At 46.4% G+C, this 134,691-nt stretch overlaps 2 protein-coding genes across 3 annotated transcripts; one reads left to right on the top strand and one right to left on the bottom strand.

Moving 5' to 3' along the window:
• The first annotated feature begins 1,456 nt into the window (after positions 1–1,456).
• On the top strand, positions 1,457–12,661 carry RLBP1 (retinaldehyde binding protein 1). The gene is made up of 8 exons (XM_006139291.4): positions 1,457–1,596; positions 3,734–3,771; positions 5,148–5,276; positions 7,482–7,686; positions 9,298–9,476; positions 10,248–10,406; positions 11,397–11,507; positions 12,201–12,661. The coding sequence occupies exons 2-8, from the start codon at positions 3,760–3,762 to the stop codon at positions 12,357–12,359; spliced, it is 954 nt and encodes a 317-aa protein (XP_006139353.2). The 5' UTR covers positions 1,457–1,596; positions 3,734–3,759; the 3' UTR covers positions 12,360–12,661.
• Positions 12,662–18,008: 5,347 nt separating this feature from the next.
• ABHD2 (abhydrolase domain containing 2, acylglycerol lipase) lies at positions 18,009–95,590 on the bottom strand. 2 transcript variants are annotated; one of them, XM_075897068.1, is made up of 12 exons: positions 94,940–95,590; positions 83,172–83,319; positions 79,535–79,630; positions 77,282–77,482; positions 53,488–53,663; positions 48,597–48,764; positions 38,314–38,497; positions 32,772–32,864; positions 29,934–30,044; positions 28,191–28,260; positions 26,524–26,608; positions 18,009–25,490 (listed from the first exon to the last, which is right to left on the bottom strand). In XM_075897068.1, the coding sequence occupies exons 4-12, from the start codon at positions 77,473–77,475 to the stop codon at positions 25,294–25,296; spliced, it is 1,278 nt and encodes a 425-aa protein (XP_075753183.1). In that variant the 5' UTR covers positions 77,476–77,482; positions 79,535–79,630; positions 83,172–83,319; positions 94,940–95,590; the 3' UTR covers positions 18,009–25,293. The 2 variants fall into 2 exon arrangements, with proteins under 2 accessions (XP_075753183.1, XP_075753182.1); XM_075897067.1 differs by lacking the exon at positions 83,172–83,319 and having other exon boundaries at positions 94,940–95,589.
• Between the last annotated feature and the right edge of the window lie 39,101 nt (positions 95,591–134,691).

Genomic DNA, 134,691 nt, shown 5'->3' with positions numbered 1-134,691 from the left:
TACTGCAGCCCAAACCCACTAGAATCCAGGAAGTCCGCTTAGAAAATGAACAAGTCCAAGATGGTAACAAAATTGAACAAAGAGGAATTGTAGATTAGGCTCAAAGCTCCTTGAACTTAGCTGAGTTACCCAAGCAAGGAATCTGAGCCCTTCCCTCTTCATATTTTCTACACATTTAAACGAGATTCCAAAGTCCTCTTTTAGTGGATTGATTTCAGGCTCCAAAGGTTACCACTAAGAGTCTTTACCTGAGATCCCCAGGGACAATCTGGTCCCTGGGCCACAGTGTATTTACCTTGGTGATCTGAACTCACTTTGTTCAACTGGAGTTAGATTGTCTCCTGTGGGGAATGAGATTGTCTTGCCTTTGGCAGTGAACATCATAAAAGGCTGCCTCTGTTCCAGGTCTATAATTGTATCCCAGAGGCACTGTGCACCAAGGCTAGGATGTTTGGTGGTTACTAACATGATACCTGCTCCATAGCAAGAGGAAAAGGCTGCATCCACAGTTCACTCTCTCTACATTTGCATCAGGGTACTTTACAAATCCTAACCATATTTTCACTTCAGAAAAGAAACAACCACCACAGAATAGCTGTGTGTTGTTCATCTGACTGGCAGACACACAGCAGCCCAGCCAAGACCTCAGGGTGCAATAGCAGGGCGCAGGGCAGACGGGTGGGCTGGGGGAGGGAGGGATGGGGTTGGGGAAGCAAGTGAAGCGCATTGGCAGAGCAGTGCATGTAGGAACCCAGTGCTGGACCAGCAAGTGGTGTGCAAATTGGGATGGAGGAACAGCAGAGCTGCAGGGGGGAGGGATAGCTGTCCAGCACCTCAGTGCACTCTGCCTAGTTTCCAGGGCCAGGCCCTCATGCTTTCATAACCAAATTCACTTACAAATTCTAATAGCCGAAGCATGTGTTAATCCCGGGAGCAGGGCTTGAAAGCAACCTGGCAACTGCTTCTCCCCTGAGCTCTTGGGTGGGAGTAGGGAAGAGCCAGAGCATGGAAGACACAAATATCACTAGGGCCCTGCCCTCTCTCCATCCCCCCTCCCCCCCCCCCGCCCTCCTTAGTCTCCATTCAGAGATTGCTGCCATGGAGCCTGGTCTCTCTGCATTTGAGGACACACCGAGTTTTTCCAAAAGCAGGGAGTGGCACTCTGCCCATTTCCTCTGCCACCACCCCCCTCCTTTCTATGCTGCTGAACACTAATGAGCAAGGCCCAGTTACACAATAAGAAGCTTTTATACTTCACTAATCGGCCCAAGAGCCCACTGGCTGGCTCCCCCTCTCCCCACCCCTGCCAGCCAAGAGGCCACTTGCTCCCTCCCTCCCACTCCTCATCTGCCTTTTGTATTTTTAATGGGGGCCCTTGCCTGTTTTGAGCTGACTTAATTAAAAAGCCGCTGTGAGTGATGCCTTGTGACGGCCTAATCCCAACCCGGTGACTCTACAAAGCTTTCGCCTGGTTTTCCCCCTGCTCCACTCCAGCCCTGCTTGCTCCCTCACAGTCTGTGTCAGGTCTGTGCTCCGGTGCCCCCCAGCTGCGGACGCTGACCCCTCCAGGACGATTTGGCTTCTTGCATCTCCCCGGTAAGTATTCGCGATTCTGAGGCTCATGCTCATAGTAATCGAGATGTTAAACCAGGCCCCCTGCCTGCTCCCAAGGTCAACAAAGGATCGTGCCCTATACAACCCGTTCTCTGGGGCTTAGTCCAGTCGTGGTTTGAAATGCCCTAAGCAAGACAGCTCCCCTTCCTTCCCTTCCCAGTCTGATAGACAACAAACCGGGGGGAAACCACTGTCATGGATGGAGTGGCTTTGACCTGAATAGTTCTAGAGAGACTGGCTTCACTGACAGGAAGGGCTGGGAGACCTACTGGACAGAGAGCCCTATGCAGATGTTGCTGCCAACCTGCCAGTCCCCCTCCTGCAGCAGAAGCTGCTCTAAGGGGCTTGGCGGTGAACTTTGTGTTTGCAGCTCATCCTCCCTGTTACGTATTGACAACTAGCTGCCTTTTGTGGCTGCCTATCTGGGCTGTGCCTCAGTCCCTGAGTTACCTGCAGCTGCTCCTGGGAGCTTTGGGAACAGGGCATTTGGGTTCTGAGGAGGGAAGGTCTGTTTGTCTGTTCAGAACACTCCCTGCTGGTTCTGTTCAGCTCCTAGGCTAGCCCCAGTAACTGGTCCCTCTGTGGAAATGGATCTGACTTTTCAAAGAGGAGAACAGCAAGTCAAGCAGAAACATCAACCCGCTTCCGGGAGAGAATAGGGTGCTGGGCACAACCATAATGAAAGGAGTCCTACTGTCTGTGGGTGGGAGTTGGTCAGGAGAATAATTTGCTCTTTCATTCATTCAAACTAGGATGCATGCATTCAGACATGCATTCAAAACATGCATTCAAACTTCACAGCTAGGATTTGGGCAATAAGATGAAACAGGGGCTTTTGCCTGTCAGAGAATGGAGGAACCTGAAGGAGTGGATCATGCATGGAAGACAGGCTGTGTTGTTTTGACATCTAGTGATTTGAGGTCCAAGCACAGAGATGACCTACTATTCAGGCAGGTATAGCAGGGGGTTCTCCAGTTCAGGATCCAAGTGCATTGGCAGCATGGTACCGGGTACCACAGGACTGAATTACCCACTTGTCCGTGGGGGAATGAAACAATTCCTAGACAGACTGGGAAGTTCTTCTCCCAGTTAGACTTGTGCAGCAGCCCCAATGAAGTCAGAAAGTTGCTCCATGAATTGGAATGCACTCTGGCTCCTTTGGGATTAAGAGCTTGATAGAAATAGAACATATTGTTGCTCTTCATAAAATTTCAGGCAGGTCGGGGGAGCTGCTCTCACATCAAGAGAATGAACTCAAGATATTGGCTCAGATTACAAAAGGGGTTTCTGTGCATTCCTCTTCATGTTCCTGCAAAACTCTTGTGGACGAGGTGTAACCCTTGTCATAGAGAATGGAGAGCCCTGGAGTTAGAAGGGGGAAGGCGCCTTCCTGGGAGTTGACCAACCCTACTAGGCACCCCTGGCCGCAAGAAACATGCGACTGGCAGCCTGGAAAGACTCTTCTAGCTTTCTAGAGGTACTGTAGAGCTGTGTGAGGTATCCACCAGAAACCTATCGGGTCGTGGGACTAGCTGACATTCTTCTTAACATATGCACAACATACCTCCGGTGGCACATGACCAGGATTCAATATTGAATTTGGTCTGCTGCCTCAAATCACTCCAGCTGCTTCATGACCACAGAGGTGTTTATCTTTCATGAATGAACAAGATGGACCCTGACTGACTGAGCTCATGTAGTCTGTGGTGATGCCCTCCAGGATCTCATTCTCGCTCAGAATACAGAGTTTGCCAAAACTCCAGCGAGGAGCTCAGCATCCCTGAAAAATGAAGCACAGGGAGCCTGAAGAGAGACACTCAAATTCAAGGGCTACTTTGGCAAACATTAACCTTTAATATTTATAGAATCTCTTGATTTCCATGGGCAGAAGGTGGCATTATTATCTCAACTAAGAATGGGGGAGGTTGGCATCCTATTTATATAGTATCTCCAGACAAATTCTTCACCTTCTCTCCTGACTCCTGTAGAAGTGGGCGCAAGGCAGGCTGAGTTCAGACCAGGGCACAGCTACCTGGCTGTTATTCAGGGCAGGTGTTGGGAAACACTTTGGAAATGCTTCTCCAGCTTTTAACGTGGGATTCTTCCTTGTCTCTTTCAGTGTCCCGTGGACAATAAGGAAGCAGCATGTCTGCAATAGTGAGTACTTCCTTTGCTCAGCTTTATGTGTCCCCTCTCTAGCTGCACGAACAGAGAACTCTGCCAAGAATGGGCCATTGCTCTCCATTCTCTAACAGAGCCGGGGAAAGCCAGCTGGGCTGTAAACATTCCTTATCCAGAGTGCCAGGGTCAGGTGAAGTGCACAGCAACCTGACTCCCCAATTCCCCCACCAGTTGGGTGGTGGGGGGGTGTCTCGGGCTGGCAGTCAGGTTGGATCACTGTTGATGTTAATGGGCATACCCACCAACTGATGCTGTTCTCAAAGGTGATGGTGGGGTGGAGTGATCTAGTGGCTTGCCACGCAAGTATTTATGTGGTGTTCACTGCACCAGTCATGGCTGAAGTGTTAGCTCACACATTATGGAAGCCATGGAAATAGCTCAGTGCCATGGACTGCAACATTCCTGCTGGCATCCCGCTGCCATGACTGAATCAGATCCACACCTTGTCACCTTCCAGGCCCATTTCTCTTCCTGCTATAGAGCCTACAGCTCTAGTCATCAGGGAAACTCATCTCCTCCCTGCCTTCCTCTCCCCAACACTTCTGGTGGCACCAGCGCCTTCTGTTTCTCAAGCTAACAGCGAGACCCCCAAATCATTCCCTGTAGAGCTTTAGGGGGCCACTCTTGGGTGGCAGAACTACTACCTCTCATGGCTGGCCAAGTCTGTTCTCTGAGCAACTCCCATTGGCCCCATGCACTCGTGTGGCCCACAGTGACACAGCAAGGACCATGTTTCCTCAGGGTTTTCCTCAAAGGCACCCACAAAGTCAAGCCAGGCCATTTGCCTGGGTAATCACATGTGTCAACGAGGGGTTTGTGTGTAAGGAGTAAAGGCATTTGCCAGTCTCACAGGCTTGAAGGCTTCTTTCACATATAAACTAGTTTTACTGTGTCAGTCCATGCTAAGTGCAGGAGTTTAAACAGTGGCAGAGGGAACCTTCTCCCTGTTCAACCTTGACACGGGTCCAATTGCAACCTCTTTCCCTATATAAACCGGAACCTGATCCTTCCCCTTCTCATGGTCTGAAGGAGCCCTTCCCCTCCTGTCCCCAACACAGACATCATTACCTCCTGTAGTCTGAGGGAATCCCCCCTCCTGACCCCAACACAGATCCTAATACCTCCACCAGGCTGAGGGAGGCCCCCCAACTCCCATGATGGCCCTGTTACCTTTGCTGGATAAGTGCAGGGAGCTGGCATCTCAGGATGTTGCTCTGGGCACAGTAGGCATCTCTGCTCTCAGGGCTTGCTGGATGCACAGACCCACCCCAGGCCTGGACCAGTCAGGGCCGGGGCACTTACTAGGGCGAGTCTTGCCAGGCGGTCTCATCTAGCTGCGGTTTTGCTCCCAGACTGGAACGTTCCGGATTGTCTCCGAGGAGGAGCAAGCCCTTCGCACCAAACTCGAGCGACTTACCACCAAGGACCACGGCCCCGTCTTTGGAAAGTGTGACAAAGTCCCCCTGCACACCATGCAAAAGGTGAGCGCCACGGCATGGCAAGGTGGCAGGGGAGCCCAGGCCTGTGGGGAAGTCACATTACCAGGAGGCTGGGAAGCAGGGAGCAGAAGGTATTAAGGAGGTGGGAACAGGACATCTGCTTCTTTGAACCATCTGAGGCTCTGCCTCTGCTCACCATCCCCTACTACCTATCGGCGCTCCCTGCCCCACATTACTCCTGTTACACAGACAAGACGTGGTCATTCCCCACCTCCACAGTGCTGCTGATCATGCAGGCTGCTAGATGCTTCTGAGTACACAGCTGGGGCAGAGCGCCCTTCAACAGCTGGCCTGGTTGTGTACAATATATTTGCACGGTGGTCTATTCTCCTGTGGCTTGTACCCTGCCTCCACGGCCACTTGGCAACCTGCTAATGAGGCTCCTCGGACCCTTTGCTAGCAGAGCGCAGGGAAAAGTGGCTGTCTGGGGTGGTGCTTTAACCCCATCCCTGCCAGGGCATGCATGCAATCCCTTTGCAGTGTTTCTGAGGGAGCAGGAAAAGGCTGCCCCCACAAATGAACCCATGGGGCGGTGAAAGAAGAAGGGGCAAGTCAAGTGTATGGGAGAAGCAGGAGGCACAGTCTCAGCCATGAGGCAGCTAGGGAAAGGCATGACAGAAGAGAGGGATAAGGCATTGCACTGGAGTGTGGGATGGGTGCCCTCCGGCAGAGTGAGGAAGGGGATTAATTTGCTCTGATCGCAGAGGAAATCCTCCCAATGGATCCTTTGTCTGAGGGTGCTACTCTGCCGGCTTCCTCTCATTTAAGGAGCGATGGGACACTGAATCCCCACAGAGTCACCAGCACAGCTGCCTCCCTCCGTAACCTGGGAATTGTGCAGCGATGTGGCCAGTAGGTCACAGGCGAACTCGGAGAACAGGCTAGGCCATGCCACGGAATCTGCCAAGCAAGGCAGAGACACGTCCCAAATCCTCCACCCCAGAGCAGGGCCTGGAGCATAACACCACTCTAGAGGGAGGGAGGGGAAACACAGGCCAAGGGGGAGCAGGCATCTTGGCGCCTCTCAAGGGGATCTGACAAAGCTCAAGGAAGGAGAATAGTGAAAGTGTGTGTGTGGGGGGGGGGGGGGGGGGGCAACAAGGCAGGCTGCAGGGTCTTTGGCAGAGCAAGGTGAAGCCCCAGAACTGGTATAGCAGCAATGTAGGGCTGCAAAGATGCTTTAAGTCAGGACTGAGGTGCCATGGAAACGCCTTAACTAGATTAGGTTAATCAGAAGGGCATTCAAAGAGCAGGGAAGAGGGCATCTGTGTTTGGCATAACGAGGGAGTAATTAGTGATACCTGACTCTGTTCTGCCTACCTGCGGCCAGATACCCATTTCATGAGCAGTAATAGCCCCTCACTAATGTCAAATCTAGAACTGCCCCTTGGAGTTCAGGTATCCTAAGCCACCTCTTCTTGCAGCTGCTGCTAATGCAGGGGAAGAGGTGGCCAGTCCCTCATGGGAGGCTTGGAGGCCAGGACACTGGGGGTACGTCTAAACTACATGCCTCTGTCGGCAGAGGCATGTAGATTTGTTTGTTCAGCAAAGCTAAATGAAGCCGCGATTTAAATGATCGCGGCTTCATTTACATTTACATGGCTGCCGCGCTGAGCCGACAAACAGCTGATCAGCTGTTTGTCGGCTCGCGCGCTAGTCTGGACGTTCCCCCTGTCGACATCAAAGCCCTGTGTCGGCAGCCCCGGTAAACCTCATTCCATGAGGAATAACGGGGCTGCCGACAAAGGGCTTTGATGTCGACAGGGGGAACGTCCAGACTAGCAGCGAGCCGACAAACAACTGATCAGCTGTTTGTCGGCTCAGCGCGGCAGCCATGTAAATGTAAATGAAGCCGCGATCATTTAAATCGCGGCTTCATTTGCCTTTGCTGATCTGTCTAATCTACATGCCTCTGCCGACAGAGGCTTGTAGTCTAGACACAGCCTAAGAGTCCTGGGCCCAGGGTGACTGGACAGGCTGCCAGGCCTCCTCTCTCCTACAGTCGAAGTGGGAGTGTCTGGGAACCAGTAAAGCAGGAGTAAATGGCACATGAAGTCACCAGCAGGGGCCTGCGCTTTGGGGATGCTTTCTTTTGGCCATGTAGTTGTGGGTCCAGGCACCTCACTTTGAATCTAAGTACTGCTACTGCTGCATCAGGCCCCTGTCTCCTGCCATCCCACCCCTTAGGCAAAGGACGAGCTGAACGAGACAGAGGAGAAGCGGGAGTCAGCCGTGAAGGAGCTCCGGGAGCTGGTGCATGAGAGAGCCAGCGGGGGCGAGGATTTGTGCAAGGCAGTGGCAGAGAAGGTGAAAGGAAAGGATGACAGCTTCTTCCTTCGCTTCATCCGTGCCCGCAAGTTCGATGTCAACAGAGCTTATGAGCTACTGAAAGGTGCAGCACTCCTTTCCTCTTCCTAAGTTCCCCTAGGCCCCAAGCTGGGGGCAAGGCCACCCCTGGCCTGTTATTATGGGGCACCATGCAGGATCCATCCCCTCTGTCTGACACCCTGCGGAGTGCTGATGTCCTGCACCTCTCTAGACGGTGGCGAGGATCCTGTAGCCATTTTCCCCAGTGACTCCAGCTGCTGCTAGGGTGCGGGTGTAAGGGGAAAGGGTAAGAGGTGGGATGAAGGACTGGAGGTTGTGGGACAAGCAAATGATGCCAGAGGGACAGGCCGGAGCAGTGAGGCACTCAGTTCCTCTGGAAGCTCTTGCCCTAGGATTCCAACAGACAGTGGCCACTGAAGTGTCTCTGTGTTCTGACCTGGCGGAGGCAGGTTGGGGTGATGCAAAGGGGGCCCCAGACTGTGGTGGCCAGGTCCACAAACCTCTGGACGCTGCTTGGCTCTGCCTCTGGGCTCCTTTGTTTCTGTGTCTGGGATAACGAGGCAGTAATTAGTGGTGCTGGATGGGAAGAGAAGCAGAAGCTGCTGGCAGAAGAGGCATTTTGTCCATTGGCATTTTCCCAGGGTGAGTTTCCTCATTTCATGCCTGACAGCTTTTAATGGCTACAGGATGCCAGGGACAGCGGGACTTGGGGGTAGGGCCTGGCTATAGGAGAGTGCAGCAAGTCACCCAGCAGAGAAGGAACAAAACAACCCTACATCATCAAAACCAATAAGCAGGCTCCCAAGATTGAGAGGGACCATTGGGGGGGGGGGGGGCAGCTGGGGCTCTTGAAATTAGAAAGTGCTGGGGAAGGACAACTGTGGCTGCCAAATGGGGAGAGTTATGATGCATCAGACAGGAGCAGGATTTTAGCTGCACTGGTTTCAAATTAGGCATCTTCAAACTCAGGGTACCAGGTAGGAAAGAAGGGAAATGTTCTGTTCTGGGTGGTACTTCTGAATCTCAGCTGAGTAGAACTCAGTGCACAGTCAACCTGTGGAACTCCTTGCCAGAGGATGTGGTGAAAGCTAGGACTTTAACAGGGTTCAAAAAAGAGCTAGATAGATTCATGGAGGTTAAGTCCATCAATGGCTATTAGTCAGGATGGGTAGGAATGGTGTCCTTATCCTCTGTTTGTCTGGAAATGGGGGACAGGGGAGGAATCACATGAAGATTACCTATTGTGTTGCCTCCCTCTGGGGCATCTGGTATTGGTCACTGTTGGCAGACAGGATACTGGGCTAGATGGACCATTGGTCTGACCCTGTATGGCCCTTCTTATATTTTTATGTGGCATTGGCCTGACTGCAGCTGGTAGATTCCTCTTGGGATAGCGCTTTGCCCTGTGGAGGACCATTCACTTGTACAGCGAATTGAGAGTTCCCTGCCCTCTTGTGACTGACATGGACCAGGCCTGATTGGAGTTTTGGGCAACTGCACCCTATCCTGCATCGGGCACACACAAAATCCAGCAGCATCTAGAACCAAACTCCCTGGCTCTCTATTCATCTCCTCTCCTTGGAGTCAGAGCCAGGTCCTGGTGCTGACATCAGGAAAGGGAATTTGTTCTTATCCCAGACCCCGGCATTCTCTCTCTCTCTCTCTCTGACTCCAGGCTATGTAAACTTCCGTCAGCAGTACCCAGAACTCTTTGATAACCTGACACCTGAAGCTGTGCGCAGCACCATTGAGGCTGGCTACCCCGGCATCCTGGCCAGCAGGGACAAATACGGCCGGGTGGTGATGCTCTTCAACATTGAGAACTGGGACTACGAGGAGATCACCTTTGATGAGGTCAGTTCAGCCGTGCTGCTCCGACATGTCAGAGCTCCACTTCCCATGCACTCCAAAGGGTGTCAGATCCCAGGCTCCTCTTTCCCGCAGGAAATGAGGATGGGGTCCCACCCCTCCCATTCTGGGCATCAAGGTCTACGCAAAGCTCTTTCCCCCAAGCTTGATGTTAGTAAGTAATATCCCAGGCAGCTCTGCTTGTATGGACAGAGCATGCTCCAGCCTAAGGGAACCCTGAATGCACTCTGCAGGCCAGGAGAAGCAGGTGTCACAATGCTAACAGCACTTAGCTTGGTTCATCTGCAGAGCTCAGAGTACTTTACAAAGCTAGGTCACTATTGCTGTCCCCATTACACAGACAGGGGAAAGGACTTGCCCAAGTACACTCAGCAGGTCAGGTGAGTCTGCACTAGTGCAACTTACATGTTCTCTTGACTGGTCTGGATTCATATGGTGCCCCATCTTAGACTTCCCTCTGAATTTGGCTCTGTATACGCGGGAATTGCTCATGTAGCATTGAAATGCATGGGCCACTGGTGTGGAACAGGGCAGCAGTTTAACAGCACACAGCAACGCTGCATAATGTGGATAAGACGAGAGGAAGAAAACATAATACAGGCAGGCATAACATAATTGGCAGAGCTGGAATTTGAACGGGACACGGGCTAATACTCTGACTCTGCGGAACCATGCCAGAGGATCCATAGAGGCTGGACTCAGCCAGGCCCTTGCACTTGCATGATAATGATTTCTGTCTCTCTTCCACCGGCTCAGATTCTTCGTGCATATTGTGTTATCTTAGAGAAGCTGCTGGAGAATGAAGAGACCCAGATCAATGGACTCTGCATCATTGAGAATTTCAAGGGCTTCACCATGCAGCAGGCGTCGGGCATCAAACCCTCTGAACTCAAGAAGATGGTGGATATGCTGCAGGTGAAGCCATCCGTCTGCTTCCCCCAAGTAGCAACAAGACAGGAATGCAGGGTTAAGTTACCCATAAGAAAGGGGACTCAAACAGTGGCAAACAAACCCCGAGGCATCTGCAGGGCCATGAGGAATCAGACTGGCCAGGGAAGGGATTAGTCCAGGATAGCAGCACGAAGGTATTTTAGTTAGGGAATATGCCTCCACATATTCCCACATATTACTCTCCGTATTGGAGTGCTCCTCAGTCAGTTCTGGCTCCCTCCAGGGATTATACTGGGCAGCCAAGACTCACTGGCTGATGCAAACATTGTTGCTGGAAGCAGCATCTTACAGAGAGGCTGAAACTAGAATGGTACGACAGGTTCAATAGAAGTTCATAATTCCTGCAAAGATGCAGTTCCACCTACCAGGTGTGGCATTCCCTGGGCTGCTCTTTGCCCCGTGTGGCAGTGCAAATTTAGTTGCCATCACTGTGCAAGACCATCTTTTCATGCCCTCAGCCCCAGCAAAAAGTTCCTTCTGAAAGTCACCATCCTCACTATTATCCCAATTCAGATACTATTGGGCTGGACAAAGATTCATTCTCAGAATGTGACTGATTCTGTGCTTTCGGAATCAGACCAAAGACAGAGGAATCCAGCGGCCCCTGCCAGGAAAACCAGATTATAGAGAGGTATTTCTTCTGTGGTTGGGGGACCGTGAGTTGCCACTGCTGCCCTAGCAATTCCTTAGGACACAACTGGCTCTGTGCATTGGCAGAAGAGGATGCACATTCTGCAGTAGATGGGTAATACAAAAAGGCCCTCAAGATGAATGCAAGAAGTGGGGTTTTAACAGGGAATAGGGGGATGGGAGAAGATGAGGAAGAAAGAAATTGCCCATCTGGGGTTACCGTTTCCACCTATGCCACAGTTGTCTTGCCCCTCCCATTTGCTGCTTTCTTGGTATGCCCACGCTGCCCATGTAACACTTTGTGTATGGGTTTGGGATCTGTAGGACTCCTTCCCAGCTCGATTCAAGGCCGTTCACTTCATCCACCAGCCTTGGTACTTCACCACTACCTACAACGTGGTCAAACCTTTCCTGAAGAGCAAACTCCTGGAGAGGGTGAGTGTAGGGGAAGGGCCCGAATGAACTGTGCTTGCAGAAGCAGAGAGTGGTGGGATCTGGGAACACACAGGCTCTGACCCAAATCAGGATGAAGCAAAGAAAACCCAGGATAGAGCGATGTCTTTTGCGTCTCTGGCCAGTGGTTTCTCTGCTCTTGGGCGGACTCTGCTGGTGCCAGACTAGGAAACAAGCAGTGACTCGCTAAATGGAGAAACATCAAACCTAGTTTATCAGCCTCTCAGGGAGCTGCAGTGTTGCCTGTAGCCAGAGTTCTACTGAGCTCTTCCCAGCAACGGCTGGGCACAGGAGCTGGCAGCTATGTACAGAGACTGGCCCCTATAGGAAAATGGGTCGAACATGGAGGGGTGTGTGAAGAGGTGGGGGTACCTGCTCACTGCATCAAGCTCACCATGCCCATGTGCATCATCACCATGCTAAGATCACCACTGCAGCTATTTTCTTTGGGCACCAGCTGGGAAAACAAACTTGCCCCGCAAGGAAGAGTGCTTGTGCAGCCCCTGGTTAGTCTGATGAGGGCCAACACCAGTCACTCACTGGTGCAGGCATCATCTGGTTTCCTCAGGGCTGTGGCATGCTTCTTAGGCAGATGTGCTCCCATTTGTGAGTCTGGAAGCTCCCGTGCATGTTGCTATGCTCAGCTCTGTGTCACTCCTTCTTGCCTCACTCCAGGTCTTTGTGCATGGGGAGGAGCTAGAGTCCTTCTATCAGGAGATCGATGCTGACATCTTGCCAGCAGATTTTGGTGGCAACCTGCCCAAATATGATGGCAAAGCCACCGCTGAGAAGCTTTTTGGACCCCGGATTGAGGCTGAAGACACAGCTCTATAAAGAAAATCCCCTCCCTGCTTCCCCATCTGATAAGACTAGAGACATCTGTCTAACCCAGCACACTTACGCCCTGCCTTACTGTAGCATTGATTGCACAATCGCTTGTGATGATAAACTCTGGGTGCGTATCTCCACACATGCGCCTCACCCCTTCAAAAATCCATCAAGGATCTTCTCTCTCCAGCTGTCCAGCAGGGGAGCAAACCATAAACAATCGGTTCTGTCATGGCACCTCCTGAAGCTGCTAAGAGAAGGACAGGGCAGCAACTGAATGGAGAAGAGACTGTCAGGCTGGTCTCAGCCCCACCCTTCACCTGAACACTGGACCATCGCTCGCCTCCAGCCTAGGTAGTGTAGTAGCTGCAAAGTGCCTTTCCCTGTGCTTGCTGGCTTGGCTTGTAAGAGTGCAAGGCAGTAGGAAAGCAGGGCTCCAAGGCCAGCATTTGCCCACCCACAGCAGGGTACTCGGAGGCCAGGCTAGAGACAGGTGGCTATAGCTGAAGGAGGAGAGCAGTGTGGTAGTAAAGTTGTAGAACAGTCTCCGGGTAGCTGGAAGAATTCCAAGCATCGCATGTGACTGTGTGGATGACACAGGCAGAGTCCACCACCACAGGAGGCCCCCAAGAAGCACTGTTTGAAATACGTACACAGCGAAATAAAGTGCACAACCGCAGGGATGCTTTGGGTCCCTTTGTAGTCCCTGCCCCTCCACCACCCATAAATGGGCCAATGGGTTGTCATCTCCAGTCAGGAGGAGGCTAGATGCAAAGGCATTTGTAAGGGTCGGTGGAAGGTTGTGCCCAGGAGGATGCAGCGAGCACTCCTTCCTCCAGACACACTAGAGGAGCTGGCACAGCAGAAGGGACACAGGCTGCGTCAAGAACTACCACCCCCAGCCCTTCTCACTGAAGAGGGCAAGGCGGGAATGTGTATGGAGCCTGAGCTCCCCAGTCTCCCAGTCAGGCTTCCTCCTGGCTGCTGCCCATGCCAAGCTAGGATTGGGGTATGTGCAAATACCCAAGCCCTAGCAGGACCTGGGGAAAGGAGCTTCTTCCCTCTGCCCTAGGGCATGTTGGGAGATGCAGGGGGTGGCTGCATGGTTAAGGTTAGTGAGGCTGCACTCAGTGGCCCTGAGGAGGTCCCCACTCCATAGAGCAGTAATGTCAGCAAAACGGGGGAAGGGGTTAAATATAGGCCTGTGGGGAGGGAGGGGGGAGAACAATGAGCTTCACACTCTGAGGATGCCTTTTGCCTCCCAGCATTGCAGCAGAGCAACAACCTGCAAATCAGGCAGGGGCTGGGTAAAGAGCAACCAAGGCTGGGGTGACCTCCTACCCCCAAGATGCTACCTTACTCCCTGATAGGAGGGAAGGAACTACTTGGAGAGGGGGCAGTTGCAAAGGGTGTGTGTGCCTTCAGCCCAGGGTCGTTCAAGCCAAGGGAAGGGAGGCTGGGCAGGTTTCTTTTATAAAGCAGAACAACTCAGACTGAGTCACATTAAAAGCTCATTGCAGGACAGCAGACTCGTGAGAGTCTTAATCATGGACCCTTTGGCTGTGTCTAGACTGGCAAGTTTTTCCGGAAAATCAGCCACTTTTCCGGAAAAACTTGCCAGCTGTCTACACTGGCCGCTTGAATTTCGGAAAAGCACTGACCATCTCATGTAAGATTGTCAGTGCTTTTCCGGAAATACCATGCTGCTCCCATTGGGGCAAAAGTCTTTTTCCTAAAGACTTTTGCGCAAAAGGGCCAGCGTAGACAGCACAGTACTGTTTTCCGCAAAAAAGCCCCAATTGCGAAAATGGCAATCGGGGCTTTTTTGCGGAAAACTGCGTCTAGATTGGCCACGGACGCTTTTCCGCAAAAAGTGCTTTTGCGGAAAAGCATCCTGCCAATCTGGACGTGCTTTTCCGAAAATGCTTTTAACGGAAAACTTTTCCGTTAAAAGCATTTTCGGAAAATCATGCCAGTGTAGAAGTAGCCTTTGACTTCATTGACCTGCAGGCAATAGGCACAAGTGGTGGGTGCCCAAAGAGAAGCATGGTTTGGGAAGAAGCCGGTTTTCCTCTGTCCCAAGTCTTCGTAGTCACCTTCTACCAGTGTTAAGCTACGGCTGTTGTCCCATTCCTCCCTCCATCCCCCCTCCCATTCTCAGCTCTCAGACTACACAGGGTACCCTTAATTTGCAAAGCAAAATAGCAGGGGTTCATCTGAACTGTCTGGAGATGGAGGATGCTGACAAGAGGCACATTCATCAGGGCACTGGCTCAGATTCAAACCAAACAGGATGTCTGCTCTGAAGCTGCAGGGAGGATGGGGCCTGTCTGAGCAGAGAGAGCTGGGTCTAGGTCAGCTTTCCCCAGCAACAGCACCCAGTAGTCCTACACAACAGCACATGCAAGTCCCAGGATCAGCCTCAGGCAGGATCCCTGAGGGAGTGATGGGACAGCGGTCAACAATCTTGGATCTGTTACTTTACTAATGCCCAGTTTACACTGCAGGATACAGCCCAAAGCTCTGCGAGGTCTGCCAGGAGCAGGCAGGTGAGAAGTCACTACTCCCCTTTCAATTTCCATCAACCAGTTCATTTGGGGGGTTGGTATCTGCAGCAATCCCAATGATGTGCTATGTGGTCATGCAGTCAGCAAGTTGGGGCAGAGCACAAGCTAGTCTCGGGCATTGAAACAGCAACCTGGGCCCCTTGTAGGGATGGGGAGGTGTGTCCCCACAGACAGATTCAAAGTTCAGAACATGCCCATTGGCAGAGGAGTCAATGGCCTGAAGACAGGTCCTTTGGCATTTAGCTAGGGTGCCAACCCCACTTCCAGACACTTCTGGAAAGTCAACAAAGCTGTTCACCTAACTTTCAGTTGAATGACTAGATTACCTTGTAAGCCTCAGATCAGCAAAGGGCAACTGTCTGACATGGGCTGGGATCAACCCAGTGCCCCAGCAGAGAAAGAACTGGCACTGCAAACTGACTGGTCAGAGCATCGCTCTGAGGGCTCTGCCCAAAGCAGGAAACTGAGCAAGAACAATCACTGGAGAGCTGAGAACGTCTCACTTGATAGCACAACTCCCCTTTTCTGGCTTAATACAATTCATTTTATAAGAGGGCATCTAAATCCTAGTTGCGGGGTAGGCAATGATGGTACTTGCCCACCCTACCCCTCACTTCCTGATCAAACAAGACACTGGGGAGACCTGCTGAACAGCCAGGACTGAAATGAAACAGGACCAACCACAGTGGTTTGAGCAAAGGAAATACACAAAGCAGCATTTTGTACCAACAAAGGGGGCTCTGGCTGGCTTTGGCAGTGCTTTGCTATGCATTAGCATCAGCCCACAGATGGTCAACTTTTCGAAGGTGTAATTTCCCAATGATACCATCTACATTTTTGTTAGCCTCTGAGGTGCTGCAGGACCATTTGTTATTTAAGGATTTCCCAAACATTCAGACTAGAGTAGTGATTAGGAGACTGGATTTATTTCCAGCTCCTAACCAGTTAAGATACCTCTGCCTTTTCTTTCTAGCTAGCAGGATGGGAGGTTGGAGGGTAGGGAATTTGCCACTTCCAGTCAGGCTGATTTAAGAGCCAGCAGCCCAGCCCTGAGAGGAGCTAGCATGGTTCCATGCTGAAGAAAAGGGATTGATATGCTAGTGTTCACATTTTTAATGGCATACAAAGCAGCAGCCATAGAGAGACTCATTCACCACTCCTGCCTGCTCATTCCAAACCTACACCAACACCATCCTCTCTCCACAAAGCTCCTAGCCGTCCTCGGGAAAGGGGCCTTTCAGTAGGCAGGACTATTGACCTACACGATTTCTTCTGCCTGGAATCCTTTGATGTGGCAGGTGGAGCCATCCTGCCCATTGGATGGTTGGGGCAACTGTTTTGGGAATCTGGTGCCAGCAGCAGGGCTTGGGACTGTCCCTACACTCAGCAGCAGCTGCAGGAAGTGGAGCAACTCACTCCCAGCCTGCTCTGTTCCTCCAAATCCCTGCGGCATTGCTCAGGGGAGGGGATTTGAGGGAAAGAGTGGACCCGCCCCCGCCCCGCCCCCTGCACTCAGTGGTGGTGGGACATGGGAAGAGGGAAGTGGAATGCTGTGGCTGGGAGCCAGTAGAACAGAGCTGGCTAGGGTTGTGTTGCTCCACTTTCTGCCGCCAGCGGTGAATATGTGTTGGGACTGACCCCTGCTGCTGGCACCCAGCTGGGCCACGTCGCTCAGGGGGACAGCCCAAGGAGACAGGGGAGGGAACAGACAGGGTGGGGTGTGATAGGTTGTCCCAGGTTCCACAGTCCCAGAGGGACGGCCCTGGTGGCAGGTTCAGTCAGAGCTCTGCCACCTTGCTGCAGGAGCCTTCGCTGTGCTGCAGCTTCTTCAGACCCTTTGCTCTGGCCCCAGTAGCTTTGCAGTTTCAGATGAACATGGTTTTGTTCTGGTCAACTCATCTCAAAAGGCACAGAGACAGGCAGCAAAAATGATTAAAGGCTTGACTTCAAGCATAAGGCAACAAACCAACAGGAGTGTGTAGGAACAAAATGCCCTTCCCCCCAGCTATATAATAAAACTAGCCAATGTTGAAATTCTTTCACCAGGTATCTGATTTGGCAGATCGCCAATCTGCTTGCTTCAGAATACAGTAGTAATTTCTGGCAAAAGTAAGAAGGGTTCTACCCCAGAGCATGGATCAGGCTGGAATTCAGATTTTTGTAAGGAAATTTAGAATTTCCAGCAACTCTGACACCTTCTGAGAGGTGTGGGGAGAGGGAGGAAAGCAATATTTTGGAACATACTTCAAGCAACTGTGAATCTGGTACTTCGAAGACTGTCTGAAGTGTTCCAGCTCATAGCAATTCAAATTCATTCTAAGACATGTGCGGGGAACCTAAGGCCTCTTGCCTGGATCTGGCCCCCAAGTCTTGGGGCTTCCCCACCCTCCCCAGCATTGAGGAGCCTGTGCTGGCACTTCAGTCCCCACCCCGCCACTGTCCCACCATGGGTCTGAAGCACACAAAATCTACTAGCCTGGGCTCCCCTAGGCTCTGGTGTGCAAGGGGAATGCGGGGAGTGACTTTCTCTTTCTTGGTCAGGGGGTCAAATCAGTGAGGGTTTGTTTTTGTTTGTCTCTCACTTGTGTGTGGCCCCACTGATTTTTCTGTGGGTCAGCAGCCCCCAACCCAAAAAAGGCTCCCCACCCCTGCTCTAAGAGGTCACAGGATTCTGCCTTACTCTAAGGCACTTGGCTCCCACTCTTCATATCTCATAGCCCTTATGAGATATAGGTTTTCATAGGTTTTTGATCTGAGGAAGTGGGTCTGGCCCACGAAAGCTCATCATCTAATAAACCATCTTGTTAGTCTTTAAAGTGCTACATTGTCCTGCATTTTGCTTCAACTACCCCAGACTAACACGGCTACATTTCTATCACTATTCTCATAGCCCTTATTGAGCTATGGCTACCATCTCTGAACAAGATGCAATATACGCCCCAGTCAGAAAAGCCCTTAGCTTTGCGCTGTTTCATGGTTGAATGTTATTGGTGCTTGGGGTCTCCCAGAGAAAAGGAAAATTAATTCAGGAAAAATGAAACCATTAATAAAGACCAGCTTTTACATACACAGCTACCACACACACACCTAAACTCAGTGAGTCCTTTATTTTTTTAAGTAAAGAAATTCAATTGAATTAAAGATAACAAAATTACATTGTTTTGCAATGACCTTCGTTAACATTACTCAGAATAAAGAACAAAACAAATTAACAAGAAAAATAAATCAAGGACACATTTTATAGCTTTTTAAAAGGTAAACGTCACCAGATATAGAAAAATTGCATTGCTAGTTGCAAATCTTCTTCCCAGGAGCTGGCAGCTCCTGAAAATCTGACTCCGAATCTGGCAGCTGGGGGCAGCTCTCAGCATACCAACACAACCTTTTCTGGGCAACATTTAAAGTTAAAAGGATCACGAATGTCGAAATAATGATTCCAGATATTCTATTTGGAAGCAAAATTTCTCATAATTTTTTAATTTCAGTTGAATAGCAAGAGTTCAAAGACACCAAAAAAAGTTACACTCAACCCACTCCACTAAGGCAGCTGCATTGGCAGAAATCAAAGAGGGCACAGTTACAGATCTGGCTTCCTGAGGTGTCAGGATACCCTCCCTTCCCCTTCCCTCTGCTTGGGGGCATCTGGGAAAGAGGGAAAGAGCTTTTCTTGAAAAATTGTGCTTACTTAATTAAGAGAAATGCAGGTTTGTTGCAAACTAACATCTGGGACTAGAGACAATTGCTGAACAGTTGTGAAAAATCAACTGTTTTGGAGAACATCACCTGAACTAAATAGTCATTTTTTAACTAAATCTGGCCTATCAGCCATACTTCTTAGGACTCCCAATTGGCAGCTACCACCAGAAGGTATAGTACTCTGGTAGAACATGCTTTTACTGATCACTCTGATATGATGTCCTACCTCCTCTGATCATAGCCATGTTCTCTGCATAACAAGACAGATGCATTGCAATATGCTTGCCAGTCACACAAAAATAACAGGCTGCATACGCCCCTACTTATGCAGCCAATTATGGGACTCAGACCTGAATGCTCCCCAAAAGGGTTAGAGCTAAACAGGCTGCTAGAAGTTGGTGAGAAAATAAGCCTACACACAGAGGAAGCAGGGCTGAACTCTTCTTGCAGCCATTGGATCTGTTTGGTAAAGGTTGTCTCCTCTTGCAGCCCCCATGCGGACAATGCTGCCCTTTAATACAGTGATTGTGCCCTTGGATTTAACCAGCAAACAAATGTTTTAAGGATACAAATATTTAAATGAAGTACAGTACCCAGATGATTAACGGATAATTTGATCTCTGTCACTGCACCTCAGCCAAATCATCAGAGTTAGGAGAAAACAAGTCCAGATGGAAACAGAGAGGACACAGCAGCAGGATCATGTCTTGCAAAAAAGGGGGCCTGGAGCACTGCAAGGCACTTCTCTGTAAGCTGCTTGGTGCACCCTAATTTCTGTTCTGAACAGCCTTTTGAAAACAGTGTACTCACACCAAGAGCAATTTGCTTTCTGCCTAGATTTGGACTCTTGCAGTAAACATTGCTGTTCTGAGTCACTATGGCTACTGCACGCTACCCAAACATACACAACTGCCAATGGAAGGGCACATGGTGTCTGACTCAAAACAAGCAATGGACACACACAGCCTTCTGAATGGCTTGCATCACAGCTGTCCATACACCGCCTACTAACACAAGCCTGGGTCCTTTTCTAGGTTCCTTGTAAAGAAGTTTTACAACCATCAATAAATCCCAGAGAGGCACAACATTTCCAGGAAGCTCCTTGCATTGCTGCCCAGAGAGCAGTGTCACTACTTTTGGCAATAAACCCCCCAAATGCACTCGATGTATTGGATAAAGAGACAGACCACACCTCTTGCTGTACACTATTTGGCCAACAAGCTAGTGAACTGAGGAAGTTAGCTCATTAGAACATGGGATCTTTTGGATTTTGGAAAGGAAACATGTTCATGTTTTGGTCAATAACTATGAGTCAGTCCTTACATTTCTATAGGCAGGAGAAGTCAGATGTATAATTATCTCCTGCTTATATAGTTATAATTTTAAGCCATAAGGACATACACTATAGCTCATTTTAAGCTGCCCAAACCCAAAGTCCTTTCCTAGCTCAGCACACACCCATCTTTCAGTGACATTTCACCCACAGCCAGGCTGCTTTTAGCTTTGATGCCAGAAGCCAAAAAGTCAGGTGTTTGCTTTCTGTAGATCACAGCAACAAGCAGAACCGCGGATATATATTACTGAAAGCTGCCACTGTCTTGATGTGGAGAAGGAAGCGAGAGAAATGAAGGGAAAGGCACTAGGTTTCTAAAGGGCTGTGGACTACATTCTTCAACAGAACTGGGATGGACGAAGAAAAAGTAGCTTGGCTGAAGTCAAGTGCCATGGATTTCAGTACTCTATGTTATAACTTAGTGATCACAATTTGAGACAAATACTTCTTGATAAACAAGAATCAATGCCAAGAAGTGCTGAGGAGAAGACTACAGAGAGTTTCAGGTGCCTTCACGGTGCATCTGCAACAGGAAACCCTGTCAAACTCTTCAAAAGGAGAACATTAGAGCATGGCTATTAAAGATTCTGGGAGATCTGAGGTAAAGAATACAAGTTCCTCATGCTCTAAGTCTCAGCACGGCCCACTGTCCCCTGCAAAGTTCAAATGTCTTCAGATACCTGGTAACGGTGGAAGGAAGGCTGGACCAGTCTAACTGTTCAGGGAGAACTGGATGCAACCTAAGTAGAAGAGTCCCTTTCTGATGTTTGTTTCTAAATGCCAATGATATCCAATGATGAGATACACAAATTTACGATGCTAAGTGCTAGTTAATAGAGCCCTAGTGACATTTATTTCATTTTACCTCTAATTCCTCAATCTGAAACTATCAATTCAGAAAATCCGCTTGTTAGCTTCCATCTCACTCAGCTGATCTAAAGAGAAGAGCTGCATTGTTCCATGTGCATGATCAGGCTATTTCAGGAAGTATTCAGAGGTTTACACTTTGAATACTTGCTATAACTAATGTGGGAGGTTTTTTTGAACATTTTAGGAGGCTCTTGTGGAAAAAATTCTCTCTGCTGGCCTGGAATGCACATACATGACTTTCACCTCTAAAGGAAAGAGCACAAAACTGAACTAGGTCATATGCTATTAGCATGATGGTCTCAATTTGGTCCCTGGTATGCATATACCCACATCACATTACAACTGCTAGCATAGTGCATGGGAGACTAAGTTAGGACTGATATTTAGTGGCAGACCCTTTTTTAAACGTGTGCACTGTCCACTCCAGCTGTAGGGTTTAATACAAGAAGTCCCCTCTCCAGAAACCTTAATATAGTAATATGTAGTGAAGCAGATTTTTAGCCAGAGGGGAGGCAGAAGAAATGAGCTACCAGATATGGTTTCCAGTAAGTCAAGGAAGCTCTTAAAAGTTTACACCACTTGGCCCCGGCCTATGCATTCAAAGACACGCTAAGTCACCCCGAGGAGGAGTTTTTATTAAACCTTTCTAGCTACAAAAATCTTGTTGGGTGAACTTAAGTCTCAAAACTCAAATGAGAACCTTAACATGCATAGCAAAAGCCTTAAATAACTCCTTCCCTTTTCTCCCAAAACTAGATAAGCCAACTTTCACAACTGCTAGCATTAATCCAAACACAAACACAACTGCTTCAAGTGCATTAGAGAACATAGACAGCTCACCTGAAGATGCAAGAACTATTGTAGCAAGAATACCAAGACTCAAGTCTACTTCCATTTCTCATCCCCCCCACCTCCCCGCTGAAGCAACCACTCCAGATGTCTGGGATGCTAAGTGCTCCTGAAGTCTCAGACTTAGGTGAGTGCATCTGTATTTGGATAGTGAGGGGTAAGTGCATGTTATGGAAATCTATACAAGCAGCAAGAGAGAGAAGAGTTTTTGCCTGTTGCTACCTCTGAGGAGGAACAGATGCTGGTAATTTCCTTAAGTCTTCAAGATCTTCTAGCACCTAGTCTAGCCATGAAACAGGCTTTACTTTCTACAGAGATATGCTCTCTCTCCTGGAATGACTGCAGGAAGGATCAGCTCACTAAGAAAGAGGCAGTGACAGAGTTCACCTGCAAACAGTGGTGAAAGAAAACTGGAATTTTCCTCATGAAAGGATTCTCCAATAGCAGAATCTCTGCTTGCCTGCCCAATTTGACTGGACAAGCAGGAACTCTCATTGGTTTAGGAATTCCCCCAGCAGCTCTTCTCATTGAAGGAGGAGTTACATTTAGTATTCAGTAAGAATGGAAGTCATTGACTGCCTGGTCACCTGCCATAGTTAGTTACACTAAACTGTATCTCTGTGTTTGAAGAGACAAAGACATCACCATTTTTCTCCATGCCCTAAGAAACAGGAGACCAAATGCCATCACAAACAGCATGGAGCAAAGCCTTTTCAAGTCAAAGCCTCCCTTGCTGCATCCATAGAGATAGAGCTCCTCTTGGGGCAGATTCTTAACACTAAATGTATACTACCGCAAACTCTGAGCTCAGCAGCTAAAGAGCTGAACACCCAAAGCAAGCTCCTCCAAAACAACAATCCCTTTTATTTCCGTTGGAAAATGGTTACAAGTTACCACCACGGAAGGAAGCCTTCTTCATTTACTTTTTGAGAACTGACGTTCTGCAAGCAAGGGCAATGCAATGAGTTTACAGGAAAGTTTTGAAGAGTTGCAAAACTGGGCTTAGTTTAGTATTGCTGTAAACCCAGCTATACTGTAGAGGGAAGTTCATAATTATTTTATTAGAGAAAACAACTCAAGTTCTCAAGCAACTATTTGGGAAACGGCAAAAACATTTTGTGCTTCAAATACATCAAGAAATATCCAAATGTCTGTGTTCTGCCTGCTTTTTGAAGCTTCAACAGTTTGATGAGTGCTAAGGAGGACTTCTGTTCTCTTAGAACCATCTGTAGTGACTACTCCTATTTGCAGCTATGCAGGGTTTGGAGGAATGAATGCACACAGTGATCTGTAGAGGGAATTCTTTACTGTGGGAAGGGCAGTCTGGTCTCTTGCATAGCTGGTGTTCTATGAACAACAACTACAGAGCTAGCTAAGTTCAAATCCATTATATATTAGATCCACATTTCCACACATTGATATCATGTATCTATGTCAATGGGTATAAATAACAGGGGCTTATATTCAACTTCTTAAAAAGTGACTGATATTCTAAGTTATGTCCCATGAATTATTTATACCAACAGCTACTGAAACTAGGACACGTTCAAAATCTGAATGCCCAGTATGATTATTCTGCTGATTTGTGGATGAGTTATGGACAAGAGGATGAGCACAAAGAGACACAAACACCATCCGAAGATGCCCTTAACTGATGCCCTGAAACATCCTTGAAACCAGCCACAAGAGTGCCCAAATCTTGCTGTGGCTTTGCATGATCATTTCTTCTACTTCTAGAACAAAAGCAGAACCTGAACTCTAACCACAACAATGCACAGGGTAACCACAGTTTGTTTAGAACAGGCCAAGGCAGCTGGCCTAAGGCAAACTGAAGGAGTTAGTTTCCTGATATGATAATACACCTTTGCTACAGTACTTAATTATTGCTTTGTTAAACAAAAATCTCTCCAATCTACTGAAGTTCAGAGACCATGTGGCCCAAGCAGCTTATTCCACTAGTATTACAGGACTGAAATTCAGCAGGGTGTTTTATCCTTAAGCTTCAACTAAAGTGCCTAGAACACAAAACCAAGGCTAAAGCAATAAAGTGCTAATTGGTGAGAGCAGCATGACAGGAACGCAGATGATGAAGTAAATGGATGATGAAAGGAATCACAAAGATGGAATAATGAGATGAGGATACCGAAGGATTGAAAGTAAAGCAAAGTTTGACCACAAAGTTCCACTGTCTAGACAGATTGTTTCTATTTTTAAATTAAGATCTTTGATTGTCATGGGGGAGTTCTTCTTCTAGGGTGTTTATCTTAAAAGAGCCCTTTGGGCCACAGTATAGTATCAGTTCCTACTTGAAGAAAGTATGCAAGTGACTTTCAAATTACCACACTTCATCTTGAGCATTAACTGAAGTTGATGCTGGACATTCTGGGTGGGGAAAGGGTGTTAAAGCCAGGAGGATACAAATGCCCAGCTGGACATAGACAGGCTCACCAGATCCTAATAACTGTGAGGACAGTCATACAGAGAAACATTTTAGCTATGCAGGGCTAGAGACATTCAGTTCCCATCAACTACAAGGCAAGTCATATGGCTGAAAAACAAAACCATTCATTGCTCTGAAAGTTTAGGGGAAAGATTTTGGAACATTCTACCCTGGCACATACAAAAGGAGAGAAGAAGCAAGAACTGATATTGATGATCTCCCCCCACAGACACTCCTTAAGAAAGGGTGTATTCATTCTCTGAAATATTTTCAAACAAAATGGATATACCCCACCGATTGACAATCAGCTGTTTCAATGCATTAACCAGAACCCGTTTCAAAAAGGCCTGGATTAAAACACAAAAATACAGTGATAAAATAAAACTTTTTACATTAAAAAAGGCAAGTGTCACAAGAAGGCTGTTTTGTCTTGGTGTGAGAGTGTTTATATAGCAGGAAATCCAATGAATGACCAACATGTAACTCATCTATATGCAGAGGGTCATCAGAAAAATGCAGGGGTAGCAGAATATGCTGCCACCCTTGCAAGAGCTAAAGCTCTGACAAGTTGCTCTGTGTTTCCTAACCCATCTGCATCCTGCTATGGGCACTGCCGGAAAAGGCAAGAGGGCTTTATGAGATGTGCAAGGCTGAAGGTCTACTTGTCACTCAAAAGTTTCACTCTTTTTGTAAGCCACATATCAGTGGACTCCAGACTGAACTGCTGGTGTCTATGGATTGATTCAGGGTTCTCCCTAGTGTCAGGAGAGATATGACCAGAGGGGGAAATGAAGCTCCCAGCACAACTCATCCACAGCTAAACAAATTCTGTTAACTCAGTGAAGAGTCCTGACCAGTGGAAGAATAACCTGAAGGTCAGCAGTACTGGGACTTTCTACTTCCTCACAGTATGAGAATCCTGCAGCAAGCCCTAACCAGCAAACAAAAGCAGCAAGCTAGTTCTTCAAATGCAGCAGTGTACTGCAAACCCATAAGGAGACACAAAGATCCACAATGCCAGTTATTCCTCTGTTGTATCTCCATTTCAGAAGGAAACATTGTGGCCAAACCCCAGTCCCAGGATGTCACAAAGAGGATGGAAACCTGAAAAAGCAGGTGAGGGAACTCAAGAGTTCCAGAAGAGGGAAATATAGTGAAACAAATCCAAGTGGGTCTTTGGGGTAGTTACTCCTGCCCAGATGCCGATTGCTCTGTATCTGAGCACTGAGACTTATTCCTCTCCCACTGGCAGATGGCATTGGTGTACTGTACCACAAGCTTATCCATCCACGTGAGAGGTTCAGGAAATAGTACAGCTCCCTCAAAAAAGCCCAGATGGCCTCCATGAAGTGGTAGCACAAACATGACGTTCTCCCGTTTCTCTGCAAGGTTAAAAGAGGAAAAGAACATAAGATTTCAGAAGTCAACTGCAGAGGTTAAACAGCAGAGTTCCGCATCATCCTAGATAATGGTACCAACGGTGATGTTTAAGGGCAGGAGTGGGCAGTAAGGCTGTGTCCAGACTCCATGCCTCCGTCGACGGAGGCATGTAGATTAGCCAGATCGGAAGAGGGAAATGAAGCCGCGATTAAAATAATTGCGGCTTCATTTAAATTTAAATGGCTGCCCCGATCTGCCGATCAGCTGTTTGTCGGCAGATCGGGAGAGTCTGGACGCGATGCCCCGACAAAGAAGCCTTTCTTCATCGACACAGGTAAACCTGGTTTCACGAGGCTTACCTGTGTCGATCAAGAAAGGCTTCTTTGTCGGGGCATCGCGTCCAGACTCTCCCGATCTGCCGACAAACAGCTGATCGGCAGATCGGGGCAGCCATTTAAATTTAAATGAAGCCGCGATTATTTTAATCGCGGCTTCATTTCCCTCTTCCGATCTGGCTAATCTACATGCCTCCGTCGACGGAGGCATGGAGTCTGGACACAGCCTAAGTGGCCAGCAGGTTGGATGCAGTTCTCTGTTTACCTGAGCCTCCACAGGTATGGCTGCTCACAACTCCCATTGGCCATGGTTCACCATTCCTGGTAACGCCATTTGCCATTCCCAGACAATGGGAGCTGTGAGAAGTGGTGGGCCAGCCTGCAATGCTTCCCACAGCTCCCATTGGTTCGGAACAACAAACTGTAGCCAACAGGAGCTGCGAGCAGCCATACCTGCAGATACATAGTTAAAGTGTCTGGCAGCCCACCAGGGACTAACCTGGACTGTATTCATTAGATCCTACCAAAATACAATTTGGAACCTTCTCAGTGAATGGTGGTTCTTAGAGATTACACAGTACACATTCACCAGATTATGGTAGTCTGCAGTCAAGTCAAGCAAACTTTGCAACGCTTTGTAATTCATAATGTGATGAAGAGGGAAAAACAATAGTCTATTTTGATAATGAATTCAACTCACCTGACAGAGCTCTTGGGATTGATAAGAGACTGTCATGTACCAGAGGGTCATCAGCAGCATTAACCAGCATGAGAGGAACATAGATCTGCACCATGAAAGGAGATGGATAGAAACAGAGAACCAGTGAGTTATAGATTCGTGGTTTCAACTCAAATCTTGTAACAGCAAAAGGAATCTACTCACAACCTGCCTAAGACACCACAACTGAGTGCCATGTCTTGTGATGGCCCTACACGTGCAGCAACATCAATAAAGTAATAACATACACAAACAAAACCATGCCTGTGGACTGTCACTGCTGGGATGCTCTGCAGCATATGATATGGTTCAGCTGAACTGCTGAAAGGGCAAACTGGGTATGACAGGTAATCACCAGTAACAGACAGATCCAGACAGTGACAATAGATAGTTTCTTTATAACTGGTACCCACGAGGTACCCAGTGTGGTCAATACTTGAGAGCATTTGCATTCAGCTTTTGAAAGGAAGAATCTAAGCTATCGCTGCTAGGCAGAGGGTCAAACATATGTTTGTCTCTGGCTTCTGAAGGGGGCATGCAGCACCTAAGAAGAATGCACTGCTGAAACTAGACATGGGATAATCATAAACTGGCAGAGATGGAATAATAGTAAAACTTCAATTATGCTTGTCTGGGCAAGAAATGTGAAGAACATCATTTTGTTAGGCTCCCTCCAAACGCTGACGAGAACTGCTTAAGCATGCCAGAGAGCCGTGCAGCCCAAACACAGACTTTGATTAGGGGCTGACGGCAGAGGATCAGATGTCAGCCATGACCATGACAGGATTCTGTCGCCATAAAAAAATTGCCAAACTGAGTGCCTTCCTCCGACACTCTGGGTAATTATTGTTCTGCCTAAGAGACAGATGTTGGACTGCAACATGCTCTTCGTATCAGATTACTGAAACAACCTCACCCAAGTCTTGAAGCTGAAGTAATTAAGTAATCATCAAGGGCTAGTTGATAGGACTTAGTCTTACTCCACGCATTCAGCGCAACAGGAGAGACTTACTTTTGGATATTTAAAACCCTAATGCTTTACTGAGCTTTGGTAGCCTATTCACCTCTATATCATTTGGCCCAGCGATACTTATGGGGGATAACTAGTACATTTCCAAGCATTGCCTCTGCAGTCCTGAATCTCTGCAATGTCTGATCATCTGACCTGAGAGGCGGTGTCTATGCCTCTTTCCAAAGTGCAACCATTTATTTAGAATGTTTCTGGAATTGTATAGATCAGAATAATACTTGTTTGATATCTTTAAAAGAGCATAACTGTACCACCAATACATAGCTCTGCAGTGAGGGTCTCACAATTTGGTTTCATTTAATATAAGTTGAAGGCCTGAATGTGAGATAAAACATTCCTTTTGGTTTGAGGGGACTGTCACTGATGTCCCAGATGAAGATCTGGACTAGGAGTTTCAAATAAGCCTAAAGGAATTGGGCACTGAAGTCAGTGAATGTCAATGGGTTTTGGTGCTTAACTCCCATTCGGTTCCTTAGAACTGCTAGCCCTGACACTTCGTACACATGGAGGAAAAAAGAGACATAACAGCTAGGTACCAGTGGTGCAGAAACCAATGAACATTCCTCTTCATTCCCAAGAGCAAAATAAAACCATAACAACCTCCACAGTGGCAGCTCACCCTGTGTAAGTAATGCAGACAACTCTCCTCTTCATAATACTCTTTCAGGGAACTGTAGCCATGAAACTTCCTGAGAAAGAAAACAAATAACTGTAAGGCAAGAACAGTTACTCACAGTACTGACCAATACACGTTTGATCTAGTCCACTCCACCAGCAAAAGCTGCTCAATGTGACCTCTTTCCAGTGCTTTAATTTAGACCATCTGTTCAGGCCCATCGCAGTGTAAAACTCCAATGTCAACAAAGCACAGGAGAAGAAATGTTCCACTCTTATTTGCCAAAGGGGACAATCACAGAGCTCTTCACAAGAGCATGACCAGCAGGGGCAAGCAGCACAGAAACTGCCAGCTAAGTGTGCAGTTCCCCAAAGCACTGTGCAAGTGCAGCACAGTAGCAAGCCAGAGGTATGACAGATGGCAAATTAAACACTAATAACTTCTGTGGAGCAGGATATGGATGAGGAAGCCTAGTCACACCTGAGATCTTTAAAAGCATTCTTTCTGGTTATCAGCAATCTTGACAGAGAGGGGACTGGAGAATAATTAAGGCTGGTTGCATTAACAGCCCCCATATGGTAGGCACTCTCAAAACACCTTGCTGGGATCTCATCTTCAGTTAGTTATGAAGCCTGAAGATGTAGTTGCTGAAGCGCCCATTTTAGGATCTGAAACTCACTGCAGTTAAAAGCCTTCTCAAGAAAGTAAACTTCTCAGTTTCCTTGCTAGATTTTTCCCATAATGGTGTCCAATCCAATCCCCCTATCTCCTTCCCACTTCATGAAACCAAGCACCTAAGCTGTGGCCACAGCTGGGGAGACCTGGTCCTTCCCTACCACATTTAAGAAAGAAACGAGGATAGCAGGACTCCAGTGATCTCATTTCCTGCTGGGCACACAGTAGGAATCCCCTTCCCTGGAAGCAGCTTACAAAGCCTAGCTCTCCCCAGGAGCAGAAGGGGGAAACACTTTCAGTCCCTCAGCAGCTTAGCTGGCTAACTTTACCATCTGTTGGCTTGGGTGGTTATTTTATGGCCATGGTGGTTTTTGGTTTGGGGGGATGCCAGTACCTGGTCTTAGGGGAGGCTCTGGAAAGGGTGAACATAAGGCCATTGGGAATGCACTGAATTAGTGCTAGAATATTTAAAAAGCAAGGGTTAAACTGGAGAGGCAAGACTTATGAAAAGGCTGATGCTTAATACTGAACAATAAGAGGTGCCTTTAGTGCTTGACTTTATTAATACAGCAAGAATTAAAATAAGCAAACCGTAAGATTTGCTAAAATTAGAAGAGAGAGGTATTAAAGGTAAGGGCCATTTGTGTTATAAATACACAGTTGAAGGTCAGGCAAGGGTTACAATATAATTTGGTAGGAGCCAGCATGAGCCTATCACTTCCCCAAACACTTCATGTCCAAGGCCTAGACACCACTGGTTTCAACTTTCTAGAATCTTTTAGGTGGGGACTATCTTCCCAGATTGTTTATACAATACCCAGAAAAATGGGTCTCCAACCCTGACTGCTGTTTTGGATGCTTGATTTTTGCAAAAAAGTAGTAGAGGCCTTGTCAAAAGCTGGATCAGAAGTTGGCAAAGATTTGGGGAGGGGAGGGAGGGTTAGTCAACATTTTGACAAAGTTGCTGACTTAGCAAATTTCAGGAGTTTTCTACCCACCTAGCAGCAAGTAATAGGGCAACATCAGTGAGAATTTGAAAAGATGTGCTAAAGAGCATGCTCCCAGTCATACCTCATGATGGTGTCATCGATCTGCATGAGGGACGTTGCTGTGTAGAGTCTGCTCAGGTCTGAGTCTGCTAGGTTGTGGGACTGCTTAACAGTATCGCCAAACAAGGCTTGCCTGAAACACAGCAGCAGAAAATAGTTATCACACAAGCAGCAAGGCCCTATCCCGCTCAGAAAAGCTTGCATCTGCTACTGCTGATAGGAAAACGAGGACTATATCCCCCATCCATGAAGATTTACTTAAGAATGAGCATGGCTTGTTAACTTTGGCCAGCTGCACAGGGAGGTAAGCTGAGACTTTCACAGGCTGCTCTGGGACAAAGATGCTTTTCTGTTGCACTGAAAAACTGCATTTAAAAGACATGTATAGAGGACTTTTCAAAGCATATCCAGGGATTAGAAGTGTTTGGAGCAAAGGCTTTTTCAGTTAAAGGCAATGTCCTTTGGCTTCTTACCAAAGACATGGGTGGCTCTGTTAACAGTGTTAAAGATCATGGGTGTAGTATCTCCTTCTCCATCTGGTACTATTGCCTCATCAGTGTGGAGACAATGTTACTTCATAAAGAGAAAGTGATTTGGGACATTACCTTAACAGAAAGCTATTCACTGTGGACATTGTCCTAGTCAGATATTACACCCAAGAGAGGATATGTTGCTTCACAAGAGCAAAACTCTAGCTAGGAAACTTACAGGCCCCAGAACAAAGACAGCAAGCTGTGAATATCAAGAGTCTTGCAGGATTTCCATCCCCTTTAAGAGGCAGCTGTGGGGTGGAGATGGAGTTTGTTTTGGGGACTTGCCTTAGAGCATAAGAGATCCATTATGGAAGCAAAATATTTTGATAACTCAACAAAACCTCCTTTAAGCCTGCCACAAGTTTCTCTTGGTTATGATACTGTGTACCCATTTTCATGGGGAAATTACAGCCCTTCATACATTTTGAGTTTCATCAAGATGTCAAAATATTTGGCTACCTGGAGTGAATTATGTGGATCCCCACACACTGTACCCACAGATAAGAGTTTCCTTCCTTCCAGAAAGATTTTCCACACTGCATGCGACATGATTGCTTCACTTACAAGATTTCAACTCTGCCATTTGGAATGGGCATGAATAAGGTATCTATTTTCATTTTCTCCCATCTCCCAAGTGTCTCTAGGCATCTTAAGCAAAGGAGATACCTACATTTGAAGGCAACATGCAGCAATCAGTATCTAAAAGCAGTTTTGGCTGTGGTAGTGGGCAAGGAGAGGGAAGCAACATGAATTTGAGTGGACAGCCAATAAGAGTTACTCATTCAATCTGACCTATTGCTCATCCATAGTAAAGGCATGGGCGTAAAGCGAGCACATAGGTATCAGCAGTATTTGGGAGCATTCCCTCTAGCTGTGCATTTTTAGGTTTTGAGCCATTTAAAGCAAACTTAACTTTAGACTATTGCGTTTGACAGAACGACACCCCAAAGCCGTGAATCCTTAGCTCCACAACAAGAGCAATTCTGACACTCTGCTTAAGTGTGTGGCAGAGCATAACAGAGAGGTGCTTCCTCACCTCCTTGAGGATAAGAAGGTCTCTGACTAGAAGGAAAAACACATGCAAAATACACTGCTGATGTCTGCCAAGTCTATAGTAGGGAAGGAAGGCTGTTGGCAAACACACAACAACATTGCGCTTCTCATCTTGCATTTACTCAGTCAATGACCTTCCTTGGAAGGCAGAAATAAGCAGCTGGACAGGACAAAGAATAAATGAGATGCTGGGCAAGTTTCCCTTTTGTTTGCTAAAATCATCCCATTCTAGGAAGCTGAAGCTTATTCAGATTTCTAGGGATGGATTCTCTCTAATTTCAGTTTACCCTTTGGATAATCCCACATGGATCTACAGAATTCAGCACTGCTTTTGCAGGTAAAGCTAGCTAGCCCATCTAAATATTCAAAGTAATGCAAAATGTAAAATAATACTCATTGGAAAAAATAATTCCAACTATACATACAATACAATAATCATAATTTAGCCAAAACTACTCAAGAGAGATCTTGGAGTCATTGTGGATAGTTCTTTGAAAACATTCACTCAGTGTGCAGTGCCAGTCAAAAAAGAAAATAGAATGTTAGGAATCATTAAAAAAGAAAAAGAGACTAAGACAAAAACAATATTTTATTGCCTCTATATAAAACCACGGTACACCCAGATCTTGAATATTGCATACAGATGTGGTCGCCTCATCTCAAAAAAGATAGACTGGCACTGGAAAAGGTTCAGAAAAGAGCAACCAAAATGATTAGGGTTTTGAAACAGGTCCCATAGGAAGGGAGATTAAAAAGACTTTGACTTTTCATCTTAGAAAAGAGGAGACTAAGGGGTGATATTACAGAGGTCTATAAAATCATGACTGGTATGGAAAAAGTGAATAAGGAAAAGTTATTTATTTATTCCCACAAAATAAGAACTAAGGGGTCACCAAATGAAATTAATAGGCAGCAGGTTTAAAACAAAAGGAAGTTTTTCTTCACTCAGTGTACAGTCAATCTGTGGAACTCCTTGCCAGAGGATGTGGTAAAAGCTAGGACTTTAACAGGGTTCAAAAAAGAGCTAGATAGATTCATAGAATAGGTCCATCAATGGCTATTAGTCAGGATAGATAAGAATGGTGTCCCTAGCCTCTGTTTATCTGGATATGGTTGACAGGAGAGGGATCACATGAGGATTACCTGTTGTGTTCCCTCCCTCTCGGGCATCTGGTATTGGCCACTGTCAGCAGACAGGATACTGGGCTAGATGGACCATTGGTCTGACCCATTATGGCCTTCTTGTTCTTATAGCAGATGGTTTACTAACGTACCTGTGAGAGAGGATTATTTTCTTCATGTTGTCTGCCATGAGGAAGTTATAAAACCTCCGACACTGATCCCACTGCATGAAGGTTTCCTGTGCCCTAAACACAAGCATAGATCAACAAATCAAAGCAGGTAGCAACTGTGTACATCTAGTTGGAATAGAGTAATAAACCACAGTCTCCAGGACACTATGACAAGGTGTTATGTAAACAGTCTGCAGGCTCTCTCACCAATGATTAAGATAACTGTAGGAATTTGCTTACTTCCTGATGGAAGAGTTTGGCAAACGTCAGAAGAGATGTCTATACAGTCCTCCCTCAGGCAACAGCTAGTAACATATTATAGCAGTGGTGGCCAATCTGCGGCTCGTGGGCTGCATTAGTCCCTTTGGGGTTCCACCTGCGGCCTGCGCACTCTCTCCCTGCCCCCTTGCCCCATGCCTCTTGCATACTGGAGCCCCGCACTTACCCACTCCTCCTTCTCCCTCCCAACACTGTCAGAGTGCCATGAATCTGCTGATTCTCAGCCCTTCAAGCTCTGGAAGGGAGGGGAGGAACAGGGATGGAGAGTAAATTGCTGATTTATAGTGCTCCGCAAGTGCTGGGAGAGAGGGGGAGTAGAATGTAAGTGCAGGACTGCAGTATCTCAGTGCACAAGAAGCATGAGGGAAGGGGACAGAAAGGAAATATGGGGGCTGAACCACAGATGGAACCCCAATGGGCCGTATGGGGCCTGCAGACTGCCCACCACTGGATTTCAAACTTGCGGCCCACTGAGATGGAGGGTCAAGTATGCAGTCCACTCACTAGCCTTGGTTACTCATCACTGTACTGTACCATCACTAAAGTCTCCAGGCAGCTTCAGACATTTACGGGAAGAGGTTTGAAGAGACACTCATCTTAAGTCACACTTGGCATTTAGCCTATCTATCTACCTTGTAACAACTATGACACATGAAGAAAGCTAAGGGAAGAGATTTAATATGTTTTACTATTTTATTATGTTCTTTTGTGCATTTCACGGCACTTCATGTATCGTCAAGTTTGGCTGTTTCCTCTATTGGTCAATTTTGCTTGTGTGTGCAGATCTTCTATGCTGCAACAAGGTTGTAAAGTGTTTAAAATAGGAAGTCAACTTTCAAAACCCACAAAAATTGGTTGGAGGACACAGGGATAAATGAAATGGCAACATTTGGAAATGGTGTTTCTATAATTGTTCCGACAGGTCAGAACTCTATTTCACAGCTTACTAAATTAACATATTGTCAGTCACACAGAATGATTAACATTAGTCAAATTATGTGTGCTCTTCCAGAACACCTTTGTTAGGAAAAGGTCATGAGCAGGTTATTTCTGCAACTGTGAACCCTGTTACACAGTAATGAAGAAATATATACTTCCTCTTATTTACTGAGCAACCTAAGAATGGTGGGAATGAAGTTCAATACTGACTACTTCTAGAGTTTAAATATTAACATGAGGGGAAGTAATTGAACAGAGGGGTTTATCAGGACTTCCCAGGTTCAAACCAAAGGCTAGCAGATAGTGAGAGTTAATGAATAAATGGCATTTGTTCATGGAATGATATAAACACCATGGCTAAATGCAAGACTGGAATTTAGCCTAAAGACTTCCTTATCTCCATGTCTAGCCAAGATATATCTGCCATATACTTGTGAACAAAAAGACTATTTAATTGGCTAGCTCTCTACAGGCACCATTTAAATTCAGGTTAATTCTTAGAACTACCACACTTTTCCATAGTTGCTGGTTTAGACAGCAGGCCTTATACTATAAAGTGTTTGAGAAGATGCAAAATAGAGAGGTTAGATATCAGGTAATTAAATAGTCATAACAACATGAAATCATTGAGGTTACATGACTATTCAATAGACCCTAAGGCAGGCATGTCCAAAGTCCGGCCCGCGGGCCAATTGCGGCCCGTGTTCCGGTTTAATACGGCCCCACAGGTAATTTGGCAATATCTATCTTTTATGGCCCCCAACGAATCCATATGTATTGAGATGAATACATTGTAAAATCTCAGTTAATGTCAGTTGGTCTAAATCAGTTATAAATATATTTGGACACAACATGTATACTTGGTGTTATGTTCCTGTTCATATTTTTTTAACTTAAAAGTTGACAGACAACCTTTATTACCAATAATATGTAATGTACTTTACAATGTTCCTGACATATTTCAGCTTCCTGGATTTTTTTTTTCATCTGGCCTTCAGATATGAAAGGCAGAGTGATTTAACACCTGTTTAGATTTGTCATCCATGTGACGAAATGAAAAGTATGCCGTTTGCAATAAACTTTGCATAAAATAGTTAATTTTCATTTAATTTTAATGGTTCAAAGAATGTCAGGAAAAATGGTCGGCCCTCACGCATGTTCACTTCATCAAATCTGGCCCTCTTTGAAAAAAGTTTGGACACCCCTGCCCTAGGGGCAGGGCCAGCATCCAGTGCCCTCCTGGCCCCACTCCCAGGGAGCCCCCTGCCACCCTGCGCTGCTGCCTCTGATACAGACGCAGCAGTATGAGGTGGTAGGGGAAGCTAGTCTACAACAGGAACCAGTTTAAACACCAGCTCCCCTTGACGACAGGCTGTCTGTCACTCTGTGCTGCTGCCTCTGATGCAGAGCAGCCTCTGTCTGCGGGGAGCTTAGAACCTCTGCAGACAGGAACTGCTACTGCGAAGCAGCCTCTGCCTGTGCGGGGGAGGGGAGGGGGGGCAGGCTTGTTGTGGACAGAGGTTACTTAGGAGATGTGGAGCAGCTTCTGTCTGAGGTGACCCCCCCACCCTTCGGACAAAGGTTGCTCTGCATCTCCCAGAGCAGCTTCTGTCCACAGAGAGCCTGGGACCACCACAAACAGAGAATGCTTCACAGTAGCCTCTCCTCCCACTGCTGCCTCTGATACGAGGGGGTTGTATGAGTAGTCGACAAGATTAAACGATAAGTCTAGGCTTATCGGTTAATCGTCTAGTTGACTACTCGTTGACATCCCTAGTGCAAAATGAAATGATTTCTCATGCCTATGAAACCTGCACAGACCATTAAAAAAAGGAACTTATGCTACATCCTCTTGTTCATACTGAATGTTACTTTCCACATGATAGAGAGCAAGGCCACAATGTCAAGAGCAAACAATAGCAAAACCAAGCCTGCACAGATACCAGAGATTTCATAATAGAGAAACATGTTCCTTTTTAGTCTGAGGGTTTGACTGCGCCCCCCCCCCAGGTAAGTTAAATGAGGAAAATAAGGCCTTAATCTGCTTTTCTCTGCAGCCGCTTCTCACTTTTGGTAACCTGGAAATCCTGCCCTGCAGCACCAAACATCTACATTTCTTTCCAATGGACCGCCAAATCTCCTTTACCTTGTCTTGACCTCAGTGTCTCTCTACTATCAATCTCCAACTACCTTAGAATTTGTCTTAGGGACAGTACAACCAAGAAAAGTGATCTCCCCATCTAGACTGACAAACTACATCATATCATGTGTATTCAGGACTTTCAAACAGACTTGATAAAAGAGGCTAATTTTTCATTTATTAGATCAGGTCTGGGGGAGCAGTGATGTTTAGCTCTTAAGCCTGGAGAAGTTTTGCACCCTCCCACCTTTTCAGTCACTGTATACTAAGGACTGAAAAGGTCCAAATAGACCTGTATCCTAATACAAAAACACACCCTACCTTCCTTCTAAGGGAGTTTTATTAATAGCCCTCCTTTAACCATCAGCAATGGAGATTGGGTAGGGAGAATTATTTGGAAAGCCCTCCTGCCAAAAGAACAGTAATGCACAGCAGATGTTCCATAAATGGAGATTTGCTATAACAAGGTTGGCCAGCAGAGGGAGTCACAAGCTCAACAAGCTGCTAGTTTTTGAACTGCAAGAAGCACTAAAGGAAAAACGTTCTCTCCCACCAAGACAAGTCAGAGTCCAATATCGTGCCAACAGGTCCTGTCCTAGACTGCCAATCTACAGAGCTTCAGGGGATATTACTAAAACCAGCATACAGGGAACCATTATTCTGAGCAGGAATTTTGGCTACTAGTATGGAAATTTAACACACATTTTAATAGACAAAAAAAAAGGAAGGACTAGAGCCGGATATAGCACTTGCAAGACCTGTATACAGCCAGTTTCCACAGCTATGCTACTGCAGCCACAGTAGACTAAAAGCATTGATCTTCCAATCCATGTCTGAAATGTTGTGTGGGGTATCTCTCTAGCACACAAATTCTGATTAAGAAGCGGGTAAACATTCATAGGAGGCTCCACACTTTCTTAGGACTCAAGCCAGCTATGACCTGATGTCTCAGAGGTGACGTATTGGTCATTTGTTTAAACTGCTGTATTTCAACTTTGGAAAATATTTTAATACTTCCAAAAAGCTTCTGCAGCCAAAGGTTAGAAACAGAGGTTTAACCACATGTGCACTCTTCCCTAGACTTGGCTGAATATTGAGATGGCTATTCCTTAACCAAGACCTGCATTACTATGCATGCAGTCAGAGCATCTAAATGTGCTCTATAATGTTTAGAAATCTGTCATCAAATCTCTTAATCCAAAGTATTTAGGTTCCTTGGCCAGAATGAAGTTATCTTTGCTACGCTGATCCTTTAGTGCAGGGAACAGTCTCGCTCTCCAGTGGAGTGGCTCTGACTTTCAGAACTGACTCTTCCCCAATGCTCCCCCCCCCCCCAAATTATGAGACAAAACTGAATGAACTAGGAGTCACCAAATGAAATAGGTAGCAGATTTAAAACAAACAAAAGGAAGTATTTCTTCACACAACTCAGTCAACCCGTGGAACTCCTTGCCAGATGACAGTGTGAAGACCAGGATTTTAACAGGGCTCAAAAAAGAACTAGATAAATTCATGGAGGATCGGTCCATCAATGGCTATTAGCCAAGATGGGTAGGAATGGTATCTCTAGCCTCTGTTTGTCAGAGGCTGGGAACTGGTAACAGGGGAGGGTAACAGGGGACACCTGGCATTGGCCACTGTCAGAAGACAGGATATTGGGCTAGATGGACCTTTGGTCTGACTCAGTATGGCTGTTCTTATATTAATAGTCACAAAGATTCTATTCTAACCCATAACTTTGAGTTACTATGCACCATCACCTATTCTAAACTTGGACTGTAGTACATTACTATTAACACTAGGGGGAGCTCTTAATGCTTCCATTTGCAACAGTCTAAATCCCAGATTAAAGCCAGAAGGGAGCATTATGAATCCCAAGATACTTGCTGCTTTGTACTGGTCAGGCTAGTCAGAAATGTTCTTACTTGTGAACATGGAGTCTTCTCAACAAACAACCAAAAAGCCCAATCCATCTGGTCAGGGGGTCACAACAGGAGATACAGAGAAAGGGAGGTAAAGTCTCTTTACAGAAGGCAAAGGCAGCATTTATAAGGAGTTCAGAGTGTATCATCCTTAGAGGTCAGGGTGATACATGCTAGCAGTGCAGGAAGCAACTTGTGTCCCTGCTGCCAGCACTGTGCTTCCACAGGAACCTGAGAGACTTACCTTAATGCGCTGTACCCTTGGCAAACACTGACGCAGCATAGCACTCTCTCCTGGTTGGCCTGGGTCTCTCCCAAGTACTTGCACACAATGTTTCCACCCAGGCTAAAGCCCACCACAACTAGCTGGGTCTGAGGGTAGGTCTTCTTGATGTAGTTAACCATGGCTCCAAATTCCCAGGTGCAACCTGTGAGAAAGGCCAAGTTCAGAGTAATGTTAACAGAATTCTAGACCCCTATCCAGCTTTCTAACAGCTAAAGCAACTATACTAGAAGTCTCTGTGCCTTCCAGCATTGGCTTCAGAAGAACAGCTCTCCAGAGGGTAAAGGAACCCTAGTTACCTCAAGGTCAGTTATGCTGCTAGTCAGAGACTTCACTACTTCTAAAGAAGAAATGTGCATGTGTGTACCAGACAGCAGCTGGATATAGCATGCTTGCAATCCACATGCTGGGGAACAAAACACTTCAACATGTCAGGAACACTGCTGTGTGAGGATGCAAGTGTCCACCTCCTTCATGCACAAAATGCAGAGCACGGAGGCCAACATGTCACTGTAGGAGTTTTCCCACAGACGGAAACAGGCCTAGGCACCACCCATAATGCAGGGGAATCAACTAACCCCGCTAACAAACCTTGAAGCACAGAAGATCCCAAGGTCATTCTCAGCTAGTACTCTCTTTGGAGTAGGGCATCTTGCTAAACCCAGCATTTCAGAACTAGCAAGACTGAATTCATTTTGTATTTGTTGAGATCTGAATGAAGGCAAGAGAATAATAGGGTCAACTCCTTTCCTGTCATTGAAAATAGAGACATCACTTAGAAGATGGATGTGTCAAGCTGGGTCACATAACAAAAAGTCTTATGGGACTATGACCAACTATAGTTGTACTTTAGTGAGTAGATAGACTGACTTGCTTATTCAATTGCTTAATAAGGCGAGACACAGAAAATGGTGTTTTAGTAAGAGGTTTCCTGAATCTATCCCCCAACAAATATATTAGTTTTCCTAAACCTAAATATTCTCTACAGAGATTTTGTTCTCACCTGATGTCTGAACAGAAAGATAAATATATTTCCCGAGAAGATGGAAATCTCTTTTGACTCAAGCAGAACATACACATGAGAACTGGCTACAGAAAGTTCTTAGACTCATAGGCTTTAAGGTCAGAAGGGGCCATCATGCTTATCTATGCTGACCTCCTGTACATTGCAGGCCACAGAATCGCACCCAGGCACTCCTGTAATTGCCCATAACATCTAGCTGAGTTACTGAAGTCTTCAAATCTTGATTTAGAGATTTAAGTTATAAAGATCCACCATTTATAGTAGAGCTTCAGAGTTACAAACATATGAACAATGGAGGTTGCATATAACTCTGAAATATTTGTAACTTGAACAAAACATTATGCTTGTTCTTTCAAAAATTTACAACTAAACATTGACTTAATATAGCTTTAAAACTTTATTATGCAGAAGAAAAATGCTGCTTTGCCCTAGTTAGTAGTTTAACATTTAACACAGTACTGTACTTTTATCCCCTTTACTGATTTGTGAAGAATGGATGCTTAAGCACTATATCATCAGTGCATGCATTCCCCTTTAGATTCAGAAAGGGGAGGGCATGCAGGCCTTGTCTACACCAGCAGTGCGCAACCTATGGGTTGCGACGTGGCTGTCTTCTGGGCGGGTCGCAGGGTCGGACTGGCCGCCATTTATTTCCCAGCACAGTGTACATGTGGTGGGGGCGGGGGGAGCAGAACAGCATTTAAAGGGGTCACGCCTTTTTTTTTGGCTCCACCAAAATTTTCCAAGCGGTTACGCTGGGAAAAAGGTTGCGCACCACTGGTCTACACTAACCCCTGGTGTCGATCTAATTTATGTGACTTCAGCTATGCAAATAGCATAGCTTAAGACAATGTATTCACCATGGTATCTGGTGTGCAGTAAGGTCATCGGGAGCCGCACACAAGTGAGAAGCAACAAACAAAAAAACAAAAAACCCCAACAAACAAAAAAACCAACAGTCCTCACTGACATGTCCCCAAGTGAGATGGAGAAAGACACTCCCCACATTCCCCCCCACACACCAGAGCTTAGAGGGGCCCAGCTTAGTAGATTTTGTGTGCTCCAACCACACAGTGGGGCAGCAGGAGGGCTAGAGCACCAGGCACAGAGCCCACAATGCAGGGGGGCCTGAGCCTCGGGGGCCATATACAGACAACCTGGGGGCTGTATCTGGCCCCTGGGGCTGAGGTTCCCCACCACTGGCTTAGAGATCGATTTATCATGTCTAAGCAGACATGATAAATCAAGGCCAGCGGATTGATCGCGGCAGCATCAATCTCCAGCGTTGTGGAGACAAGCCCACAGAGAGTAAAATCCATGCTCAAGTTTGCATATGCTGTACTCCAAGAAGAATGACCTATTTGCTGAAATCTGGACTAACTGTGACATCATCCTCGGCAGCTGGAGGAATCTTCAGCACCAGATTAAAGAGTCTTTCTAATGCCACATTTTGATCACTAACCATCTGCCCTCCCTTTCCTCCCCATTCCCCAAGGTCATGCCCAAATTCAAACTTAATTTAATTATTTCCAGAAGGGGAGGGAGAGGCTGACTTCAACAAAGCTCAGACAACATGTTTTCTAGTCCTGTGTATATACTCTGCATCTGAGACACAGTCTAAAGGGAGAAGGCAAAGACTGATCTTGCAACAGGGCACAGGATTGAGAATAAGGAGACCTATGTTTTTATTCTGGGCTCTGCTACTCACCTACTCACCATTTGTCATCTCAAGTGTTGACCAATATTTGCTGGCTAATATATAAATGTATAAAAATATATAATAATGTGTTATCTGCACCATATATATTGGTATGCATTAAGTAATAACAATTATATAGCCTGAACTGCCCTATGCCTTGATTATAAAACTGTTCACATAACTTGCATTAGCCAAAGTAAGATTTTGCTTAAGTAGACAGGAAAGCTGTTAGGGTCAGAGCATAGGAGTATTTTACCATAGTAACAGGTAGGGAGCTATTCTCACAGGCCAGTACTGGAATACCCCAAAGGAAGAAGACAGAATGGACATTATTTGTAACTCTGAACACAATCTTATGGCTGTTCTTTCAAAAGTTTACAACTGAACACTGACTATATAGTTTTGAAACTTTACTATGAAGAAGAAAAATGCTGCTTTACCCTTTTAAAGAAGTTTAGGTTTGAACACAGTATCCACTGTATCAGAGACAGCAACACTGAGCGGGGGAGAAAACTTGTGTAACTGTTGAAATTTTCAGCAGTTACACATTACCTAAATAAACATATTAGCCACTCTAGTTTTTGTCTATGATCCTGTCAGATTGCGTACTTCCAATCCCAAATGAGGCACGTGGTTCGTCAATTTTTAACTATGAGGCTATATTATGTATGATTGTTCCAGCCTAGTAAAAACCTAAAAGATCCCTTCAAAGACAAGCACCTGATATTCTAGTATCCAAAACAAAAATACAAAAAGGAATAAAAGAAGCTAAGGAACTCAGACAAAATGGGCTGAATTTTAGTGATTTTTAAGGAAATACATAACTTGTAAAATCATCCTATAAATGCTACGAGCTGATGCATAACTATGGGACCACCCCTTCTGCACGAGGTGAATACTGCATGAGACAGCTTCCTGTAAACCTTTTCCTGTACTATATTTTTATTATCCAATAACCTTGACTGACATTGGTTATTTAGTCTCTTGCCTCAACAAACCAAAGCATAGTCAAACAACTGACTATACTATTTATTAACATTAAACAAGTCACTTCATCTCTACCTCAGTTGCCCTATTTGTGAAATACAGCCTTTCCTTTCGCAAGCATTTTGAAAGGTGTGGCTGAAGAGGCTAAGTATTATTATGGATGCTCTGTGTATGGGTGTTCTCGCAACAAGTACTTATGGCAGTGGTCACCAACTAATAGATCGGGATCTACTGGTAGATCTTGCAGCTTCTGAAAGGTGATCCTAACTGGTTTGGTCAAGGAGGTCCTACAAGGGTATTTGGGTTTGAGGTTGATCTTGGATTGCACTTAAATTCAAAAAGTGATCTTGTGCTTAAAAAAGTTGAAGACCACTGACTTACGGAATGCAGAATCTTTTACAGTAAGCTTGCCCGATGCAGTTACAATAGTCACTTTTGGGTACCCACAATGGTGTTATATTTGTACTAGTCCCAGGGTATGAAAGAGAAAAGACCAGTGGTCCCCAACGCGGTGCCCGCGGGCGCCATGGTGCCCGCCGGGGCATTTGTAGGCGCCCGCCGACAACCCGGGCTGGCCCCGCCCCGATGCACTGGAGGCGCCGGCCCCAGGCACGCAACACTCACCGGCACCTGGTGCGCGGCGCTCGGGCGGCCCCAGCCCCGGGGCACATGCGGGCGTGCGGCGCCGGTGCCGGCCCCAGGCACGCAGCTCGGGCGGCGGCGCCAGCCCCGGGCCCATGGCACAAGGGGCTCGGGCGGCCCCGGCGTGCCCCAGGACGCGCAGCCCCGCCCCCGGGCGCCCGGCGCATGTGTGGCCCCGCCCCCAGGCGCCCGGGAGCCCGTAAAGGTTGGGGACCACTGCATTAGACCAACTGCTGGTGGTGAAAGCTTACAATGCAGGTCTTCACATCATTTCTGGGTGCATTCAGTTAGGACTGATCTGGGATACATACAGTGTGTTGTGCTAACTCTGGCAGAGCAAACAGATGCTTAGATCTGTAGCTAGAGTGGGGGTGGATGAAGCCATCACTAAGGCACTTCCCTTTGAGATTGGAATTCTTAGAGACAACCAAGAATGCGATATTTTGATCAACTTGTGCTGCTCTATAGCAGGGATGGGGAACCTTTTTTGGGTTGGGGCCTGCTCATACACAGAAAAATCATTTGGGGACTGAACACAAGTGAGAAGCAAAAGAAAAAAAAACCAAACAAACCTTCACTGAATTGTTCCACCCTCACTGAATTGTTCCTCCCTCTCCCCCCCATCCCAAGAAGGAGAAAGACACTCCCCTTGCACACCAGAGGCTAGAGGGGCCTAGGTTAGTAGATTTTGTGCGCTCCAGCCCTGCAAGACAGTGGCAGGGGGGCTGGCATGCCAGCACAGGCTCCACAATGCTGGGAACAAGCCCCAAACCTCAGGGGGGCCAGATCCACGCAAGCAAGGGGCTGCATCTAGCTCCCAGGCCTACGGTTCCTCACCCCTGCTCTATGAATAGTCCCGTTACTGCTTACTTGGATGTAGCCAGTGACTGAGACTGAGCTGATGGAGACCAACTGGCAAAACTCCTCCTCACCCCATTTTCTGTCTCATTCTCCTTCAGCCTTTCCTCTGTTTTCCCTCTGTGACATATACTCTTTAGGTCAGGCCTACATGATCCATTTGAATGGATTCCCTCTGGAAGCAGAGCCACAGTCTGTGTTAGATCCTTTAACACTGCAATTTGAGAGAAGGGACCTAGTTGCATGGATCTCTATGTTTAAAAGGCTCAGCTCTCGGGCTAGTATTTATCATGAGTTCCCACTCCCTCCCTTACGGTTGTACAACTAAGCTAGAAAAGAGAAGCAGCTCTAACAAGAAGAAATAGCAGTCCAGAACCTACAGCAAAGTTCAGTGGTGAGCTGGTCCCTCTCTTGAATCACTGCCTCAGGGAGGCAACAGTCATTCTCCTAGCTAAAGGGTGGGCATGCAAAGGCCCAGTATCATTACAAATGATACACAGAAGCTGGCAAGAACCAAAAGGTCTGCCTCACGTAAAGTACATTAGAAACAGATCATTGTATCCTACTTGGGATAGAAGAGAATTTTACCTGCCTCTAGGGAGGCTTTCTGGCAGCATCTCTGTGCCCCCTTTTGAAACATCTTTTCACAAAGTTTTTTGTTTTTTATTTGTTTTCTTTTGTTTTTTTAATCAAACAGCCCATAATACTTCACAAATCTCAGGAGCTCTTCCCTGTACCTCTTAAAACTAGTGCATTTTAACATGGCACTATTTGAAACAGTAATACATTGCGGTACACTGGGGAAATTTCCAGGAGGATTTACACGGATCAATTAAAGCACAACACAACAGCGTGCTTCAGAAATCACAGTTCCGTAGAATTCATGATTCCACATTGTAGATAAACCCTAATACTGCTCCATTTCTATCAGCAAGATCATTTCTGACACATTATCAGGTTGGTGTTTTGATTAGCTAAGTGTACTGCAGTGTTCAGAATTCGCTAGGATTGTTAAAGACCCTATTGTTTCAACTCGGCAAGCTTTGGGGCTGCGTCTGGTTTGGCAGATTTAGAATACTTTGCAGTGTTAACATTCTTAATGAGCAGTTTCTCCTCAGGGTGACAAATGCAGGGCTGGATTGGTTTCCTTAGGAAACAGCCAGCAGTCAAAATTATTTCTGACCATTAGACTTGAGGGCTATGAGCAATAGCTTCAGAAACTTGAAACTGAATTAGCATCAGGTCAGGCCTAGTCTACCGGACAAAGTCCCTGATAAAGGTCATCCTCTTCCCAAGGGATATTTCAGTTGTCGCTGAACTCCTGCAAGGACGCTGGCCTGTTTGGCTTGGAGTCAGAGGAAACTCTACATTCTTGAGTTTACTAGACTTGCTTGGCTCACTGTTTGGCATGATGCTCTTTAAGTGAAGTTGTGTTTCTGAACCATCATGAAGACATGCTGGGCATTCCTTGCCCTTTGCAAAGCTAAGAAGAAATAAAAAGACCAGTGTTCTCTCTAAGTACATAGAGCCCTGGTCCTCTGACTGGGCTGATTAATCACCTAAGAAGCTGTACTGCCATGCATCTTACAGGGAACACTGAAAGAGACAGATCTCTAGTGCTGTCCTAGAGAATACTACCTAGGGGTCTGAGCTTAAAGCCCAATGGATTCAAGACAGAGTGCCATTAACTTCAGTAAGTTTTAAATAAAACTCCTAGACTAGGCTCTCTTTAAGGCTTCTTAGATTTGACACTAGCTGAAGATAGAACTAAATGTTTAAAAGTATATGGCCTTGATTTGTAAGCCCTAAGCAAAGCTGGTATGGATCCATGTGTATACACCATATACTAGCTATTTAAATGCTACATGATTACTATTTTCATTTCATTACATGTTCTAGTTATTAGCCACATTCCTACCAATTCAGGTTCAGGAATTCTTCTTAGGCCTGAAATTAGAATCAGCCTGGCCAGAGCCAAGATTTTGAGTGTAACTAATGGCTGGGGAGATAAAGGGAAGGGCTAAAGACAACAGAACTTGCCACCTTAATAGGGTTTTATTTGCAGAGAATGCTCAGCGCTTATGGAAAGAAAGGCTGTGTCTAAATTAGACACTTTGAAATTGCAAATGAAGCTGGGATTTAAATTTCTTGCGTTTCATTTGCATAATGGCAGCTGCGGCTTTTTTCGGAACGGTGCTTTTTGAAAGAAATATGGCAGTTTAGAAAGGGATCTTTCAAAAAAACCCTTTTCCGAAAGATCCCATAAACCTCATTTTTTGAGGAGTACAGGATCTTTCGAAAAAGGGTTTTATTTTCCATCGATCCCTGTCTAAACAGCCGTTTTTCTTTCAAAAAGCCCCATTTTTAAAAAAAAATGCAGCTGCCATTATGCAAATGAAGCATGGGAAATTTAAATCCCGGCTTCACTTGCAATTTCAAAGTGTCTAATTTACATCCCTTTTTTGAGAAAAGGGATGTAATCTAGACACACCAAAGAGTTAGGCCCTTTGAAGGACTCATGTTGGGCTGCCAAAATTCCAGATGGTCAAAGCCACTAGTCAGTTTTGAAAGCCCTGGCTTACATGCAGACTTCTCATGGGGTGATTAGACACCGCAGTTCTCTTGGAAAACATCAACCTCAAACCGTTCAGTACTGATCTGACTTGGTTGCCCGGGTGAAAAGTGAGGGAACTGAATTCTCAAACAGCAGCTCACAAGAACTTGTTACTCCCCAAAATTAATCTAGTTTCTACATAGCACTTTCCATACTTTACAGATCTGTAAGGCCATAAAGTTTAATACTGTTAAAACTGCACTGCTAGCTCAGCAGGCAAACAGCAGCCAGAAAGCTCAAGAACATTGTAATTTATTTCTAATTTAAACAAAATAAAACCTACTCTGGGCTACAAATATACATGCTAAATACCAACCTGAAAAGAAAACAGCCACAGGAGTTTCAGACAAACCAATAACATTCCACTCTAGTGCTATATATGAAGCATCTCCATTCACTCCCACCACGCCAAAGGTGTGCAATTAAAAGGGTACAAAAGAAAACTGAGGCAAGACAAAGAGCCCATGCCATAGAGGAGGGGTGGGGAACCTTTTTTGGGTTGAGGGCAACTGACCCACAGAAAAATCAGTCAAGGGCCACACACAAATGAGAAGCAAAAAAACCTAAAACCCTCACTGACATGGCCCCCAAATGAGGAGAAAGACACTCCCCATATTCCCTTTGCCCACCAGAGCCTGGGAGGGAGTGGGGGGAAGCAGCCTAGTAGATGTTGTGTCCTCCAGCTCTGCAGTGGGGCAACAAGGGGGCTGGAACACCAGTGCAGGCTCCCCAGTGCTGGAGGGGGCCCCCCGGGGCCTTGGGCACCCATATCCAGGTGAGCCAGGGGCCACATTTGGCCCCCGGGCCTGAGGCTCCCCACCACTGGCTTAGAGATCGATTTATCATGTCTAAGCAGACAGGCTAGGCCAAGGCAGTGATTGCTTTTACTGAATTGCCTTCACATAGGGTTGCCAGACAGTTGAAACAAAAATACCAACCCCCCCCACCCCCCCAAAAATGGGGAAAAATTCTGTGGAAGGGGAAAAAGGGGGGGGGGGGGGGACCAAAGTTGTTGAGGAAAAAAAAAAAAAGACTCCAAGTAAGCCAAAAAAAAGAAAAATTAAAATAAAACAGTATGTCCCCTTTAAGAGTTAGTGCAGGGATAGGAACAGGGGAGAAATTGAGCACTAAGACCCAGGGGAAGCATTGCTTCCCCTAGGTCTTTTGCCAGCAACTTTGGGGAACCAGGTAAGCATGGGGGTTGGGGTTGGAGAGCTGGGGATGTTCGGAGCTGGGGGGAGGGGGGGAGGGGAGAAGACGGGGCTCTGAGTGTTTGTAGGGTTGCTAGGTGCCCAGCATTTTTGCCTCCTGGCCAGGGAAAAATTCAGAAAATACTGGACATTTTACGTGTCCAGTATTCTCTGAATTTTTTTTTTTACACCAGACAGGAGCCGAAAATACCGGACACCTGGCAACCCCACCTGCACAGCATTCCTGGGTAACTAACTTTAGGAGATGTTTCAACATCTTACAGATGAGCAACTAAGAATTAAAATAACTATCTAAGTCTGGGTTGGAACTACAATCAGTTATCACAGCCCAGGGTAGCTGGCACTTCATCATGGGGCAGATACCGATAAGCCCCTTATTACCTTAGTCTGAAAAAGCTGAGACACTTCCCACCCCTAAAATGCAGGCCCACAAAATTCAAGCCGTCATGGTACTATCACTAATTCAGCAAGACAGAATTTCCTCAGCTTTCCCTGGCATATACTTCTTATCCAGGGGGCAGTACTCTATTTCTTCCATCTTTCTTCCCAGGATGGGGATATACCAGGCTACTCAAAAGCACCTTGCCTTCCTAGGCAGCTCATTGTGTTACATGATGTTTTCCAAGACCTCTCAAGAAGACTGCCTTCCTAGGACAACCTACTCTCCCTCTAACCTGAAATCCTACAGGGCTCTCCCTTCAATACCTGCCTTTCTGTATCTTTCCACAGCAGCTTAAGCAATCATGAGAGCCACAGCTGCTTCTCAGTAAAGGCTGAACCTCTCCAATTCAGAACTATCTCATCCAGAAACATCTGTCGTCCAGAATGATTTTAGTTAGCTTGATGCCGACTTTTCACGTGTGTGGCCAAGTTTCCCGTGGTCCTATATAGTTTGCTTACAATCAGCAGTCCTGGCTCTCAAATGTTCTGTGCTGTTTTTAGCTCTAATTTACCCCTAAATGTCCTTTAATAACAGCCCGTAAGCAGTGGAAGTGTGGGTAATGCTGCTAGATAATATTGACCTCCCATGGTCCAGAACATTCTTTTGTTCAGAACTGGTCAGATGCTGAGGGTGCCGGACTAGAGAGGTTCAACCTATACTTTCTCTCCCTCAACTAAGAGAAGCCAAAACTAGTTTGCCTAACTTAGTTGATCCTTGGAAACCAATTAATTTCTAAAAAGAAGTTAGAAAAGCTGAGGAGTACTCACCATACGTGAACATGCGTGGGGAAGTGAGCTCAATATTTGGTAGAGCTCCCAGATGATTCAAGACAGCACATCTATAACCATTTTTCTGAGCATAATCAACAAAAGTGCGGATATACTGCTTCTCGCTGTGATTAGCGATTCCAGGGCAGATGACCATTGTGACATCTTCTGTACATTTAATAAAGGAAGAAAGAAGACAAAGCTCAGGTTCAGGCTGAAGTAACATTTACTAAAGTAGTTTTGGACATTGCAAGTCAATGGAAAAGCTTTGACAGAAGGACAGCTAGAACATGATTTTGCTGCCAAGCAAATGAAGTTAGACTAGTTTGAGTTGAGATAGCAAAATTATAAATGCAAAGAAAATACAAACATGTAACTGTTGTTGGAAATTCTTCCCAGGATGGGCATATACTAGGCTACCCAAAAGCACCAGACCTTCACACAGAATTTCTTGGGCGACTTCATGAAAGTTTGCACCAGTAGTTCTACAGATAACTCATTAGAGGCAAGAATTCTTTACTAACTAGGAACAAGAACTTTTTGGACAATACACATATTACATATTTTCCCCCCAGTGGTAATGTATTGTGATAGCTAATTCTTGGGGAATTCTGAAGTCCGCTGCCACCCCATACTACAGACTAGACAGCATGCCACCAGGAGGGAAATTTTTTCTCTCAGGGTATGTTATTGATACTAAGTCTATGTCCCCTTCAAGCTCAATGGAAGAATCAATTTAGGTTAAAAATTGAAAGTTCTGCTATAAGCAGATACAAAAAAGAGGTTTATTTTCTTTAGTTCTGCTTTCATAAAAGTTAAACAACATAAAGGTAGTAAATACAGAAGTGTGGCTGCTACCACCTCATGTCCCGTAAAACAAGCATCCTGTTATGAAGTAGTTTCCTGCATGTTTCAACATGGTGAGACATCTTTTGATTAGAATAACCTAGACTAAGCAGCCTCCTACAGCAGAAGAATTTATTCTCAGGTAACAACTGAGTGAAATTTCTCAACAACCCAAGATTAAGTGACAAAAGCAATGTCAAACTGCTGGACTAGAGGTCTCTACTTACTTTGAGGGAACCTACATTTACTTATAGTAGCTAAAAGATCTACAGTCAAAAAATTCCCCAAAGTGAACGTGGCCATTATGACACAAAACTCATGACCAACTACTGTCACTATTCAGTTTCTTTGCTCCGCAGCTGATCTTCTGAAAGACAATTAGGCTAAGGGCTTGATGTGCTCCAATGTGGACAAGCTCATTGTTGCACATTGCCAGGGAAGCCAGCTACTGCATTTTTGTACATTGTATGTGAACAAACACAGTAATTGAGGTCACAAGACACTGTCATGCAGCGCTAGTTATTAAACAAGTGTGCTTTATTTCTACATCGTGCTCCACTTACTGCAAAATATTCCCTCCCATTAGCTTCTCTCCGGCTCTACAAATGACCTGGACCAGAATGACAGTAAATGTCTTTGTGTAGCATCCTACCACAAAGTGAGGATCCTATTTGTTTCTAAAGAGAATGTGTTTGAATTGATTAGAAAAGGTGGACTAATCTGTCTGAGGCCCAAGTAGAATGACAGGTTGCAAGTGAAGCCAGTTACTGAGTAGAGTTCACATTAATCTGTTGAACTGGGATTTCACTGAAATATGCTAGTGCCAGTGAGCCAAAAGGTGGAGCTCCCCCTGACAGCATGTTTATAATCAAATGAAGATATTCATGATTTTTGATTTACTAAGGCAATGGTTTCCTAAATTACAAATATAGTTACCTACTGACATCTGAAACCACCTCGTTTTGTATCCTAAACATGTTTACGTTCTCCTCTTTTGGAGATTGAATCTTGGGTCCAGGATGACTTTGGCACAAAGTTTAAGTTTAACCTGTTTTATGATCAGGTCATGTCCCTCTAGAGTGCTGTAACTACAAAGATTCCCATTTGCTAACCCCATAGACAGCGGGATCTGCACTGACTTTTTACCTGACCTTATCTAGCTTGTGCAGTCTCTAAATTGGGGGTTGGCAACCTATGGCTCACTAAGGAGCCAAACATGGCTCTTCTGAAGCCCCAACTCAGTCCCACAGCAGGGAACCAGCACTGGCGCTACAGCCTCATGGCCTCCAACAAGACTGGAACATCAGTGCCAACTTCCCGGTGAGGGGCGGGGATGAACAGGGAGAGAAAGCTCAGAGCCTCTACACCAGACCTGGAGTGCAGGAAACAAGCAGAGCTAAAAATGGCTCAACACAACAGCGTTTTCCTTCCCCCACAGTGTGCAGGGAAACCAGGAACCAAAGATGGCTCTCTGTACACTACTAATTTGTTTCTCCGGGACAGACTTTCCCGGAGACTTCGCCTGCAAATCCCGCCCAGAGGCTTCCTGCTGGGGAATGAGAGCAGTAGGAAGCATGTTACACAGTGCATGCCATGCAGCGAGAAAACAAGTGCTCCCTCCCCCCCATGCCCAGACCTTCCTACCTCCTCACTCACCTCCCCTGGCCAGACAGCCTGCCCCTAGCCAAAATTCCCCCTGCCCCCAGCACCTGCTGGCCAGGCAACCAGCCCCCAGCTTGCTCCTGCCCCAGCAATCTGCCTTCTGGCCAGACCTCACCCCCTCCTTCACCCTTCCTCCCGCCCAGATCCTGTACTCCCATCCCTATCCCATTCACTGGCAGCCCTGCCCCACACACAACTCCTCATTTTTTGCCTCAATCCAGAGCCTGGGAGGCCCACAAAATTCCCTAACCCTGGAACCACAGAAGAGTAAATCTGGCCTAAGGCCTTGAACCTCAGCCCTCCCCCCAATACAGAGTTGGAGCACCAGCAGAGTGAGGTGTTTCAGTTGGGGGTCACATCAGTGAAGGTTAGGGGAACTGGAAGGGGTATTTTTGTCTCACTTCAGTGGTCCCTGACTGATTTTTCTGTGGGTCGGTGGCCCTGACCCAAAAAAGGTTCCCCACCCCTCCCATAAATAAAGAATGTTGAAACCTTCTGTGTTGGATATAATATTTTCCTTTATTTTTTTAAAAAAAAAGATTGGCCAACAAGCCTGCAATTGGGACCAGCTCTCATCTGGCTGCAGCTTTATAACACTCCTGCACTCTCACGCACCCCAACCCGAGCCCATCATACACCTGAACTCCCTGACCTGAGACGCTCATACTAAGGATGTTAAGGACTAGTCTATTAGTTGAGTCGACTAGTCACTCAGATAGAGGCAGCAAAGGGAGTGGGAAAAGGGGTTACTTCAAAGAGGCAGCATGGCATGGAGCCCTGTATGAGCTCCATGCAGTGCTGCCACTTTGAAATGTAGTGGTGGTTTTTCAAAAAGGCAGCGCCTCAGAGAGGCCGGGATCAGCTGTGCAGCATTGCCCCCTTTGAAATGCCACCGCAGTGTTTCAAAGCAGCAGCACCACGTGGAGCTCGGGATCAGCTGGAGATTCCCCAGCTGACCCCGGGCTCCATGCAGAATTTCCACAGAACCTGGGGTCAGCCGGGGACTCCACAGCTGATCCTGGGCTTTGCACTCGGCATTTCAAAATGTGCGGAGCCCAGGGTCAGCTGGGGAGTCCCTAGCTGGTTCCATGGAAATGACACACGGAGCCCCAGATCAGCTGTGGAGTCCCCAGCTTATCTCAGTTTCCATGGAAATGCTGTGCAGAGCCCAGGATCAGCTGCGGAGGCCCGAGCTGATCCCGGCTCCGTATGGCATTTCAAAGCGACAGCATCACATGGAGCCTGGGGTCAGCAGGTATCCTGCTGATCCCACGCTCCATACAAGCACTGCCACTTTGAAATGCACAAGAGCCCCCACTAAGGACTCTTGTACATTTCAAAGCTGGCACACCACATGCAGCCCAGGGCCAGTAAGCATCACCAGTGCCCTGCCATAAGACTGACAGAGGACAGCCTGAATGCATTCATGAAGATGGATTTGACTAGATGTGATGTAAATGTCAATGAAATGTGCGAAGAGATGCAGCAGCAGAAGTCCCATTAAGTAAAGTCTGTGAGTACAAGGTTTCATTTATGCTGCTATTAATCATTATGTCAATTATAAGTAATATCAAGTTGTATATTTTCAATCATGCAAATGGGTATTCTTATATGGCTCTTTGTTGACTATTTGTTCTGAATTTTGATGTAGTTTAGCTCTTTGATTTGAAAAGGTTGCCAGTCCCTGCACTAAATGATGGTTCTTCCGCTTGCCATCTAAATAAGTGTTTACAATTCACTGTGACTCAGCAGTTCCTATAGCAGCAGCTAAATGTTTTGGCTTGATCTGTGCACTTTAATGGGTTGTGAGCATTAAAGAAGATTGAGCCACATGCAGGACAATCAAGGCTATTGACCTTCTGGCTAGCTCCAAGCACATCACATAGTATGGAGTTATTCCTAACCTAACATTTTATTTTCTGAAACTTCTTGTTCAATTTAAATGCAATTCCTTCCTATCCTCACCAGGATGTATTACACTAAATATGACAGCTTGTATTTTAGAGTATCTAAATCTTGGGAATATAGAATATGTCCATTGCCTGCTTCAAGTGCAAATCTGATAGTAATTTATGCATGGCCACCTCCTAAATTTAAACCACAGGCCATAAAGCATGATTTCCCCAAACATCTGTAACTAAACTTCAGAGCAGGGGCCCTAAAAGGTCAATAAACAGATACAGCACAGATTTTGTATGATACAGCCAATTTGAGGGGCTGAGTCCTTATTTCCCTCATCTACTGAGTCAAAGCTAGCCCCAATCTTTCCGGGTTTCTCAAGGATAGCAATGTAACTTTTCCAAATATACTTCAACAAATATTTAGACAAGTCTCTAATCAGACAGATTAAAGCCACACATGCCAACGTGGCTGTTTGACTAACCTCTGATGCAGTGTTCAGTCAGGGGCTCAAAGAGGTCAAAGGTTGATGTTGCTCCATCTGACATTGTGAGGTACTTGCGAAGTCCATAAGGATGTGGTGATCTTACTCGCCCCATCTTCCCATAGAGAGCAGTCTGGATATGTCCACTCTTCCCCCAGATCATGGGTGGAATGTACCTGCAAGGAGAGAAAGAAAGAGAGGATTCAGCAGTGTAGTCTTGAGCTTTTAAGAGTCAATTTGCAATTTCTCTCACACACCAAAGACATTAGCAATGTGAATAAGTGTAAAGTAATGCACATTGGAAAAAAATAACCCCAACTATACATATAATATGAGGGGGACTAATTTAGCTACAACTAATCAGGAAAGAGATTTTGGAGTCATCTGGATATTTCTCTGAAGATATCCACACAGTGTGCAGCGGCAGTCACAAAAGCAAACAGGATGTTAGGAATAATTAAAAAAGGGATAGAGAATAAGATGGAGAATATCCTATTGCCGTTATATAAATCCATGGTATGCCCACATCTTGAATACTGCATACATATGTGGTCTCCTCATCTCAAAAAAGATATACTGGCATTAGAAAAGGTTCAGAGAAGGGCAACTAAAATGATTAGGGGTTTGGAACAGGTCCCATATGAGGAGAGGTTAAAGAGACTGGGACTTTTCAGCTTGGAAAAGAGGAGACTAAGGGGGGATATGATAGAGGTATATAAAATCCTGAGTGGTGTGGAGAAAGTGAATAAGAAAAAGTTATGTACTTGTTCCCATAATATAAGAACTAGGGGCCACCAAATGAAAATAATGGACAGCAGGTTTAAAGAAAATAAAAGGAAGTTCTTCTTCACACAGGGCATAGTCAATCTGTGGAACTCCTTGCCTGAGGAGGTTGTGAAGGCTAGAACTATAACAGGGTTTAAAAGAGAACTAGATAAATTCATGGAGGTTAAGTCCATAAATGGCTACAAGCCAGTCTGGGTAAGGAATGGTGTCCCTAGCGTCTGTTTTTCAGAGGGTGGAGATGAACGGCAGGAGAGAGCTCGCTTGACAGCAGAAAGGCCAGGGCCCAGAAGCTCCAACACATTAATGTTTTGGTGACAGAACTATGTAACAAATGCTATTCCAGAAACTAGACTTTTTTAGTCTACTTATTCAATTATAATGGGGCATTATAGTGTAGATTCAGTGTAGATTAAGGATGTTAAGTAGTATTTATTTCACTAATCGACAGGGCTCACCAGCCACATGGCTCAGCACGCTGCGCATGCGCAGACCACTCTGCACACGTGCTGATCACACTGCGGCGCCATGCTGGGCTAGAATCTACTCGCCCGTGGCGAGTAGATTACCTAAATTGTTGAGCCCTGCTAATCGATACATTTTTCCCCAGCTGACCCCAGCCTCCAAGCGGCTCTGCCCCTTTGAAATGCCACCGTGGCATTTCAAAGGGGCAGTGCCGCACAGAGCACTGCACGGAGCCTGGGGTCAACTGGGGACTCCAGCTGATCCTGGGCTACATGTGGCACTGCCCCTCTGAAATGCTGTAGTGGCGTTTCGAAGGGGCAATGTGACACTGAGCCCAGGGATCAGTTGTGCGGCGCTGCCACTTTGAAGTACCCCCTTCAAAGCTGGGGGTGGAGGGAGAAAGAAGTCAACTATCCTGTCGACTATCCAATAAGCATTTTCTTATTGGATAGTTGACCAGACCTTAACATCCCTAGTGTAGATCAGATTTTAAGTTACTTAAGTTGCTTAAATCAACTTTAAATTAGTCAAGAATATTAAGACAGTTAGAAATGTGGACCCCCATACTCACTAAGCATGAGCACAAGGCCACATAGCAAGTCAGTTATGCCAATCCAGTTTTTGGACTCTGGGGGATGGCTCTCAGTCCGATACCAAGTCTACTTTATACTACGTGCTTTCCCGATAGGAGGCAAGGGCTCAGTGCTTGTCTATAGCTCTGAGAAGCACAGTGTTAGATAAGTGGCAGGAATTTTATTGGGCCACTCTGCCTCTACTGTCACTAGATAGAACTAAATAAAAAACCCAGAACCACCCAATTCCATTGCAGGGAGCTAAATAAAGCATTTCCTGTCAAAGGCGGAAAGCACATCTGTACTAAGCTTATCTGGAGTGTGCTAGGGCTGGATGCCAGGGCAGATGGCTTTTTATCTCTGATATACTGTTCTTCATGAACCCAAGAAGAAAATGTGGAGATTGGGGGGAAGGGCAAGAAAGGGATGGTTTTATCCCGTTTGCAAACATGCCAACACAGCTGGCAAGAATTCAGTTAATGAGAGGCATAAAGCTGCACAGGCATGAAAGGTCAGACATCTTACCACCACACTAGGGTGACAGAGGCTCAGCACATGCCCCAAAGGGAAATGAATACAAATTATCCCTTAACATGAAATGCACAAATATGATTAATCAACTAGCAGGAGAAAATTAATTTCAGGGGACATGGATCAGCAGATATCCCAATTAGGAGCCACGTTCCTTATTATGCAGGTCATGTTACACATAGCAAGTTTAGAAAACAGCTGACAGTCTCCATGGAATCCAAAACAAATTGTGGAGTAACAGCTCTGTGATGTTTCAGGGACTTTTGACATTTACTTCCTCTTTTATTGCCCCAGACAATATGAAGCAAAGTTCTTGTTTCCTTGAGCAGGGGGTGAAGGCTTTGCCAAAAACATGAGCAGAGCTTGGATTCCTCCATTCAACTTCACTGCTTATGCAGCAGGCAATAACCCAATAAAATGAGACCTGAATTAAAGTATTTTATGCCACTACTCTCCTTTACAGCTCTGCTCCCATCCTTTCCCCTCCCTTTCACACCACAGTCTCTTGCTACCATTCTATTTCTGCACTTCAGTTCTGAGTGCCCCCCCAATAAAGTATTTTTAATTGATAAAATATAAATGGGATACATAAGAAAGTAAGACACATTCCTATAACTCTGACTGTCTTGCTTGTATGCATCTTCAGATCATCAGAGCTGCTTTATCTCGTCCCCAGCTAACCCCGGGCTCCGTTGAAATGCCGTGGAGACCCCAGGATCATGGGGCTCCATGGCTGCCCCTTTGAATCATTGATGTTCACATATCTTCCCATTAATAGTACTGGGCAATAGTAATATTTAAATGCAAAGCCAGTAGATTTACTCTAAACGCTACTGTGTTAAATTTGGGGAAGAAAATACACTTACATAAAGATTTAATGCCTACTTTAAAGGCAGATCTTGTCAGAACCTTAGCTCACAGTAAGGATGTAAAAGGTTAATTGGTTAAGAGGTTAACGGATAAGCTGATGCTTATTGGTCTCAGTTAACAGTTAAAATCCCACAGGCTGCCAGCATCCCACAGGAGATGGAGGCTGGTGAGATTGGGAGCTGGCAGCCCATGGGACTACAGGCTGATGCAGCTGGGAACCCTAAGGGGCAGGAAGTTGGTGGGGCTGGGAGCAGGCAGCCCACAGGGGCCACGAGCTGCTGGCAGCCCACGAAGCTAGGAGCCAGGAAGTTGGCAGCCCACAGGGCTGCAGTCCGGCAGAGCTCATTTAACCCCATAACTGAATTAAATTTTAACTGGTGACATAGTTAATTGTTAGAGAAAAGAAACTGCTCCCCCAGTAAAAAAGTTTGGCCAGGCCGCTCTTGCTATAGTGGGCTGCAGTACTCCTTGAGAGAAACCGGCCGCACCCTTCCTGCATACCATTGCCTTTAGAAAAAGGAAAGGTGTGAAAAGGGAAAAATAGCCTCAGACTCTCCCACCGGTCACCTTGGCGTGAGAACTGCGGGGCTTACCTGGTCGCATGAAACCTGCAGTTTCGGCCCAACCCCTAGGACACAGACCGCCCCACTTGGTGACCATTGGGCCATATATGGTAATATGCAAGCGTGGGAAAGCGATGTGCAGATTTGGGGATAAATACCCATCGCACAGTTCGCTCTAGTAGGTCTTCCCAACACACGTACCACCGTGCGCATGCCGTCTCGTATACTTCCAAGTGCTGCCGGCCTAATCAACCGACCAGCCACCTCCCCCGACTCTCGGGCGTAACCAAGGCCTTCGCAACCGAACCGATATCTGTGAAATGTTCCATGTGCTGTATAAGTTGGTATGTATGATTTGATTTTTTCTTGTTGTATAAGCTTAGTGTTGTAGTTGTTTTTGGGTAGTACATAGAGTTTGTAGTTATCACTTATTAATTAGTGTAGCTGGATATTTTAAGATTAGAGACTATTCCCCTTGCCGTTCCCATCCTTATATCTCTGACACGTTTAACTAGAAATCATAGAATAAATATAATAAATACTGTAAATTCATTATTAACATGGTCTATTAAAAACCTTAGAATAAATACTATAAATTCACCACTGTCATAAATAAATATTTTTTATTTGATAAAACTGTCCACCTGGTTCTGTCCTTCCCCCCTTGGGTATTCATCATCGGACCTGTGATTCTCGCGACATGGCGTCACGAACAGGATGCCCGTGGGAAGACAGAACTAATTTAACCCCAGAAGATTTACTCTTCCATGCCCAATATCACCAAATCACCAACACAGGTGACAGCATACTGGGACACCTGAGTATCGCTACTGGGGATCAAAAATGGGAGGTACGCCTTGATGGCCCGTCACTGGGTTGCGTCCTCCACACACACCCCACTAGTTGCTTTTTCCCGTTGCTGGAGGAAAAGCAGGTAAAACTAGCAGGGCTTAAAAAGCCACTAGATCCAGCAGCGACCCCCCGTCATGCCCTTAAGGCTATGGAGGCCTGCATAAAAAAGGCAGGAGCCTCTGTCTCTCCCTCGACATTCTATCCCGACTTAGAGACTGGGGGCCGAGCACACACCTTAGCCGCCAACGTAGCCGCCACCCTCGTAAACGCGCGAACGCGCCACAAGTTAAAACCTGATACTTATGAACCTCACCACCTTTTAGGAGCACTATACGGCCAGTTCATAACCGCACTGCGCCTAATAGAGCAGTATGAAGTTACTGCACGAACAGTCACACAGCAAATGTGCCCCACAAACAGCGCTAGAGCTGGCGGCACACAAAACCCCATTGAGGAACCAAAACCACCTTTACCCGAACCACCCCCCCCATACCCGTCTGCCCCACTCCTGCCCGAAAAACCTCCCACCCCCGCCGAAGAAGATAACCAGCCCCGGGAGGTTTGCCCCGTGGTGGTCACTAAGCACCTGGTGGACCAACAAGGTAACACCACGACTCAATCCGTCTCCCACACCTGCACTGCGGCAGAAAGGAGGGAATTGGCTGAAGCCACCCATAGACGCCCTGGAGAACCGGTAGTCATTTGGTTGGGGCCAAATGACCCAGAAAATGGTAGTGAAATTGTAGACTAGGAGGAGTGCACCTATTTGGTACGCAACGCCAGTTGGCATGGCGGGGCAGGAAACCCCATCATTGTCCAATGCAATAATGTTTGGCCAATCCCTCTCCCCTCTGATCACCCAGCTCATGGGCACCACGCTAGCCTCATTTAACATCCCTCGTGGAGCTGTAAAGGCTCCGCAAGATCTAATGTATGGCATAGCTGGACTCTCTATAGTTGTTTGGAGTCCTGCAAGGCACCCCCTCAACCTGACACCGGCCCAACAGACCCTGGGGGGCAGCCACATAGATTTGTCAATGACATCTCACAAATCCCGGTTGCAGGAATAGCAATAGACGCGGTTTATGAGGCCACAGGGCATCCAGATGCTGGCCAAATAAGGTGGTTACGCACTTTTGTTGACCAACCATTAACTAGCTTGTACATCATAATAGATAAGATCCACATTCCAACCCGCCAACCCGAACCATCAGCGGGAGCGGTAGCCACCATAATTTCAGGACCCCTTCCCGGCGCCAAGCAGTACCCAAAGGACATTGTGGTTGTAGATCTTGGGTCCCGCCAAACGTGGTGCAAGCCTTTACGCCGCGCCACGGTCAGCACGCTTACTAATGCCTTGCTGGAGCTCTTGGCCGCCTAGGGAGTGCTCAGACAAGTTCAAACTGATGGGGGCCCCCCGTTCCAGTCAAATGCACTACAGCAGTTTTTCCTACAGTTTAACATCGCTCACCATGTCCACTTGCAGTATCATCCCCAAAGTAATGGCATGGTGGAGCGTAAAATCGGGATCCTAAAGACTACCCTCCGCACTTCCTTGAAAGGAAGAGACTTTAAGAGCTGGCATCTCCACCTACAGCCTATGCTAATTAACCTTAATGAGCGGTGCAACCGGTGGCCAGACCTTAAGGCCCAGCCTTAAGGGCCATGGACACCCCAATTCAAAGCAGATGACCCAGTATGGATCTGCATTCCTGCCCACGATGGGAAATGGCATCCACAGCAGGCCGTCATCCAGGGTCCCGCCAAGTACCCCAATACGTATTGGGTGCTAGTTAGTGACTCTGGGCGCCACCTACTGGCCCACCATAATTGGTTAAGCAGACGTAACTAACTGACTTGGGCCAGTTCCGTGGTAACTGAGCCACCATGTGTTTTATCATAGATGCTGTTCATGACCCTACCATCCGGAGAGGGCCAGAAAAGTGTCACCAACACCGTGAAGCTTTGGGCCACTGCATATGCGGTCACCAGCAACCTCACCGATTGCATCGTCTGCACCCGCACCATACTCTCAGCCGCTGACGCGCCGTTTTTAGTCCGGCCCATTTTCCTAAATATGTCGGACCCGCTTAATGGGACCGACTGGGGCTTGGATGCGCGCCGACAGCTGCGCCCTATTTCCCGGGCTCCCACCCTTACCACCCTCTCGATTCACCCCACCTTAGCCCCACCAGGCACGTTCTGTTGGGAGTTCCCTTCCCCAGTGGTAGCTTCATTTCGTTGCCCCGAAGATCCTAAGCACCAGCCTGTTTTTGTTGGTAATCAGTCAGGCTGCACCTGGATCCTTAGTCCGTATGGACTATTTAACAGCTCCGGCAGTAATGTCACCTCTCGGTTTGTTAATATCCCGGACCACAGTTTCCCACCCAACCTTACTTCCATTGCCTTTATTTCCCCTGAGGAGAACGCCTCATGGGCATATCCCTTTATCTCCGCTAACGCCATATTTAGGGAACTTGTTAACCTCTCTATTTCTTGCATTCGTACGGAAACCAATGGCCACGAATACGGTGACCCGGTTCCCATTCCCTGGTATTGGGGCAATGAGGACGAGTACGACCTCACTACCTTTCTAATGGACCACCAAAAGCCAAACACACCGACTTTTTCGAAGCTCAATGCACTCCGCCCTGGACACTTCTGGATTTGCGACAACCAAGCCCACGCCACCCTTCCTGCACACGCCATAGGACGCTGCACCCTTGGCTACATCCAAATTGAGGGAGGAGGCATCTACTCCTACGCGAGAGACGAACATCCCCGCTTCACCCATCGACAAAAACGTGGATCTTGGGACATTTGGAAGTCAATTGAGGGCTGGTTTAGTAAAACCACACAGGCTGTGGTCACATTTAACCCTGTAGGCAATTTGATTTTGCAAGAGGAAGTTCGCGCCCTTGGCATTAGCATTGAAAGACTTGGCAATAAGACTGCTACTGCCTTACTTCTTACTAATCAAAAGGTAGAAGAAATGCGCATGTATGTAATGCAAAACCGTTTAGCTTTAGATTATTTGTTGTTAAAGGAATCTGGGTTTTGTCGTTGGTTAGGCAACAGCTACTCTCAGTTTGCAGGTAAATGTTGTATGGAAATTAAATCTATTGAGCAAAATGTAACACAGATTATTGATGATATCGAGGAGGTTGCTAAGAAGGCCAGAGAGTCTGTTTCTTGGTGGGAGAACATATTCGGCTGGGTCCCTTCCATATTTGGCCTTGGGGGATTAAGACAGTTTTTCTGGTTCCTTTGTGTCATATTGCTGGCTGTTAGCTTTGTCCTGTGCTTGGTTTGCGGCATTGTTAAAAACTTCACGAACCGCATCTCCGCCCTACCTATCTCCACGCCCGAACAAGAGGGGCTGCTTGCCTTTGAGGAAGCGGAGACGGACGAGGAGGTGGAGGTCTAGGTCTTCCCAGACGCAGCCATGGCCACGGGGGCATGTTAGAGAAAAGAAAATGCTCGCCCAGTAAAAAAGTTTGGCCAGGCCGCTCTTGCTATAGTGGGCTGCAGTACTCCTTGAGAGAAACCAGCTGCACCCTTCCTGCATACCACTGCCTTTAGAAAAAGGGAAGGTGTGAAAAGGGGAAAATAGCCTCAGACTCTCCCACCCGTCACCTTGGCGTGAGAACTGCGGGGCTTACCTGGTCGCATGAAACCTGCAGTTTTGGCCCAACCCCTGAGACAAAGACCCCCCCCCACTTGGTGACCATTGGGCCATATATGGTAATATGCAAGCGCGGGAAAGCGATGTGCAGATTTGGGGAAAAATACCCATCGCACAGTTCGCTCTAGGAGGTCTTCGCAACACACGGACCACCGTGCGTGTGCCTTCTGGTATACTTCAAAGCGCTGCCGGCCTGATCAACCGACCAGCCACCTCCCCCGACTCTCGGGCGTAACCAAGGCCTTCGCAACCGAACCGATATCTGTGAAATGTTCCACGTGCTGTGTAAGTTGGTATGTATGATTTGATTTTTTCTTGTTGTATAAGCTTAGTGTTGTAGTTGTTTTTGGGTAGTACATAGAGTTTGTAGTTATCACTGTTATTAATTAGTGTAGCTGGATATTTTAAGATTAGAGACTATTCCCCTTGCCGTTCCCATCCTTATATCTCTGACACGTTTAACTAGAAATCATAGAATAAATATAATAAATACTGTAAATTCATTATTAACACAGTCTATTAAAAATCTTAGAATAAATACTATAAATTCACCACTGTCATAAATAAATATTTTTTATTTGATAAAACTGTCCACCTGGTTCTGTCCTTCCCCCCTTGGGTATTCATCATCGGACCTGTGATTCTCACGACATTAATGTTTTATATCCCTGCCTCACACATGCTATAGTTCCTCCAGGATACAGTGCCAGAAACACATGACACCTTAATCTTCCAAAAAGATATCCCTCCCATTTGTTAGGAATGACTGATAATATAGTTAGTTCCCAGTAACTGCATGCAGTATGTATTAGGGATGTTAAATGACAGTTAATTGAGTAGTCAATTAACCTTATTAATTCTTATCGGTTAGTCGTCTATTCTATAGTTCCTGGGGGTGAAGCTGGCAGCCAGTGCGCTCTGGCCCCACTCTGAAAGAGCCCCTTGCCACTCCACACTGCTGCCTCTGTATCAGAAGCACCAGTGCAGGGTCCCAAGGAGGAGCTTGTCTGCGGGGGGAGCCAATTTAAAAAACAAGCTCCACTCGCAGACCGCAGACCGGCTGCCTATCCAGAGGTGGGGCTGAGTTCCCAGACCCGGCACAAGCCAGAACTGAGCCGGCTGCCTGCTCGCCTGGCTCCTGATACACTTTAAACGCAGAGCTGCAGTGGGAGTAGGTCCCGGACTAGGCATGAGCCAAGACTGAGCCGGCTGCTGGACAGCCTGCTAAAAAATTTACTGTTGGAAGAGGTGGGCAGAGGGGAAATGCGTGTAGTCTATAGCATTAACCTATAAGATTTGCTTACTGGTTAATCAACTACACCATTACATCCCTAGTATGTATCTACTGCTATCACTCCCACACAACATTGCCCAGAGGACAGGAGCATGAAGAGGAAGAATAAAGTATTAAAGAGTTGATCAGGTGGAGCCTATATCCCCCTCTCAGTGACCACATTTATTTATCAAATAATGAGATTACAACTACTCTGAAAGTTTCCACAGGCCATAATAATTCTGAAGCCCTATAATTTGTGGGAATCTCACTTCCAATTTAAGATGTTGTAGAGACCCAACCAACACAATGAAAAGCCTCATCTTCCTTGGGAAATGCCACCTCCTTTACAAATATGCCAAGAAGGTCCTACTTGAGCAGCCCCTCAGAAATACCCAAGAGCGAGCTATTCCTCCAACTCTCTCAACCTTTAACTCTGAAAGTAGCCTACTGAGATGATCTGAAGCCACACTATTTTCCTGATATTCCTTACTGAGCTACACACTTTTCCAAATTATGTATAAAAGCAGCACTGAAAAATAAACATAGCTATCTTAGCACTGCACATATACATCTTCTACCCCCAAATACTTTCAAGAGCTGCACAGGCAATAGCAGAGACTTTGGAGGTCGGACGACAGATTCAGGAGAAACTGGAGTTTGTTTTCAAAAACACAACTGAAAGTCCAAAAGTTAACTCATTTTTAGTTATCCAGGAGGACATACCCAATATATGGCCACTTTTCTTCATTCTGCTTTAATATCAGGGCGTGGTAATTTATGCTGCTGACTTTATGACAAGAGATTTGAACTCTGTTTATTACTGATATCTAAGTCAAACATGCAGAACTCTAACCTAAAGCAAAGGACATTGAACTGTCCTCCACACCATTCCTAGATATGAACAAGGACCTTTCACGGTTGCTTAGTGACGGTACAATCTCTCTCTCAAGAGCTCAGATCCAGTTTGACATGTTTTGCCATTCTCCTATGCTCACTGCCCTCACACAAGCCCCCTCAGCACAGTGTTGGAAGAGACAGTTGAACCCAAAAACAAAAAAGGAAAGCATTGTACCAAGACACATCATTCCTGCAACTGTACATTCCAAGAAGGCATAAAAATAGATCCCAACTGAAAAAACAAGTGCTTCTACAAGAGACAAAACAGAGGACAGAAGACTTAATTGCTTTGTTTACAAAATAACTGTTAACCTTGTAACCATGCAAATTATCCCTTGGTGTATTTTAGAGATTTATCATACAATCAGAAACTTCTAAAAGAAGCTACAAAACAACTAACTGCATTTTTTAAAATCAGACATCCATCTCTACTGTAGGAGAGGCACAATGGAGTGGCAGCACCCCTAGACTTTTTAGCAACTATGCACATAAGAGAAGACTTAGTCTTAAGTCCTAAGACCATGGGTGGGGACGGAATCTGAGTAATCGGAACAGCTGGCCAAGAAATATGGAAGTAAATGAAAATGTGTTTGAGTTTTACTGTACAATCCCATTTTATATTGCCACACGTTACTTCCTAAACTAAGGATGTGTCAGATGGTAGTACACAAGCTGTATGCAATTCCACATTAATGATATCAAATTTAAACAGTTACATGACTATTCAATAGTCCCCAGAGGAGGGGCCAGCAGCCAATGTGCTCCTGGCCCCACTCCCAGGGACCCTCCTGCCAACCTGCGCTGCTGCCTCCGTATCAGAGGCAGCAGTGCAGGGTGACAAGCAGGAACCGGTCCACAAGGGGAGACTGTTTTAAAGCCTCATGGCTCCTGGCCCCAACCCTGCAAGACGGGACAGCATGCAGCTGCTGGAGTAACGGAGAGGGAGGGAAGAGGCAGGGGGAGCTGAGGGAGGGGCTGTGGGACACAGAGTGATGTGATGACATCACTCTGTCATCCCCTGGGAAAAATTTTTTAATATATATATATAGAGAGATTATGTCATCAAAAGGACAGATACTTTTAGGAGAGAAGTTTTATTAAGGCTACATTTCCATTCTAAGAAGAGACTGAAATTTGCTGCTGCCAGGAAAAGGAAGTGGGTTCTCAATGGAACTACTTTCCACATCTTCATCAGCATTTTGCTCCCTTATAAATTTTTGATTTCTCCACACTCAGTAACAGTTAGAACTCCAGGCTCATCAGTCTAGCAGACACATGTATTAACACATACTCATTTTCCTATAACTCCACCCTAACATTTACTTGGTTTTAAGAGCTGACTACAGAGGCACAAGATTTTCTTGGACAAAATTTTATCCAAATAAATTTTAAAACGGAAAGAGCACAAATAGAGCTATATACTATAGAGCTGTACTCTATAGGGATGTAAAGGGTTAGCTGATTACCAAGTTATGCGGTAAGCATTGCCTTACCAACATGCTTACCAGGGTAATAAGCACCTGGCCTGGCCAGAGCAGTCCAATCAGGCCCACCACGTTGTGAGGCACTCCAGGCTGGACGAGCCTACCACGCTACACCACAGGCAGGGAGGGGTGCTCCAGCCCAGCTGGGCCAGAACAGCCCTCCGCCTGCAGTGTGATGCAGTAGACCGATTTTACATCTCTAATACTATACTGGCCAACAGTACTAAATTCTGGAAAATAATCTTTGATGTTAGGTGCCACCAACATAGCCTTACAGTTAAGTAGTAACTTGTTTGTCTAACTTTGATATGGCCCCTATGTTACCTATGAGGCCAACCAACACTACTCTGCTTGAGGTAAACAAAGATATTGAGTTCCTGAAGAGACTAGGCATATTAAAATGTAGGTAAATTGGCTATCCACGTAACCACTAAAAATGTTCAGTGGTTACATGGTTACACACACCTGCAGCACAGGTTGGCAGCCAGCTCCGTGGGAACCAGTTTAAAAGCCCACCCCTGGCATGCACCGGTTCTTGCTTGCTTCTTTCCTCCTGTAGAGCTGGCTGGTGCCCCATGCTGCTGCCTCTGATACAGTTTAGGTCAAATTAACCTAATGCAGGGCAACAGCCAGCTCCATGATGCTGATATATGCTAGGAGTTGGCTTTGAAGCTAGTTCCCGGTGAGTACTGGCTTCCGTCTGCCACCCAGCTCCTCAGGAGCCAGCTGCTGCCCTGGTACAGAGGCAGTAGTGTAGGGCGACAGCCAGCTCCCTGGGAGCTGTACCAGGAGTCACATGTAAGCGATAAGCAAGCTTATCAGTTACTCATTTAAAAAGCTACACACTTACATCCCTAGAAAAGACTAATGGATATCCTACTCCATGAATATCTGATCCCACTTTTTTCTGTAGCACTAAAGTTCCCTAATAGAGTGATTCCAAGTCATCCTGCATTATTTGCAAGAGGAAATAATTTTGCTTATACCTGCCTCCTCACCACCCTACTCATGGAAAGAGTAAGGTCAGCTTTAAGCAGCAAGTTACTGTATAATGCAGGGTGGTAAGAAAGGGGAGTGTTGAAGTAATTTTTTGTTGTATGGAAGAAAAAAAAATTGTTCCCTTAGCAACTATGTGGTGTCCAGTTGCTGACAAGACTGTTCAGAGCTGCCTTCTTAATGAGAAATCTAAGACACCAGCAAGCTCCATTTTCACTTCTCCCCCTATTTACATGCAACCCAGTTTACCGTTACTGTCACATATCCAATCATTTAGATATAATAGCTTTGGTGATCCTGTAGTCCCAAGACACAGTATTCCTGTCCAGAAGGAATGAGCCAGACCATCATTCTAAGTTCCCATCAGTGTCTGCAATGCTTAAGATTTCAACTTTATTTCAGGTTCATGATCCATTCTCTCTCCCCACCTATGCTATGCTTCCAGCCTCTGATCTTGTCACTAACATCACTTCTGTCAATCTGCCACTGAAGCATGGGAGGTTTAGGTTGGACATTAGGAAAAACTTCCTAACTGTCAAGGGTGGCTGAGTATGGGAATAAATTGCCTAGAGAGGTTGTATAATCTCCATCATTGAGGATTTTTAAGAGTAGGTTAGATAAACATCCATCAGAAATGACCCCTAGATAGTGCTTGGTCCTGCCAGGAGTGCAGGGGACTACACTTGATGACATCTCGAGATTCCTTCCCATTATACAATTCCATGATTCCTCTCTGCACAATGATTTATTATTTCTATTTCATTCAACTCAGCCTTTGTAGGCATGTTACCTTAATATAGCATGCAGAATGCTCAGCTTTTCAGAAGACCCATTAAGTGGCTGAGTAGAGTTGAACTTAGAAATAGCACATTGCTTTGCTTAGGGCAAGGACATCTTAGCATTAGGCATGAGTTTACACCTGCTAGATGCATTACAAGCACTCACTAGTCTTGAATGATCAGGCTACTTAGAATAGTACTTTAAGGTCAAGATTGGGTTCCTTCTGCTGGAAATGAAGTGCTAACCTAAAACCAAATGAGGCACTATGTGCAATTTACACTGCAGTTTACAGAACCTGCTCCGGACTTCATTACATGCCAAACACCATTATTAGCAAGGAAACATTACTGTAAGAGATAAAACAGTCTCACCCAGCCTTCATTTTAATTATTTCCTACCAAACCTTCAGCACTTTATTCAATGGATTTTTCCACTTGTTCAGATAACTCTGTCACAATGAGATGAGCGGGGAGAGGGGACAAGGCAAGGGGGAGAGGTCTTAAGATCCATTAAGTACCCAAGCCCCAAACAGGACCAAGCACATTCTGCACAAAATGAGCAATTCAGTAGAAGTTTATAGAAAGACACGTGTAGATTTAAACAAGATTTACTGTCTCAGCTGTAACTTGACTAAATAAATAAATTAAAGGAACTAAAAACAGTCTGACACACTAGAAGCCAGCAAGGAAATAGATTTACAAAACTGAAAAAAGTCAGTCTTCTAAGATAGCAAGTTGAAATGCCTATGGGGTAAATAAAAGAGGTACTTCTATGAGGTCTCTCACAGCATCAGGGTTTCCAGGTCAAGGGTGGCTGCAAACTTCTGTCACAATTTTCTTCTCATTCCCTTCTAATCTGCAACAAAAACTGCTCTTGCAGCTTGGTCACTCCAAAGCGGTCAGAGAAGTGGCCAGCCATCAGGGTCTGCAACAAGTTAAGCTATTACACGATGGGAAGTTCTGTGCTCAAAAACAAGCTAATACCCTTAGACAAGCAAGAGTAGAAAGATCTTCTCAGGTATTGAGAGCCCACCATGTTGAATGACTATTGGTTTTCAAACATTCTGAGGGATGTTAATGCTGAATTTGTAGTTATTGCTGCATTTTTACTCCACTGGCAGGGAACTATGTACAGGTAGTCCCCGAGTTACGCAAATCCGACTTACATTGGATCTGCAGTTACGAACGGGGATTTTCTCACCCCGGAGGACTCGAGCGGCGGGACGCCTGGTCCCGCCGCCCGCCTCCTCCGGGGCGAGAAAAGCTGCTCCCCGTCTCCCTGGTCTGCTGCGGGAACCAGCACACCAGGGAGACGGGGAGCAAAGCGGCGCAGGACCCAGGGCCGGACCCGCGGCCGCTTCCAGATCAGCTGGAAGCCCCGCGGGTCGGGCCGGGTCCTGTGCGGCTTTGCTCCGCGTCTCCCTGCAGACCAGGGAGACGCGGAGCAAAGCCGCGGAGGACCCGGACCGGACCACGGCGCTGATCTGGAAGCGCCGCGGTCCGGCCCGGGTCCTCCGCCGCTTTGCTCCGCATCTCCCTGGTCTGCTGAGGGGGGACGCAGCTAGTGCCCCCCCCAGCAGACCAGGGAGATGTGGAGCAAAGCCCGGGCCCTGTGGTAGAGCAGGTGGGGCGCTGCCGGTTGGTCCCGCAGCACCGCTCCTTGGCGCTACTGGACCAACCCGGCAGCACCCCAGCTGCTCAGCCCCAGGAGTCCTGATTCAGCCGCTGTTGATCAGTTTCAGCAGTGGCTGAATCAGGACGCCTGGGGCAGAGCAGCTGGGGTGCTGCTGGGTTGGTCCAGTAGCGCCGAGGAGCGGCCGCACTACTGGACCAACCCAGCAGCACCTGAGCTGCTCTACCCCAGGCGTCCCCAAGTTAGCCGCTGCTGAAACTGACCAGCGGCTGACTACAGGAAGCCCGAGGCAGAGTTGCTCTGCCCCAGGCTTCCTGGAATCAGCTGCTGATCAGTTTCAGCAGCAGCTGACTTGGGGATGCCTGGGGTTCTTAAGTTGAATCTGTATGTAAGTCAGAACTGGTGTCCAGATTCAGCGGCTGAATCTGGATGCCAGTTCCGACTTACATACAGATTCAACTTAAGAACAAACCTACAGTCCCTATCTTGTACGTAACCCGGGGACTGCCTGTATACAATGTCCCCTACATTCCATGGGGGGATGGATAGCTCAGTAGTTTGAGCATTGACCTGCTAAACCCAGGGTTGTGAATTCAATTCTTGAGGAGGCCATTTAGGGATTTGGGGCAAAAATCTGTCAGGGATGGTACTGGGTCCTGCTGTGAAGAAGGGGGACTGGACTCAATGACCTTTCAAGGTCCCTTCCAGTTCTAGGAGATAGGCAATCTCCATTCATATATATACACACACAAAATCCAAGTCACAGAAGCTGGTGGTCAAGAAAAGAGGAAAAATCTAAGGAGATTCATATCATCTTGGACAAAATGAAGAAACCCTAAAGATTGAGTTTCTTCTGTATAAAGAGGAAGACGAATTCTACAGTGTGGGTATAGAAACAAAGACCTAACATTAATGGGAAATTGGAAACTTCAGTGAAAAAGAAGAAAACTCCATTTACAGTGAAACAATGGCAAGTTAAACTGGATTTAATTTCAAAAGATTATAAATAAATGTATCTGTAAGAACAGGGACAGTTATATTTTACATTTTTCATCCCTAGATCTCCAAAAGTTTTACAAAGAGCTAAGAATTACTGTAAGTTATGCTGCCTCAGAGGCTGCAATAACTGGAAAATAAAACCAAAGCCTCCAACTAGTGTGCAGTAAGGTTACGACATGGGGTAGGAGACTAACTATTTATTTGTCCAAGACAGAGGAATTAACTCTAGCACAGGGGTGGACAAAAGAGCCTCTACAGGCCGGATCCAGCCCGTGGAGGCCCTGCTGCTCCCCCGCTCCCAGGCCAATTAGGACCTGGGGGTGGGAGAAGCGTGCAAAGCTTCCTCCACCCTGCCAAGAGCACACAGCACTTGGAAGCACCAGGCGCTCCTGGCACAGTGGGAGGACACTTTGCACTCTCCCCTGCCCCCAGGCCAATCAGGGCCTGGGAGCGGGGGGAGCGTATGAAGTTTCCTCCGCGCTGTCCCCGTCCTGGGAGCAGCCCGTAGCGCTTAGAAGTGCCACACACTCCTGGCACACCGTGAGGACACTTTGTGCACTCCCCCTCTCCCAGGCCCTGATTGGCCTGAGGGTCGGGGAGTGTGGTAAGTCTCCTCCCAGCCAGAGGCATAGGCACCTAGGAGGAACCTGGGCGGTTCCTCAATCATGATCTGGGGGTGGGGAACCCAGAAGTATCCCAGCCCTGCCCCTTACGCTCAAGGCCCTGCCCCTTCCAGAGCAGAGGCCCCTGACCACTTACCAAGTTCTTGGAATGACCCCCCATCAAAAACTATTATCCACCTCTGCACTAGAATAAGAGTCTGTGCTGGCATCTCCACAATCTGTGAAACCTCTTAGCCAATACTCAAGCTCTCACTTACGGCTACCAGAGTGAGACCAGAGCAGCAAAAGTTCAGACCAAATCCAACAAGTACTAAGTGCCAAAGTAAGGAGCTCAGGGTGGTTTATCAGAGACACTTACTCTGGCTCATCTGAAATGGTCTCCCTGCTATGATCAAGTCTGCTACAGATTACTAGTACTCTTGACCAGGAACAGACATTACTCCAGTAGATGTCCGACAAATATCCTTTATGAAACTTTACACTACCCACAGACACCAAAGTATTTCAATAACTGAACACTACAATTCTAAGCGGATAAGAAAGCAAGTCTGGGATTAATGGTTACTTACTATAGTAACTGACTTACATGCCCTGTCACTAATAGGCACATACTGTTACACAGATAACTAGCGTGAACTGGCCGAGTGCATGCACATCCTGTTATATAAACACCATTAGGATTTAAGAGCCTATTTTCAGCACCATATGCTTTGTGTTTGTATAATGGAAACCCAACCCCATCTATCAGTGACTGAGACAGTCAACAGTCCCTCTGGGAGAGCAAGAGGAAAATCTCTGTTAAAAATGGGATATGATTTGGTATTCATAGAACCAATACCAACAAATTGGTTTTCAAATTAAGTATTGGTGACTTGTGGACAGAAGATTAGAGTTTTCAGAAAATGCTACTTTTGGGGTGCTCTGCAGTGTACTTTTCTAAAAGGCAGCTCAAAGCATACACAATTATTCTATTTTTCTTGGGAAGTGTCAGTGTTCAGATTCTTGCGCATCTAAAAATGACCATTCAACAACAGAAGGCCTTATATCTACAGAGATACTTTGTACTTCATGTGCTGTACATTTCAGCTGAGGAGCTTAGTGCTTTACAAACATTGCTTGGAGGAGATACCCTATATGCCTTGATAGATGGGCAAGGATGCAACAGAGTTAAATGCTATGCTCAAGGTCACAGCAAGTCTGCTACAGAGTCAAAACTATAACGCAGGAGTCCTGTCTGCCAATTCCCATGCTGTAACTTAAAGCCTACATTCACCATTCTTTCAGGGTGGGTCTAGAGGGAAAGTGGTCCAAAGTTTAGGATTTTTGGACCTTTCCCCAGGAAGACTTATCTTGAAACTTTATAGTCATTATCACTTTGAGAATTCTTTCCAGATGACTGGCTGGTGGGCCTTACCCTCATGCTCAGTGTCTGATTACCATATTTAGCATCAGGAAGGAATTTTTCCTTGGGTCACATTGGCAGAGAGGGCAGGGAAGATTTCTCCCTCCTCTACATTAGCATGGGGGACAGGTCATCTGCAGGTTTAAACTAGTGCAAGTGGTAGATTCGCTGTAACTTGAAGTCTTCAGATCATCACCTGAGGATTTCAGTAACGCTGCCGGAGGTCAGGGGTGTATTACTGGATGAGTATGTGAGGTTTGCTAGCCTGCAATATGCAGGTCAGACTAAATCAGGGGCATTGCAAAATACAGCCTTTGGATCTGGTCCACTGGGAGAGACTCTCAGGCAGGCTCCCTGCCTGCCACAACTCAAAGTCTCTAGGTGCCGCATGCCCCTTGTGAGGGGTGGAAGGCAAGGAGAGCAGTGGGGAGACTTTGTGCATTATCCCCGCTCCCAGCACAATCATCACAGCTCCCATTGGCCGGAAACCAGTAGGAGCTGCGAGGATTGTGCTGGGGGCAGGGGCAGTGCTTGAAGTCTCCTGCCTTCTGCACTGTGGTGCAGAGAGGTACATGGCTCCAGTAGCCAGCTGCTTTAAATGGTGTGGGGCCAAGGTAGGGAGGGAGCTGCCTAGGTAAGCACCTCCCGGCCAGAACCTGCATCTGACACCTCTTCCTCTCCCACAACCCAACTCTTTGACCCAGGTCACCATCCAAGCCCTCTGCACCCCCCCTCTCTCAGATCACAACTGCCTCCCCCAGACCCTTCATCCCCTCCTATGCCTTCCCCCAGGCCAGAATTCACTCCAGCACCCATACCCCCTCCCTGACCCTGCACTCTAATCCCCTACCCCAGGTCATAAGCCCCTCTTTCATCCAAAATCCCTCTGATCCTCTCTTGCACCTCAGTCAACTTATCCCAAGCTTCCTTGTGCGCTCACCCTACCTCCTTCCCAGACTCTGCATAGGAAAGTGTGGCCCTTGAACACTTCCCAAAATATTGGAGTGGCCCCCTATAAAAAATTATTGCCCACCTCTGGACTAAAATGGTCATGATGGTTCCTTCTGACTTAAATTCTATAAGCTTGATTCCTATTCACTATTTAGGTAGAAGAGTAGCTGCTTACGGATGATTCAATCTCCCTGGAATGATTCAGAAAGCTGTCTATAGTCAAGAAGCACTTGCATTGCAAGTTACCTTAGCTATGCTGCACCCTCAGTTTTTTGTTTTTCTAAGTACTGTTTTATATAACAGTGTATTTTATAAGCTATATCCCAAAGGTCTTTAGCATTAGAGGCAAGGGAGAAGTGTTCCTAGCCAAACCAATGGAAGTGGAGTATCACAGTAGACTTCTGAAAACATGAGACCAGAATGGAAGACCCGAAAGTCAATACTAGATGTCCATACTTAGAGGAGAGTGGAGAAACAAGACCTGTGCACCAATCTATCACAAATCCAAAGTGATTTTATTTTATTAGCAGTCCACTTGAGCACCAAATTAATTTGTGTGTTCCTAAGGCTGCAAAGTTGTAACTTTTCTTTCAGTTGTCATTTGTTTGTGTTAGGTATAACACTTAGAATTTGTTGTCATTTCCTTGACTACTATTGGAGAATGGCGGAAGGAGAGGAGCATAAGAATTTTATATTTGCTCCTTTCATCAGGAGGAAGAAGCCAAAGATAAAGCATGACAATATAAAATGGCATTGTGTTGCCAGGCCGCATGAATATGATATAAAATTACTACAGAGGCAAAGAAAAAAAAAAGTTTAGGCTGTATTCCTTGGTGTGCTTTCAGCATGAATTAAAAGGCTTTTTACAGAGTCATTTGCTGAAGCCTGGCAAAATGAAACGTGTTTGCAATTTTAAACCTTTGATGAGATGTCTTGGGTGGGGGAAGGCAGATCTGGGAAAGGAATCAATCTTATCAAGAAACCAAAGAGAATGGACACACTGGCACAGCAAGAAAGTGCAGACTATCAAAAAGCATAACTCCGAAAAGGCACAATGAACACAAGATGTGCTTGTTTAGGTGCGAGTCAGTCAACAGAACAATTCCATAGCTATAAAAGAACAAGAGAGACAGCAGGTTGCTAACTTATCTAAATTGAACTAGTTTGGAAGCTGGTAACAAAAGACAGGTGCAAATACTGATCATCCCAGAGTACTAGAGGGACTAACACTCACTGATCAGGATATGTGAGCCTCAGAATAAGACAGTGTCTCTTTAATTATGATTGTTAAGAGCCTTTTATACTACAATATAGGTTATAATGCATTTCCATTAGATAAACAAGATGACAAACAATGAAAATAGTGAGATGTGTATAAGAGGGCACATGGGGATTTTAGGGATGCACCACATTGAATTCCTTTCAATTGTCAGGGTCTGAAGTAGTTCAAAAGAAATTAGTGGAGAGCTTCTAGCTAACTTATTTGGGGATCCTGTTACAAGCACCACTGGAATCTACAAGTCTCAGGTATCTAAGCTGGCAACAGGCTCAGGCAGTTATGTTATCTGAAGCTCCTCAATTCCCTTAACACCAGCTGGACTACTGAAGGAAAGTACTGGGGGTTACATCCCAGTTTGTGGTTCATGGAATAAGCCTATCAAGAAAAAAAAAGAATCAAAGAGAAACACTCTGCAGAGTTACACTCGGTAAGGTGATGAACATTAGTGGCACATTAGATAGAAAACCTGAGTCCAGAGTGTTTTCTATCAGAGTTGAACTAGCCACAACCTAACTTCTAAAATCAGACTCAGTAGCTTCCTATATATAAACTGTACAGACACTTTGCTGATGGGTGTAACTAAAGATTTTGAAAGTCTGTTTCTGCACAGCATCTAGCACAATGAGACACCAATCTAGTCTGAGGCTTTTAGATTCTACTAAAATGAAAACACTCTTCCTGCTATCACACAAGCAGTTAGATTTCTTTCATACTCAAATAAGAATTCAAGAATTCAGATTAATTTAGTAATCCATGAAAGCTCACAGACTGCATCAGTAAATCAAGAGCGTTTCAAAATAAGGATCTCAAAGTTCCTTGAGTACAGCCACTTAAGAAGTTTTAAACTAAAGTTAGTTTCCTTCCAGCATCTCACACAAGTTAATATAGTTTTCTTCCTTAATGTAATAGGCCAGTCTTAAGCATCTGATTTTACATCTCTTGTTTAAAAGTTATGCCACCTTGCAGATAGCACAGTAAGTAAAGTTTTGGCCTTATACCTTAATAAAATCTCACTCCTGAAATTAACAGATGCTAGTTTTGCAAGCCTCCCTCTCAAAGAAGAACTGGCAAGAGCCAGTATGCCATCGCTTTCTTATTTAACTGACTGCTATAAGAGATCTGCTTCGCTCAACATTTAGATTGTTTCACCCATCTTGAAATGACAACTGCAGGCACCATGACAAATGGATTGAAGAACTATTATACTGCAAGTTCTAGAAGTGTCTGGGTAGCCTGTCAAAATGCTCAATGACTCACTGAAGTGTAGGAAGTTACAACAGATATTCCCTACACTTCACACAGGAGAAAGCATGTTGTGCTGGGCCATACTCTTCCATAGTGGGGAACATGCCACAATACCAAAGCCAAGACCCTGACATTGACTGGGTCAGAAACTGCTTTTCCATGCATTTGTACAGCACACAACACAATGGGTACGTACCTCCAGCCAGGTAGAAAGCCTTGTGTAGTGGAGCTTACACTATCATGCTAAAAAGAACTATGTGGACATTGCTAACCTGAGCCATCACCAGTACTGCAATCTCAGTTTGGACCAGGCAACAGGTGGGCTTGATCTTGAATGACTAACCTTGAGCCTTCAACAGTGCCGCTATGCTGGCCCAGCTATTTTTAGTGTGCTAGCTGAAGCTCTGCTAGAACAAGTGTGTGTATCTGTGCCGAGGGGTTTGTTCCCAGATATCCCCAAGGCGGCCTGGAACCTGGGCAATACTGTAACAATAATTTGGAGGCGCTGTTTTATGCCAACAAAAAAGAGGTTCCTGCCCTTTGTTCTGCATCACAAAAGAATATGCTGTCATTTATTTATATGCAAGTTTATGGTGGTGTTCTTGTACAACTGCATGCAGTGGGTCGAGACTAGCTAATGTCAACTTCTCTTCAGTGCATTGTGAAAGTAGAAAGAATTATACTGTAAGGCTGTGTCTACACTGCACCCCTTTTCCGGAAAAGGGATGCAGATGAGACAAGTCAGAATTGCAAATGAAGCAGGGGATTTAAATATCCCCCACTTCATTTGTATAAACATGGCTGCCGCTTTTTTCCGGCGCGGTGCTTTGCCGGAGAAAAGCGCCAGTCTAGACGGGATCTTTCGGAAAATAAACCCTTTTCCGAAAGATCCCTTATTCCTGATTTCCAGCAAAGCCCCGAGCCGGAAAAAAGCGGCAGCCATGTTTATACAAATGAAGTGGGGGATATTTAAATCCCCTGCTTCATTTGCAATTCTGACTTGTCTCATCTGCATCCCTTTTCCGGAAAAGGGGTGCAGTGTAGACACAGCCTAAGAGAAAGATGAATTATGCTGTAATAATTGAATAAGTTGAAGGAATACTGTTTGTCTCTGAACAGGAAGGAGAAAAGTATGTTAATGTTGTTTGTAGGTATGCAGATCAGAGTGCTAGCCAGGTGGGCCTGGGATAATAGGAAAAGGAACATTAGGGCTACGTCTACACTGGCATGATTTTCCGGAAATGCTTAAAACAGAACAGTTTTCCATTATAAGTATTTCCGGAAAAAGAGCGTCTACATTGGCAGGATGCTTTTCCGGAAAAGCCCTGATCACCATTTTCGCGATCGGGGCTTTTTTGCGGAAAAGACTTCTGTGTTGTCTACACTGGCCCTTTTCCGGAACAGTTTTCCGGAAAAAGGACTTTTGCCCGAGCGGGAACAGCATAGTTTTTCCGGAAAAGCAGCTGATTTCTTACAGTAGATCGTCAGTGCTTTTCCGGAAATTCAAGGGGCCAGTGTAGACAGCTCGCAGCTAATTCCGGAAAAGCGGCTGATTTTTCGGAATAAGTGGCCCAGTGTAGACACAGCCTAGGTGTTAGGCAGAAAGCAATTGAGATAACCAGGGAGATATGGACAGGAGATTGCTGTGTGTTTGATGTGGAAATGAAGATACTTGACTAGCCTCATACTAATCATGTGAAGTTTTGCTTCTCTTTTAATCTTGTTAACTTGGCTTTCTTTTGACTGTATAAATCAAGGAGTTTGAACCTTGTATGGGACTCACATTTTCTGGGTGAATTAGCAGAGCAGTTTTGCTAATAAACAGAGCGGTCTGACAAATTTGAGAGTCCTGTCTAATTTTGACAGCATGCATCAATTTAGTAGTTAGAAGGCTGTATTTATCACTCACTCTTTGGTCAGAAGTGGGCAGGATTTGAGCAGGAAGCGTGACAGGGCAGAGTCCTGGTAAATGAGATCAGGAGGAGCAGTTGGACTCTTTAGATTCAGACAGCGAACGATGACATAGAGAACAGCGGCGACTGCAGCCAGCTTCACACCATCAAACACTGCTGGCAGCTCGGGGGTTTCCAGCATTGTACTCATTTTAAATCTAGAAACAAAGAAGAAAGTTTAAGCCTTTTGCAACATTGCCACATTTTACACAGCAAGTCAAGCTACACAGAATCACACAGATAACACCATAAGGAATGCTTCACTGCACAAATAAATACTCCCACGACAGGATCATCTCAAAATAAGCCACATATGGGCTTGTCGTGCATAAAGGGTCACTCATGTAGCTCTGGTATAGACAAGAGGATCAGTCAGGGAGGAAGTTTTATTCCTACTGAGTGTTGCATTATGAGTTTAGTAATGTGGGTCTCTTCAACATCAAATACTGCCAAGATCCTGAAATCAGAGTTGACTGCAATGTCTCCAAAGAATGCCCAACACAACTGAAGATGGGCGAGGTAGCACACTATGGAAAGAAATGAGAAATGAGTTAAAAGAGTTTGGGCTGACAAACCAAGAGGGGAACCAGAAGATGTAGGAAAAGCTCAGGAAAAGGCAATTTCTCCTCATAGTAGGGGAAGCCATAGTTCCTCACAAAGTCCCTATAACTGTAATACCACTGTATCACTCCACACTTGTCTGGAAATGGCTAATGAGATGAGGAAAGTTAACTTGGTAGGCCATAGCTGAGGGGAATTTGATGGACTAAAATAATGCCCTTCATGAGGACAGAGCCCATTGGAACATGAAGGGCCAGGATAAAAACCAGCAAGCTGGAAACAGAAAGGAACTGCAGGGAAGTAGTCTGCAGACACTCCCTGAGGGAAAGGAAATGTGTTTGGACAAAGTTTTCTAATCTATAGTAGGAACACTGGAAGCTCTCTAAAAACAGTGCAGCCACTGGTGGCCAAACTGTGGCCCCACCCATTCCTTCCCTAGAGGCCCCGCCCCTGCTCGCTCTACTCTGCCCACTCCTCTTCCCCCCTTATGACCATAAAAAGCATAAAGGGCATAGCCTTCCAAATTTAAAAGTGATGGGGCCATGGCTACCTGACCCTCCTTGTTCGAGCACCCTGGGAGGACAGAGTTTGGGCTGACACACCCGGCGGGGCAGGGGGGTAGCAGGAATAGAAGACATAGGAAAGGCTCAGGAAAAGGCAGCAGGGTTTAGGCTAGTGCAGATCTTGGTCCTGCCACTGATCCTGCTGCGGTTATGGGGTCCCACTCCCTGTCCAATAGTGGCCAGGGTTCCCAGCACAGCTGGCCACTGCTAGTGTTAACTTGCAAGGGCTGGTTAACATCTCTAATCATCAGACATGTCCAGAAGGAAATACTCTAGCTGTGAGTGGACTCAAGGGCAGTCTAAATCCTTCTGCTTGCTTGAGGATAAGAATATTGGAATCTGTGTTTGGTACTGGGTAACTATTCTTTCCAAATATCAAACACCCCAGAGGAGCAGTCTGCATAAGTGGATTTAGAGATAAGTTTGACATGATGACATTGCCATGAAATAGATTCCAAGTAAAGTCCTTTTCACAGAGCTACACGATTATTTACTTTAACCTATCATGTTATCTGAACACTCCTTATCATGGCCCAGGAACACAAGGAATACCAGACTGGATCAGACCAGAGTCTGTCAAATCCAGTAATTTAACAGTGCCAAAACCACAGACTTCAGAGGCAGTGCAAAGAAACCATGCAGTGGACAGTTATGGAATAATCTGCCTCTCAGCATCAAATAGCCCAGCTATATAAAGTAACTGAATTTGTTGTTTTTCCACTTAAGCTTATTGTATTTCTGCAACAAAGACAAGATTAGGGTTAAAAAATCCAGAGCTCTACATGAACTTCTTGACAAGATTATGTAAAGAAACAAAAGAATCCTAAAGTCCTTCCCTCTGTATGACAGAAGTTATAATAGTCTCCAATTTGGCCTGACCTCTGCTCCAGAAGCAGAAATGCAAGTCTGCCTCTATCTAGAAATCATAGAAATGCAGAATTGGAATGGATCTTGATAAAAGGTCTCCAGGTAACTACTGTTCTGTTAAAGCAATCCATTGCCACAGCTAAGTGATCAATTTTTCTTTAGCCCTTCTCTCCCCATGCCAAATAAGAATTCATTCAAGTAAATGAGAGAAAGATTTACCAGAAAGATTTGCTGCTTGTTCTTCAGAGTAAGAAGTATTCTGTCCTCAAAGGATCTGAGTTTTACTGTTCGGATCGATGGTCTAGTAGAATTACCCTAAAAATAAAACCACAAAGATCACATTAATGCCACTTCCAGTAGAGAGATGTGCAGCTTAATAGAAATTACTGTGTAGCAGTCTTACTGCAGATAGGAATATCTGCAAGCCAAAACGATAATGGTAATTAACTTGTGTATGAAAATCATGGTAACACAGTGTACTCTTTGATACATCTGCTTCATGGAAGCCTTTTGTCAAATACAGATTAGTTTAGCAGGTCTACTCTGCATTGCAATTCTTGACTGCATAACTTAAGTATTTTTGCTGCAAAAGACAGAGTCCCCCTTTCATTGCAGCACTGTGAAATTCACACATGCTGTAAATAAAAGTAAGCCTAGCAAATGAGAACTCAGGACATGAAAGAAGTGATACTGTGCAAACATCATAGATATCTCCCAGGATTTCCTGCCTTTGCATGGGTCTACCAGGTCTCTTCTCAGCTTTCTGTAAACCATGCAGCACCAGCACTATGGAAGTGCTAAGCCGTCACACTGAAAAAATAATTTCCATTGCTTTAACACAGGCTTAGCCAAGAGAATTCTGATGGACAGAAGCTCATTTACAAACTGTTTGACTTCCACACTTCTGGCATCACGTTATAACAGATCACTCTTTAGCAAGACTGTGCCAGTAATCAGGAGGTTCAGACATTACCCACTTAATTAACACTTAATTGTACATGTGTGCCAACACTCATGGCAAAAACTCATGCCATGACACTGCATTAAGGCAAGTGAAATGGATATAGCTTCAGAGACCAGTCACTTACACTTCACTATGAGCTCTTCCAATCCCCTATAGACATACTAACACTAATTTGGAATCCAACTTCTGAAGATAATTGCAGCTCTGCATTCTCCCCTTCATGACTCCACTCAGCATCTCTGCATGTATTTTAGAGAACATTCTATTAGCCAGGCTCTCCACTGCTTCAATCAATAATATTTGTCTTTACAGGAAAGTTCCTAAGATTGTATGCTTCCTATCTTCTCAAAGGAAATTCAGCATGCTTTTGACCAATTATTAACAAGTTAGCATATTAGAAGCCATATGTCGTAACTAGCCATTATGTTCACATCCACAATCAACACAAATAAGAATTTTTGTTCTGCCTTTTCCTCAGAAAATATTCAGCAAAGAGGGTATATGCCAAAAGCTGAAAGGCCACCCAAAGGAATTTTTGATCATTTGGAAGGAAGTCCTAAGAAGCATGATTTGACAGAGACCATGAACTTAGGGCTGTGGTGTCCAACATGCTAGCCACTAGTCACATGTGGCTATTTGGCCAGTTGAGTGTGGCTAGTTGGCTTGAACAATGTGGCTATTTGGATGACAGAGTGTGACTAGTTAACTACAGCAGTAGCCAGTGACTACTGCTTCAGAACTGGTTGGAAATCATGGACTTCAGGTCTCCTTATTTAGCACCTGTGAAGGTAATCTAATCCCCTTTGAGACAACATTACTCCAAGCACATTAGCTGCTGTTAATGTGCATTAGCAGAGCCCCCCAGACAGACAGTGGCAGGCTAGATTCATTCCCAGCTTGTAGTGAAAAGGTTGTGCAGACAAGCCCTATTAGGGCAAACTGAACAAATGAAAGGTATAGCATACAATTCAGTGCTGAAAGACCACTCACAGTTTTGTGCCAAAATTAGAGCTCAAAGGAAGAGCATATTAAAAGACAGATTCCCCCCCCAGCACCATCTCCGAGGTGCTGCCTGTCCCCACCACAACCCACCCCCGCACTGCTACCTCTATCAGGCTTTTACTATATTTAAAATTCAGAGCCACAACAGTGGTAGCTACTGAACCTGGCGTAAGCCGGGCTTGCTCAGTCCTGGCTCGCACCAGGTCTGGGACCTACCCCCGCTGCGCCTCCACAGTTTAAATGTAGTAGGAGCCGGGCTGTCTGCACTCCCAGCTCTTACTACATTTAAACTGCAGAGCCACACTGGGTGTAGCTTTTGGACCCGGCACGAGCTGGGACTGAATAAGCCTTCCCCTATCGACCACACAATTAGTACCCACCACTTAACATCCTTATTCCAAATCTGAAGTTTTCTTAACCCATTTGAGAGAATCTCTATAATATTCACTGCTGCTCCAATTAACTTTTCACAAAGCAGCCTAGCAAAGGCCTGCTTGTCAAAAAGAAATATGGCAATTTCAGTACATATAACCACAGGGTGTACAAGTCAGAAGTACACTCATACAAAACCATTGGGGCTCTGTTATTGCCTTGATAAAGAGTGTCAGCTGGATTCATTTCATCTCAAAGCAAAGAAACCCAAGAACATTCCAAGCCTTCCCTGTTTGCTCCCACTACTCAAAATGCAAACATGTTTATGAAATAACAGGGAATGAGGCAGACCAAGCTAAATCATATGGAAACTATGGATGTAATAGTGTAGTCGATTAACCAATAAGCAAAGGCTTATAGATTAATGCTAGACCACATACTTCCCCCCCCCTTCCCTTGCCAATACATTTTTAAGCAATCTGGCCAGCAGCCTGGCTCAGTCCTGGTTCACACTGGATCTGGGACCTACTCCCACTGTAGCTCTGCATTTAAAGTGTATTAGAACCCAGGTGACCAAGTAGCATGGCTCAGTTCCTTCTCAGGCCGGGTCCAGGAGCTCAGCCCCCCACCTTCTCCGGACAGGGGCTGCTGCCACCCCACGCTGCTGCCTCTGTATCAGAGGCAGCCGCATGAGACGACAGCCAGCTGGTCTGTGAGGGGAGATGGTTTTTAAACCGTCTCCCCTTGCAGACCAGCTCCCAACTGGCACCCTGCACTGCTGCTTCTCTAACAGAGGCAGCAGCGCAGAGTGGCAGGGGGCTCCTTGGGAGTGGGGCCAGACCGCACTGGTTGCCAGCCCTACCCCCGGGGACTATAGAATAGTCAACTAACCAATAAGAATTCATGAGATTAATCGACTATTCAATTAACCGACATTTAACACCCCTAATGGAAACTGCATTCAGAAATATATTCAGTATTACTCACAAGTAACATTGATCAAGGCTAGGTATAGAATCATTGTAATGCATTTTGCCACAGTAAGGTACATCAGCCTGGTCAGATCTCAGAATATGGAGAATATCTTGTCTAAAACAATGATTAGGCTGGGAAACAAAATCTCTTGGGTACAACTGATGTGCCATAGTGCAGACATAGCTGAAGTCCTTTATGCATGTATCTGAAAAGACGAGTCTGTCACTCTGCTTCAAGATAATAGTAGGTTGATTCATCAGATTAAAGCAGAACCAAGGCCCTGCCCCCATTTAATTGGCAACACTGTAAACAGAGAATCCTTTGTGTGCTGGAACCCCAAGAACTAACCTCCACATATTTGTCCTTATTCTGTAGGGTAACTGCAACATGAATATTTCATGAATTATGGTAAAGAACTTGTTTAAACAGGAAACAAAACTAAAAAACCCAGGCAAACTTGTAGGTCTCAACAATTTATGTGGAAGAAAAATGACCAACCCCCTCCTTCAGCAAGTGTGCAATACTGTGTAGCAAGTTATTTACCTAACATACTAACACTGCAGTGAAGTTACATGATGCACAACGGAAATACACAAATCTCAGAACATTTACAACAGCGCTTCCTTACTGCACAGTCTCGTCAATGCTTCAGGAAAGCCCTGGGCAGGATGTTGCTGGCGCCAAGTCATAGCTAAATGAAACAACAGAAAGTTGTAATCTGATATTTTAGGCCTATTAAAACAGGACCTATTTAACTACCTATCTATGAGACCTGTCAGGTTCCCTCACAGTATTAAAAAAAAAAAATCACAGCCATACTGTCCAAGCTTTATGTATAAATTACTGAGCCCTCCTGGTAGAGAGTCCAAGGATTCTTCTCTCTACACAGTCAAAGTTCCCACATCAGAACTGTTTTCAGCCAAGAAGACTGGGAACAGGACACATCAGAAGTCAGCTGCAGGAGTTGCTACTGAGCAAGAAATATACATTGTCCCATTCCGGGCTGAGCACTCACCACAATTATCTCTGTAAAGTAAAGAAGAGACAAAGTCCAATGAATAGGTCAGCCTCAAATATTATAAAATACAGCAGAGTAAAAGTTACAAGTACTGCTATATTGCAACCCCGGAGGGAAGGGGCCTTCAGGACAGGAGGTTGAAGGAAACTGTGATAGGACAGTACCTATAAGAAACATAAGTGTAGGACGGAACGTGGGAGGCTCAAGGCAGGGAGTTGGGGAATGTCAAGTTGGGGGCGGCTCAAGGCAGAGGGTGGAGATGTTGGGAGGCAAAGTCAGGATTGGGGTGTGGGAGGCAGCAGCATGGGGGGCTGGCTCCATCAAAACTAGTTCCCGCCTCTCTCCCTTTCCTCCCTGCTGCCTCTGATACAGAGGCAACAGCACAGAGGGGCAGGTAGCTCTGCGGTAGCTGGGACATGTGGGAAGCCGGCTTTTAGCTGGCTCTCCATGAATACAGGCTCCTGCCTACCCTCTCCCCGCACCGGTGCTTCTGTCGGGGGCAGCAACCGCAAAGGGTGGTGGGAAAAGGATGCTCCATAGGAGCTAGCACATGGGAGAAGCTGTCTTAAAAGTCAGCTCCTGCTTCCCTTCCCCTTCTCTGTGCTGCTGCCTCTGATACAGAGGCAGTGGGGGAGGGGCCTGCATGTAACCATGAGGATTAACAGATGAGCTTAGGCTCATCGGTTAACCATGTACACAGATACACATTCACATCCCTACATTTTAGATTTACAGCAGCTGGTGAGGCTTATTTTAACATTTATGTAATGTTTTACAACACAAATACAGGCAGTCCCCGGGTTACGTACAAGATAGGGACTGTAGGTTTGTTCTTAAGTTGAATCTGTATGTAAGTCGGAACTGGCGTCCAGATTCAGACACTGCTGAAACTGACCGCCAGTTCTGACTTACATACAGAATCAACTTAAGAACCCCAGGCGTCCCCAAGTCAGCTGCTGCTGAAACTGATCAGCAGCTGATTCCAGGAAGCCCGGGGCAGAGCAACTCTGCCTGGGGCTTCCTGTAGTCAGCGCTGGTCAGTTTCAGCAGAAGCTGACTTGGGGACGCCTGGGGCAGAGCAGCTGGGGTGCTACTGGACCAACCCAGCAGCACCCCATCTGCTCTGCCCCAGGCGTCCTGATTCAGCCGCTGCTGAAACTGACCAGCAGCGGCTGAATCAGGACCTGGGGCAGAGCAGCTGGGGTGCTGCCGGGTTGGTCCAGTAGTGCCCACGGGCGCTGCAGGACCAATCGGCAGTGCCCCAGCTGCTCTGCCCCAGAGTCCAAAACAAAAGCCTGGTCTGCTGGGGGGGGGGAGCACACTAGCTGCGCCCCCCCCCCCAGCAGATCAGGGACACGGGGAGCAGAGCCGCAGCGGCAGCGGGGTGCCGCGCCTCTGAGGCTTTGCTCTGGCAAAGCCTCAGAGGCGCGGGACCCCGCCGCGGCTGCGGCTTCAGTCTGGGTGCCTGTGGTCTGCTGGGGACGGTCCCCAGCAGACCACAGGCTCCCGGACTGAAGCCGCAGCCGCGGGGGGGTCCCGCGCCTCTGAGGCTTTGCCGGAGCAAAGCCTCAGAGGCGCGGGGAACCGCTGCTGCTGCCCCTTGAGACCCGGTGCCTGTGGTCTGCTGGGGACGGTCCCCAGCAGACCACAGGCACCGGGTCTCAAGGGGCAGCAGCAGCGGTTCCCGCGCTTCTGAGGCTTTGCTCTGGCAAAGCCTCAGAAGCGCGGGAACCCGCCCGGTGCCCCTGGTCTGCTGGAGATGGTCTCCAGCAGACCAGGGGCACCGGAGCAGCTTACGAACGGGGCTTTCTCGCCCCGACTTCTGGGGCGAGAAAGCTCCGTTCGTAAGTGCGGATCCGACGTAAGTCGGATCCGCGTAAGTCGGGGACTGCCTGTACACATTATACATTGAATGATCTTTAGAACAGACCCAAAACCACAATTGAAAAGAATTCGGAAACACTAACAGAACTTCAGGAAACCTTAACATTCCATACAAAATATTGCTACTAAAGCAGGTGAAACCACTGGACCAGACACGTACAGCAAAATTTGGCTAAAAGCTAATTTGTGCCCAGTCTGAAATCTTGTATGTCAAGATTTATACTGGGTAAATATTACTGGTCACTGAACATGTTTGTTATAAAATACTAATGCCACCACTAAAATTAATCTGAAATCTTTTGTAAACACAAAAGAGGAACAGAAAGGCCAAATGAGTCATTACTGCAATTAGCAAACTGTTTACTTACAATTGTTAAACACAAAGCAGCTCAGATAGCCAACGGATGCTACAAATCCCTGTCCAGTGAGCAACCAATTTTGTGCTTACTAATTTCTAACTGCTTTGTTCATAGCTCTCTCTATAGCACCTGAGTGCCAGACACCCAAACCAATATTCTAAAACTTGGGATGACCTTGACTTGTACCTGTCAAGCAAATCCACAGTGTTAGTCTGGTTATTCTGTCATCACTTCATTCCCCTCGACTATTACTTCCACCCACAGCAGCATTGGTATTAATTTAGATGGCATGCCCTTCAGGATAGGGAAGCATTTCTGAAGGTGTGTCTATACATTTACCACAAGTGCTACTCCCATTTACGATGCTTTATAGCAGTGCTAATCTGACAGCAAAGAGTTGGATTAGCTCACTAACCAGGAAACACAAATCTCACCTGAAGAGAAAAGGTTATAAAAAGTTTACTCGAAAGCTCTCTGCTGAAGAAGCTGTTTTTCATAGCCATGGATGGTGATAAAGGGGATATATAGCCACAGTCTTTCCTGTAAGAAGCTACTTCATCTCCAGGAAAAACAGGAAGAGCTTATCCCTCTCCAGAACCAGTAAAGCCTAGGACAGCTGCCATTGAGACTCAGTCTATAATACCAACTTATGTCGGTGTGACATCACTCAGGGGTGTGAAAAATCCAAGCAACAGTTACACTGACCTCTCCAGAGTGCAGACAACACTATGCTGACAGGAGGGCTTCTCCTGCTGACATAGGTGGCCATCATTCAGAGAGGTGGAGTACCTACACTGACTGGAGAAGCTTTCCCATTGGCATAGGCAGGCTCTTCACTAAAAGGGTGCAGCTGCCACGTTGTAAATACAGACAAGCCCTCAAGTATGCATAGTTCAAAAAGGCTGCAAATATGTCCTATAAGATATACATGACAGAAGATTATTAAATAAAACACAGATTAAAACCTATTGTATCCAGACCTCTAGAGATGCAGCTTTCTCTCCTGTCCCCTCACTAACAAAGCCTTCAAGAGGATGAAGCAAAATGAATGCTTTGCTAGAGCCCTGCACAGATACAAAATGTGTATCTGCATCCAATCCACTATCCTCAAACATGGTCCACAGACAAAGCAGATGTGCACAGATTTACAGGGCTCTATACACCTCCACTGGAACAGGAGAAAACACCAGAGTCTGCACAAGCTTCCTTTGAAGTGACTACCAAATCAGCATACAAGAACTGAGTTAAGGTTTGCAGTGGTCAGAGGAAACTAAAGGAATGCGGACCAAAAAAGGTAGAATGAGGATATAGTCAAAGTCCAGTTGTTAGAAATACAAAAGGGGGAACCAAACATGAAAGGAAGTAAATTTAATAATATGAAGAAGGGCACTGTGAGAATTCTAAAATGGCTGAGCTATTTTTAAAGCCCATCTCACTGAAATTGAGAGTTATGAGAAATAGACAGTAATATTAATGTAGCTCAGTAAAACAGCTATTGATAAAAAGTAATAAAGTGAAAAGCTGAACACTTTGTACCAGTTGATTCAATTAATAAGTCACAGGCATTTCTAGCTTAACTGTGGAGAGCAAGCTCACATGTGCACATGCATACAAGCATGGTAGCCATCTTAGAAAAAAAGAGAAGCAGCAGTGCTGGTACTTACCATGACAATAGGAAAACTATATCATCAATCAGAACCAATACAAGTAGTTATTGAGGGGCTAATAAAATGGGGATATGTATTTATGGGCTTATAAAGAACTAGTCATTGCAGACAAGGCGGAAGGTTGGTTTTTTTCAAGTTACATCAGTTGATGAAAGAAACGTAACAGCTGTAATTCATGAATTACAGTACAATATTTGATAATGTATAACATGAAATCTTACCTGAAAACTCTAACTGAACTGGATAGAGAACTGTCACTCAGATGGACAACTGAACAGACTGCAAGTGACAGTCAAGGGACACCTAGAGTTTGTTACAAAATACAAGAAATATGGCATTGTTGTTGTAGCTGTGTTGGTCCAGTCTATTAGAGAGACAAGATGGGTGAGGTAATACCTTGTATTAGACCTGCCAAAAAATTGTGACTGTGAAATCCTTAAAAACATCACATTCATCACAACCTCTCCACTGCTGAGAAGACAGCTAGACAGTCCATGAACCATAAGATAGTAATCAAACCTGCAGACAAAAGGGGTGCAGGCCATCATAGTCCTCAGCCAGGAGACTATGTGAATGAGGCCTACCACCAACTCTGACAGCACCTACAATAAAGAACTTGATGACCCCACACACTACAATTTACCCAGGAAAATAAGAATATCAAACTCCAAGATCAATTCTGCAAACTCTCACCCCGCAAACTCACCCCAAGGACCTTTGGCATACTTCCCAAGATCCAAAGAAAGGCAATCCTGGCAGATGTGGCACATCTGGCTATGACACTCTACCAGGTTTCATAAAAACCATCCTCAAACCTCTCACCATACAAAGGGCCAGCTTCCTTCAGAACCCAACCTACTTCCTCCACAAACTCTGCAATATTAACAACCTTCCTCAGAACATCATCCTTGCAGCCATGGATGTCACCTACCTATTCACCAACATTCTTCCCAATGGTGGCATAGCTGGCTGGCACAGATAAGACAATGGACAACCCTCAGACATCCACCCCAAACACTCTGATAACTCCTCCATTTAATCCTCACCCATAACAATTTTACATTTTACCACAAATACCATGGGAACTGCCATGGATCCTAGGATGGCTCCCCAATATGACACAAACTTCACCTTGAGAGAATTTCTGGACAAAAGCACCACAAAAATAATTATCTAAGACAACGATATTTTCATCCTCTGGACGGATGACTTAAAATCCATCACAACTTTAACAACTACTGCTGGTCCATTAAATTCTCTCTGGAATGCTCTTACACTAACATAAACTTCCTGGACACAACAACCAGCTTCAACAATGGAACCCTACAGACAACCATATATATAGGAAATCCACGGATAACCACTCCTACTTTCACAGGTCCAGTAACCACTCCCAAACAAAACAAGAAATATGTTATCTTCAGCCAGACACTCAGATACCAGGGAATATTCTCTAGCAAGAAAGTCTGGGATATATATCACAACACATTCAAAACAGCCTCCAGCAAACAAGGGCACTCCACCAGAGAAGTACATCGCAGCATGAAATAAGCCACCCAAATCCTCCAAGCAAACCTGCTTCAATATAAAAATAAACCCTGCTCTGACAGCACAACCCTCACTGTCACCTATCACCACATATGTAGAATCAAACAACTGTAATCCATACTCTTCGGGGACCCCATCCTGAAAGAAACGGAAGGAAATCTTTCCTGAATCCTCTCTTCTTGTTGTCAAACAACCCCGCATCTTCTCCAAAATTGTCATCAAATAACCAGCTTCCTACAGACCAAAGCACAACACGAAGCCGCACCTACCCCCTGCCAAAACAGCAGATGCAAACCCTGCAGACATATTCTCTCTGCTACAATGATCTGCAACCCCCCAATGCGTCTTCAAGATCCAAGGATCCTACACATGCTTATCATGACTTGTGGTGTACTTCACGCAGTGCACAATCAAAAATATTACTTCATCCATCTTGCCTCAGAAATAGATCAGGTGCTAGGAGTTGGCAGGGAAAGGAGGCAGCAGAGAGGAAAGCATCCAGTAGATAGAATGCCAGACTGAAGTTAGACTTGACTTTTGGCTCTGGGTCTACCACCATCAGCTTGTGATCATTTCATCTTTGTGACTCGGTAATCTAGCTACAAAATGGAGATAGCGATACAAGCCCATTTTTGTAGCACACTTATAGATCCTTGTATGAGGTTTTAAAACAATGACAAGAATTTTTTTTGGAGGGGGAGGCTGAAAAAGTGCAGCAGGGGTTATATATATGTAAGGGTATTTCAGACACCAGGAAGCAAAACGTAGTAATACAAGAAAAACAAGAGATTAAATAGCTACAACCTACAGAGTAAGGAAAATAACCCAGAAGTTCTCTCCTTATGGGACAGTGATACCTGGAAGGCAGTAACAACTGAAGGAGACTTTAGGGTGATAGCGGATAGCAAACAAGAAATGATTTTGCACTATGATATGGGAGCAATAGAGGCTAATGCAATTTTGAACAGCACATACAAAGGCATCATATTACCAAACTGGGAAGCAACTATCCCTTTATATAGCACTGAAATAACTGCACCTGGTAGACAATGGCTGTAGGGATTGAATTACAAAGAATTAAACACATAGGCTATGTCTACATTGGCACCCATTTCCGGAAAAGGGATGCTAATGAGACACTTCGGAATTGCAAATGCAGCGGGGGATTTAAATATCCCCCGCGACATTTGCATGAACATGGCTGCCGCTTTTTTCCGGCTCGGGGCTTTGCCGGAGAAAAGCGCCAGTCTAGATGGATCTTACGGAAAATAAAGCCTTTTCCGGAAGATCCCTTATTCCTGATTTTAAGAGGAATAAGAGATCTTCCGGAAAAGGCTTTATTTTCCGAAAGATCCCATCTAGACTGGCGCTTTTCTCCGGCAAAGCCCCGAGCCGGAAAAAAGCGGCAGCCATGTTCATGGAAATGCCGTGGGGAATATTTAAATCCCCCGCGGCATTTGCAATTCCAAAGTGTCTCATTAGCATCCCTTTTCCGGAAATGGGTGCCAATGTAGACACAGCCATATAGTACAGCTAAATAGAGACAGGGGATGGGAAAAGGACAAGACATGAGTACAGGTTGCAAATATCCAGAGGTGTAAAGCCTCAGAAAGGGTGAGAATTTTTTGTCATGGGGGTGGGGGTGAAGCAGCATATTAAAGAGAAAAAGCAGATTAAGATTGCCAGAGAATATTCGGGTGATGATAATCCAGTTGAGCCATCGGCTCTTGTAAAGTGCAGATGAAAGCCTGTGATTCTGGGGTAATTTTGAACTGGGTGACAGATCACTAAGACGTGTGCAATAATTGTGTGCGCAATAAGGGCTCTTTGCTCTGCTGAGGAAGGGAAGACACCACCATCCACAGGTGAAGGAGAGTGCCAAACACATGAGAGAGAAAGAGAATGGTCCTTGATTCCCACCTAAGGGTCCCCTCAGATGGAGAGATAGGGAGCAAAGAAACAAAACCACCTGATCTCTGCCCAGCTACCCCCAACTAGATGGATGGAGAGAAGGGACATTTGATCCCTTCAACTAGATGAATGTGAGGCAGGTAGGGGCTGTTAATCCCTGCTTGGCTCTGCCCAATTAGACAGGTGTGGAACAGGGAAGGGAGCTCAGTCCTGTCCAGCTCTCCCCCATGGACGTGGGGTGGGGAGGGGAGGTGGGGGAAACACTCAATTATTGCCTGGCATGTCTTCCTAGGGAAGTAAAGCCCTGGTTAACCATTTAAAATTAAGTTTGACCTAATATTTAAATAGTTAACCAACTAAGCAGGATCCAGGCCGGAGTATCACCCAATCCATTGGGCTCCTGCCCCCAGCCCTTGCTAGCGGGGCACCCAGGCTCCCCATTGACACAGCCCCTGTCTGCAGGACACCTGGGCCTGCCACAGACAGGGGCTAAGGATGTTAAGGGCTAGTCGACTAGTCAACTATCCTATAAGCATCTGTGGACTAGCTGATTCCCTCCTCACATACACTTGCTGCCTCTATGAGATAGAGGCAGCAAAGGGGTGAAGGGGTACTTCAAAGCAGCAGCACAGCACAGCTGAACCAGAGATCAGCTGTGTGGCGGCTGCCCCTTTGAAATGCTGCCTCCATGTTTCAAAGGGCAGCTGTGGAGCCTGGGGTCAGCTGGGGACCCTGGACTCCACGCAGCATTTCCCCAGAACTTGGGGGCTGAAAAGCCACACACAAACCAGAGTCAGCTGGGAAGTCCCCAGCTCACCTTGGGTTCTGCTGAAGCTGTGGGAAGCCCGGGATCAGCTAGAGAGTCCCCAGCAGATCCCAGGCTCCATGCTGCATGGAACCCATTCTGGGAACTCTTGTACATTTCAAAGCAGACAGGACAGGTGCAGCCAGCAGGACTTCTGGCTGGCTGAGTTTCTTGTACCTTTCAAAGGAGGAATGCGGAAGTGCCTATCGACTAGTTGAGTAGTCGATGGAAATTCCATTGACTACTCAACTAGTTAATTAACTGCATTTTAACATTCCTACTTTGGACAAGAGTACCCCCTATCCATGCCAGGCAGAGAACTGCTCCAGCACCCACTGGCTTACTAGAACCAGTAAGCATTACCAGTTTAGGGTGATGCTCACCAGTTAACTGGATAACCAGTTAACCTTTCACATCCCTACTTTCTCCCTCCCATATGAATACAGAGTGGAGAGCGACACTTGATCCCTGTCCTTCCCTCCCCCCGTATGAATGCAGGGTGGGGAGGATATTCAATCCCTTCCTAGCTTCCCTCCACCCTTTTCCCCCACATATGAATGTAGAGTGGTGCAACACTTGATCCCCGGCCAGCTCACTGCTCCCCACTTGTGGTAGCACCCAGGAGATGTATCACCACCCAGGGCTTCTGCCAAAATATTAATTGCTAAATGGAGTGCTCTCTCATGTTCATTCCTTTCTTCTGCATCACCCTCCCTGCACCCACTCTCCTGCAGGTACCAGTCGCCTATGTTTCCCCCCCCCCCCCCCGCCATATGAATTCAGGTTTGGAGGAGGGACACTAGAACCCTGTCCAGCTCCTCCTCCATATGAATTCAGGGTCGAGGAGGGACCACTCAATCCCTGCCAAGTTCTTTACCCCCGTATGTATGTGGGGTGGGGGACACTAGATCCCTGCCTGCTTCTTCCCCACCCCCATATAAATGTGGAGGGGGGGGAGACAGGCCAACCCCCCCAACATATGAACGTAGAGTGGGGGAAGGGCCACGCGATGCCTGCCCGGTCCCCCCCATATGAATACAGAGTGGGGAGGGGGTGCACGCGATGCCTGCCCGGTCCCCCACATATGAATAGGAAGTGGGGAGGGGTGAACGCGATCCCTGCCCGGTCCCCCCCACATGAATGCGCAGTGGGGAGGGGGTGCACGCGATCCCTGCCGGTCCCCCCCCACATGAATGCGGAGTGGGGAGAGGGTGTACGCGATCCCTGCCCTGTCCCCCCCACATGAATGCGCAGTGGGGAGGGGGTGCACGCGATCCCTGCCGGTCCCCCCCCACATGAATGCGGAGTGGGGAGAGGGTGTACGCGATCCCTGCCCGGTCCCCCCCACATGAATGCGGAGTGGGGAGGGGGTGTACGGGATTCCTGCCCGGTCCCCCCACATGAATGCGCAGTGGGGAGGGGGTGCACGCGATCCCTGCCCGGTCCCCCCCATATGAATGCGCAGTGGGGAGGGGGTGCACGCGATCCCTGCCCGGTCCCCCCCATATGAATGCGCAGTGGGGAGGGGGTGCACGCGATCCCTGCCCTGTCCCCCCCACATGAATGCGCAGTGGGGAGGGGGTGCACGCGATCCCTGCCCGGTCCCCCCACATGAATGCGCAGTGGGGAGGGGGTGCACGCGATCCCTGCCGGTCCCCCCCCACATGAATGCGGAGTGGGGAGAGGGTGTACGCGATCCCTGCCCGGTCCCCCCCACATGAATGCGGAGTGGGGAGGGGGTGTACGGGATTCCTGCCCGGTCCCCCCACATGAATGCGCAGTGGGGAGGGGGTGCACGCGATCCCTGCCCGGTCCCCCCCATATGAATACAGAGTGGGGAGGGGTGCACGCGATCCCTGCCCGGTCCCCCCCACATGAATGCGCAGTGGGGAGGGGGTGCACGGGATCCCTGCCCTGTCCCCCCCACATGAATGCGCAGGGGGGAGGGGTGCACTGGATCCCTGCCCGGTCCCCCCCACATGAATACAGAGTGGGGAGGGGTGCACGCGATCCCTGCCCTGTCCCCCCCACATGAATGCGCAGTGGGGAGGGGTGCACGCGATCCCTGCCCGGTCCCCCCACATGAATGCGCAGGGGGGAGGGGTGCACGCGATTCCTGCCCGGTCCCCCCACATGAATGCGCAGGGGGGAGGGGTGCACGCGATCCCTGCCCTGTCCCCCCCACATGAATGCGCAGGGGGGAGGGGTGCACGCGATCCCTGCCCGGTCCCCCCACATGAATGCGCAGGGGGGAGGGGGTGCACGCGATCCCTGCCCGGTCCCCCCACATGAATGCGCAGGGGGGAGGGGGTGCACGGGATCCCTGCCCGGTCCCCCCACATGAATGCGCAGGGGGGAGGGGGTGCACGGGATCCCTGCCCGGTCCCCCCACATGAATGCGCAGGGGGGAGGGGTGCACGCGATCCCTGCCCGGTCCCCCCACATGAATGCGCAGGGGGGAGGGGTGCACGCGATCCCTGCCCGGTCCCCCCACATGAATGCGCAGGGGGGAGGGGTGCACCCGATCCCTGCCCGGTCCCCCCACATGAATGCGCAGGGGGGAGGGGTGCACGCGATCCCTGCCCGGTCCCCCCACATGAATGAGCAGGGGGGAGGGGTGCACGCGATCCCTGCCCGGTCCCCCCACATGAATGCGCAGGGGGGAGGGGTGCACGCGATCCCTGCCCGGTCCCCCCACATGAATGCGCAGGGGGGAGGGGTGCACGCGATCCCTGCCCGGTCCCCCCACATGAATGCGCAGGGGGGAGGGGTGCACGCGATCCCTGCCCGGTCCCCCCACATGAATGCGCAGGGGGGAGGGGTGCACCCGATCCCTGCCCGGTCCCCCCACATGAATGCGCAGGGGGGAGGGGTGCACGCGATCCCTGCCCGGTCCCCCCACATGAATGCGCAGGGGGGAGGGGTGCACCCGATCCCTGCCCGGTCCCCCCACATGAATGCGCAGGGGGGAGGGGTGCACGCGATCCCTGCCTGGCTCGCTTTCCCCTCACGAAATGGCGGGGGGAGACCAACCCATCGTTACTCCGCTCCCCTGCGGCGTGGAGCCGCCCTGCCCCCGGGGTGCTACGCGGTGGGGTCTCGGCTCCTGCCCGCCTCACCTGTAAGTCAAGTCCGGCCGCTGTTCTCGACGCTTCCGGCACCGGCTCCCATCGGTTTGCACCCGGGCCGGTCTCGCTACCAACTACCCCTTAGCAACCTCGCGTGCAATTCGATTGGGAGGTGCCCACGCCACTCTCCCCCAAAGCGGCCTGAGGTTGGTCAGGCTGCCGGCGTGGGGGTGGGCAAACGCACACCCAGTAGCTACTCAGCTATTGGCAGGTTGTGAGGCGATTGAGCAGGCTCCTTGGATTCCATTGGCTGTCAGTCACAATCAGTCAGAAGTGGGCGGTGAATGCCATTGACTTTATGACGGGGTGTGTGGCGAAAGGGAGGGGCTGGGGGAAGTGAGCTGTGCTATGCTGTATCCTGAGTCACCAACAGGGCCTGGCTCCTGAGAGCCCAGGGGCCCGGCGCCCTAGTGCTCTGCAGCGTGCCCAGGCTCCCAGCTAGGCGCCAGGCTCTTAGTCAGACCCTGGATCTGCGTGGGCACCAGAGCCAGTGTTTCCCAGATGGGGGAGGCTGCTGCTTGAACCTACACCCTCCTCCTCCTCCTCAGCAGCGCCTCTGATCCCACAGAGCTGGTCTCAGCCTCCCACTCTGGGCATGGTCTCACCCTGCCACTCAGGTTTGGTCTGATCACCCTTGGTGACAGCACAGCTACCCTGTCACATCTGAGTGGTGCTGCCATCCCCTGTGACAGGTCACAATGCCATCCAACAGCTTTGGCCCAGCCACCCTCTGTCATGATGGAAGGGCAGCTGGGCCAAACCCAAGTGGTTCTCAATCCCAATGCACCAAGAGGAGACATCCAGAACAGAGACTTGGGTGCTGCCCCACAAGACAGGAGGGCTGTGTCTAGACTGGCAAGTTTTTCCTTGCAGAAAAACTTGTCAGCTGTCTACACTGGCCGCTTGAATTTCCGCAAGAACACTGACTTCCTACTGTCTGAAATCAGTGCTTCTTGCGGAAATACTATGCTGCTCCCATTCGGGCAAAAGTCCCTTTTGCGCAAAGCTTTTGCGCAAAAGGGCCAGTGTAGACAGCTCAGATTTGTTTTGCGCAAAAAAGCCCCGATCGTGAAAATGGCAATCGGGGCTTTTTTGCGCAAAAGCGCGTCTAGATTGGCACAGATGCTTTTCCGCAAAAAGCGCTTTTGCGGAAAAGCATCCGTGCCAATCTAGACGCTCTTTTCTGCAAATGCTTTTAACTGAAAACTTTTCCGTTAAAAGCATTTGCGGAAAATCATGCCAGTCTAGATGTAGCCGAGCTGTATATGTGGGGTAGGTTTGCTCTCCAGGGCCAGATTACGGTTGTGGTATGTGAGGAAGAGGGTGCCTCTAGGGGGAGGGTAGGGGAGAAAGAGATGGAAGCTGAACTATGGTTTTGGGCCTAACCCCATTCATTTGGACCCTGGCAAGTCACACACACAAATCAAAATGCAGTTGGTGAGTCACCTGAGTAAAAGTTTGGGAATGGGAACCAGTGCTTTAGCATTCCATGTGGGGGTCTTGTTTTGGCATCAAGCCCCTAGCCCAGGGGTCTCCAAACTACGGCCCGCGGGCCGGATGCGGCCCGCGAGGCCCTCTCATCCGGCCCGTGGAGACCTTTTTGTCTGGCCCCGCCTTCTTCCGCGTGCACCAACCGGAGCCAATCAGGCGGAGGGTGGCTGCGGCGGTGGAAGGAGAGAGCTTGAGTCCGAGCATTGGTGTCAGCGGGAGAAACGGATTCGCAGGCGGCTGCGCGAGGCCCCAGCGCGCGCACGGGACAGCAGGTAGCCCAGGTCAGGGACGGCTCCGCGTGCCGCTTGGCCGGGCGGGCGAAAAAGGGGATTCTCGAAGGCGGGCTCCGGATCAGACCCGGCGGCAGAGGATCGCGGGAGGCTGGACGGAGGGGAGGAAACCCGACGGTGGTTTCTCAGGGGCTAGGAGCGAGGGGCTACTTCTCCGGGGGCGGGGCTGAGGAGCTGGTGCCCATTGCAGGAGGCGGTCTGGTTGCTGTGGCACAGCCTCTGGCTGAACATATTGCCAGGATTATGTTGCTTACAATTTTCATCACATTGCGCAGGTGGAAATGAGTTCTCAGCAGTTTCCCCGTTCTGGAGCCCCTCCTGCAGGACTAGGACAAGCACCACCCCCAATTTCAAACAGTGATTTCTAAAGCCAGAAATGTCTGCTATTTTGGCATCCAGGAAACAATTTCACCATTCACACTAATACAGGTGTTCATGTGTAGTGTATCAATGTGTTATTAAATAATAACTGAATAAAATAATATTAAATAAATAATTAAAAACAACATCCATGTTTTGATTGTTTTTTATTTGGACCTCAAGTGTGTAGTTGGCCCCCGAACTGCTGTTTGAAAGTTAATGCGGCCCTCGGGCAGAAAAGTTTGGAGACCCCTGCCCTAGCCCAAAGATAAGAGCCCTAGCTTACCATCAGCTTCTGGACTGCAGTGCCCCAGTGGAAGGCATGCAACAGTTTGCTCAAACTATTAGTCTGCAGAGTTTGGCATTGGACTTTAGCCTGAGGGGTCCCAGAAAAGAGCTAGATTTGGGAATAGCCATTGAATTCGAATCCACATTCAGCATCTTGAGTCTTTATGCATTAGGTTTCACCATGTCAGTTTCTGTTCTTCCCCTTTAAGTGCAGCTATTCAGTTCTTGCAGGTGGCAGTACATGTGTTGTAGGAAACACTTCTGTCCAATGGAAGTCAGTCTCCTCCCATCTATGTACAGAGAGCCCATGTGTTGTATGGTGAGGTGGGGCGGAGAGCAGTGAGTGACAAGTACCTTGATTATTCATCTAGTGAAGAGACACGTGAACCGCAGAGTTTTTCCCAGTGAGTGAAGCAGCTGCTGTGAACAAAATCCAGATGCACATGGAGGAGCTACTGTTATTCTCTCTGCTTAGAAGAGACAGGCTACAGACTTCCCAAAACAGGCATCTTTGTATTCCTGCCTGCAAATCCCAGACCTTCGTATGTAACAACTCTCCATCCTAAACTATGACAATAATTCCAAATGAGAACCACAACAACAAACAGCTCCAAAGGGAGCTGGGAATGGGGCAAGGATTATTTCTTTTCCAGCTCCCAAAATTCAGAACAGCCTCCCTCCTTGAGCATTTCTTCTTCATAGTGACCTTCCAGCTCAGTTCAGCTGTCAGTGGTTTTTTTCCCATGGTTTGTGTGTCTCGTTAATCTCTCCCTCTGATACTATTTTTGAACTTTATAACTATATTATAATAATGCTTGGTATTTCCATAGATATCTTCATCTGATGATTATAAAGGTCTCTGGCCCTGATCCTTGGAGGTATGCAAGCTTCTAACTTGAACTGATTTCAATGGAGATTGAAAGGCTAAATAAATACCTGTGTGTGGATGTACGCCTCTAAACACTGATTAATCTTCTTGACACTTAAAGGAGATGATTGCCCCCATTTCACAAAGAGGGAAATTGAGGCACAGACAGGCAAAGAGACTTGCCTAACTCACCCCTAGGATGTCAGTGATAGCTAGGGAACAGAATACAGACCTCACGCTTAATCCTGTTCTTTAGTCACAAGTTCTTCCATTAGCTACTTTGGAGAAACACAGACCAATGAATTCAGTTCTTGTCTGATAGCGAATCTTTTAGTTTACATCTGAACTGAATGCATTTGTAAGGCTAAGACTATTCAAGTTAAAGCAGATTTAAGCTCTGCCGCTTACACATTAGGCAAATTGTCCTCACTATTGTTCTAGCATAAAAACAGTCCCACTAATGAAAATAAGGGTGAGTGCATGCATTACAGATAAGATACTGAAGGTTGGCTTTTAATTTTAAGCTGTGTGATCAGGGCACTGGCAGCCAATGTTCCCTGTAAATTGAGCACTTGGGATTAGGTGCACAGAACAAAATGTATTCCTCACATGGATGGAAAAAATTAGAGGGAACATTGCAGACAACATGTCTGTATTAATGCTCCTAATGTTGCTGCCACCTGTGGGGATGCAATATAAGTGAATTTCAGAAAATCTTCCATGTAGCTGCATAGCCCTTGTGACTCAATTTCCCCATTTTTAAAGTAAGGATAAACTTTACTAGCTTTTGGGAGAATTGATTGGTTTATTATATTTACAGTGTGATTTAATCTAACTATACACTTTCCCTAGATGAACTGTAAATGCTATATTTATTTCTAGAAGACTTATCCAACAAGGACTGGAGCAGGCCTGGAGCGGTGGGGATCATGTGGTCTGCCCCAGTGGCTTTTCCCTTCAGCTGGTTTTGGGCAGGGGGCCACTCAGCCTACCCATCAGTTAATGCATGGGGCTGGCCTGGAGCAGGGGGAGGCTACACACCCTACCTGTCAAATTCTCCCTTGGGCCAGTCCAGAGTGGGGAGTGCCCACACAGGCTGCCTGCCAGCTTCTCTCTAGAGGCCCACAAAGGCCACCTGCCGGCTTCTCCCCAGGGTTGGCCCAGATGATGGCCACCATATGGCATGACCATTAGCTTCTCCCTGGGGCCAGCCCAGGTCAGTGGAAGGAAACCTTGCTGCCTGACAGCAGCTGCTCCCCAGGGCTGGGTCACTTGGTGCCCCCCTGTAGTGATTCGTGGGTACAACTGTTCCTGCCTGTACACCCCTCCCTTTCCATTTGATGTAAAACAATCACATTCCATATATATACCATTATCCTGGTACCATTGACCTTGACCTGTTCTTTCCTCCTCCCCGCAGGCCACCCCGCTTAGCCCATCCAGGGCCTGTTGTCTTCCCTCCCCACTCCAGTGCTGCAGCCACTGGGAGAGAGGGAAAGGGTTTGGGAGTGAGGGAAAGGGTTTGGTGCAGGGCAGCTACTTACTCAGTGTACTGGCAGGCAAGATGGTTGAGCCCCAGCCCTGCTGGCCATTCCCTTGGTGGTATGGCTACCCCCTGCAGTCGCTCTTCCCTGTGGGCTCTCTGTGCCCAGTGACTACTCATAGTGCGTCCCTCGGAACAGCTGCCCCTCCCGTTCCATGTTATGGAAAACCATCCTTCTCTCGGGGCTTTTGGTTGTCTTGACACAATCAAACCCTGTGTGATGGGGTGGCGGGGGCTGACCGTGGGATGCGAGGGGCTGCGCTGGGAGTGCTCGGTGGCCGCCTCATGTACATGCGCAGGGATTCCCCAAACCGTGCGGCAGGGCTGCGCCTGCGGCGGCGTCCCAAGCTGAGGGCGCCAGCTTTGAAAAGCTGGGGAATGGAGCAGCTGGAGGAGAGAGGAGAGCTGGACAAGGTGGAGAGCAGCGCCGGCAAGGAGGAAGAGGAGGAGAGGCAGACTTCAGGGACGACACCACCAGCCCAAGGAGTACTGGACCTGAGACACAGCAGAGGCGGTGAAAGTGGACTGGAGGGAAGGAAGGAGCCCAGGACAGGGCGGAGGAGCGCCCGTGGGCCGGTGAGTTGTGGTACGGCCCCACTGGCCAAACAGGTAGCCATTGTGCCTGTTCTTAGGGTCCTGGGCTGAGATCTGGAGTGAGGGAGAGCCCAGGTCTCCCTTCCCTCTCGGCGTACGAGTATACGTGGACTAGTGGAAGGACCTTGGAAAAGACTACTGTCCGGCACAGTGAGGTTGTTGGTACACGGTGGGGGCAAGGGCTCCTGGCAAGGAACCCTTGTTCTTTCCCCCCGGGGGGGGAGGGGCAGGAGGAAGTATAATACCCTGTCTTTGCTTAAGTTAGGATAAGAGAAAGCAGCATACGAAATTTGGTGTCCCTCGCTCTTACTGTTTAGGAGGAGTTCTTGAAGTAATGGACTCACAGACAGACACCCAGATGGATGCAATCTAAAATATATAGAGAGATACAGTAAAACCTGTGTTATCCGGCATGCCCAGGGATTAGGGTGTGCCGGTAACCTAAAAATTCCGGTTATTTGAGGGGGGGGCGGGAGCTGTGCGGGACCTACGGGGGGGGGGGGCACAGGAGCCACGGTGGGGCTGGCCTGCTAGGAGGGTCCACGAGCCATGGGGGGGGGGAGAGGAGGGTGGGATGTGGCTTGGTGGTGGGGTGGAAGCCAGGAGGCAGAGATCATAGAATCATAGAACCATAGAACTGGAAGAGACCTCAGAAGGTCATCAAGTCCAGCCCCCTGCTCTAGGCAGGACCAATCCCAACTAAATCAACCCAGCCAGAGCTTTGTCAAGCCGACACTTAAACACCTCTAGGGATGGAGACTCCACTATTTCCCTAGGTAACCCATTCCAGTGCTTCACTACCCTCCTAGTGAAATAGTTTTTCCTAATATCCAACCTGGACCTCTCCCACCACAACTTGAGACCATTGCTCCTTGTTCTGCCATCTGTCACTACTGAGAACAGCCTCTCTCCATCCTCTTTGGAACCTCCCTTCAGGAAGTTGAAGGCTGCTATCAAATCCCCCCTCACTCTTCGCTTCTGCAGACTAAACAGACACAACTCCCTCAGCCTCTCCTCATAAGTCATATGCTCCAGCCATCTAATCATTTTGGTTGCCCTCCGCTGGACCCTCTCCAATGCGTCCACATCCTTTTTGTAGTGGGGGGCCCAGAGCTGGACACAGTACTCCAGATGTGGCCTCACCAAAGCCGAACAAAGGGGAATAATGACATATCTGGATCTGCTGCCAATGCTCCTCCATAGAAGCTAATCAGATTGGTCAGGCATGACTTTCCCTTTGTGAATCCATGCTGACTATTCCTAATCACTTTCCTCTCTTCCAAGTGCCTCAAAATGGATTCCTTAAGGATCCCTTCCATGATTTTTCCAGGAACTGAGGTAAGAGTGACGGGCCTATAGTTCCCTGGATCGTCCTTCTTCCCTTTTTTGAAGATGGGCACTACATTTGCCTTTTTCCAATCATCCGGGATTTCTCCCAATCTCCACGACTTTTCAAAGATAATGGCCAAAGGCTCCTCAATGACATTTGCCAACTTCCTCAGTACCCTCGGATGCATTAAGTCCGGACCCATGGATTTGTGTATGTTTAGCTTTTCTAAATAGCTCCTAACCTGTTCTTTACCCACCAAGGGCTGTCCATCTTCATCCCATCTTGCGTCACTTAGCACATAAGTCTAGGAGCCGAACTGGTCTGTGAATACAGAGGAAAAGAAAGCATTGAGTACTTCAGCTTTCCCCACATCATCTGTCACTAGGTTACCTCCTTCATCCAGTAGGGGCCACACACCATCTCTGATCACCTTCTTCTTGTTAACATGCCTGTAGAAACCTTTCTTGTTATCCTTCACATCCTTAGCCAGTTGCAATTCCATTTGCGCTTTCACCTTCCTGATAACTCCTCGGCATTCTCGAGCTATACATTTAAACCCCTCCCTGGTCATTTGTCCAAGTTTCCACTTTCTGTAAACTTCCTTTTTGTGCTTAAGTTCTACAAGGATTTCCCCTGTAAACCAATCCAGTCTCCTACCATGTTTGCCTCTCTTGCTACGTGTCAGGATGGTTTCTTTCTGTGCCTTCAATAAGACTTCTTTAAAATACTGCCAGCTGTCCTGGACTCCTTTCCCCTTCATGATAGTATCCCAGGGGATTCTGCTCATCAGATCTCTGAGGGAGTCAAAATCTGCTTTTTTTGAAGTCCAAGGTGTGTATTTTACTACTCTCTTTTCTTCCTTTGGTCAGGATCCTGAAATCTACCATCTCATGATCACTGCTTCCCAGGTTGTCACCCACCTCCACTTCCCCTATTAGTTCCTCCCTGTTTGTAAGCAGAAGGTCAAGCTTCGCATGGCCCCTGGTTGGATCCTGCCCGGGGGGAGAGGGGGGGGGGCGGGAGACAGGAGGGAGCACGGGAGATGCAGGGTGCTGGCTTGCCGGGGGTGCCAGGAGCCGTGGGGGAAGCCGAGATGCTTGCTTCCGGCTGCCATTCGCCCCTCCCCAGGTACCTGCTTCTTGCTCCTCTGAGGAGCACTTAAAGGAACAGTTTCTTTTTTTTTCTTTTTTTCTTTTTCCCACATCAAAAATTGCCGGTTTCTACAGTTTTCCGGATGCTTAAGTTCTGGATAACGCAGGTTTTACTGTATATAGATAAAAGGAAGCTGCATACCAAATTTCATTGTCCTAGCTCTTACTGTTTAGGAGGAATTTTTGAACAAATGGACTCTAAGACTGTCCAGAAAGACAGATGGACACATACAGAGATGTACAAACTGTCTAATATATATAGTAGAAACTCCTGGAACCTAAAAGGTATTTTCAAAGCATTGAGTAAACACTAAATGGAAATTATGTTATTGCATGTATGCCTTTTACTCAATGGTTGGAGAATGTCTGCATGGTGTAAATCCTATTGAGTTAGGAGGGGGATTTAATTATAGTGGGGCCTGGTGGGTTATAGACATCTGACTTTTGGCTCTCACTCATTAGCCAGCAGACGTAATCCAAGGGCATTGTCAACTTCTCCATTCAGTGACTCAGGAATGTTATAACATTCCAGCCCCTCATGACATTTTAAATGGGTATTGTCACTTCTGTGATCTCCATCTTTCCACCTTGCTGCTGAATTGGCCTCCTCAAACTATACTCCCCCTTGGAGATCCAGAGCTATAGTTTCCAGGGAGAAGCCGGCGGGTGTGCTGCGCAGCTTGTTCCGCCCTCGTGGACAAGCCAGCAGGCAGGCTGCACAGTCCCCGCTGCTCCCAGGCCAACCCCGGTGAGGAGCCACCATCCGCCACCACCCTTTGCCCTGGGCTCCCACCCCCTGCTCTGACATCTACAACTCCTCTGTCCTGAGCCCCTCCTTATCTTCTAGCCCTGACTCCTGCACCCCCAACACCCACAACCCCTTGCCCTCAGACCCTCCTTAATAACTCAAGTACTGCATGAAATGAGATTTACTGTAGGCTGATAGCAACTCTCAAAATGGCATCTGTTTATTCACTGCATCAGTCCCTGTGTCTCTTTGAGTCACGTATGCTCACAAGTGAATCATACATGCTGTCTCTTTATTAGTGACACACAAATGTTTACTCTTGCACTGAAAGTCTAACTATGGGAGAACAACCTGAAGTCTACTCTGTCTCGGGCATCACCAACAGAACTGACCGCTGAGTTCCGACTGTAGGATCTTTATTTGTGGGCAATGATGTAGGAGGCAGAAAGAGACCACCTGGTTTTCTGATGCCAGATGGAACTTGTTAGCAAAAATCTACTTTTGATAAAGTGAGCCCACAGGCTTAGGAAGTCAAAGAGAGAAAAGAAAACCCCATAATATGAAGTTTACAAAGCCACTTTTTTTATTATAGCCTCACAAAAGGGCCCCCTTGTGTCACAAATTTTAGATTCCTAACATCTTCAGGTCCCCCCAGCTATGTTAATATCATGGTCACTTTAAAATCAGAAGATTTTTCTAACTAATTTTTTTTAGACATCTCTCTTCCTTTGTTTACTTACAGGTTGAAGTCCCTCACATGGATTAAGCTCTCTATAAGCTAGTCAATTTTTCCAAAAATTTGTGTATCCGGAGGGATGACTAATTCATAGTCATGACTACTTCACTGAGTCATGAAGGAGAGAGCTCTGGGAACAGACAAAAAGGGAGTAGCTCAACCTAGCCATGGCTCTGGGGTTTCTCCTTACCACTAATGAGCTCTGGATTCCTTGCTTTTATAGTTCAGGATTGGACCTTTCTCAGGCAAATCTGCTTTTGACCCATGGTCTCTGGGGTCCCTATCATATCTTTTTAAGCATTTCTCTACACACCATGATGACAGCCAGGATTTACAGTGGTGGTTAAATGCAGTGTAGTTGTAGCTGTGTTGGTCCCAGGGTAATAGAGAAGCTTTTATCTTTTATTAGAGAGGATATTATCTTTTATAGGATAAACTTCTGTTGGTGAAAGACAAGCTTTTGAGCCACACAGTGCTCTGTTTAAGATCAAGGATAGGAACTCCCAGCAAAATGCCACACTAAGATATATGTAATCCACACTAACTCCATATTTTTGTCCTGTAACAGCAGAGATATTAACAGGCCTCTAATGACTTATGCCAAACAATCTGTTCCACTTTTCTTTTTGCTGTGACACTGGGTGTTCTTTTTCCACACCTGAAAGAGAGCTGTGTGGCTCAAAAGCTTGTCTCACCAACAGAAGTGGTCCAGTACATTTCCTCATCCACCTTGTCTCTATATTGTTGGTTAAACTCACCTGTGGACAAACTGATTACAACAGAGTTTGTTTTGAATGGGCTTGGTCTATGTGGATGTGGTCAAATTATATTTACAACCAAGCAAAGAAATGGGCTTAAGATACTGTCTGCATTGATGTTTTAAACAGGTTTTAAAGCAGCTGAGATCTCTGTACCCACTGGGGGTCAGCTCCCTGAACTAGGGATGTTAAATTTAGATTAATTAACTAATCGATGGGATTTCCATTGACTATTCGATTAGTCGATAAGGGTGCCTTCGCCTTTAAGTTCAAAAGTGGAAGCCCCGCAGGGAGTGTGGGGCCAGCAAGTGACTGGCCCTGTGCTCCCAGCAGTGCCTAAGCCTTTGAAATTTATTGTACATTTCAAAAGGAAGCCCCATGCTCGCTGTGGGGTTTCTCCTTTTGAAATGTATAAACAGCAGAATCGCAGCAGAAGTGGCGCAAGCAGAGACTGCTTCAGTCCCCACTCTCGCTGTTTCCCGCTGTACCTCTACCTTCCCTGTCCCCCATGGAGACGGTGCTGGGGGGAACCGGCTTTTGAGGCAGCAAGAGGGGGGAAGCGACTAGTCACATCACTAGTCAACTGTCCGATAAGCTGATGCTTGTTGGATATTCAACTAGTCACTTACATCCCTACCCTGAACCACCAGCCCCTGGCAACACAAGCACTGCCTTCAAGGTTTCTGCATGCCTCACTCTTTGCATGGGTTAACTATAGGCCCACACCAACCACCATCCTCCAAGTGCCCCTCTGGAATGCTAAGCTCTGTTTCACTGAATTCTCAGATTCATTATTCCCAAAGAAATAGGACACATTGCACTCGCTTGTAAGGTTTAACTCAGGATCATCACTCTGCTTGACATGCAGCACTTAGATACATGTATAGTGAAAACAAGAATAAGCTTATCGTTAATAAACAGAGATTCACGGGACAGAATGAGGATATTGAAAGCAAATGGTGACACACAAAACCAAACCATACCATGATTTCTAGAATCTAGATTTCTAGAATTCCCCAATCTCCAACAAGGTTGTTTACTCCAAGTCCTTTTCCCAGTGCTTCTTCTTTTTTTTAAAAAAAAATAGATTCATAGTGCCAAAGAGATAGGATGACCATATTTCCCTATGCTGCATATAGGACTCTGGGTAAAATTACTCATATTCAAGTGAATTCAATAGCAATCTATTGGATCTATGCAGTACAAACATTCAAATTAATATCAAATTAACTGAGACCGTGTTACAAAAAATACTGCATAGTTGGATTATTTTAATTTGCTATCTTTAAGGCATTAATATTCACACAGGTGACACACACACTGCCCCCGAGCATCTGCCCTCAGTATGCTCTGGGACCAGGGAGGCTGGGAGTGTGCTCAGCCCTTCCTCCCTGTGCTCTAAAGCTGGGGTCATGTGCCACCCTCCCTTCCTGTGCTCTGGGGCTAGGGTGGTGTCCTGCCTCACCACCGTGTGGTGCATGGGGGATGGAGAGGTGTCTTGGGTACTGTGAAGAGCAGGGCCACAGCAGAAGGGGCAGGAGTGGGCGTTGAGCTGGGGGCTTGCCTCCATACATGGAATACAAATACTTTCCCCTCACTCTCTTAGCATCTGGGGAACGGGATCAAAAGCAAGCCGCTTCCCAGAGTGAACAGCTGCTGGCCCCCCTATCCTCCCGAAATTCCGCCCTTGCTGGATAGGTTCTTTTATTGTTTTTAGTATGATGTTTTTGTAATGCTTTTGCCTTATGAATAAATGTACTTGCTTAGAGAAAAGCTATGTGATAACTTCAATCCATGTATAATTACACTATTTAATAGCCCCTGAGGAGAAAAGCAAAGCAAGCCTGCTTCATCAATTTCACTTGCTGGGGAACTCACAGTGTAAGCAAGGCACTGTCAAGCCTGGAAATATGCCAATCAGGAAGAAGAGAGAGAAATGCATTTCTCTGCCCTTGCTGAAACTATGGAGGGGAAATGCATAGAGTCTCTCTCTCTCTCGCTCTCTCTCTCTCTCTCTCTCACACACACACACACACACACACACACGTTAGTTAGGTTCAGATACCCCCATATCCTGGATCACATTAGGGGGGCAGGAATAAGGGGTTAGACTCCTCTAAAGGGGTTGGGGGCCCCCAAATCCTGGCATGCACAGAGAAGGCGAGAATCTGGAGCTGCCTCTATTCTCCTCCAGTTCCATCTCTAAACTTCTAACTGCTTGTACTATTCAACACCCTTTATTTCCCTCCCCATCCTTCCCCTCAGTGCAGCCCCAAACTCCTATTACCCCCCCCCCCCCCCCATTATCCTCTCCTAAAACACTGTGTTTGTTATTATTACATTCTCCAAAGCAGGGGGAATACAAGGAGAGAAGGACAGGTTTTAGCAATATGCTTTCCAGGTGTCTGCTTATGGTGGGACTCAAACTACCTTGACTAGGTGACATCAGGATGAAAGCCTTATTGCTGATCCCCCTGAGCAAACCAGTTGCAGTGACAGCTTTTCCCTACAAATCCTCTTGGCTTCACTCCCTGCATATGCTAAGTGTAATCTATCTGGTGTTTGACCCTTACCCAAAAGTCTAACAGGAGAGCCAAACTTTTCTGCTACTAAGGTTCTGAATTTTATTCTCGCAAAGGGCTTGTGGGTGCCATGTACTCTCTGAGGGTACCCCACAAGTGAGGGAGACCATTGTTCCAGGTTCAAAGCTATGGTTTGAGCTCTAGATCTGGGCCAAAAATAGCCTTTACTAGAATATAACTTTAGAAAAATTGTTTATTTCAGCTGGCTGTGTCTCAGGAGCCAGCAGTTCATCTGACCCCTAATTTGGCTCACTTCCCGTACTCTGTGCCCCTGTCAGGTACACCAACTTTCACAGTAACCTGAGGCTTTGTCTACACTTAACCGTTTAAAGCACAGCCCTGGCAGCGCTTTAAACTGAAAGTGTGTCTATGGCACAAGTGCTGGGAGAGAGCTACAACCTCTGCAGGGGGAGTAGCTAACAGTGCTGGGAGCACGGCTTCGAGCACTGTAGTCTGGTTCACACTGGCACTGTAACTTTCTATACTCGAGGTGTGTGTGTGTGGCTGTGTCTAGACTGGCAAGTTTTTCCACAAAATCAGCTGCTTTTGCGGAAAAACTTTCCAGCTGTCTACACTGGCCGCTTGAATTTCCGCAAAAGCACTGACGATCTCATGTAAGATTGTCAGTGCTTTTGCGGAAATACTATGCTGCTCCTGTTCGGGCAAAAGTCTTTTTCCGAAAAACTTTTGTGCATAAGGGCCAGTGTAGACAGCAGAGATTTATTTTCCGCAAAAAAGCCCCGATCACGAAAATGGTGATCGGGGCTTTTTTGCGGAAAAACGCGTCTAGATTGGCCACGGACGCTTTTCCGCAAAAAGTGCTTTTGCGGAAAAGTGTCCTGCCAATCTAGACGCGTTTTTCCAAAAATGCTTTTAACAGAAAACTTTTCCATTAAAAGCATTTCCGGAAAATCATGCCAGTATAGACATAGCCTGGGTGTTTTCACACCCCGAACCAGAAAGTTACAGCACTGTAAAGTGCCATTGTAGACTTGGCTTCAAGTGCACAGATTTTACAGTATTAAGAAGAGTCATCCTTTAAACAGAAAGGACTTCTCAATGTTAACTATAAATCTATGCTATTGCTGACCTATTTAATAAGAGAGATGTCCAGAAACGACAGCAATATCTTCTCTAATATAAAAATATAGCAAAATCTCCTACTGCACCCATTTCTCCCCCCCGCGGAGAGGATAAAAGAACAAATATGTGAGTCCTGTTAGTCATACTGCTTAATGTAGAATGCAGAACTCCTAAGAGTTCTCAAACTATGGCCCATGTAGATTGGAAGCTACTGCTGTTGGAAAGGGCTCTGATGCTCTGGTGATGAGCACACTAGAAGAACCTATACAGAAGAGAAGGGAAGAGTAGCACTACAAACCTTGATATTGACAGATGGCAGGTTGGCAGGGTCCAGTCTACAGAATGAAGAGGAGCAGAGTTAGTAGCTGTGCTTCTGCTGCAAGAGATGTGATGTTCCCAAAGAAGGTGCATGTCAGGCTCTGTGTTACACGGTGGTGCAAGAACAAGGATGTGCTGGGAGAGAGGCAACATGTGTATGAACATAAATGAGCCTGTAGGATGTTAAAATAGCTCCTCAGCTCATGTGTGTTGGGGAAATGGCCCTCTTCCCTCCCCCCATGTGTGGCAAGTGCCAGTGTTGCTAAGGTCAAACCCTTATGTTGATTAGCACAGCAGCGTTCCTGTCTGGGTTTTGACAAGCAGTGTGGTGCAGGCGGGTGGAGCTGTCTGGCCAGGAGCCTAGGCTGAGTCTGTGCAGCTCTCAGGAAATGCCATCTGAGCAGCAGCCTAAATAAATCTCCTAAATGAAGAGTGAGCACGAGGTATCCAATTTCCAGGCAGCTTTCCTATTTGGAAAGGCTTTGGCTGCCCTGTGCCAGGCCAGCAGCTCCATGCTTCAAGTTCTGACTTCCCTGAGAGGGGCAGTATAGATGTTTGGCTCTTACTAGAAACCCCTTGCTTATATGCTTTGAATGGAGGGAACAGTACTGGTTAATTACTTATACAGGCAGTCCCCGAGTTACGCGGATCCGACTTATGTCGGATCCGCAGTTACGAACGGGGCCCTCTCCCTGGTCTCCAGCAGACCAGGGAGAGGAAGCAAAGTGGCGGAGCACGCTGCCCACGTGTTCAGCCGCTTTGCTCCCCGTCCTTCTGGTCTACAGACCAGGGGAACGGGGAGCAAAGCAGAGCAAAGCCACGGAGCCCGAGGGCAGCAGGACAGCCACGGCGCGTCTGGGCTGTCCCGCTGCCCCCGTGCTCCGCGGCTTTGCTCCAGACGCCTGTGGTACAGCAGCTGGGGCGCTGCTGGTTGGTCCTGTAGCGCCGCTCTGGGCGCTACTGGACCAACCCGGCAGCACCCCAGCTGCTCTGCCCCAGGCGTCCTGATTCAGCCACTGCTGGTCAGTTTCAGCAGCGGCTGAATCAGGATGCCTGGGGCAGAGTAGCTTGGGTGCTGCTGGGTTGGTCCAGTAGCGCTGAAGAGCGGCGGCGCTACTGGAGCAACCCAGCAGCACCCCAGCTGCTCTGCCCCAGGCATCCCCAAGTCAGCCGCTGCTGAAACTGACCAGTGGCTGACTACAGGAAGCCCCTGCCCCGGGCTTCCTGGAATCAGCCGCTGATCAGTTTCAGCAGCAGCTGACTTGGGGATGCCTGGGGTTCTTAAGTTGAATCTGTATGTAAGTCAGAACTGGCATCCAGATTCAGCCGCTGTTGAAACTGATCAGTTTCAGCAGCGGCTGAATCTGGACGCCAGTTCCGACTTACATACAGATTCAACTTAAGAACAAACCTACAGTCCCTATCTTGTACGTAACCTGGGGACTGCCTGTATTGCAGAAGACCTAAATAGGTGAGGAGCTGTACACAGAAACAGAAAAAAAATGTATGGCCTAATTCTCCTTATCTTGCATCTTGTGTGGCCATTCACCCTTGTGCAAAATGGCTGAGTGTTCAGAATTGCAGTTCAGAATTCTGCACTTCAGACCCACAATGCATTGGTGTTGTACATGAGGACACATGGGACAAAGCTGTATAGCCAGGGGGACCAGAGCTAAGTAAAGCCTTGAGGATCTTTATCTTTCATTTTTACCTTCTTTTCTTAGGCTGCTGTCTCCATGGAGGATTTTTATTTCTTCTCAGTTGTGATCTTGTTTTGCACAAAGGTTCCAGGGTTTTTTCAATCTCTTTCTTAATCTTCAGTCCTGCCCATGCCTTCAGGATTCTTCACCGATTGAGTACCTGGCTCTCAGAGCCCATCTTGTTCTCCGAGGGAGTGTTGTGATGTCAAACTGGGCAAGTGTGACAAGAGTAGAACAGAAAAGGAAACATTAATGATGTGTGAAAAAAGAAGGCAGTGAAAATGGTCAAAATAATATTCAAGGGAAATTATTCTTCCTTCTTGCAACACTCTGCCTGCTTTGCCATGAAATGGCTTATTTATCTGCCCTCCATTTAGGGCGCTGAGTGTGAAAAAGCTCTGAGGTTGGTGAGCTGATGCATAGGACTGTTGGGCACTTCGCAGATCTATATATAGACAGGCCCCTCTTCCAAAGAGCTTGCAATCTGCAGACATACATACACCAGGGATGGGAGAAGGGATCCAACACACAAAGTACCCAAAGTGGTGGCTCTTGACCCATTTTCTGGTGCTTTTTCTTCTTCCTTTTTCACTCCCAGGCTGTGTCTAGACTGGCAAGTTTTTCCGCAAAATCAGATGATTTTGCGGAAAAACTTGCCAGCTGTCTACACTGACCGTTTGAATTTCTGCAAGAACACTGACGATCTCATGTAAGATCGTCAATATTTTTGTGGAAATACTGTGCTGCTCCCGTTCGGGCAAAAGCCCTCTTGCGCAAATCATTTGCGCAAGAGGTCCAGTGTAAACAGCACAGAACTGTTTTCCGCAAAAAAGCCCCGATCGCGAAAATGGCGATTGGGGCTTTTTTGCGGAAAACCGTGTCTAGATTGGCCACGGACGCTTTTCTGCAAAAAGTGCTTTTGCAGAAAAGCATCCTGCCAATCTAGACGTGCTTTTCCGAAAATGCTTTTAACGGTTTTCCGTTAAAAGCATTTTCGGAAAATCATGCCAGTGTAGACGTAGCCACACTGTTGATTCCATTCCATGGTTTTCCTCCACCCCCAACCAGTTCTTCATTACCAAATTCCAATTCTGTCTCCTCACTTCTGCTCCTCCCCCCTAACTGATTTAACACAGAAACCCTTGTGGAAACCATTTCATATTTAGCTAGAAGCCATCTTGTATAACAGAAACCATTTCAGCTTCAAGCTTTAGCACGTAGACCAGAGCGAACTTTCTATCACCCCCATGTGCCAGGCCAGACAGATGTGCTATTGGAATGTGTTAATTGAGCTGGTTGAGAAAGGAGATTCACTCCCTAGTACCTGCCCACCATCTTGCTGATAAGTCTTTGCTTTTCTAAGTTTAATTGATGATTTCTGTAATTGGATGCCCTGACGTCAGACTGTTTGGTTAAGGGTATAAAGATACTAGGATTGATTGTATTAGCATCCTTACTGGGCCTGGCTCTGCTGGGACCATGTTTGGCTCACTCTGTGCCTTATTGATCAATAAAGCTGTATATTAGTCGCCAAAACAGAGATGAGCGTTTGCTTCAACACCCTCTTAGCTATATTTTCCATTAACGAACTCTCTACTCAGTTAGGGTATGTCTACACTGCAACATTATTTTGAAATAATGCTAGTTATTTTAAAATAACTTAGTCCTTGTCTACACAACAGGAGTTTATTTTGAAATAATGTCAACATACTGTTGAGCTGGAGGACTTCTTACCCCGACTCCTGTAACCCTCATTGTACGAGGAGTAAGGGAAGTTGGAGAAAGGGTGCTTTATTTCTAAATAAGTTCTGTGCAGATGCTCCCAATTTCAAAATAAGCTATTTCAAAATAAGCTACGCTATTGGCGTAGCTCAATTTACATAGCTTATTTCAAGTTATGCCCTGCTGTGTAGAGGCACCTTTATTGTCCTCTTTCCCACATCTCCCTCACTAGGGTGTCACACACTTTGTAGGTTCTGTACACTGAGCTCTTTGTACAACCAGGGGTTCCTTCCATTCCTCCATTCCCAGCACAAGAAACTTGTGTGGCACCTTCCTATTTCCCTTTGTTTCAGGAACTCCTTGCACTGCTGCGATCTCAGTCCCTTGTGCCTGGGGTTCTTTTTGTCACCTAATCTCCTTGGGATGCTGGCAGACCAGGTGCTAGCTCTCGCCCAGGCTTTAAGCCTCAGATGAGCACTGACAAATTTCATTGCTGGAAGCCCTTTTGTTTCACTTGATGGTTTAAAATTAGTATTGAAAGAACAGCAACATTTATTTGTATGAAATGTGTGTTAAGTTGCAGCATGCATTCATTTCACTTATAATATCTTTATTACATGCCATAAAGTAACATTAAAATTTTTGCTTGATGGCTGTAGAAATGTTTGCTCTGAAACTATGAACCCAGTCGGGATGGCTGTCTTCTAACCATCAAGAAGGCCTATCAAAAATAAATAAGCTATTGTCAAAAATAAACAGGCCGTCCCAATACAAAGGGTACGTCTACACTGCACAGCTATTTCGGGATACCAGCAGTATCCAGAAATAGTTACCCTGCATCTACACAAGCTGCCCAGTATTTCAAAATGTTTTTTGAAATAATGAGCGTGCTATTTTGCCATCCCGGTAAACCTCATTGCATGAGGATTAAGGGATGCTTGAAATAGCACATTATTTTGAAATTTGGCACTGTGTAGATGTGCCAAATTTTAAAATAAGGTATTTTGAAATTGATTTGAAATAAGATACGCAATTTGCGTAGTGCAAATTGCATATCTTATTTGGAATTTAGGGTGCTTTGCAGACGCACCCAAAGACTGTTAATGGTCCCTTCACACCCATGAAGAGCCTTGTTTCACTAGCTTGAATTCTGGAAGAGGGAAACAATGTAAAAACAGCTGACAGGAAAAAAATTAATCTCTTCTGACTCTCAAATGGCTGGAGATACAAAACAGAAGCAGAGATCCCAGGGTCAAAAGACATTCAGGGCTGACAGTTTTAAAAATTGTATTAAAGCTAATGATAAAAATGTACATAATACACAGGTTAACAAAAGAGTATCTGTATATTTGGGAATAGTGCTTAGATTATATTAAATAATCATCAGTAATCCAAATTTAAGGGGAATACATTTAATACAGTTTAGCTATTTTTAATACAGTTTAGCTATTAGGATCCAAGAATTCGGGTATACCACTCATGAAAAGTTACATAGGGCATGTTTACACTAGGAAATTATTTTGAAATAAAAAATTTGAAATAACTCCTGAAATAATAAAATTGAAATAGCATGGCCCCATTATGGGAGACCCTCAAAATTAGTCCAATGCAGACTTCATTATTGGGGACATGCGACCTCAACTTAGAGCCCCAGGAAGCAATGTGGAGTAATTACTTTGAATGACTCTAGGGAGTAATTATTTTGAAATAGCAGCAGTGGAGCGTCCACGCTACTGCTATTTCGAAATAACTATTTTGAAATAAGCATTATTCCGTGTGGAAAGCAGGAGTTATTATTTTGAAATAACAGGCTTGGTAGTATGGACACTCCACTTGTTACTTCGAAATAAGAGGAGTTATTTCAAAATAACCCTCTATTGTAGATGTAGACTAGGGCATAGAGAATTGGTTGTTGGAAACAAATATATCAATGAGTGAAGATTGTCTCTCAGTGATTGAGAATTTAGGGCATGTTGTCCATTGCAAAATACAGTACATCAGGAAAGTATTGAGTTACTTTCCCTGCTGTGCTGCTCATTGGCACTCCAGCTCATCCCTCCTGGTATTGACAGTGTCCAGTGATGTGTACCTTGACCACCTGATGGTGTCCAACACCATTAGCTGCTGCAGCAACCGAGCGTAGCATTGACTGATTCCATATCCTCTCTACACTCGCTCATTACTGGGGTCCCATTCACCCAAGATTTCAATGATCAGCGTGTGAATTTGAACCTCCTAGCTCTCAATATGGTCACCAGAGGGGTATATTTCTCCAGCTTTGGAGATCTGGAATTGGAGAAGGCCAGAGTCCTGTTCTCAAAGGGCACTGTGGTGTCCATCTTTTAAAACTATAGGCTGTAATTTATTTGTGTATATATGTCTGCCTTCTTTCGCCTTGTAATAACTCACTCATTTCTCTTTCCTAGTTAATACATCTTGAGTTAGTTTATTACAAGATTGGTTACAGGTATTGTCGTTTGTGTGAAAGCTGAGCAGAAATGTCATTAAATTGAATGCTCATCCTTACTTCACTGAGCCAGCAAGTCTGTCTTCTCCCCGGCCCCATTGCCCATATGGATTCCTGAATCCCAGGCCAGTATAAGCTCGGCTCCCTGCTCCTCCTGGAAGCCACTGCTGCTGAGTAGAGGAGGTGGGAGGGAATGTGGGTGTGTGCAAAAGCTTCTTACAGGGCTAATCTCACCCTGGATGTGCTGTGGGCTTCAGAAGTGTTTCTGGAAGCAAATAGGCACTGAAATCAGGACAGCCCCCACATTCCTGTCTTTGTTGCACATTTGGCTCCAGCTTCTGGTGCTTGCAACCTAATAAATCCATCATAATAATTACTAATGTCTCTAGTACCTCTATGATGCTATTAAATCAAATGCATTGGGCTGACAGTGATTTATTTAATGTTCCAGGAGTCTCTTTAATTTCCAGTAAGAGAGGTGTTTGTTTCCAGCCTGCCCTGAGATAAGCCACACCAAAACCATCATGGACTTAGCAAGCATTCTGCTCAGGTATATTTCCTAGCAACGCAACCACTGCAAAAGCCATGAAAACATCTGTTCAACCAACATTTCCCCTCTATGTTGACCTCAGCTTGTGGGCTCTACCATCCAGATACACACACCTGATGCCTCAGCTCCACACTAGCTTCATTTTCCATTCCAACACAGAAACACCCACAACACACATGCACTGCACACCTTACCCTTAGACAGAGAAAGATGTGCGCCCTGTAAACATAGGCATAAGTGAAGGGGTATGCTGTGCTATTTGTACATGAAAATGTCTGTGTGTATAGACAGGATTGTCAGAAGAAAAAAGAGCTATCTGATGGAGCCAGGATAGCATTTTCTACAATACTTCTGGTTCCAAGTACAGAGCTGGTAGGACAGGCAGAACTGCAAATCTCGATGCATAGATGAATCAATAAGCGTAGCAAGCAGGAATTTAGGTTTATTAGGAACCAGGGAACCTATATAGGAGGGATGGGCACCAACTAAGCCAAAATGGAACCATACTGTTTATGCAATTTTTAATGCTTAGGTCTGAGCGTCCTAGCTGACATTAACAAAACATGTAGATGGCATTATGAGCTTTCGTGGGCACAACCCACTTCTTCAGATGACCGGAGTATTGGAAGTCCAGATCCAAGAAGGGGGGAAGAAGGAAAAAAATTGAGGTGGGGGGAAGACAGTGAATAGATAAGCTTCATAGGGATAGCCAAGTGAGTCTGTAACAGGAAAAACTTAAAAAACAATTAGTCTAGTAGCATCTCAAAGACTAAATAATTAAAAGAGGCTAATAAGATGACCAACACCAGACTTCCCTTCCAAGTGCTAATTAATGGTGACACCCTCCTTCAATTTTTTTCCTTCTCTGCCCCCTTCCTCCTTTCCTTATTTATTCTTGGATCTGGACTTCCAACACTCCGGTCACTTGAAGAAGTGGGTTGTGCCTAAGAAAGCTCATGATGCCATCTACATGTTTTGTTAGTCTTTAAAGTGCTACTAGACTATTCGTTGTTTTTTAAGTTTTTCCTGTTACAGACTAACTTGGCTATCCCTCTGAAGCTAGCTGACATTGTGTGGGATGCTCAGGATTATTTTGCTACCAGATTTTTGAATTGATTGATTTTTCAATAAAAGGAGCCATATTAATAATGGTAAATGCGGAGAGTGAAACAGGGATTTCAATCTTGCTTAACTGAAAAGCTCAGTGCAGTCTGAACTATGGAAATGCTGCCAACATTTCCATTATAAACATATCAGGGAACATTCCTTCTCTTTCTCTGAAGCAATTCCACAAAATTCCAGCAGGGGGCAGAAAGTAATCCCAGGAAATCATACCACACTCTATAGCTATACTATGCAGTAGTTATAGTAAAATGCAGCCGGACTGGTGCTAACCCTACCTGTATTTGCATGAATAGTGATCTTTTGCAAATTCTATCAGATGCCTATGTTACCAAATTAATACAACAATCAGGAGAAATAAGCAACAGAGCTGACTCCGTAGCAAACTGATTTCAGTGTGAACCTGATCCTGACAGAGTTATACTCCACTTTGCAAAGCTAACCCTGAAAACCATTTGGAAGTTACAGCTGCCCCAAGTAGTACTAAGCTCTTTTTAAGATCTTGACCCTACAAACAAGATCTTTTCAGTGGAGGAACATCATATTTGGAATTTATTCCTAACAGACATAAAGCCCAGGTTTCATTATTTTTAGAATATGATGCCAGCCTTAGGGATCATTCTCCTAAAAGCTGAGATGCACAAGAAGATTAATCACCTACATGTGATTTCTCTCATTAAGCAACTTCAATCTTCTAACACTGGAATAAATTGCCTAGGGAGGAAGTGGAATCTCCATCTCTGGATATATTTAAGAGCAGGTGAGACAGACATCTATAAGGGATGGTCTAGATGGTGCTTGGTCCTGCCATGAGGGCAGGGGACAGGACTCAATGACCTCTCAAGGTCCCTTCCAGTTCTAGTATTCTATGAGGATAAAGGATTTAGTTCTTGTTCCGGGATAGAACCGATGTGCATCTTAATATGTACAACATGCCCAGACATAATGAGTATAAGTACCTTAGCCATTCCTATTGGAATAATATTGATATAACAAGCATTGCAGGTATACAAAACTCAATGGTCCATGTGCAGGCATCTGTGAAACTTAGTGGTTCATATATGATAGTGATAGAGATGTAGCCGTGTTAGTCTGGTGTAGCTGAAACAAAATACTATTACATAGTCCTGTATTTTGGTTCATATATGGGGCTTCTTGTGAAATTTGGCAATTCTCTGAGAAACTTGGCAATTCAAGCACAGAAGTCCATGTGAAATTACCACTTCATGAGGATTTTGGAAACATTTTCCTCCTTTTGGATATATGTGGAATTCATACCACAAGTTTCATTATTACAGAACTCAAAAGCCAGCAGGGTTGACCAGGTTGGTACTTGGAAGAGCCCTCCAGGGAGAAACAAAGTGCTGAAGGAAATATCAAAATTAGTGACTTAACAGGTGGCGCTCTCCTGAGTTAGCCAAGAGCAAGGGCCAGGGGGTGCTATGCTGTAGGAAATGGTGATGATGACTCGATTAGTTGCACTCTCCTCTTGAGACAATATTGAGCTAAGCCTCTAAGGCAGTAATTAAGGGCTGCTGGAGATTCTGTCCTTGAGATGAGATAGAAAACCCAGGTCCTAGCCAATTGTAGTCATTAAAATCTCCTGACACCTTTTACAAGAATTGGGATGTTGATCCCAGTATCGAGGCCAAATTTGGTAATCCTTACACATTGTGAGCCAAACCAATCTTATTCTGCCTCTTTTGTTGCCACCCAGAATGCTGGAATGCTCACAGGGCACCTTCTACTAGGCAAGCAGTAAACACCACTGAGGTAGTGCATGAAAAGTAAAATGATCAGGGCTGCCAACGAGGAGGAGCAAAGGGGGCAGTATCCCAGGGCCTCGTGATTTAAAAGAACCTGGGGCTCCCAGCCACTCCTACACTGGGCCCTTTAAATTCCTTCCTTCCACCTGAGGCCCCACCCCTTCCGGGCCCCCCAGAACCAGCTCCCCCCAGGACCCAGCGAAGTCTCTCTTCAGCCCTGACAGTGATACAGATGATAGCACAGAATGCTAGAGACATTTTCTCTGCCCTGCGCTAGTTGTGTACAGAACAGTAGAGCAAATTTGGTAAGATGTCCAAAGTGATGTTCACATTTCAGGACAGGAGCATGCCACTGTCACTCTGCTGCTCCAGTGGGGAGGAACTGAAGGAAATGCTGGTTCCTGTGAGAGGAAGCAACCAGGGATTATCAGCAACCAGTAGTCTTGTGGCACCTTAGAGACTAACAAAAATTGGTAGTATCATGAGCTTTCGTGGGTAAAACCCATTTCTTCAGGTTTTACCCCTGAAAGCTCATAATACTATATATATTTTGGTTAGTCTCTAAGCCCTGGTCTACACTAGGGAGTTATTTTGAAATAATGGGCTGGTTATTTTGAAATCTGTCCTGCTTTCCTTGGGAATAATGCTTATTTCAAAATAGTTATTTTGAAATAGCAGTAGTGTGAATGCTCTGCCACTATTTCGAAATAACTACTCCCCAGAGTCATTCAAAGTAATTACTCCCCGATACCTCCTGGGGCTTTAAGTCAAATCAGCATGTCCACAATAATGAGTCTGCCTCAGACTAATTTTGAGGCTCCCCAGTAGTGGGGACACGCTGTTTTGATTTTGTTATTTCAGGAGGTATTATTTCAAATTTAGTTATTTCAAAATAATTTTCTAGTGTAGATGTGCCCTAAGGTACCACAAGAGTACTCATTTTTAAAGTTAAAACTAACACAGCTATCCCTCTGAGAGGCTATGTTTACACTGTTTGTTCCCCCCCACCCCACCCCTGAAGAGGAAATGCAAATGCAGTGCTCATTTGTAAATCTTGAACTCTCATTTGCATATTCTCTTCCGATCCTTTTTGCGGAAGAGTTTTTTTCAAAAAACCCTGCAGTGTAGACAGGGCCATTTGTTGGAAAAAAATCCTTTTGCACAAGATCCTATAAACCTCATTTTTTGAGGAATAAGGGATCTTGCGCAAAAGGTTTTTTTTCTGACAAATGGCCCCATCTACATAGCAGGTTTTTTTCATAAAAACCTCTTCCGCAAAAAGGATCAGAAGAGAATATGCAAATGAGAGTGCAAGATTTGCAAATGAGCCCTTCATTTGCATTTCCCCTTCTGGGAAAAAACCAAACAGTGTAGACATAGCCAGAGGGATTATCAGGGAAGACAGGAAACAGCAGAGGGAGAAGCAAAAGGAAAAACTAGAAAAAGACATAAAAGGGGGAGATGGGAAGTAAAACAAGAGGAGGAGACTAAAAAAGGAAAATGAAGATGAGAAGAGAAAATAGAAAAGAAAGAAAAAACACAGAAATGCAGAAGGTTTCATTGGCTATTGTACAGCAATTAAGGGCTGCAGCAATGTTAAACTGATGCACAAGATCATTTCTCTACAACTCCAGATGCAAACATCATGGACCTCTTGTTGGTCTGCCTTTTCTTTCTGAACCTTCCCTACCTAACCTGGGTGGGGCTAAATAGTCAATTTCCACAATGCACTTCATAGAATCTATTCCTGTTTTCCCAATGTCAAATGTTGCTAGTTTGAGAGTCAGCCAAGCCAGAGAGAAGGACAGATGAGAAGCCTGACACAGACAAAGCCAGGGGTCATAGGATAAGAGACTAAAGCTACGTCTAGATTACAAAGGTAAATCAGAAAAAGATACGCAAATTGCAAAGAGGCTTTTCCAAAATTTGGTGTGTCTACATGGCGCCAAATTTTGGAAAAAACTCTTTCAACACATCCCTTCTTCGTAAAACGAGGTTAACAGGGATGGCGAAAGAGCGCGTCCGCTTTTTTGAAATTTTTTCCAAAAAAGCGGACATGTTCTTTGGATGTGGCATTGCTTTTCCACAGAAATCAATTACGTAGCTTATTTCGAAATAGCTTATTTCAACTTTTTGGTGCTGTCTACACAGCACTTATTCTGAAATTGAGCACTCTTCCTCCGACTTCCCTTGCTCCTCATAAAATAAGGGTTACACGTGTCGGAGTAAGAACTCCTCCAGCTTGACAATATTTGGACATTATGTCGAAATAACTTCCAGCTGTGTAGATGCGGACTATGTTATTTTGAAATAGCGTTGTTGTGTAGACATAGCATATGGGTGTGTCTACGCAGCACCTTAAACTCAAAATAATATACGCAATTTGCGCTTCACAAATTGCATATCTTATTTCGAATCTATTTCAAAATACGCTATTTTGAAATTTGGTGTGTCTACATAGCGCCAAATTTTGAAATAACACGCTATTTCGAGCCATTTCTTATCCCTCGTGCAACAAGGTTTACCAGAATGGCAAAATAGCGCGCCTGTTATTTAGAAAAATATTTCAAAATAAGAGGCAGCTTGTATAGAAGTGGGATAGCTATTTTGGGATACCTCTGGTATCCTGAAATAGCCATGCAGTGTAGGCGTACCCTAAGGATATGTCTAGACAGCATTGCTCTTTAAGGATACTGGAAGTATCCCAAAATAACAATGCCGCATCTTTAAAAGCACCCGCTATTTCCCAAAATGGTGGGCTTGCTATTCTGGCATTCCTGTAACCCTCATTACACGAGGGTTAAGGGATTTGTCAAAATAGTGCCTTATTTTGAAATTTGGTGCTATGTAGACAGTGCCAAATTTCAAAATAAGCTCTTTCGACTTAGACTCAGAATAAGCTACGTAGTCTAGATCTGTGTTTCTGAGTGTTCCGCAAAAATCACTTTCAGAAACACATTAACTGGCCGCCCCAGTTTGTTTATTTACTGGCGCAGCCACAGAGCCTCGCGGCTCCCATTAACTCCATTTCGTCCTTTGCAGACAAGGGGACACGGTAGCCCGACCCCATGCCACTTTCCGCAGCTCTCCTTGGCTAAAAATAACGAAACAGAACCAATGGGAGCCACGAGGCTCTGTGGCCGCAGCGCCAGTAAATAAACAAACCAGTTAATGTGTTTCTCAAAGTGATTCTACAGAACACTTTCAGAAACCCTGGTCTAGATGCACCCTGAATGTCATTGGGGAATTCTACCTGTGCATAAAACTCTTCTTTGCTGCTCTCACAACATTCCCAGAAGACACCTCTAGGGGATGCTGCTTCCAGTGTTTTCAAGTTGGCTCAAAGTAATTAAAGAGCAAAAGAAGAAACAAATATTGTGAAGAAAATTGACAAAATGGAGGATAATCAACAAAGCTATTCACATCAATTGGTGTGAGGACCTGAAAAGTAACTGTGAAATGAGCACTATTCTCATTCACAATATTTGTTTCCTGTATGGCTCCAGGTCAGACATGCTGCTTGGATAAATAGCCATTACTGATTACTGACAATTGAAGGACAAAACTTTTGTCATTCACAGGTGCTTAATAAAGCCTCATCCCCACCCCCAGGAAAGACAAAAGTTTAGCTGTGGCAAGTGGTAGGGTGAATGGCGGAAGCATTTTGTCAGCAAAAGTGTCAACAAACAGGACCAGACTTTTAGCCACATAGATCATGTGGACAGGGTCATGTCATTAAAAGCTGTGTAGCGTAGACAAAAGCCTTTGTTGTCTAGCTGGTTCCCGAGGGAGTCCTGCTGCAGCTAGGTCCATTTCACTTCAATCAGCAATCAGGAAGACAAGGAATGCATGGAATTTGAAGAAGATATTGCACTGGAGGGAGGGAGGTGGAGACACAAACAAGGGCAGAGCAATAATACAAAGGCTTCTAGACTGGGTGGGAAGGGAAAAGGGGGGAATCTATTAATGTCTTGGTCAGCAGCTCTCTTTAGAAATGGGGAAATGTTTCAATCTGGATATAACAACATAACCTGTAACTATAATATGGAGAATAGCATTACAGACCTTTATGCAGGAATTTCTGTACGGGGTGCTTTTTTTGTAAATGTGGACCGCAAGGGTGTGAATGTACCCCCATGGTACTCCAAGTGGGGAAATCAGCCCTGGCCTTCCCCCGGCCAGCCAGAGCATGGGTGAGGGAGGGTCACGCAGTGCGCTTACTTGGAGGATGACGGGGGGAAGGTGCTTTCACATTCTTTGAACACATACCCTGCGTACGGGCCTGCATTATCTGTCTAAAGTAATTGGAAGCTACCCAGAACAGTCTGCTCTTCAGAATGTTCCACCTTCCCCACATGTTCTTTCTCCCTGATTTGGGAGGGAAGCTATAGTGTAGATATGACTTGGGCATTTTCACTGTCATCATTGCTAGAGGAGTTGTACCAATTTGAGTTCCTAGGTTTCCTCGTATTAAATAGGCCTAGGGTGGGTAAATGAACTGTCTTGAGGGATGTTAACCTTTTGAAGAAAGAGGAATGATTTCAGGTGGCCTTTGGGGTATGACTAAGAAATGGAATAACATTACGAAAACAAAAATCTAGTCTAAATGGCAAGATAAACTTCTGAGCAGCCACACAGATTTGCTGGTGACACAGTCTCTCCAGAGAATGGGTGGAAGCTTCATCAGCTTGGGATACTTAAAACAAGGTTGGGCAAAAGCCAAGTCTAGGAAATGTCCCATAGGGAATAATCCTGCAGCTGCCTCCTAGAGACGGATAGGTTGGGACTAATATCTTTTTCACTCCTACAAAACTAGCTCTGTAGATCAGAGACAGCTCTAGGATTGTGTGTTGGCTTCATACATCACAACTGAGCTGCCAGCTGAATTCCCATTGGGGAGTCTTTATCTTTGAAGATGTTAGAAGAAGTAGTGGAAACTTGGGTAGGATCTGCAGTGGCAGCAGCAAGGAAAAATTCTTTTATGATCTATAACCTGAGCACTTTGGATGTAATAAAAATCCGCAGTGCTAATATGCTATGTTATACAGCATGTTATACATTCTGATATACTTTACAAACATAGGGGACCCACCATGTACAGCCTCTCCAGAGTGCCATAATCTCTGTCCCTGCATAGTAAACAGTTGGTGACCTTGATCTGAGCCCCGGTGGATAATGTATGCCGCTGACGCTCACACATGGGATTGCTGTCGAGACACATGCCCGGCTTGGGGTTTGGGTTGTTTTTTTCCCCCTCCCTTTTGAGGAAAAGAGTAGTCATGTGGGAAAAGAAAATGAGTGACTAGAGCTGTTCTTCTGGATGTGGGACCTTGACATTGTGGTGGGGATGTGCCAGACCATCTCCTGCTCTTGTTTCCATTCTCTGCAAACATGTGGTTTTGGTAAGTTGCAGCCAGGGAGACAGGAATCTGCAGAGAAGGAGCCTGAAATCACAAGCCAAAGAGAAGAAACCATCTGTAATCTACAGAACTGAGGTTCACATGCATGCTCACATATTCCCCCCCACTACAGTAGGCATCAGAGGGTACAGCTATGCAGCTCTCAAAACCCAGGTTAATTGATTCAGGCTAGTTCCACAGGGCTAAAAATAGCAACATAGTCGTTTGGGCTCAGGAGGGAGCCCAGGATCCAAGACTATTCCCCCACACTGCATTTCAGAGTCCGGGCTCCAGCCCAAGTCCAAACATCTACTCTTCTATTTTTAACTCTGTAGAGCAAGCGGCACAAACCCAAGTCAGTTGAGCTGGCTCTGGAACTCGGTGCCATGGGTCTATTTTGCTGTGTAGATGTACCCAGCGGCCACCAGAGTCCTGTGTTTGGTTCCCGTTGAGCATGTCAGCCGAAGCACCATGTAAGTCAGACCTATGGTCTCTAGGGGTACGTCTACACTACAACGTTAATTCGAACTAACTTAGTTTGAATTAGTTAATTCGAACTAAGCTAATTCGAACTAACGCGTCTAGAACTAAAAACTAGTTCGAATTAGTGTTTTGCTAATTCGAACTAGCATGTGCACATTGAGTGGACCCTGAACAGGGCTTAAGGATGGCCGGAAGCAGTGCCGGCAGGGCATCAGAGGAGGACTTAGAGCGTGGAGCTGCTGCCTCAGGCTAGCCGAGGGCTGTGCTTAAAGGGACCTGACCCCCAACCCGGACAGACAGTTCTAAGGGGTGCCCCACTTGCAAAGCAGTCCTGGCTTGGATTGCCCAGAGTACCCACACTGGGCACATTACACCACTCGGCCATCAGCCCGGCTGCACTTGCCGCAGGCTGCCATCTGGGGAGAGGGGGCAATCGGGGGGCTGCAGGAGAGCTTCCACACCCAGAAGCCCGCAGAGCCAGCCCAGTCCTCCCCATCGGGGGCTCGTACCCCATTCCTCCCTCACCTCCTTCCACTTACCCTTCCCTAGCCCCCCTTCTTATTGATGTACAAAATAAAGATAACGTTTCTTCCAACATTGACTCTGTCTTTATTGAACAAAACTGGGGGAGACTGGGAAAAGGAGGTGGGAGAGGGGAAGAGAAAGGCTGGGAGAGGAGAGGGCAACTAACATGATCAGGGGTTGGGAACAGGTCCCAGATGAAGAGAGGCTACAGAGACTGGGACTGTTCAGCTTAGAAAAGAGGAGACGGAGGGGGGACAGGATAGAGGTCTCTAAAAGCAGGGGTTGGGTGGAGAGGGTGCATTCAGAAAAGTTCTTCCTGAGTTCCCATAAAGAAGGACTAGAGGACACCAAAGAAAAGGAATGGGTAGCAGGCTTCAAACTAGTAAGAGAAAGTTGTTCTTCTTGACAAAGCAAATAGTTAACCTGTGGAACTCTTTGCTGCAGGAGGCTGTGAAGGTTACAACTAGAACAGATTTTAAAGGGAAGTGAGATCAAGTCATGGAGGTTGGGTCCATGGAGTAGTCTTAGCCAGGGGGTAGGAGTGGTGGCCCTGCCCAAAGTTTGTGGAAGGCTGGAGAGGGATGGCACGAGACAAATGGCTTGGTCACTGTCTTCGGTCCATCCCCTCCAGGGTCCCTAGGGTTGGCTGCTGTCGGCAGACAGGCTACTGGGCTAGATGGACCTTTGGTCTGACCCAGGACGGCCATTGTAAGCTCAGGGCTCAGGGTCGAGGGTCTCAGTGGACCCCCTTGATTTTCATGCACACCTGCTCCTGGGTGGCCAGGCTGGCAGCTCTCCTGCCCTAGACGGACACTTTCCTGTGCCTAGTGCGGAGATCGTGGACGAGGTCCACGATGTCCGCACTAGCCCAGGAAGGTGCCCGCCTCTTGCAGTCCAGGGCAAGCTCCCGGGAGCCGCCAGCCTGGTCCCGGGAAGAGGGGGTGGGCTGGGGGACATCGGGTGGGTGGCTCTGTGCCGTGCCAGGTGCAGGGTCTGCTGACTGGGTGCTGGCAGGCTTGCACCTGGCACGGGCACCTTAGCCAGCCCGTGCCCCTTTAAGAGGTCCGGGGCCGGGAGGGGGGCATAGAGTTTCCCTGGTGTTGGCCAGAGTAGCCACCAGGGAAACCTGGGGAGGGCTAGCCTCCCACTAGTTCGAATTAAGGGGCTACACACCCCTTAATTCGAACTAGTAAGTTCGAACTAGGCTTAATCCTCGTAAAATGAGTTTTTCCTAGTTCGAACTAAGCGCTCCGCTAGTTCGATTCAAATTCGAACTAGCGGAGCGCTAGTGTAGCGGCTATGAATGTTAGTTCGAACTAACGTCCGTTAGTTCGAACTAACATTGTAGTGTAGACATACCCTAGGAGTCTCCAGTGGGGCCGACAGAATTGTCAGGCCCCTGGGCAAGATGTAGGGGTCCCGGCTCAGCGCACCCAAAAGGAGTAGAGCCAAGGCTTGCAGCCAAATCAAGCATAGCACAATCAGCCTTGAAAGCCCTGCACCAAGTTGTGGGTGGGTAGGTAATAGGGATAATGGATTCAGATAGGCTTGTATTCTCAGACAGAAAGCTAACTGGCCTCAGTCAGTCTCAGAGAAATGGCAACTGAAGGGCTTCTTAAAAGGGAATCCAATGTATCTTTTAAGTACTACTGTTTGACTAAACAAGTGCCTGAGCTAAGGCAAATCCTACCTGAGTCCCAGGGGAGAGATGTGTGTTTGCAGGCAGAAGGACTGAGGCATGAATGTAGACATTAATTAAACTCAGAAATCAAGAGATCAAAGGAAAGCAGTGAATCTCCACTCTCTCCCCGTTGTTTATGTAGATAGGAAGCTCAGGAAGGGGAAGGAGAAGGAGGAGGGTTGGGAGGGAAAAGCAAAAGGAGAACATGCCTTATGAAACAGCTTTCACTTAGCTAGCCAGCGGTACAGGTTTCTGTAAGTTCCTTGGAAGACTGGCCTGGTTCATTACTGTTATTATTGATTTCTCTGTGGTAGCAATAAAAGGCTCTAATGGAAAAATGGCCCCTCTGGACAAACACAGAGCAAGAGACAGGATAGAATCCTCAGGGTTTGATATCTACCATTCCTAGGAGCAGGCTGAAACTCCCAACTAAATATAACTTGGAAGGGTCTGTTTAGGGTAATGTCTCCCCTCCGGGAAGGGTCTTCCCCAGCATAACTTTCACGAGAAAGACCCCATGTGGAAAGCTGGTCTCATTTCCTGCACGATATGATAAGAACCCTAACATTTGACTTGATGACCTCTCAAGGTCCCTTTTAGGGTTGCCAGATGGTTTCAACAAAAATACCAGACACACTTGACATTACATCACAATCTACATTACCAGGGCTCGACAAATAATACAATCTACTCGCCCGTGGCGAGTAGATTGCAACCCGGAAGAGCTGGGTTTGGGCGATCTGCGCATGCGCAGATCGCCGGACAGCGCGACTGGCGAGCAGGGCTCACCGTGGTTCGGCAATCCCTGTACATTACACCTCATTTAGAAAATACCGGACATTTATATTTTCTCAATTTGTTTCCCAAACAGAAAGCTCAAATACTGGAATGTCCGGTTCAAAACCGGATACCTGGCAACCCTATCCCTTCTAGTTCTATCTATATTCTATTATTCTATTTCACAACATGGACCCAAGATATGGCAGCAGAACATGTTGACCTAGCTGCCTGATGGTGGATACTCTCCGCATAGGATAAAGGCTGAAAGAGGGCTGCTTCCTGGTGCAACTGTATTGTTTTTTTATCTTGTGGCAGAGATGTGGCAATACTGCATGTTGAGTGAGTGAAGTCACCTAGAAGGGAGATTAGAGCATTGAGTGCAGCTGATGTTGGGATGCTTTGCAAGAAAGCATGTATATCTGCCAGTGGTACCCAATGAAGTGAATGGGAGCACAACAGCATAAAACTCATGGCCCAATCCTGCAAGGTTTTACTCACACACTAATCCCAACCATGGGACAAACTGCCTGAGTAAACATTATTCATATGAATAGGGTATTGTCAAATAGGGACCAGAATTTATCCCTTGGCTCAAATCACTCAGTTATCAAAAGCAATAGCAAGAGTAAAGTTAGGAGAGAGCACAATTTAGGATGTAGGAGTGTGGCAATAGATTCCAGAAAGAAGAACTGTTTATCTGCCTGCAGATACCTGCTTTGTATTGGAGCACTTTCAGTCCACTGATCCTTGCTAATCATTAAAATGGTTTCATTGTTCCACAGCTTATCTAGGCCTGGCTGTTGTGAAAGGAATGTTGATAGGTGCTATCAAGGGAAAGATGATCCCAGGGATAGGAACTCTGAGACCTCCAGGCTCAATTCTCTGCTCTACCAGCCTGAGCCTCATTTCCCCAGCTCTAAGTGAGGAAATCCTCACAATCCCCAGAACATTGTGAGGATAAATCTATAGAATGGGAGGCACTCAGATGAAGGTGGGGGTTTAAAGAGGTACCTTCAATACACTAACACCAATCTGAATATAATCTTGTTTTACTGAGGGAGGCTAGAGCAGAGGACATGAAGTCAAGCCACCCGGGTTCTTGTCTCATCTCTGAAACAGATTTGCCCTGTAAACTGGGCAAAATCATTTAAAAAACAAGGAAAGGTCTTATAGCACTTTAAAGACTAACAAAAAATATATAGATAGTATCATGAGCTTCCATGGGCACAATCCACTTCTTCACTGCACTGCGCTTTCCTCAATATAACAATAATCCTCTCCCTCCCTCCCAGGGGACTTGGACAAGAAATGGCTGTAAAGTGTGTAAAATATGCTTAGATCATTATCTTTCAGTGTGTGTATTTACTTAGATGATCTTGAGTTCTGCGTTACCCAGATTTTAGCACAGCCAAATACTCTGGGTTCCTACAAATAATGACTCTTTATTGGTAAAGGACGTAAACATTTAGGAAGCTCTCTTGTATGTGGGAAGAATAAGGAAAGGTTCATTCTCATGCAGAGATTGTCAAAAATCCCAGATGTCTTTTTTGACCACCAAACGCCAGGATTTGGGACGCAGGTTGGTTAGGTCAGAGCAGATGAAGCAGTTAAAGCAGATGATTTTGGATACAGATCCCAGCAGCTAGTGCCTGATTGCCCTGTCTGAAGGATTAGGAAGAGAGGGATTAATACTCTTGAGACTGCATAACAGATTTGCACCTCCTGCCCACTCAAATAACAGGCACCTGTTTTGCTATAGAAGGCTTAATTTTGTAGCCCTTGGAAATCTCTCTGGGACCCAGATATTGATATATAAAATATAGCCTTTACTGTGGAGCCATAATCTACTCTTCCATGTGTGGGTTCAATCAAGCAGAGAGGGAGGGGACACATAGTGAGTAGAGAGGCAGCATGAGGGTGACTGGAGGCAATATGTAAAAACGTTTCACAGGAAAAGGCAGAAGATATGGGAGGGAGGTTGACCTCTAGGCTAGAAGCAACTCAGGCAAGTTTAATATTGAAGCAGCTTTAAGGGGGAAAAGTGGATGCAAATGCCAAGCAAGCTGTCCCTAAAGCCAGGTGCCAAGGTGTGAATTCAGACAACAATAATGTAGTGTCATGAGGGATTTCACTACTTGGTGCTGGCCTAAATGCCAACCATAGAAACATAGAACCATTGCCTTTAGAAGGGACCGCAAGAGTCATTTAGTCTAACCCCCGGCTAAGATGCAGGATTTGGTGTGTCTAAACAATTCAAAACAGATGGTTATCCAGCCTCTTTTTGAAAACCTCCAGTGAAGAAGCTTCCACAACCTCCCAAGGCAGTCTATTCCATTGTCCTTCTACTCTAGAGCAGTGGTTCCCAACTGCAGGTCCACAGACCAGCGCCCAGCTGCGAACCACTGGCTGCCAGGCCCTAGTGGCTACGGAGGCCGGGGCTGGGATACAGCGCTCAGTGCCTCCCCTCCCGCTGCAGCTGTTGGGAGAGGCGTGGTACTGGAGGCTCTGAGTGTAGGTAGCTGGCACTGGAGGGATTGGGTGCACGGGACTCTGCGGTCAGTGTCTAGTTCTGGGGGGTAATGGAGGAGTGGGGAACTCTAGGGGTTAGGGCTGGCATTGGGGGGCTCTGGGGACTGGGGCTTTTAATACCGTGAACTGGCAAACCCAGTCACAAAATTTTAGCTGACCGGTAAAGTTTATTTACATATTCATTCTTTGAATAATTAATATGCAAATAAAGTGTTAGTGGTCCACTAAAAATTTGTGGATGGGTTTGTCCGTCCATGGTATAAAAAAGGTTGGGAACCACTGCTCTAGGGTTAGGAAATTTTCCCTGAGATTTATTTTAAATTTGCTATTCTGTAGTTCATACCCAAACCGATTGCCTCTTGGCCTGCCTTCTGTGGCAGAAGAGAAACATTTATCTCAATTTTTTTATAGTAACCTTTTAAACATTTGAAGGCTACTGTCATTTCCCCCTGAATATGCTCTTTTTCAAACTAAACATACCCACCTCCCCCAGTTCTTTCAGCCTTTTCTTATATGCCTTGCACTCTATTCCTTTGATTATTTTTGTTGCTTGCCAGTGTCCTTTCCAGTTTCTCCACATCAGGGACAGTGACTAACACTAGACACAGTACTTCAGCTGAGGAGTAACCAGCATTGAGTAGAGCAAAGCTTAGAATTATGTGTAGAATTCTGGTACTGGGCCACCCCTGAGAAAGAAGAATCCACAATGCACTGTCCTTTACATACTGAAAGAAGCTTTGAAATCTAGATCATGTCCCAATGCCTTGGCTCCATTCTTTTCTAGAGGAGCTTTGTTTTTACCTAGAAGAGACCCCACTCAATTCTGGGAGTGGGAGAGGAAAGCCCTTCCCAGCAAAAGCAAGCATCAGGGTACAGGGGCTGGTGTTTCAGAACCTTAACTGAAGCATAGAGGAAGTTTATCAGATTGTGGTGTGCTTGATGAAATCTCATTGAAACTGGTGGGTGCCTTTCACTTAGGATAAGAATACAAGCAATGGAGCTCCTTGATGGAATAAATGGCCGAAACTACGCAAAATAAAGCTGAAAGCCACACACAATACAGGGATGGGGGTTAGCCATGTTGCCCAAAGAGGGGCCAACTATGATCTAATAAACAAAAGGGCAGGGGATTGATTGGACTCAAACAGTGTATCCGAGTGTACAAGAGGGAAGCAGCAAGAAACAGCAAAGAAACAGAAGGAAAAGGAGCAGAAAACCAAAAAAAGAGCAGAACAAACATGGGAGCTACGGCCTGAGGAAAAGCCTAGAGAACCTTTTGGGCTGTGTGTTGGTTGAAAGGGTCTTGGGACAGCAAACTGTTACTCCAGTCCTCCTGAATTCAGGAAAACAGAAACTGAAATTTGCATAATAGTGATAGAAATGTAGCCATGTTAGTCTGGTGTAGCTGAAACAAAAAACAGGACTAAGTAGCACTTTAAAGATTAACAAGATAGTTTATTAGGTGATGAGCTTTCGTGGGCCAGACCCACTTCCTCAGATCAAATAGTGGAAGAAAATTGTCACAACCATATATACCACTTTTGTGCCGAAAGTGTCCATCTGTTATGTATATTGGACAAACGTCTCAGATACTTTGCCAAAGAATCAATGCCCACAAAACAGATATTAGAGAGGATCACAAAGACAAAAGGGTATGTCTACACTACCACCCTAGTTCGAACTAGGGTGGTTAATGTAGGCAACTGAAGTTGCAAATGAAGCCCGGGATTTAAATATCCTGGGCTTCATTTGCATCTTGCTGGGCACCGCCATTTTTAAAGCCCCAGTAGTTCGGACTCCCTGCCCGCGGCTACTCGCGGCACGGAGTAGGTAGTTTGGATTAGGCTCTCTAATCCGAACTACCGGTACTCCTCGTGAAATGAGGTGTACCAGTAGTTCGGATTAGAGAGCCTAATCCGAACTACCTACTCCGTGCCGCGTATAGCTGTGGGCACAGAGTCCGAACTACCGGGGCTTTAAAAATGGCGGCGCCTGGCAAGATGCAAATGAAGCCCGGGATATTTAAATCCCGGGCTTCATTTGCAACTTCGGTTGCCTACATTAACCACCCTAGTTCAAACTAGGGTGGTAGTGTAGACATACCCTAACAGTTTCTTGCCATTTCAACCAGAAAGGACATTGTCTCAATGACTTAATTACCTGCATCCTGCTTCAAATACCTTTTCAGACCACATTTGAAAAAGAATCCTCTGAACTGTCATTCATACTTAAATTTGACACTTTATGCCTAAGTTTAAACAAAGACATTAATTATCTTACCCATTACAAAGATAGCTTCCCCAATTATCACCTCTAATATCATTAGCTCACAGACATTTACCTTCCCTCCCTCTTCATCCCCCTTCTGTTCTGAAATTTGATTTGTCTTTTTCATATGTGTTAATTTTTTTTAATTGTATCCTTTGGTATATATGGTTGTGACAATTTTCTTCCACAATTTGATCTAAGGAAGTGGGTCTGGCCCACGAAAGCTCATCACCTAATAAACCATCTTGTTAGTCTTTAAAGTGCTACATAGTCTTGTTTTTTGTTTGAATTTGTATATTCTTGATAAATCAGCAGAATTGCATTAAAAAATATATGGCTCCATCATCAAATTCTCCTCTGAACTGAAAAAATTGTCAAGTTCCAAATTCTTAGCTAATTGTTTGAGTCGAAAGTATACTCAGTACACTCAGGCCTGGAGGAAGCAGATGTAGAAGAAACCAAAACCAAGAATAAAGCCCATAATGGAGCCTGGATAGTCCCAGTAGGAAGGAATGAAAAATCTTTTCCCTCAAATCTTTTAAATAAGCCATCCCATGCAGGTGACTTGGCTGGTCTGTGAAACCTGGTTTGAATTTAGACTACATGGAAATGCCTCCATTTACAGGCAATTTACTTGTTTACAGGTCAGTTTTTCTCCCATTTTATTTCCCTGAGCACAGCATGTATATTTGTTCAGCAGGGACAATGTACGCTGTAGGGCACAATCTTGCACTGGATTTAGGGAGACAGGGCTGGAAGATGATGGTTACACCTAACTTCTATGATTCCTTGTAGTCTGTCTCAAAAGTCTTCTTTTAACAATCCGTTGATGCCTCCTGGAACACTTTGAACTCTGTCCTACTGAGAAATAATCTGGCTTCCCCTTGGCATTTAAAAAAAAAAAAAACTCATTCCACTGTTTATTGCCAAGGACACAGTAGCATTTATGGCCTTAGGGACTGAAGGAAAATATGCTGTTTTTTATTCTTTTAAGTGACAATCCATTTTCTTAGATCCCGCACCATTTCCCCTTACAGGGTAAGCAGCACTGCATAAGTGACTCACAATTCCCAGAGCCTCACCCCACCCACTTCTGGTTTCTCCTTTATGGCCTCTTTCAAGGTATTAGTTGCCTAGTGTGCTCTGAACACAATAGTAATTACTCCAGTATTGGATGCTTCTACAAAAACCGTATTCTTTGCTCAACTTCTCCTCCAGCTGAACTGATCTCTTCTCTATGTAAAGACTGTAGTAAGGTGAAGGCCTAAAACATAAGCCCATGTAGCACAGGCTTGGTTTGAGGCCTGAGGCCTTGTTAAAACAGACAAAACATGGCTAACATAAAGCAAAGTTAAGCTGTGAGCAAAAGGCAGGCCCCTGCTCACAGAACTTGGCACGAACAGGGCTGAGAGTGCAAAACACTAATTGGTGCTAGGTACCATCTGCAGAACAATAATTAGTACTGGTCATAAGTGGAAAGCACATGGTACCACTAGCTCATTAAAAAAGACCTTGGTACCCACTCCTCACAGATGCAGACCCAGGCTCAGGAAAGGGTCTAAAACAGTGTTTTTTAAACTATGTTCTGCGGCACACCGGTGTTGCTGTGAGGCAGTCAGAGGTGTGCCGTGGAGAACAGAGTTCAAAGTGGCCGCCCTTAAAGGGACAGGTGACCTTTTTTTTTTCCTTTTCCTTTTACTCAATAATTTTCCCCTGACCCTCCCCCCACCCCGACCTTTTTTTTTTTTTTTTTTTTTGGGTGTTCCTCATAAAAAAAATTATTATTTCATGTTCCTCTATCTTAAAAAATTTAAGAAACACTGGTCTAAAATGACAGCATGATAATCAAATTATGAGGTACAGGATGATGGGTGGTATCTAAGAAGTGTCAGAGGGTGGTAACCTGACATCAGAGGGCGGCATCCTGATATGTCAGCAGTGACGTGTAAGTTGTTAGTACCTGCATATAAAGTGGTGTCTTGGGGGAAGAGTCTTTGTATGACCTAGGGGACAGCGAAAACTTCCCCCTGATCGAGCCATTCCATTGTTAGAGAGTACATACGCGTAGTGGTTCAATAGAGTCTACTGACAACTATTACTGTACTTTGCTTAACAATAAACCTGGCTTGGCACCTTCGATCCTTATCTGGTTTGTGGTCTCCAGGGGCTCTCTTGGGGTCTGATGTGGAGTGCACAAGTCCACTCAGCACACATCATTGAGCTCACACACAAGCAGCCTTCTGGTTATCATCATCAACGGAGCCAGAGACCTGTGAGGACACCTTGGCAGTAAATCCTGACTGCCTCCTGAATAACTGCATTGGTGACCCCAACCTCTGATCTGGTATACAAGCGAGCTGTCCTCTGTAGGAATCGTGATCTAACATGACAGAAAGCCATGAGCTAGGGAACCCCCTTCCCCTGTCCCTAAAAATCCTCACAAAGTGTAAGAAGGTACGGATACACAGCATTGCTAGCAAAAAAGGTCCATATGAATTTAAAATCTATAGAGGAGCAGAAACAAGTAATGTAATTTGTAAGGCTAAAGCAGAGACTGTAGCCTTGAAATGCAAAATATTGCAAAGTGTAATTATGGCTGTTGAATGGTTAA

The sequence above is a fragment of the Pelodiscus sinensis genome, chromosome 14 (genome assembly GCF_049634645.1).
Source record: "Pelodiscus sinensis isolate JC-2024 chromosome 14, ASM4963464v1, whole genome shotgun sequence".
In the NCBI taxonomy this organism is placed as follows: Eukaryota; Metazoa; Chordata; order Testudines; family Trionychidae; genus Pelodiscus; species Pelodiscus sinensis.
This window is presented reverse-complemented; position numbering and strand designations above follow the sequence as displayed.

Excerpts from the sequence above, each read along its gene's own strand:
- RLBP1 (XM_006139291.4), top strand. Across the intron at positions 9,477-10,247 it reads AGGAGATCACCTTTGATGAG|ATTCTTCGTGCATATTGTGT; the intron begins GTCAGTTCAGCC and ends CCACCGGCTCAG. Across the intron at positions 10,407-11,396 it reads AGATGGTGGATATGCTGCAG|GACTCCTTCCCAGCTCGATT; the intron begins GTGAAGCCATCC and ends TGGGATCTGTAG.
- ABHD2 (XM_075897068.1), bottom strand. The coding sequence starts at position 77,475 with ATGAGTACAATGCTGGAAACCCCCGAGCTGCCAGCAGTGTTTGATGGT. Across the intron at positions 48,765-53,487 it reads GACTGAACACTGCATCAGAG|AAGATGTCACAATGGTCATC; the intron begins GTTAGTCAAACA and ends TTAAATGTACAG. Across the intron at positions 32,865-38,313 it reads CAAGGGTACAGCGCATTAAG|GGCACAGGAAACCTTCATGC; the intron begins GTAAGTCTCTCA and ends GCTTGTGTTTAG.